At 34.0% G+C, this 144,179-nt stretch overlaps 1 protein-coding gene, 1 long non-coding RNA gene and 1 other non-coding gene across 7 annotated transcripts; 2 read left to right on the top strand and 1 right to left on the bottom strand.

The window, feature by feature from the left end:
* Positions 1-63,027: 63,027 nt before the first annotated feature.
* Positions 63,028-122,096, top strand: LOC126745845 (class E basic helix-loop-helix protein 23). Of its 2 annotated transcripts, none has more exons than XM_050453872.1 (5): positions 63,028-63,267; positions 107,051-107,295; positions 107,589-107,866; positions 121,847-122,003; positions 122,061-122,096. In XM_050453872.1, the coding sequence occupies exons 1-5, from the start codon at positions 63,247-63,249 to the stop codon at positions 122,077-122,079; spliced, it is 720 nt and encodes a 239-aa protein (XP_050309829.1). In that variant the 5' UTR covers positions 63,028-63,246; the 3' UTR covers positions 122,080-122,096. The 2 variants fall into 2 exon arrangements, with proteins under 2 accessions (XP_050309829.1, XP_050309828.1); XM_050453871.1 differs by lacking the exon at positions 63,028-63,267 and adding an exon at positions 95,130-95,724.
* Positions 83,252-83,367, top strand: Trnal-caa (transfer RNA leucine (anticodon CAA)). Its single transcript has 2 exons — positions 83,252-83,289; positions 83,323-83,367. It is a non-coding gene; the product is annotated as a tRNA-Leu (tRNA).
* On the bottom strand, positions 121,881-124,877 carry LOC126745847 (uncharacterized). Of its 4 annotated transcripts, XR_007663734.1 has the most exons (4): positions 124,805-124,877; positions 124,630-124,692; positions 124,436-124,573; positions 121,881-122,018 (listed from the first exon to the last, which is right to left on the bottom strand). It is a non-coding gene; the product is annotated as an uncharacterized LOC126745847 (long non-coding RNA). The 4 variants fall into 4 exon arrangements; XR_007663731.1 differs by having other exon boundaries at positions 124,436-124,692; positions 124,805-124,876; XR_007663732.1 differs by having other exon boundaries at positions 124,630-124,867.
* Positions 124,878-144,179: the final 19,302 nt, after the last annotated feature.

The following is a 144,179-nucleotide window of genomic DNA, read 5'->3' as shown; positions in this document are numbered from 1 at the left end:
AATTCGATTTTCAGTTTTGTTTTGGCGACGCTAACTAATTTAACTCAGTAGATTTAATTCATGTTCTTCTTCATCAATAAGCATCGCCAGCAAAAATTTTTTAGACATAATGATTATTCTTATATTATACTGAAAATGTGACAAAACACGTTTGTCTCCATCTGCACCCACCAGCATACAATTAGGAACTAACAAAACACTTGTATGAAAACTACTGTGCGTCGATCAAGGTAGATTCTGTTGAACGTTTATGCTATGCGTTGCGCAGTGTTTTAACAAACCGTAGCTTAAGATGGTCACTTTAAACAACTTCTTAGACATAATAATTAACGTATTGTGTAGTATTTTCAGAGATAAAGTTATTGGCCTGCATTTTTTTCAAGGTTATTTAAATAAACAGGTGTACACAAATTTTTAAGAAGTGAGTTGCCTTGATTACTAAACCAGAATATAAATCCTGACGTATGGTTTTAGGAGTCTACCCCATTATGCCATATAGGCCCTTTTTGAATTTTTGAAAACAGGTGAATTGGTCGTGACAAGTGGCCTGCTCGCTCGTCAGATTTGACCCCTTTGACTTTTTTTATGGAGGTACACAAAGGATAATAGCTACGGCACCTACGACTCTAGAGGACATGAAAAATTTAATTCGTGTTTCTTATTTATTAGTGAACAACTTCTTAGACATAATAGACGGTAAGCAATTAAAAATTAAGAGGTAAGCGTTTGTTTAATAGCAGTTACATACTTCCGTAACTGGTTAGAGCATTTTTTTTTCAAACAGACTTTTTAACGTACAGTTGATTTAAATAAAAACACATCATACCATTTAAAACAGTCCCCTCAAAATACTACCGTACCTCTTATCAAAAATATCATAAATTATAAACCTTACGTTTATGATGTCACCAAAATGTAAAAAAAATTGTAACAGTTTTTGACATACCGCATTGCAACACTTTAAAAAATTCACCCTGTATATGGTATTATTGTACTAGGAATATCATTTTCATTCTATTTAAAATTATAAAATTGCAATTATTTTTGATTAAACATGTGGAGCATATAGGCGACACTCGAATAAACTTTGGAGAATTAGGACCAATTTTTATATTTCAGTATTTCATTTTCAAAAAAAAAACAGAAGAAATAAAAAAAAATATGCTAGAAAAACACGCTACTGCTTTCCAGCTGAAGTTTTCCTTATGTTGCAGTATAAAGCAAGCCTTTAAGATAATTTCTTCCATTTAATTTATTACCCTCTACGCGTTTTTTTTTAATCCAGGATTTTTTTAATTGAGCAATAGTTACTTAAAAAATAACATAAATATTTTTATGTACATTCTTTTTAAGTTTATCCTGAACAGGTCAATCAAATTAACAAACCACCCCTATAAAATACCCTTCATTCTTTTTATAGCTATACAAACATTACACAAAACATTCGTGTATATATTTATAGAGGAAAAAGTTGCATGTTGGAGAAACCCTAGAAGTGAATCGGCTTCGCCACCACGTAAACGACATTCTAGCACCTTATCGCATAAAACTATCAATCCGTGAGCAGGAAGGGACAAGAATGAAAAAGGTTTTTTACCGAGCAGTCATTAGTAAAGGAGTTTACATGGTGTATAATACTTATGTTGTAAGCATTGGTTTTGATAGAATAGGGTTTAGGCAAGTTTTTTTTAAAATAAATTATCCTTGGAGTTCGTTAACGTTATTAGATATAGGCCTGTACTTATTGTGCTCAATCCTTTATAAAGGTGTTTCATTAACAACGGAAGATTTAAATTGCGTGCCATGTTCGACAGTCACATGACTGTGATATGACAGATTGAAAGTTGACAAATGGGAGTAAGAACATGGAGCATTACATCATAGAACAGCGTGTTTTGATTGTCAAAAATTACTGTCAAAATCGTGTGAAATTTTAATTGCCACGATTCGTAAAGCTTTGGATTATCTGACCAGATCGGCCCGAAATATTTCGGTGAACATTCGTGTACAAAACGTTCCAGATTTCCGAACTCAGTTCGTTAAGACGTTTCGTCTTTTCGTGGTTTTTCTGAAGCTAGCTTCAGAATTAATTCGTTGCGATATATTTCATTTTTTTTTAAATTTTACGTGCAGTACATCTTGCATTTAAAAACTAAAAAAGGATTTTTCATTGGTATGATTTTAGAAGAAGAACAGGATGATAATGATGTATCTGCGTTGTTAGCAGTAGACAATGAAAATAGAAGAATGATTTTAAAAATGTTCGAGAATAGGAGTAAAGAGGGAAAATACAAATTGTTAGTGTTAAAGCATCTTTCGGATAACTACACAAAGTTAAAAGATTTTTTCTGTTTAATGCCGCAACTGTTTTACACTGTACTACATCGAAAAAATATATCTCAGCATGTAGTGTGAACATGTCAAATTGAGGAAGATCTAGGAAATAATATATTTCTCATTTATTTATTTTTTATAAGAAGTTTTAAAAAATGATAAAAATATACATTAATTATAAGACATGTTTATTATTTTACGTATTACTGTGTATTTTTATATTCTATGGGTTTTAAGTAGCTGTTTAATGTACAATCTGGTGGTATCTCCTGATCAGGAAGCTTGTAACTTTTTATTTTTTTTTGTATATAACATCCAAATACACATCCTCTAACGCAGAAAAGACTAATTTATGGTACTTTTTAAGCAGAGACATTTTTCTATTAATGTATCAGTATCAAAAAGTAATTTTTTATAAAAATATTGTGATATTAGCACGCAGTCGTTTATACAATAACAAACGAATCGGCGAACTGAGCCCTTTAAAATCGTTCAAATCAAAAACTGTCTGATTTCGACGAATTGCTGTCCGCACACCTCCCCGAAATTTCGTTTCACCACTACTCCGCATATCCTGGGCACAGATGTAAATAGCTCCGCACGCGCTAGCTATCTACATCTGTGATCCTGGGTTTCACCGAAACCGCTGACGAACTTTTCGTTCCATATCACCGAAATATTTCGGACCGATCTAGTCAGAGAAACCAGGCCTTAATGTGCGTCCAATGTTCGGTCAAAATAATGTTCTTAATTAATCTACTGTGAAAAGAATAATCAAAAAATTGAAAGTACTAGTTCGGTTAGTGATGTGATGACGATACGAGCTCGTAGTCGTCCAGAATAAAATATGACGCCAGTTCACGAGAGTGTGACGGAATGACCAGAGATGTCAATTTGGCACCGGGCATAAGAACTGGACAGTTCAACAGGCACTCTTCAGCAAATTCTCACTAAAGATTTACAGTTGCATGTCTACAAAAATCAACTGATTTAACAACTTCTACCAGCAAAAAGAATTCACCAATTAGATCCTTGAGCAAACTGCTGATTTTGCAAGCAAAATAATTTTCTCGATGGCTTCGTTAATAAGCAAAACTGTCGCATTTGGGGCTTAGAAATCAGCGAATGATTTATCAGAAGACAATGCATCTACAACGTGTCACTTATGGTCCGGAGAAATCATTGGACCATTTTTCTTCGAAAACTAATGCTGGTAATGCAGTAACGGTGAATGGCGTACGTTATAATAACACAATTTCTTCTGTCTTCTTTGAAAGCTATTGATCTTGACATGTGGTTTCAGCAGGATGTTGCCACATATCATACCGCCCGTGAAACATTGACGATCTTGCACGAGTTTGCTCTTGGTCGTGTAATTTCTCGATTTACTGACCAGAATTGGCCTTCATGCTCTTGCGAATAAATGCCTTTAGACTTTTGGTCGTGGAAGTCAAGACATTATAGAGGCCATAAAATGAGAGAATATGCCGGTGACGTAAAATGCGCACAAACTTAAATTTAAACCAAAAAATCAATAAAGGGGAGGCCCCATATTTCCCTGATTAGGTTTGCTTGACCGTGAATACATGCATCTCTCTCTTTCACATCTGCTAGAATTCTACGCTTCTACGCTTAACGATAGCCAGCTTAGATGCGCGAAGTCTGACGTCACCGGCATATTCTCTCATTTTATGGACTCTACCAATAACCATCGAAGCATTGAAAGTCAAAATTAGACATGTGTACAATAACGTTATTGAAATTTTTGTCCAAATAGCACGCATATGCCAGCTAAGACGTGGTGGCCATTTACAAGATATTTTGTTTTACATGTAATTCCGAAATGTGAAGTAGGATTAAATAAGATTAAAGAGATAAATTAGGCAATCTGTAGAGATTTATTACGGCACCTTGTAACTATCTGCAAGCTCTCATTAGACTCCAAAGGCGTAACCCTGACTCCTATATCTATCTACTTGGTTCTGGCTTGTAGTCTCCCTTACTCTCAAACATTATTCTACATAATGATACTATACATTAACACTATACATGTTTAGAGGTTTTTCTCCTTTTCGTCAGAGCTTGCAAGGTCTGTAATTTTTAAGGTTATCAGGTTACTTTACAGTGGTCTATAAGCAAACCGATTAGTTTCCAGTTTTGTTACTAGACATCTATGGTAAAATTGAACAAACCTTTTATGCCCCTCCTTTGCCCTCATATTTGAAATCACTAGCTAAGATGCAGCATTGCCTTAAGTGTTTGACCTTAGCCTTAGAGTCCTATGACAATGCCACAGAATGGCTTGGAGTCTATTAATTTGCGAGTTGTTGATTCTGCTTCTTTATTTTTACGATGATCTTCAATGCTTATTATTTAGGCTAAAGTTAGTGTATCGGACATGGCTATACTATACAGGACACTCAAGCAGTCTTTTACGCTACGAGAGCTGTTACTTTAGCCAAATAAGTAAGTATATACTGATTATTCTGTGGTACTATATTTATTGTTTCTATATTTAATGCTGATAGATTGTTTATGTTTCATTTCACAAATATTTGGTCTGAATGCAACTATCTTATTTGTATTTAGTGATAATCTCTCTTCCGAGAAATTAATGGATCTGCGTGCAAAAGTGATAATTTTCAAAATAATATAAATAGTTCCTGATACTGCTCTATGTGTCGATATTTTATTTATTATGAGTTACGATTGTAATTAGGACAAGCTCAATTATATTGGCTGCCTTGTGGCTTTTCCTTAAGCAATCGAGTATTTCTGCATGGAATACCAATTACCTTATGATTTCTCAAGAAATGTAGAATCTATCTCGTGTTTATTTACTTCTCTAAGAGGTCTTCGGATATCGATACGTCTATTAACGAGATCAAGTTTCCATGAGATTACTGTTGCTGATTTTCCAAGATTTATATCTGGAAATTTATATTGGAAGGGTGTAAAAAAGAAATATAAACCGACATCATTTCTTATATTTGGTTCTCACATTTCTTGAACTGACTGTTAGTCCAGGACGATTAGACTTTCTCTGCTGAAAAAATCCCATCTGGCTGAATTTTTCACCAGAGCTTCTTTTTGACATTACAAATCATCCCTCAAAAGTCCCCATGAATCCAAGTGGAGCTTTTTTTATGGGGGGTCAAAGTTCCAAAAAACACTTTTTTACAAATAACATCGAAACTATCAATCCTACGATAAAATGAGCTATTACCTATTTTGTTCAGTATGACAGTCTCCACAAAAAAGGTCTTACGCATTTTTTTCGTAGAGGTCATTTTTTTATAGAAATTTTAGTTTCAATGTTGGACATTGAAAAAATTGTACTTTTTTCCACGTCACCATAGAGGTAAAGTACCAGACGCGTTTTTTTTTATGTGGTCTCCCCAATAGGACAAAGCCAGATGGAGAAGTGTATGAGCTCTGATAGCTCTCGCATAAGCATGACCATCCAACATTTTTTCAACAGAGTTTGTAGCATAAATGACACTTAAAACATCTTTGAGACCACTCCCAGCCATAATTTAACCAATTGATTCAAGGAACGACATAAGTAAATGAAATCCGCCTAGTCTTACGATTACTTTCGACAATTCTGTGGTGATGCTGCTACAATTTCGCGACCTTTTATATACAATGGTTGATCAAACGTTACGATACATATGTCATGACCATACCAATGTCCATTATTAAATGCACATTTTAAAGTGGTATAGATGATATTGTAATTACTAGCAGGCTGATGAATGAACGGTAGAAATAAAACACGAGATGTTGAAAAATTGAGGTCGTCAGTCAACAGTAACTCCATAAAATTATTCCAACCTGGAACCTTTGATATAGAACGCCACTTCCCATACATCCATAACAAGTCAACTTTGCAAATAAATGAGAGGGGTCTTGAATCATCATAATCGAGGTTACCATAATGTTCATAAACTTCAATTGGAACTTCAGCAATTTTTGCAATTTCAGTAGCTGCTGGGATGGTCATCAATCTTGCAATTGGGTCCTCTGCGATGACTGAACTTAGTGGTGTAATCATTTGTATTACTCCCATTATGTGAATGGTATTATGACCATCGATTGTATAAACATTAATATCAGCATTATCAGCAGCGAATTGTATAAATGTTTCAGTTTCAGGTGGTAATATGAACGGTTGAGGATGGTGAATCGCAGCAACTTCATAGAGAAGTGTATCTTTATATGAAGATAATAATCCCAAGCTTAATAATATGTCCAGAATACGCCTAGACCCGAATCTTCTATGTAGAAAAACTGATAAGCCAATTTGTAAACGCGATATGAAAAATCATGGTCGCACTGCTGACATAACGCAATGACTCAAAGCAGTACACTTTAATTTTAGTGGCTCCAGCTTTCCTTTTTTATTTTTAATGATAATTCATTCCAATAAATATTGCAAACTTTTAGGAATATCTTCATTAATATTGTCGAAAATTTGATTTGTAGGAGGATAGTAATCGCTATTAATAGGTGTGGATTGAATATCTTCGCGAATGATTGCTGCAGCGGCCTTTAAAATTCTGAAACGTTCTTCTTTTTTATCGTATTTTCGATTTACATAGCAGGTTTTGTTCAAGATATCATGACATCGGAGAAGCAAATCATCTGTACATACCATTTTTAATTCAGATAACGTGAATTGACAGTCATCATTATTTTCTATGTAATGAAAAATTTCTTCCATTGCTGAAGACATCCTCATATCTCCCATGGGTCTCCCATGCTTTTGGAATGATAAAGGTCGCGCGAAAGAGACGTAGCACTCACTATGATATTTCGCATTTACTGCTACTAAATCTTCTTCATAAATAATACGATTCTCAACTAGCCTACCAAGAGAATCATTACGCTTTTGAGCTGTAGCAAGCTTTGTCGATGTGGAGACCTTCTTAATTTTTCGCCGACGACTCGTCTTTCATGTTCTTCAGAATACTTCAATCCACAAAATAAACAATTTTTGTCGAATTCAAATTGCTCGCTCTAGGCAGAACGCATTCTTCGACGAGGAGGGCTAGCAGTCGAGGTACTGGGGACAGCATCTCGCTCCCTTTTAGCCGCAGTAATACTACTTGCACGAGTATATTCCTTGCGACACACCACGTGTACTTTTATCGAATCGACACTCCGCAAAAATGCAATTTCTCCATCATTTCGCTCGATACTGGCGTCACGTAAGGTTTTAATACCGCTCTCGACACAAACAGTCACTCCGCCTGACAGCGATTTGTCGCAAATTATGCAATTTTCGGCCATTTCTCGATAACTAGATAAATAATATTACGAAAAAACTGTGAAAAATTATTCTACACGTCTGTTTACAACTGAGAATAACAGAATACTGGCCTGAAGACTGGTCAAATGACGTCAATGTCCCACAGCCAGGTATACAGTGACGCACATACGACCATAGAAAAAAAGGGCCAGCTGTGCTGTAGGTCACAAGGGGGAATACCTATAGAGCATTTACCATAAATATTCAACGAGAAAACGATTTCAAAACACGTTTTGACTCGAATTTTATGATTTTTGACAGTTACGACACTTCAATTTTCTGCAAATCAAAGGTCTCTACGAAAAAAATGCATGAGACCTTTTTGTGGAGAATTTCATACTGAACAAAAAAGGTAATAGCTCATTTTATCGTAGGATTGATAGTTTCGACGATATTTGTAAAAAAGTGTTTTGTGTGACCTTTGACCCCCCATAAAAAAAGCTGCACTTGGATTCATGGGGACTTTTTAGGAATGATTTGTAATGTCGAAAAAAACCTCTGGTAAAAAATTCAGCCAGATGGGATTTTTTGTGCAGATTGATCTTCTTTTCGTCTGATAGTCCTGGACTATGTTACCTTTCTTTCACACGCGTTCCTGAATTACCAACTGTAGTAGTAGGAGATTAAGGAAAGCAAACATGAGCAGTGAGTATTGATTCTATGGACTTATACCTAGTCAAGAGAGTTTTTGTATTTAACCTAGGTTTCTTTAAATACTACACCAAAACTGTATATGTAATGGCTAGCAACACTATTCTAGTTAACTATATTTATGTATATTATATAACAAAGCTATAGTCAGTATGTCTTCAGAAATATGAATCCACGAACACAAAGGGTTAGTTGTAAAGAACGATTTTATTAATTAATGGTGAGTTTTAATTCTTCTTAAGTAAATACAAGTCGGGGAAACCAGAGACAAGGGTGATGGAGTGAAAGATCAAATATAGAAATAATAAGATACCGCAGATGCACGTATTACTTAGGGTTACTAAAGGTAAATAAGCTAGTTTAAAAAGTTATGAACTAAGCATGTACCAATAGTACCAATGCAACTACCAATACAGTGGATCACAGAAGTAAGAACTTTAGCATGCAGAAGCTTTTAGCAGAATTATGTAATTATTAAAACTGTGAGAACTCTAATATATTATTATAAGAACTTTTTTTTTATCAGAATCGACCTCCTCAATCACCTCTTTTATTTGGTACGATGACTTATAAGATGACCATGTATTATTTTAATGAGTTATATTCTATCGCTCTCAAAAATCACCCAATCCACTTACGTAAATGTATTAATTAAATTTGATAAACCCAATAAAATATAAACGATATTTGGCAAATTATAGTGACGAATATATATACACAATGCGGATTATTTTCGATTCTGGATAAGATACCTGTTGAGATGGTTTATTAAATCGATCAGAGAGTGATAGGCACGAGGTGCTACACGTAAATGGGTTGCGGTATTTACGGTATTGTCGAAATTGCTACGAAAATTGGTTCGCCAAATTTAGAGATATAATAAAACATATTTATACTCGTATAATGTAAGTCAAGTGAATAAAGTAAAATGTAGGTTCATATTTTTACTATTTGTATTTTTCTGTAAAATTTTGCGATTGTATCATATTTTCAGTATACAAACATTTAAAGAGTTAGTAGTAGAATTCTATGAGTTAGTGGAAGGGTAAAAGTTTTAGTTAGAAATTTTATACAGTTTTGAGATACATTGCTAAAACTGAGGTACTATAGGACAAATTAATTTCTAAGTCGGTGAGTTTATATGAAAAGATGTAAAAATATAAGTTGTTACCTTAACCCTTAAGAAATTAAATAATAATAAAGGGAAGAGTTAAATAATGAAGTGTTCATAGGAAAGCAAAATAGTAATTACCCACATCAAAATGGCAGGAGCTGTAAATTATACGAAGAGCACTATAGGAACGTTGTGGCAGAAATTTGAAGAAACTGAAGATGTGAGAGAGATACTTACTGCTTTAACAATAGCAACAGAATCCATACATGATAGATTTCTTCACTATATTACTATATTACTGCCAACCGGCTAAGAAGTGAGTTTCAAAATGTTCCTGGCGTCAGGATTGGTCGAAGAACATCAGAATTAATAAAAGCGTAAATGGGCTTGCATTCTTTTTACCGATTAATCAAGGTTTGGTTTACGTCATGATTCCACAAGGCTGAGGGTATAGCGAATATCTGAACAACTTTGATGATTCAAGTCGATGGGTTTCCTAATTTAGTTCCCATTGAAGGGTTTTTAATAGCAAACAAATGTTGGGATTAAATTCTGGAACTCATTGTTTGTTCACGTACTACAGAATTTATGAAAACGTTGTACTCTACAACGTCTGCACTTTATAAGAACCGCTAGAAACTTTTTGGAGACTACAATATTCAGGAGTAAAAAGACGAGATTTAAGTCCAAGAATAGTGTTTTATATACGAGTTTCTAAACTGTATGCGAGACCAATGTCTACAAATTAATCAAACCGACGTTGAGATTTGCTTAAAAAAAAACATGTCAAACATTAGTGTCGTAAGTATTGCTATTGCTAGATTGTAATTTCGTTATTGGCAATTAAAACTTGATATTTTTAAATTCTTTTGTTGATCACTTTATCCTAGAATCTGAATATACAGTATCTTTTCGGAATTTATAATTTCATGACTTTATTAAGTGACTGACATTGTGAGTTTTATAGCATGTACTTTGGTTATCTTCAACTATTTCCAGCCACAATAAAGTCATGGTGATGCAATAGACAATTAAGATAGCCTCCCAGTAAAACAATGAAGAAGAATTCAGATGCTCAAAACATGTGTGTTGAGGTGTAGATTATGTCCTAAAATAGTGATCCAAAAAAACTCAATCCAAAAGTCTTACTAAAGAGAAATTGGGTTTTGAGCAAGATCACCAACGACCAGCAGGATTCTGAAACTTAACAATTAAAATTATTGACAGATTGATTTCATGATATCCATGTACAGATATTAAAACTTTTTATCTTATCAAAATAAAGAAGTTTTGTTCAATAAATTACATGGTTTACTTTTATAATTCATCTGATGTAAATGAGGGAATATCAGTGTTTAAAAAAATAATTTTATATGGCCAATCAAACAGAACTTTTATTACAGTTATACGAGCTAACGTATAACTGTAATAATAATCGTATAACTGCTATAATGGCAATGTATTAAAAGAAAACAGAAGAATTTCTGAATTGATTAACTAATCATTTCAAATCTCACGAAGATCATATTAAAAAGGAAATAAGTTATCCAATTGTAGTGCTTGCATCTGAATAATATTTATGTTTTATTATCCGCCAAAATTTGTTATAATGCTTGTAGATAAATCAGTTTAAAAAGTAACGCCAAAGAGACACCATAAATTATTATAATAAATAGGTCACTAATTGAATGAAAAATGAAGTACCTAATGTTTAAAGGTTGAAGATTCAACATAAGTTATCAGTTTAGACTCTTGACCATCCAAGAAATATCATTTAACATGTGTTTATGGGTGAAAAATTAAGAGCTTTAAATCAGATTGAGTAGTCTGTTTTTGAAGAAACACAAAATTGTGAACGAATAGGATAAGTTAAAGGAATCACTTAATTATTTGCTCTTTTATTTTTAATTATATTTTATTAATTAACGATGTCATAAATATCGTTTCAGTACCACCATATTCACTGTAAAAGGTTAGTTACTTAAAGTGTTGTATTAATATTAAATATATTTTTGTATTAAAAAAACTAATTAGCTGAGACTAAAATGTTCCGCATGTCAACAAATAATAGAAAAAAATCATTAATTTTATTGACTATCATAAATCTTAATTACATTGCACACCTCACTTTTTAAATACGAATGCCCTATCCATTTAGGTTATGCATAAATAACTACAATTTCGACAGGTGTATCGGTTGACAAATTCATAAAATAATGAATATAAAAAAGCTGAAATACAAACAAAGTTTTTTTTTCAAATGGCTGATTAGAAACAAAAGTTAAAAATAAAAGAAAACGAGACAATTTGTTAACTAATTATAAAAAAAAATAAAAAAACAGATTTAGTCAACAATAAATTTATTAAAAGCCTTTCTAATAATTCATTATATTAACAAATTGAAAAGCTAAACCTCTTTACTTAGGTATAATGTATGAGCATAAGTTTGAACCTAGAGCTACAACAAGGAGAATGATACCTACACTAAGAAATGCATGAGTGAGCCTTTTAAACAAACGTATGAAAAGATGTAATTTTTAGTATTTATTGCAGTGAAACCTTGCTGTTTATTTGATATTAATTTTTTCTTAATCAATCATACATTAGTTTTGTTTTCATTTTCATTGTTTGGCAAATATAAACTCACTCCATAAGTACCATTAAACCTTTTTTATTAAAAACCAGAGTGTACATGCATTATATAATAAGATATAGTTCTATTAAATCACAGAAATAATGATTGAAGAAACATAAAACTGAATAAGAATTAATAGGATCAGTTAAAGGAATTACTTAATTATTTGCCATTTTGTTTTTAATTATGTTCTATTAATTAAAATATTTTATTTACCGTAATAGGTTTGTTTTAAAAATATGGTACCAATTTAATTCTTCTTTAATTTATTTTCTTGTACGGATTTTATAATTGAACAGAATATCTATACAGAATAAATTCAATAATTTGTCTTATTTGTACTTTCATATAATAATAAATATATTTTTTAATTTGTATAAAATTAGAAATATACGTATGACTCACTTAAAACCTAGCTGTGACTAAAATGTTCAGCAATTAACAAAAAAAAATTAATTAAATGTTCTTTCTCATCGACCATCATAAACCTTAACTACACTACGCACACAACTTAATAATACTAAATATGAATGCCATATCCATTTTGGTTATGCATAAATAACCACAATATCGGCAAGTGCATCAGTTGACAAATTGATAAAACAATGAATATAAAAGGCTGACAATACAAACAAAGTTTTTTTTTTCATATGGCTGATTAGAATCAAAAGTTAAAAATAAAAAAAGAGGCAATTTGTTTAATAGCTATAAAAAAATAAAAACACAGATTTATTCAAGAATAAATTTATTAAAAGCTGGTTAGTTATTCAAAAAGATATAAAGTCTCCCTTAAGAATTCATTAATTAAAACACCTTTGTTTATTGTTATTGCTTCATTGCACCCTTTTTTCAAACATTTTATGACTTTCTACTAAAAAGAATTGTAAGTAACAAATATTGAAAACTTACCTACAAATCCAAAGGGCACATCGCTGAATCACCATAGCACTAATTAAAAATGTCCGAGATTATGGCAAAGAAAATTGAAAACAAAGTATAAAAAAAAATGAGTAAAAGAAAACCGCTTAGATCCAATTAAGCATAGCTCAAAGTGAAACCGGAAACGAGCAAAGGAGGTACCGGTAAATGAAGCACACGTGAAGGGCACACTTATAGCACCAATATACAATAATAACTTACCAACAACTAGATAGGCCAAGTAGCACACTTACACTGGCAGACTTGCAGACGCCAGTCTGTCTACTCACTATCTGGCACCGCGACGCGACGCCGTCCCTCGCCTGCTCCACCCCAATGCGCGTCGCTCCAACCCCACCCCCGTCACCTCACCATCCCCCTTTGGTGATGCACAACGCCCTCTTGCCATTGGCCGCGCTGATTTTGTTCTCGCGGATTTTTCGGCCGCACTGCTTTTTTTTTTCGGACCTTTTTTGCCAATATTTGAAATTTTGTAATTAATGCACTTATTACGCTACGGCTTATAATAATGCCTTGTTGAATAATTAATGTCGGATTAAAATTGATATATAGCGAAATATTGATTAAAATAGTTTTCCGTTTGTTTAAAAACTGAAATGTTAGAGTATAAACAAGTATAAAGAGTATAAACAAGGAACATACTGCAATGGTGACCAAAATGAATATAATAATATTATTAATCTCTCAACAACTGGATACTTAATGGAAGGAATTGCACGGTAGATTTTGCAGAGATTTCAGGGGTGATTTTGGCAGGTATAGAGGCTTATACTCCGAACACCTTGAAAAACTCTTTAGACAGCAAACCGTGATTCGATAAAAGCTGATAATGCTGCTTATAGTAAATGGCGTCTTGCGAATCGTGTTAACTTTGTTGCCTTGAGAAATGCGTGCAGACGATCGATACCCGCAAAAAAATGCGATGAGAGAATATCCAAAAAACTTCTTAATTGTCCAAATGGATCAAGTAGTCCACCAACATCATTAGCGACAATCAGTATGATTTTTGAAGACACAGCTCTACTGGCGATCTTGGTATATGTCACGCATATTTGGAGCGAGGCTATCGAGAAATATAATAAATCCCGTGCAATAGCTCTGGATATTTGAAAGCTATATGAAAGCTGATAAAACCTCTTAAACAAATTGTATTTATATTCTCATAGTTTGCCACCACCTCTCGTTGCTTGGCTTGGAAGCTTCCTCGAGGACCGATCCATCCAGTTTGTCATTGATAAACGAAAAATTTAATATTAACGCTGGTGTCTCTCGGGGATGCATCTTGTCCCCTACCCTCGTTTTGTTATATAGGGTGTTTGGAAGGTGAGTAGCTAAACGGAAATGGTGAATTTAAAACGCATAGTATTTTTTTGTTTTTCCTCAAATTTAAGGAGTAATATATTTTTTCCTTTTTTTATTAGATTTTCCCCGTTTTTTTACTTTAACCTTTATTGTTTTTTAATTTTCGGTCAAAATGGCGCACAATTAATTTTATTTTAAAGACTAATGTTTTCTCGTTCATATTTAGGTAATAACTGAGCAAAATATTTAAAGAGAAACTAATAGTGGAGTAACAAACTTCCTTAAATCAATAGAAAAAAAATGTTACGTCAACTTTACAATGAAAAAAATATTAACAAAAAAAGTTGTCGGGTTTTAAAATGTGTTAAAAAACTTCTCTACTTAATAGTCTTTCTAACGATATGCCACATGTAACAAAAATAATTAGGTAACTTACAAAAAACAAATAAGTTTGTCTTCAAGGACGCGTGAAACAATTTCTTGAAAGCAACCTAATTAAGCAGGTATAAACTTATGCCTCTTTCTAACACAGCTAAACCTATTACGCTATAATCTCCTTTATCATTCGGCGACACTCCCTTTGTTCCCCGCTCCCTTAAACTGTTACCTGTCACTAACCATAATACGAGTATTATTTATTCGAAACTTATCTTTCTCCGCTACTTCACGTATTTTTAACTCCGCTCTACGCATATTGTTTTTGTTGTTCATTTTCGTTAACTTTGTTTTATTGTTACTGTTACCTACTATGGCTGGTGACTTTACAAACGAGGAGTACGCCGATATCCTAATGGCATATGGTAGAGCTGATGGAAATGGACGAGAAGCAAAAAGAATTTACCAAGAGCGTTTTCCCAACAGACGCCAACCTCATCGTCATACTTTTGAAACAATCTTCAGACGCTTAAGAGAAACTGGTAGTCTAAATCGCCGTGAACCTGGAGTTCGCTGACAACGTAATGTTGCTGATGGCGAACGAATTCTGGAAGCTTTTGACGAAGATCTCACAACTGTCTGGTCTGTTCTTCATGCCAACGGAAAGCATCCTTTTCATTACACTCCCGTGCAAGATCTTGAAGAAAACGACTACCAAAGACGCATTCAGATTTGCCGCCTCCTGCTACATATGGACGTGGATAATCGCGATTTCTTGAAAAACACACTGTGGACAGATGAATCCAAATTTTCAAGGGAGGGAATTACTAACTTTCATAATTTGCATTATTGGGTCCCAAAAGAAGAAAACCCAAAAATGAAGAAAGTCGTGTCCTTTCAAAGGAAATTCTCAGTAAACGTTTGGGCAAGCCTAATTGATAATACCCTTATTGGTCCACATTATTTACCGGATAATTTGCATGGGGATAATTATCTAGATTTTTTATTAAATGATCTGCCCGAACTCTTGAACAGGGTTCCAAATTTTCTCAATGAAGAACAAATGACGTTCCAACACGATGGGTGCCCAGCGCACTGGAGATTGGCGATCCGGGAGCACCTAGACAATGCATTTCCCAATACTTGGATTGGCAGAGATGGCCCTATCGCATGACCTGCAAGATCACCGGACTTGACGCCGCTTGATTTTTACGCCTCGGGCCGTGCAAAAGAACTCGTGTATTTCGAACTTATAAATACAAGGGAACAATTGATAGGAAAAATTAATGATGCTTTTGTAATAATATTACAGCATACCACAAGAGAAATAAGAAAGCGATCTTACGCGTGTATAGCGTGTATAGTGATAGCGCACCAGATTTAGCAGTGTTAGAAAGAGACATAAGTTTATACCTACTCAATTAGGTTGCTTTCAAGAAATTGGTTTACGCCATTCAGTGCATTGCGTCGCCAGGTAACAACTACTAATGCCGACCTTAACATCATTTTGGAGTGAGGTGAGCAGGATGTAATTGAGTTTAACACAGCTTAGAATCACGCTGCTGTATCTACAAAGAAGGCTGCCTCTCCTGCCCTAAGCCTTAGTATGCCTGGGCTTGTAATCCCACTATCTTCGTCAGTTCGCTTGTTGGAGGTAGAGGTTGGAAGCAATATGTCTTGGCTTGATCATGTAGTCCTCTAAAGTGACTTCTAAAAAACTTGGGACTGTCTTGAAATCGAAAAGGCTGTATGCACGGCAATAGCTTTTAACGCTTTATAAGGCTCAAATTCGTTCACCTCTTGAGTATTTTTCTCATATACAGGGTGGTCCAGTTTAAAAATTTAAAAAGAAATAGGCTTTCATTATAAAATTTTTCTCAGAAATGTTTAATAACAAAGATACAGGGTGTTAAAGTTAAGAATAATTAATTGTTTATTTATCATACCTTTTGAACTACCAGCTCAATTTTAATTAAATTTCGCATGCAGGTTATTGTAGTGAAATGCTTATTATTTATTACTTAAATGGTTATTGTAGCTAATGTTTGATAAGTTCTGAAATAATAGTGACGGTATGATGGTAAAACGTCACACAGCCGTCCCTGTCTTAAATCCGATTTTTAGATTAACTTATTTATAACTAAAGGTTTTCAGCTGACAAATTAAACATGTAATATTCGAAATAAAAGACAAAAAATTGACTACGATAGTAGAGTGTTGCTCTAAAACCTACATCACTTATTGGTAAGTGTCCAAAACTGTAGTTTGTCACATTCTTAGTGCTCTGTTATACTCAGATGATTTCCGCAAGTATAACTCAGTTTATGCTACAAGTCAATACTTCGATTTTTGTATGACGGTCAACTAAATTTGGTTTAACTCTTTTCAAATCATATTTTTTTGAATAGTTTACCTGGCTAACTCCAGATACATTAATTTAATGCTTTAAAGGTTGGCTATTAGATGGCACTATAAAAATAAATTTGAGCTAGATATCAGATGATTCCCATAAGTATCAGTCAGTTGATTCTACTAGTCTACGGTTAATCTATGACGATTAATTTAGTTTAGTTATTTTTTTTTTCAATTTATATTTATTTGACTAGCGTACCTGGTTGACTCCAGATACCTTAATTCATGTTTCAAAGGATGACAATTATATGGTCCAGGAAGTCAAGTCACTCACTGATTTTGCAAGTTTATACTATGCTTTTTATATAACCAGGATATTTGAACATTGTAACATTGAAAACATTACTATTTATTTGAATGTTTTACCTTTTCAGATTCATTAACTTTGATTCATGTATTGGAGCAAGACTTTTAGATGGCGCACATTAGTAATAATTTGGAAATAAGGGCGAGAATATTTACTCTCGCAGTAATTATGGAATGAGGCTATTCCTTTATGACAAACCATATCGGAATGCCTATGGTTCTTGATAAAACTCTACACGAGTAAAGAGTTCAGGTAAGGAGGCCATTAGACAAGCAGAACGGCTCTACTGGTATAGAATTTTGAATTCTACACATGTTTCAGGCAATAATTTTTCTACTACTACAAATTTATTCCAATTTTCCTTTTAAGTTATATTTATCTGAATGGTTTTCGAAACCAAATACCTTATTTCATGTTCTGAAGCCTAAGTCTTAGATGGCGCCACAATTACTCGTTCCAAAATGTCGATATTTGAACTAAAAATGGTATATTTCAAATGTATAAAAAAATGCACAGATTTTGATTGATTAATTGAATTTTTTTATTTTTATTTTAAATACAAAATAATATAAATACATACTCTGATTATTAAATACTGAAATAAGAGCTGGTAAAAAAAATCCTAACTTAATTACAATAACCCTTGCTATAAATGCACTACAATATTGTCAATATAGATTATATTGGGATCGAACACACACCCACCAGTTGGAGCATGATAATCCAGATATTGCTTTAATAAATATAATTCGGAAGCAAAACATATCACAGAGAAATGCGAAATATAGACCTAGAGATAAATATAAAAACACTGTAAATAATAGACACTCTTCTAATTATTCTGGCTAGGGTGTGATAGTAATCAAAGATTTACTTGGAAAACTTGAAGTTTAATTAAAAAAGATGTGACAAAAAAAAATTATGACCTACATACATAAACATATAATTTGAAACTAATTACATATTTTTATAAGAGCTCAGAGAGCTCAACAATAATTTATTAAAATAAAGGTCAGTTAGGTAATTGCAAGGACCTTTCCTTCATACAGGCACAACTCTAGAGATTTCGAGCACACTGGGATTAATTGATTTTTTAATATACATAATAAGAGAGATCCAACACACATGTAAAGAATCAAACAACTCGGTATCAGCATTTATCACAAAATAGATCAAGTCGTCCTTGGCTTGATGATATGTTTTTGATAATTTCCTATAGTGACAATAGATACATCATCTGCATAAAAAAATTTTTAGTGAAATGGTTAGAGAAGGAGATATTGAGAATAAATTGTAATCTCTTAAGGTTAGAATCCTAAGAATTAACTAGTTTCTCAGTACCAGTAGGTCTCCGGATGCAAGTTATTTAGAAAATTGCAAAATTTCTGTTTTATGAGAATTGATTATGACGAACACTTAATTTCATAACATTAATATCAGAGCCTCTTTGGCTTAGATCCTATAATAATCATATATGCATTTTAAATGATTTTTTTTAACAGCTTTTTTATTAGTTGGCAACGACTAATATATTTAAGGATATGGATAATCTACCGTCAATGCTCCTTAGTCATTAATTTCCCAATTACATTTTTTACATTCGTCCAATTTTTTTGCAGCCTATTAATTAATACATTACTGACATGGCTTTATCTTAATAAACTTTGCTCTTATTTTAGATATAATTTACTTATCTATTATTCAATATGGGCAAAACAAACTTCTATTTATTTAGTTAACATAATTTTTAAAGTAATTAGAATTAGCTTCACTCATAACTTACACTTTAAACCAGCAGATAAAATATTATTTTGCAATATGAAACCGTAACATTAATTTTAATACCAGTTCCCTTTGTCTCTCTATATGTGATGCATGATCATTATGTGGGCTTGATGCATCCAAAATTAATTGAATTTCGACGGATCGAATCCTTTGATACGCTGTTTGTTAATTGGAGCTCTCCGGACGTTATCTCTCGTTGGCAACCATCAGCCCTTCCGCCCCTCCCCCCTCAAACCTTTTTCTGCCTCATACGTTCAGTTCAATGGGTATTTTCTGCTAATCGCGAAAACTGTTCTGTCTCCATGATGACAGCAAAAATAATTCGCGTTTTAGTTTTATTTGATATTTTAAAGGGATTTTCAGTATTAAAAATAAATTGCATGAATAATAAATGGATGCTTTATATTTTATATCGAAAAAAGAATAAAGGAAATAAACAGAGGAAAGCTCTAATAAAACAAAAGGAGACAGGCAAAATCGAGTTTTGTCTTAAAACCATATATGACAAAATTATAGAGAAATAATGATTACAAACAAACTGATTCTGAAATTTTTATGACAGATCTAATAGCACCCTCTCGTTTGCCAACGCAGGCTGTTATAACTAATTTGACACTTAGGTATGGTAATTTTGACCAATTAGAATACTTGAAAGGCGTGGTCAGATTAAGGTGGTAAAATCAACTTTAATTTTATAAGGATCCCATCATTTTATTATTCAATCCTGACCTAAGTAGGAAAATTGTTGTTTTTCTTTAGATATAGGTTTTTATTTAGAAATTAATCATCAGAAAATTCTGCGCGAACGCATTTTACTCTATCGCGCATGTTTATTTGTCGAAAACTTGTTTCTTACTGCTGTGAGAACAAACCTTATGACTTCGGTAAAGGATAACTCTACTAGTTAAAACTCACTTTAACGAGGTGATAGCCCTGATGATAGCCTGTGTTGCTGTTCTATTTGACTTTCCTGATAGTAAATTACAGCATACAACTGACGAAATTCAAAACATAATAACATTCATTTTGTTATGAAAATAACAAAATTTATTTAATATAAATATTAATAAGCATGCAAGCTAATAATAATAAAATTTGTTTTACAAAAAATGGGTTGGCTCACAAAGCACATTTGTCAAAAAGAAGTTGTGTCCATAATTAGTTTAATGAAAGGGAACTTGAAAGGATGACGTTAACCTCGTTTGACTAGATAATGTACGAAGTCTCTTAAGAGGTCTCTAACAGTACTCTTAAGATGTTTCTGATATAGTTTAGGATCATGCATCTATCTGCAAGTTTACAGGGAATTAAAACGAAGTTTTAGCAAAGACTCATCATATTGAAAGTCATAAAGCCTATTAGAATGCTATCGACCGAAGAAATTTTCCTTTACTTTTTGGCACATGAACATTATTGCACATGTGGCCTAACAAAAGCACAATACAAAGCCTTAAGGTCATTACTATATCTTGTAACAAGTCCAAGCATCTGAAATAATGTAGGTACTATGGAGTTAATGTGGGGTACAAATCAGAATTGAGTATCAAGGCTAACCAGGTGTGACAGGAAACTTAAAGGAATATTATTGATCTGATAGGAAAAATTAATAATAAATTTTCTTCCAGTATCAAGCACACTCAATTTAATTTAATACATTTATCTTCATGCCATCCTGGCCACACCAGTCAACAAGACTGTAATTGTCAATCAATGTCAGTATCACTTACTATCACAAAAAATTGAAGTTCATCAGCGAATAATAAAAAGTTGCGATTTTTGAAGCATTTATGAATATCATTGATAAATAAGTTAAACATCAGGAGCCCCAAATGTGACTCGACCACTGTACTATACTGTACTGAAGGAATTTCCATTAATAGACATGTACAGTGTACACCAACAATTAGACTCTCGAGTGATCGAAGAGGAAATTTTATGGGGAGATTGCGAATGGGGATGGGGAGTATGAGATGGAGAGACAGCATTGTTACTGATCTGAGAGTAATGGGAATAGAATACGATCCTGAATTGATATATAAGATACAGAAGGATAAAGAATGATTGTGCAATTAGCACAACTCACGACCAAAGGCTCCCCAAGGGTTGTAGAGCTACAAATTATGATGATGATTATAAATACCTTATTTGTCATATTTGTGGGATGTTCCAGCCAAGTTGCAATATATTTTGTCAAATGAGCTTTTGGTTTATTCCATAGATATTGAGTGTTGTCTGGCTTATCAGTTATTTACTTACTTCAGCATAAAGCAAATATCGGTTATGTACTTCCAACTAAACATCAACTTTCGATCATTTTGCGAAATTCTACTTTTTTATTATTCAAGTAATCTTTTTATAACGAAATATCATCAATACAAGTTGTTGTAAACAGTTGAGATATACACGTATTGTGTTGATTCTGATGCTCTATCTGTTCTGTTTGTATATGTATTGCAACACCACTAATCTTTAAGATAAAATTAAAACTAGTTTGGTAGTTTTCCTTTCTTTTCCTTATCCTAAACATGCTGATTAACAAAACACGTATAGACATAAAAGTGAAGGGTTTTGGTAAACTCCTTTTTAAAGGTGACCATAAAAAGTTATTTTCTACAAGTTAAGTGTTTCAGTGCTTAGACTAATACTTTTTTATATTAGAAATAGAAAAACAGCTAATATAAACCTAAAAGATTATGTAGAAAATATTACAATACACTAGCAAAATGATGCTCATTGACTAAACCAGAAAAATTTTATGATGTCGATTCGAGCAGTATTGAAAAAAGAAGCTATTACTACACTAAATACAAAGACTGATGAAAAAGATGTGATAAAGGTTAGGAACATTTTATGGAAAATATGGAAAAAATCCTTGATAATGTCGAAGGAATACTTCAGGGTCCTAACTGTTGCAATTATCTTAATAATAATATTGTTCATTGCTTTATTAATAGTGATTTTCCATTTGTTAATGTATGTGTTTTAATTAGTGAACAGCCTCAAAAGTTTTTTATTCGATTCTCAGTTATCATTCCCATATAGGTGTGTATTTACATTTTGTAATCATTTCGTATTAAAAAAAAAGTTAAAAAAAAAGTGGTAGTCGACCTTGTTTCAAATAAAGCCAAACTTGGAACTCTGTCAAATGTGTACAATCCCAATATAATAATAAAATCGGTTGCTTACCAACATTGAGGCTATTTCATTTATACTGTAAATTCTTGCCATCTGGCAGTCGTCGTGACATCTGACAGCAGCGTTTGCTTATTGAATCCGACTCCTATGCTCCGTTATATTATTTCTAAATGCCTCTTGAATGTACATACAATATGATATTTCTAATTGAAAATATACCCAAACAATAATAATGCTTAAGGAAGTGTATAGCAGGCAATGCTACGATGAGTTACATAATTTAAAACGTATACCTCAAAAGTGCATAATTTAAATATATATAAATACCATATTTCTATTATTAAAAGAATGTTAATTTCAACTAAAAGCCTTTTATTCCATAAATTGCGTGTAAGGGCTTTAAATGTCTCTGAGACAATAAATAATCCAAAAGAAAAAAAGCTTCACGAAACTGGGTTAGCTGCGTTTTATCCCATCATTTGAGCACAGCGTCAGTCGGATTATCTCCGGTTTGGGCTCTTCTAATTTCCTGCTTGTCCGTTCTTGCGCACGCTCACCGTACGTATCATCGATCTCGCCATATCAAGTAATCAAATATTGTAAAGTTCATCTTATACCCGTTAGAATTCGTAAATTATACTCAACTAAAGTAAATTTAAATATTGAAATTATGTAAGTTTGAATTATCTAGACAAATATCTAATTAATTAAACATATGTCCATAATTATATATGATTCGAGTTTGAAAAATGCATTTTTTGTCATTTGTTGGTTCAAAACCTTCCAGTCGCATCCCCCCTCTTGCTGTTTTTCCAGAAAAGTCAAAAAATGCTTGAATTCGATTTTCTGGTTAAACTATAAGACTTTACAGCTAAGGGTGACAGAGCTCTAGGGTTCCAAAGTAACCAGAATATAGTTTTTGGCATTTTTCGGTGTGAAATAATTTTTCTTTTGACTATCGCAAGTTTTTTACAGTAGAAAAGATAAAAACACATTCAAATATTTTTACGATATACTGTTTTTCAGATAATATGACGTATCCATTATTGAATTTTGCCTCTGTATCTTATAGTGGAACTCTAGGACAAAAAAGATCAGGAACAACGAGGGCAATGTAATTACGGATGCGGAAGCAAATCTAAGCGAAGAATTCGAACCAACAATACTTAGGAAGGAAGTGGAACAAGCTGTGAAAAAACTGTAAAATCGGAGAGTTTACTGTTAAAATGTTAACAAAAGACTGGTTGGATCACAAAGAAGTCTAAATTAGTAGAGTTTTGTCCATAGTTAGTTCAATAAAAGGGAACTTGAAAGGATGACGTCGATCTGGTTTGCACATGGTAATGTACGAAGACTAATGTTGGATAAAGGATGAACATTTAACAGTACTGTTAGGAGGTGAATAATATATTTTAGGATCAGGCATCTTTCTGCGAGTTGACAGAAGCCAAGCCGAACTTATTGCTGACGGTCTTTATACTTTAATTATAAGGTCTATTGGACTTAAATGCTATCAATCTGAGAAATGTCCTTTAAACTCTTTCAATGGAACTAGACTGGTGATGCATATACAAGGTAGATAGCACAATACAAGGTCTTAATGTTAAATAAATTAAGGTCGCATCATGACAATATGTGGTTTAGGTACTATGAAGTTAATGTGGGGTACAAATAAAAATTGGGTATCAAGATTAAACACCTGGGCCACGACTCTGACATGAAACTTAAGGGTCTTCATTATTGATCTGGTAGGGAAAATTAATAAGGTTTCTGCCAGTACCAAATATAATCCAATGACATCTTAAGATAAAATTACTCCATGGCATTTACGCTACCCTACTTCACAAGACAATTCATTATTTAAGTCAGACTGTAATTGCCAACCTCTTCTGTCACAAAAAAACGTAAATTCGTCAGTGAATAGTACACAGAGAATAGTTGCTATTTGGAAGCATTTATGGATATCATTGGTAAATAACATAATAAACTGGGATGGACCAGTTTATAAGCTGGTCAACAACTGTTACAACGATACTTGGATTCCAAAGTGCTTAAGCTGAAAAATCAGAGTCTCATGACAAAATCAAAGAATCTTAGAAAAGTGGGGTATATATGGAATGAACTTGACACCCATTCTCTAAAGTCTTTAACAGCTGGTGATTGTAAGTCAAGAAGTTTAGCTCTGCAGATAACCCAGCATGAAAACCACTAGTTATCCAATATTTGCCATGCAGTGTGCTAAAAGAATTTATAATAATGGTGTCAATATAAATAACCTTAGATAGGCTGACCACACTCACAACTCATTGGGGGTCTCAGATCTTGTTTGACCATGTGGCAACTAATAATGTAGAGTTTGGATTACATTTAAACCTGAAGATAACCAAATAGATGGTCATTAGTAAAAATTAGGTTGAAGGAAGTATTGTACAGGTATAGAATCAACAAATCGAACGCATTTTTTTTTTCTTCTTTTGGGGTTCGTTCATTGTGCCCGAATATACCTCAGCCTAAAGGCTTATTGTTGCTCACCCCGATATTGAATCTATACTACCCAGTTACCCAGTCTAATATCTCGATGCCCTGTACTAGCTGGCACAGGTCTTTTGCTGCTGTGGTACCTAGGGCTTCTGGGGCCAGTAAGTATGTCACTCCCAAATATTTGTTGCCTTTTGCAACACAAGGTCTCACAGTTGCAAATGAAATGGACTATTTCTGCACCATCTTCCTTTTCGCACAATTGGCAATTAAGGTCTCCATTATATACTCCAAATCTGTTGTGCAGATATCCTTTAACGGCCATGTGTCCCGTTCTGATACCTATTCGTGTTCTGAATTTGTTCTTCCCAAATGTAAGCAGGTCTCTAGTAATTTTTTCGTCTATTTTAAAATTCATAAACTCATTCAGCTGTCTAGTTTCTGTCCAGTGAGCTTAATATTTTCTCTTCACCCCTGATCTCACTACAGATAGTGCTTCTCTGCCCTCCCAGTTCAGGTTCTGGTCCGACATAAGGTGCCGTAGAACCTTTTCTTGCTAGTTCATCAGCTTTTTTATTTCCTAAAATACATGTATATCCCGGAACGCATATACGCCTAATTGAGTTGCGGTCTTCTAAGGTTTTCAGTTCTATGAGGCATTTCCAAACCAGCTTTGATGTAACCCTAGGGTTCGATAGAACCTTTAGGGCGGCCTTCCTATCTATTATTATTAGGATCTTATTAGTGTAGGCTCTCCTTATGTTTTCCCTTGCACATTCTAGCATGCGTTTAATCATACAAATATTTTGGATGGCAACGATAATTGGAATACTATGCAGGAGACCCTACCCAAATTGAGCAAGCCAGAGCATCATTTGCAAACATTAAGTCCGTGTTATGTTGCCGAAGTCTATCGCTCTCCGTTCGAACTCGAGTACTATTAGTACGTCGTCAATATTCTTTATTACGGAATTGAGGCGTAGACTCTAAGAGACGCTATGTGTAAAAAGATGGAAGATTTCGAAATGTGGACTTATCGATCCTGGCTGGACAGGTTGCGAAATATCGATGTGTCTGCGGAAATATCAACAGATCGAAGTCATGGTCAGATTTAAAGAACGAATTGGAATACTTCAGAAACGAAGAATAAAGAGTTCTCAAATTAAAAATAGGCGACGAAGAAAATCGTGGTTAAAGAATTTGCGACAATGGTATGGTGAGACTATGACAAGTGTCTTTGGAAAAGCGGTGGACAAAGTACAGATACCGCTAATGATTGCCAGAGAAAGAGATTAGCGGTATCTCCGCTAATCTCTTGCTAAGATTGTAGTTTCAGGGCCGGGCACCTTGTGAATATTGAAGAAAGAGCATTCTGATCTGATCCATTCTCACAAGTTTATCAAGCGTCCCTTCTATCCTAGAACCAAAAGAAGTGATGATATGATATACCGGCTGTTAGTAAATAAAAGCATCAGGGGGTGATTCTACATAACAGATAATAATAGTCTAATGCTTTATTTTTATATTGAAGTGATACCTAAGTTTTTCTTCGGCTTTCCTCAAGAATGAGTTCAATAGAATCAAGAGTCAAAGTTCAATAATCATGTTTTTTCTTTAAGAAGTATGCTCAATCTTTTAATAATTCTAAATTATATAATAAATTTACCATAATACGTGATTTATGTTAGCTTACCTCTCAACTTCCTGTCAATTATATCCACTTATTACTCACCGCGGACCGCTCGTTAAAATTTACTTAGCAGCCATCGTCGACCCCCATCAGGGCCCTTAGAGGACCGGTGAAACTGGCAGGCTCCTAAAATAGTGACCTATTTTCTCCTTTTAAAATTGCCGAAGATCTGGCAATAACGCTCCAGACTCCTCCGCTGCTTGCCCGCTCTAACCTTGATTGCTGCCGCGCTCCGCTCCTGCCGAATTTGAACGGGATTCAGATACTTTGCGTTGCCTTGGTTACTTCGTGGAGCAGGAGCGGTAATCGGAGAAGGTTTATTGTTTCCTTACAACCTGGACTTTTTTAAGTTTTTTACAACTACGATTATAAAAATCTAAGATTTTTGTTAAGCCTGCCAGATGGCCGACAAAGATCAACTGTAGCTGTAACAACTCTACACAAAATTACATCATTATCATGCAGCCTTTTTAGCGTCCATTGTTGCCTCCAAAAATCTTCAGGTCTCTCTTTCCCTGGCTGTTGCAATCCAATTTGTCGCTATCCTCTTCAGGTCATCTGTCCATCGAGTGGGAGGTCTACTACTAAAATAGTTTTTTGGTCCATCGTCCGTCCTCTAATCTAGAAATGTGTCCAGCCCATTTCAATTTCTGTGTAGTGAGTCATTGTATAATATCGTGTACTTAAATACTTCAATGTATATCTTCATTTCTCACTTGATCCCTCAGGACCAGACTAAGCCTAGATCTCTCCAAACGCCTTTATGTTACTCTTAGTTTTTCTACGATTTTCTTTGTTAAAGTTGCGGTCTCCGCACCATAGGTCAAAACCAGCAATACGCACTGGTTAAATGCGTTTCGTTTCAAGCGAATTAACATATTTCCTTTAAGGATGTTCTTCATTTTTCCATACGCCGTTCATCTCAGGGTAATTCGTCTGTTTAGCCTCGGCGCTGTTAGTCAGCAGTGTACCTCGCCCTGATTGGCTACTTTGCACATTGAAGTATTCTATATAATTGATCTTACTGTTTCGCAAGTAACAACACTATCAACTGTCAAAAGGTGTGTCGAGCCAATCAGAGTAAGATATAGTTGTGATTAATAGCGCCGATGTGGCTATTTTCTAAAACTAGTTATCGTTTAATTTTGGGTACGCACGTTTAGCATACAAATCAGTCTCCTAACATGTAGTCTCCTCGGGTTATCCTAATCTTATGATAATTGTCAACCAATAATACTTTGTTGTTGTTGAAACCATGTTAGTCATGATTTTGGTATTTTGAAAATTTATTGTCAGTCCAATTTCTTGTACGATATCGTTGAGTTCTTGGAGCATGTCTTTCGCCTCCTTAGATTGTCTAATGATTCAGTCTTTCTTCATCGATTATTATTCCTTTTTGTTGCCAATCTTTTAAATATATACTCCAGGACAGTAGTAAAAAGCTTTGGTTGCCTTCCTTAACTTTTCGTTCTTAAACTTCTTAACCCTTTTTCTTTCCATCTTTATCTTGTTGGTTGTTAAGTTTAGATTTAAAGTTGTTGTGGTATTTTGATATATATTTTTAATTATGTCGCAATATTGGTAGTCGACTCTACAATCTTGCAATTTTTTTAAGATGGTCGCTAATTTTACTTAATGGGCGATTACATAAATTTAATGGTCTTTTCTGTCAGGGTTTTCAAGCACTGCAGGTAGTCGTTTGTACCGGACTTCGAGCGGAAACCAGCTTGCTCCTGTAAATAATAGAAATTGAGCTTTGCTCTACTTATTATAACTCTGGTGTACAGCTTATAAAGATGGTTAGGGAGACTAATTGGTCTGTATGTCTCCAGTTCCTCCCTTCTTGTGCAATAGTATAAAAATGCTTTTACATCATTACGGATCCTCCTACCTTAATCGCCTCTATGACGATACCGACATCCACTAGAGGTCTATAAAAATACAGCCAGAAACAATATTTCTATGAACTTAGTAAAGAAAGCACTCTAAAAAAATAGATTAGGCGGACTACTTCAGACTGAAGCAATATGAGCTATATTTTGAAATACCTGGTTATCTGAGGACTTGTTGGTTTTGAAATAAACCTTTGTTCGTCCGCCATCAATATACTTGTCGGCGGGGACTGGTCGCATCATATAGTAAGTCTATCAAATGTTTTCCTCCACTATTCTCTATCTTGGTTCATCTTGCAGTCCTTCTCGTTGAATTTTTTATATCACAACGGTGAAAGTCCTCTTTGGTCTTTGTTCATTTATTTTGCTTCTATAATAAGCTTCTCCATTGCCTCTGATCTCCTGGCAATGTGTCCAACTTATATCACACAATACTGCTGATTGGCAAAAGGAGATAATGTAATTTTGATTTGGAGTTTTTTCCTCAAAATTGATTCGTTGGTGCAGTGTGCTATCCAATTCATTTTCAATTATCCACGTCTCTGCTGTATAAGTCGGTATGGGGAAAAGGGAGTTTGTATAGGCCTGAGTTTGGTGTTAATTGTGATGGAAGTATCCTTCCAGATAAAGTGAGTTTCGCTGTTGTGCTGGTACACTTAAGGGGCTTAGTTTCGCAATCTCCGGTCTTGGTGACAACAGATCCAAGATATTCAAAGTGATTGGACCACTTAATAATCGGCGACATTTGTATGTTGTTATTAGTAGCACGATCAACTAATATTACTTAAGTGTTTGAATTATTAATTTTCACTAATTAGAAGCAGAATAAATACAAACATAGATCCAGCCTTAAAATAACATGTCTGATAGTCATAAAAGTAATTCCGAGTAGTCTTAATAATGCATATCCTAAAGTAACGAAAGCCTCAGATATAATGGCTATACATTTTCTTCTGATGTTTTCATTAATCTCGATTAGATTAAAACAGATTTACGATGGTAAGTATGCCTTATGGATATTGTAATAGGATTTCCTTAGTGAAAGGAGCCTTGCCTCAAACTGAAATAACTGGATTAAAGCTGGTCTTAGATTATAATTTCTCGCATAGTCTTAGAGCTTTGATAAAGGCTAGTAATCACCGAAATATATGGCACAACTATTAGCCACAACCTCGCATGTTTTATGTTATTCTCGCATGTAACATTGCCCTGTTAAAAACCCCTGTAAGAATGCGCAGTTTACCAACTAAAATACTATTCATTTTCCTCCATTTTATTTGCTGCTCCACATAGTAACACTTCTTCCACGCCTATGTAAAATCTATGAAGAATGGCAGAAACCCTCTGTAGTGTTGTGACCAAACCGCAAAGTCCTTTTAGCTCGCTCCTAATAAAAACTCTGGAAAAACTGTTCTAGCTAAAAAATCATCAATTTTTAGAAAACCTACTATAGATGCTCAGATGGTTCGCCTCCATTTGTACGCTGCTATCCAGTGACTGGTACTCTTTGGTATTAAGGTCCAGCAACTTTGGCACCCATTGGGCTTTGCTATCATCTAGTTTGATTGTTCCTTCTAAGTTGCAATCTGCATCGCATATACCAGAACATCAGTTTCCAGTAACTTCTCGATTGAGATCGGGGTTGTGGAAGGGGTTGGCTAGCCAGTGAACTTTGTAGTAGCCCTGATAGAGAAGTTAATATAAAAAATTCTAGGTTGGTAAAGGAAATACTACCTCGAGGACCATCCTTTAAGTATTGTAGGCACAGTGGGTTTGTTCATGTCTTCGTTTGTTTTGGCAGTAGTCAAATGTAAAAAATTCCTGGCACCACCTCCAGGTCTGCTTGGGAGTATGACTTTCACTGCTTTGGACGTTGTTCATGATAGTTCAGTAAAATCCGTAGATCCTAGTACTGAATTATGAGGCAATGAGCATTTGATTTGAAAAAAATTACTGAATTTAATAGATATTAAAGGAACAAATTCCAATAACACAATACCCACTTAGTAAGCACCAACATGCATATTAGGCAGGAAAAAGCTCTGGATGACTAATAAGATTCATGTTAAAAAGACCTGATCACTAAGAAATGGCATAAACAATATTCCTAGATATAGAAGGTGCGTATATTTAATAATGTGCTAACTACGTTACTCGTCAATGTATTTAAGTGAAGAAGAAATCCATTTCTGCTACTCAATTGAGGCTAGCTTGAAGTAAAGGCCAACCTTGGGGAAAGACAGTAATAGAAAGAGGGCCCCCTCCCTCCCTCCCGTCTATTATCAAGGTGGTGTTTTATAGCCATCAGACTGATCAGTTTTTGTAGACTCTCTATCCAAGCAATGCATTTAGTCGTGGCAGTCAACTGCAAACTGAAAGCACACAGGATGCACTGAACTTAATTGACAAGTGCTGTTCAGTAAACCCGGGTATAAAACACAATAGTTCTTTTCAAATGAAAAAAGCCCTGTAGGAGCTAAATTAACCGAAGCCAAATAAAACACAAATTACGTTCTCGAACAAAGATCTAAAATTCAACGGTAAATGGATGTAGATTATGTATTTTAAGGAAAAAGGTATCGACATGGCAACGCCGCTCGATCGCATTGTTTATGCCACCGACACAAGGAATCACTACCAGTGGCGTCGTCAAAAAATATTTACATGATAAATATTTATTAATAATAGAGAATGCTTTCAATAGAAGTAATAGTACCGTTTATGAACTATTTTTGTGGTTTTTTTACTGCATTTGGTGTAAATAGGTATTAGGCCATTTTTCTACCAACAATAAAACATTAAATAAGACCTGTTAGTACAACCATGAACAAAATTCTAGTTTTCTTCTTTTGTATAGTAAAGTATTTCTAGAAAAATATTCTTATTTCACTACTTCTAATAAGAATATATTTTTTTTACACACATTCACATTCAAGGTCTTATTTAGGCATATCTCAAAGATCCCCTGTTCTACGTTTATAAAGACGGTTCCCCATGATGTGATGTTATGAAAGTATCGATATTTTTTTGGAAAAAGATTGAATTTAATTGCCTTTTTTCTTATGATTGAATCTTCTGAAGAAATTTTATATGAACTACAGCAACCAAGAGACTGCAGAGATTCCAAGTGCTGCCATGAATATATCACCAAAGCAATGAGGAATCACTCCTTTACCGGCGATAAAGGTGCTGCTGGGTCTACCGTCAATCCACATCTCCTTAGGTAGATATTAAAGACTCAAACAAGGCAATGCCTCTATAAAGGCTTTGAGCTTAAAAATAGAAAAAGCAAATTAAAGCTATTAGCTAGAAAATAGATCGAGGAGTTAGGTCAATCTATGATATACCATCAGACAAGAACATTCCGCAAGGCTATTTTTAATACTGTCAGGTGCTTGCTTATTTTATCTTAAAACGTATTAAATGTCTCAACATGTAATAATCTTCTAACCTATTTTATTTCTATTCTAATTTCTCAACATGTATAGAGTCACTATTATGTATTTCGCAGGTTTAGGTTTGAGTGCCCACAAGCCATAACCAGTCTTGTAAAGTCTAACTAAGAAGGGGGCGATGAAGAGCTCTAAAATAGTTAAAAGATGCTATAATGAATCTTTACAGTTTGCACATAACTCCAATCTTCTTTCCACCATAAGTCTCATTTAAAGCTGAAAATAGAAACAGTTCATTTAGGTGCTGACTTATTCAGCTGTGCAGAGAAATTTTTAAGTCTCTAAAGAATGTATAAACAGGTTTTTAAGCATTAAACTAAGCTGTAGCATTTTTTACGAGGCCCATAAACGTGTCTGATAAATATCGAACACATGCACAATGAACAGAATCGTTCTAAATTAAACCACACTGGTTTTGAGCTAATAACGTTTAATATTATTCGACTAACCCTATTTAAAACTATAGGTGCATTTCGAATAACGGCTCTGGAAAAACTCAATAAAATTCCTCGAAATAAACGACTGATGCCTGTCTTGTCTGGCTACATTTCAAAATATAATTGTGGGGCGGCTGGGGTAGCAGCATAATGGGGGAACGGGGGAGACACCCTAATTGGTCTGACGCTGGCCCGTCCAGCCAACCGATATTTTCAACCGAACAAACAAAATCTCTCATTGAACATGCAGCAAAAATTTCCCGAACTGATTTATGATGCCTGAATATGCGATGGGTATTATTATGATAAAATTCGAGTTAAAAGTTCTTTTTTTTTCTCGTTTTATTAACAGGGTGAAAATTATGACGTTTTATTCAGTATTATTTCAGGAAAAATGTACGTTTAATATAAAAGCGAATAAAATATTTTTTAATAAATAGGTAACGTTCTGCACGTATTATTCTTTTTTCATTCTTAAAACTCGAAAGCTTCATATTTTCAATATGAAAAATAACGATTGCGATTCTCGATTTCTGCACAACATAATATTGCATCGTTATTTTCAGCCGATTTTTGCGGAAAAATTCGTTTTATAGCTGAGTAGGTAGCTGCATCAAAGCATCATTCCTCGCTTGCTAAAGTAATAAATGAAAAGAGCACTACTATGTAAGTCTTTTTGGTTTATCAGCAATTTTACAAGAAAATCAGATTCTAGAAGATATAAAAAACTAAATAAGGGAGCCAAAATGAGCATCATAAAAAGTCATACATTTTGTTTTATGTATATTCGCAGAATCTAGACCAAGATCTACTATAGATAAGATGTAATGTAGTTTAACTCTCTAAACGATAAATCGTAACTTACTCAAATAAACTCTTGCGATAAACAATAACTTATAATCTATTGTAACGCTGTAGCTGACCAGTATTTATATTTTGTAAATTGTTGATTTTTGCAGAAGGTACTAAGCAAATTAACTGTTATGCAAAGCTCCTTTCAGGAAATTTCGTGATTATACAATGAAAGCAATGCATACTTGCTGCATTGTAAAGAGCACTAGTAAAAATCCCGATAGATATTTTATTTCAATAAAATGATCGAATACCTTCTCAAATTATCAATAATCAAACTCAATTACACATACTCACGATCCATACGACACTAAGAGAGCCGTAAGAAGAGAGAAAAGCATCTCGGATAGAGACGGAAAGAGCTACATTACGCATTACGCTCTGCGTAGTGAAGTGACACGAAATGGAGGTCAATACTAATGTCTATATTTCGTCCCATGCCTACCCCGGAAGTGAACCATTCTACTTTAGTTATAGTATTCATGCAAATGGCACAACGCACGACGTATCGAAGGTTAGCGAATCTTCCGGAATAATGGTCAGCCGAGTATATAAGAAGCCGCGTCATCGCTGGGAGTCAGTTTAGTCCAGTACAGTTCGAAATAAAGGATAATACTAACTAAGATTAATAGGAACTAATTGGTTGCATTTATCATCCTGGCATCGTAAAATGTGTGGATTTTGCGTATGTATAGATAGAAAGGTTCAGGCTTTTACAGATATTAAATAGAAAAAAGTGAGGTACACACCCAGAGAAATGAAATTGGGACTATATCTCGAGTTATTTATTACCTATATGTTTATGTGGTTTGTGGATTTCACAAGGGCCTTCGATAAAGTAAAATGGCAGCATTTATAGCTAAAATAGTGAACAATAGACAATAATAAAACTCAAAAGCAATACAGCAAATTTTTTTTAAATTCAATTACAAGTATATGAACTCATTTTTATTAAATTCGGCAAAATTGCAATATCTGGTGTCGTGAAAGTAACCAACCATTTTCGTGGCCTTGGTTTAAGTTTAGGGAATGTAGTTGATCAATAAAATGTCAACGACAACGGGAATGGTAATTTTCTCATTTAAAAACAAAAATAAATTCAAATTTACTAAAAACAAAAAGAAGAAACAACACGTTTGAACACTTTATTTAACTTTTAAATTATTTGAAAAGTACAGAGTAGCTTATCAAAAACTGCTCAGTAAGAAAACATTCACAAAACACAAATTTAATTTTTTAAATATTTTTAAATTTTACACTTTATTTTAATCAGGGATTTAAATCAGACATTAATACGTGTAAATAAGTACAATGAAAATAAATAATTCTGGTAGTCGTAAGTGATTGTTTTTTGTAGTGTAAGTAAATCAGTTGACTATTCTTGTCCAATCAATAATTTATTTCATACCTAACGAACGATAACGCTAGAATATGAAAAAAAACGAACGATAAAAGCGCTTAATATATGACAAAAAGAGGAAAAAACAGAAGTCATAAATATAAGCTAATTGTAAATAAATAAAGCTACTGACTTAGGAAATCATCATCTATACATAAGGATTAGTAATTATCCCAATCCTTTTCCTAATCATTCTCATTCATTCGGCTAAATTATAACAAAATTTCATCAAGCGAACTTGAGGCCTTATTCAATTACAATTTAATTCAATTACCTTCTGACCGCATATTTATTCATAGGCTATTTGTAACAGCGCTATAAAAGTTTTTTAGTAAGTTTTACTATTATGGATACGTAACTTATAACTAAGCAAGACAAGGGACGCATCTGTGACCTTTTATCAGATCACAGAAGATTCGAACTGGAATCTGTGGACACAACTCCAAGGATTAACAGGAATCTAAGGAAAACGAACTGGAGTCTCTTTAAATAGACACTAGGACGCAACCTGGATAACTGCCCAACAGAGGCTAAACACAACCTCTAAGTGAAGACACCCAATTAGCAATTTTTCGACGCGACAACGTTGCAAATTGCAAAGCAGCGTTGCATTGTTACGTCGTCTTAACCGTAGAGTCAACCCGGTTTTACACCAATTTGAAAGAGATTTTTTTGGTTGTCTCAACGTTACGCAGTGACTACCCGTTAACTTTCTAAACGCTTTTGCAACGTTTTTAGAGTTACTGACTGAAGTAATAGGTAACTCCAGTAGGCAGCTACTCCAAAAATACAATGTTTTTAATCCATTTTTTGAACAGTCTTTATTAATATTTGTTTTGTATGTAGTTTAATATAGTGAATTATACAGGTAAAATACTCGTTTTGAAAGATTTATAGACGGAACATAGTTTACTGTAAAAAGATGTTGTTTTAGCCCTAAATAACACGCGCGCCCTAAATTTATAGCGGATTTCGAAAAAAAAATAAGTAATTTTTTTTAATTGGTTACATAAGAAACCCGCTGTCATTGTCCCTGGTTGGCCTTAAGCAAGAGGAAGAACGGATGGACTTAACCTAAAATTTTAATATTGCAATTATTGTTTGCAGTTGCGTATGCAGCACGTTTTTTTACAAACTTTAATAAACAAAAACTTTAACTTTTACAAAAAAATTCTCTCATTGCTGCTGCTGCTATATAAATCCAAAAAAATAAAACTTTATAAAATTTACCATTGTTTTCAATCTGGTTAGTCTCTTGTGTAAAAAAAGGCTTTAAAGTAGGATATAGGAACCATGAAGGAAACCATTTACAAAAAGTAAACCCAGTATTTTAAACTTTAAATATGTAAAATTTAATATAAATCTTTTTACTGCTAACTTCCGCCACTTCCATTGATTCTACATAATCCATATCAACTTTAGGTAAGCTAGTTGTAGGCATTTTTGCTTATATTGCAAGTTTTTGTGTCTTTAGTAAGTTGCAGAATATTTATTAAAGTATTTATATCTCTTCATTTTTTAAACCAAAACGAAAATAATAAATCCCAATAATTCCAAGCAAAAAATGAATTATAAAAATAAAAATATAGATTAAGTAGGTTATGTTGAATTGAATATTTTTTCATCCTCTTATTCTCTCTACCTTTGTTCTTCATCTTCTTCCTAAAACTCTTAACATGTCAAAACCTCCCTCTACAGCGAAAAATGCTTAACACCGTCTGCACGTCGTTGTTTTAAGTGTAAATTACTGCTGCTAGCGTCTATAGTAAAAAAATACGTTGTAAAAATAGCAGAGTTTTACAACAGTTGGGATACAGGTGCAGTACGTCGAAATTTAGTCGAAAATAAACGTTGTTGCAAAACCAACTAAATTTTACAGTAAAAATAACGTTGCAACTAGTGAAAATAAGATTAAACTCAACTTAGGTAACTGCAAATTGTTATTTGGGCCTCCTGATGGAACTAAGAACTGAGTGAGCTTACAGGAAAAAATTCTTTACCAGAGCAAAGAGAACTAAAGAGTGGAATTAATATAGACAAAGCTTAACCAGATACCATAATGCCATAAAAAAGGCAGAAGCAGAAGGATGGAGGACACTATGCAAGGACCTAAGTGAGATACCAGCATATGCAAGACTCCACAAGGATATACCAATAGCCAAGTGGCCGCAACAGGCCCTTGGTTCGTGCATAAATTCCATGGAGAATGTACGACAACCGAGGGGGAAACGCTCGGCTTAATGCTGAACACCCACTTTCAGGGATCGGAAATTCTGTAACCAACACAGGCCCAATACCCGACTCCTGTTTCCAAACAGGAGCCAAAAGGAGAACTGGGATCTGGCAAAAAAGGTTGTAACCTACGACAAAGTTAAATGCGCGATAGACACCTTTAAACCATTTGAGTCTCCTGGAATAGATGGTGTTATATATATCATGCTACAGCAGGGCAAAGAACTGATGCTACCCGCGTTATTCAAAATAAGGCAGGTTAATCTAGCCACGGCGCATATACCAGAGAGTTGGAAGGAAGGGAAGGTAGTATTCCTATCAAAAGTGTGACGCGACTCATACGCGAAACCCAAATCCCCCTGACCAATCTACCTTACAGCATTCCTCCTAAAAACAGAGGAAAAGCTTATAGAAAGGTATATTAAGGACGATGTACTACGGGCTAGTCCTCTTAATCGACACCAATATGCCTATCAAATAGGTATTTTGTGAATCAGCGATCCACTAGATAAGCCAAACGGTCAAAAAGTCTTTAAAGAACAAAGAAATCGCCCAAGGAGCCTTCTTAGACTTTGAGAGAGCACTTGATAATACGTCGTATTCCTCATTCAACCATGCCAGAGTTGCACGAGGTATATATCCTATGATAGGCGATTGGGTCAACCAAATGCTAAATCATAAGAAGGTGACAGCGTTTCAACAGTACCACGGTAAAAGCCAAGGTGTATAGGGAATCACTGTAGGGTAGAGTACTCTCACTGCTGCTGTAAAACCTTGTATTGAATAGCTTACTGAGATGACTAGAGAGGCAGCATATCTTCGCTGTGGGATACGCAGACGTTATTGTTCTACTAGCACGGTGAAATAACCAGATATGCATTTAGAAATGTGCAAGGAGCTCTAAACGTTGTCGAGCACTGGTGCATGAATGAACAACTAAGGGTAGAAACAGGTAGTTGGACTGACATTGTCTTTGTTTTCGTACAACACGACGTTTCGGTCGGTAAGTATCTCCGTATCTCCTCAGTTTACACTTGATACCGAACATACTTACCGACCGAAACGTCGTGTTGTATGAAAACAAAGACAATGTCAGTCCAACTACCTGTTTCTACCCTTATTTGTTCTTTCATGCCCCAGTGCTCGATAACGTTTAGAGCTCCTTGCATAATTCTAGATACATACCTGGTTGTTCCACCGTGCTAGTAGAACAATATCGTGTTGTACGAAAACAAAGACAATGTCAGTCCGACTACCTGTTTCTACATTACCATTGTCTACCACTTTCAAAAAAACCAACTAAGGGTAGGGAAAGGGAACAACCTCTCAAAAACCATCCTAGTTGCCTTCACAAAAGGGAGGAAAATAGAGCTTATAAGACCTAGTGCTCTATGGTAAATACCTGCAACTCGAAGGTGAAGTCAAATATCTAAGGGTGACCCTAGATAAAAAATCTCAGCTACAAGAAACATGTAATAAATAATACAAACAAGACCACAAAAACTCCTATGTACTGTAAGAGAATGCACGGCAGATCATCAACAAAACACAAAGAACAGCGTGTCTGGGTATAGCAGGACCGCTATTAATGACATCGAGTGCTGCCCTAGACAACCTGATAGGACAAAGCCCATTACATCTAGTATTATGAGCTGAAGCAATATCAAAAGCAAAAAATCTAATGTTCAATGGTGCAACGATAATAACGAAAGTTGGATACAATGCCCCATTCAACAAAATACAAGACCTTGGACGTATGTTAATAAGAATGGACAAAACCAAGGTCACATAGCTAGACAAAACCTTTGCAATTAAAGAAGGAAAGGGAGTAATGGGGACAGAAGTTACAAGAGAATCAGAAAGAAACAGTTCTCACTCCTGGGTAAGCCTTCATTAGGGAAAGCGTGTAAAGAATCCCCCTAATAATGTCTCAATCGTAAAAAAGATCGTTACCTGGAACGTTCGAAGCATGTAACAACCAGCCAAAGCAGCAAATATTTTTTAAGAAATGAAGTTTCTTTCAGCAGTATTATGATCTGCTATAAAAAGTCACTTGGTATTTCCATTGTATGGAATTAAGCTTTATTCTTCTTTTTTATTGAAATTACCTCTACGTTTTCGGAGTTCTATTGCTTCTTGTACTAGTCGACTTAGTATCCCTAGACTCAATTTATTGATTGTTTTTCTTGTATATTTTATATATCGATTTATCCGTTCGTCCCAATCTAGTTTCCATGGACCTCTTCAAGATTGATCTTTATTACCTTTGACTGATCGCAGAGAATATTCTCTTACTTGACTTTAATCTATCCGCAGTTTTTTATATTCAATTCGTCTACGGATAAAAGGGAAAAATTCTTTCCGAAAAGTCATCCATCCATCCACCTATGCTTGCTTACCGACTATTAAAGGATGATAATAATATACTTAACTATATACTATAATATACTACTCAAATAAAATGTTACGTTATGTGCAATGAACTTAATCTGATAGTCATTGAAATTCATGAAATAAATATATAATAATTTAAATCCACATAGTCCTCATAATATACATGATATATCAGTTATCCTCCTTTTATGTGTAAAATATTACCCAAAATCAACATAAATTCCTATTTACCGACAGACAATACTCGGAATCAGCAAAGCATCACGGTTACATCGTTGCTGTGACAGCCACTGCTAAAGCTCCATGGCGACTAGAAGCTTGTATAGCTCGTTGCGCTGACTGTTAATTGAGTTGCTGCATTTGAACTGACCAGAGCGTAGCGTAAATAATCATCTACCTGGGAAATTTCAGAAACTTTATATTATTAACGGAGTATAATAGGGCTTTAATTAAAACCGTTGGCGCTTTACAGAATTTCTAGCGAATACTCGCAAGTGTAATAAAGTTTGGTTGGTTGGCTGGATAAGAGAGATGCTTTATGATGGTTCAGCTTGTAGAGGCGTAATTATTACTTGTCAAGTTTAGATATTCTATTTTTAAATAATTAACATTTAGAATATATTGCACACATGTTGTAGAATAATATACCTTTTCGATGCCAGATACCTTAATTCATGTTTTAAAACATGCTTATTATATAACGTCACAGATACTGATTTTGAAATAAGTGATAGTACTGTGAATAAAAAAGGGTGGTAATCTTAAAGTAATTTGTCTAACATATTAGTCTCTAGAAAGTGTAGGTATATTGGCAATGTCGGATTATTTTTATCTAAATTTGTGTTTTATATGGTTCTCTTTCTGTGCCTTATTTATGATTTAAGTAACTAATACTGTGTAAATCATTTAAATAAACAAAATTTTAAAACAACGATCAAATTTTATTAGAATATTATAGTACAAGTCACACTGGCAATATAATCTCTTCCATTATATATAGCTTCCCTGAACCCCCTTAAGGTAAATAAAAATTGAAAAGCAAATGTTAGAGAAGAAGTAAAAGAAGGAATGACCGATGACGATCAATTCAAAAAATAGCATTATCGTACATATTCAGCCTAATATTCAGTTTTTTTTTCAAATAATCCCAGTGGTAATTTATAGGGTTTATGTGGTAATTTATAGGGTCTGATGAGAACACAGCAAATATTTACAAAAAATTTATAATATTTTAAGAGCGTAGAGTATCATACAGATTATTATAATTAACATAAAGACTGTCGCTCAACCATGAAGAACGAGCAACTATCAACATACAGCATCGACAACGTCATTACTTAAGTGAACGATGTGGTGTTGCAGGACTTTCGTTGACTAGTTAAGAAGTTACAAAAGAAGTGGGCATCAGCACTTTTTCAGCACATTCTATTCTGACACAAGATTTGACCACGAAGAGAGTCGCAGCGAAATTCGTACCAAAGCTGCTGGTGGCAGGGTAAGACCTTATTCGTGTGGATGACTCACTGGACTCAATAAACAGTGATTTCCACTTTACAAACACCATTAACACAAGTCTTGAGTATACAAATATTATCGAATATAAATCAAATCCCATTCATCTAAGGGAAGCAATCCACGCCACTAAGGCGAAAGAAGGGCAAGGTACGAAGCAATGTCAGAGTGACGTTAACTGAGTTTTCGCTCCGGAAAATAGTATTCCACGAAGTTTTGTGAAGCAGTATTTCTTGACTGTCGTAAAGTAGTATATCAGATCGGGCATGACAGGGCAAAATGGTCGCCAAAGAGTTCTACAGGATATGTGTGGAGCCAAAGGAGATCGAAGTTTAGTAATTAGGAAATTGATAACTCCAACTGCAATGCTTCAGCACAGCTCCTCGTATAATTTAGACTATAAGCAGGAAACCGGGTTTTCCTGCTTCAACACGCTCGTTACTCTCCTGATATGGCCTCCTGCGAGTTTCGGCTGTTTCCTATAGAACGATACCTATTTCAGGGTATTGACTATTAAAACATCCCAGTTATTTTTCCTATTGAAGCGTTTTTTTCGTTCGTTAGGTGTGAATTAAAACAATCGAAAATAGTCATCTTATTTTTCTACTCACTTCAATACGAAAACGCAATCACTTATAACTACTAGATATTTATTTTCACTGTTTTTACTTATAACTATTTAAATTTTGCGCCAATATTCCGAACTTTACTTCACTGAACTGACAAATGACAACTATCGGCGATGTGGCTTCTTATATACTCGGCAGAACGCTGTTTCGGAAGATTTCCGCTAACCTTCAAGACGTCGTGTAGTGTACTACTTGTGTCATTCCGAAATGAGGGCGAATCGGCTGACTTCTCGGTGTTTACACGAGTATCAAAAATGCCTAATCTGCAATTACTAAACTGCCCACATTAAGAAACATTCTCATAAAACTATTAATTTACATTGATTTTTAACTAAGGCGTTTTTTTTAACAGGACAGTATCTATCAAATTTACTGTGTAAAGAAGGCGAAAACGCCTTGCCATTATTTAACCTAATATACACGTTATATAATTCCATCAACTTTTATGATTTAATAACGAAAAACTCATAAATTCAAATATTTCCATACTAAAGAAGCTTTGAAGTACCATTAAATAACAGATGTCTCTAGGTTTCCCATTTATTAAATTCCGGGCAATCTTTTTTCCCATTATACATTTTTCCGCTCATACTCCGTCGTCTCTCTAATAAAATTTCAAGCATTTCCAGAGCCTATTCAAGCTATACAGTCGCACCCTTTTATGCGCATTAAAAGGCCCTAAATGCAACCTTTTATTTTCCAACCAAAACTGAAATCTGATTTGCATCGAATTCCTCAATTTTCAGCACTCGCCCTATCGTGCACCCGTCGTAGCCCTCCTCCCCCTTCCACGCTCCCGCAGGACACATGTATATATACCCACGTCACCAGTTCCCGGACGGTTGCTATAGCGACCATCTGGGGATGCAGTAATCCATCTTGTTCCTTCCCATTTGCGATCTCTTTCCTGTAATTTATTTTCCTGCATCGCTCTCTTTCTGGCTTAAGAGATGTCCGATGGTGTTCGCTTTTTTCTTCGCACCGTGGTGGCTGTGGCGGTCCCGCTCCTATTATTTATTTTCAACGTTGGTTGTGTACCTTATTATAATTTGATGTTAATGGTTAATTTTTAATTATTTTAACAGGGGGTTTATTGCTCATCTGAGTGGTTCTCCGAAGTTTTTTGTTGCTTTACGTTGGAAGAAAAGTTCAGAAATTTCATGCTTGTACGTTGATTACATTAAGGAAACCATAGCCCTCCTTCGCTAAGGAGTAATGGATATGCTTACAACTTTGTTTTTATTAGAGTGTATAGCTATGAGTAATCAGCTAATTCCGAGGTTCAAGTTGGAGTTAGAAGGAGAAACAAAAATGAAGATTTATAACCAACGTAATAAAGTTTATAGCTTGTGCTGTAATATTTTTTCTTAGTACTTTTTGTTTTATTTCTTTGATTCGTACCTCCATTATTGAGGAGATAATGTGGAACTTGAGTAAAGTGGATTTGCAGATGATACCAGAACTTCTTGACATGCTCATAAAGTTCAACGTAAATTCATAAGATACATTGCTTACAAGCTTAATATTCCTTGTATTGATATTAATTATAATGAAATGTTTAGATTGCTGAACATTGAAAAATTGGAGACTCGATAAAAACTGCGATATTGTCACAACATACAAGATTCTTAACAATGTAATACAGTCTCCTCAGTTGTTGTGTCAGCATAATTTAAGTGTTCCTCCTACTACAGTACTCAGACAGACTAGATTATTCTACCTTGAACAACATCGTACACTGTATGGTGAAAACTGTGCAATAGGTAGAATGATGATTAACTCAAATAGTTTCAGAATAGATTTGCTTCATTGTTCTCTGAGTTCACTTCAACGAATTTTAAAATCTGCTTAAGGGCAATATAATTTTATATCTTGACTTTGCTTAATGTGTGTCTTCTTTTCTATTGTAGTTACTCTGTTTTAAACCATTGTTGTCCTTATATTTTATTTTATTTTATTGATGTTACCTATTATCTATTATTTATAGTAGATATTTAATGATAGTACTAATACTTCAAGTGCTTTATTGAGATATAAAATCTTATTTTGTTGAATACTTTATATACCATATTTATTTTGTTAATTGGTTAATTACCGTAATATACTGAATTGAATAAAGATCGTTCGAAACACGATATTACTACTGTTGACAAAAGTGTATCAAAAACCATCGATTTATCATCAATCGCATAATTGAACTTTTTTTATTCCACTTCACATACAGTCAAAATATTACAGAAATTGAATTTTAAATAGATGGTTCCTGTATTTACGAAATAGATATATGACGTATGGACATGTCTCCTTTTTGCAGTAAAATAAAACAAAATTCTATAATTTTGACATTTGCTTTATTCAAATAGTACATACTTATTCTACATCGCATTCTTTCTCACTTGTGGGCCAAGCCGAAATGATCCTCCAAAATTCCATATAATCCTCAGGCATAAATTTTATTGTTTTTAATATATCAGTAATTTTTTTTTTGTTAATTGGTATCTTTTCAAGGTGTGGTTTTTTAGAACATTGAGTTAATTCTTTTTCAGCATTAATAAACCGGTAAGTATTACTTACAGGGCAGTTTATAAACTCACGGCCAACTATCTGAGTGGTTGTTGAAATACTCAAATGTTGGAAGGATGCGATAGAAAATGATTTCTTTTGAGATCGTGGTACACTCTTTCCATAAGATTCATTACTCAGGCAGGTTCTTTTATAAAATTGTGGCCACCAACGTTTGAAATCGTACACAAAATCGGTATACACCTGAACAGTTGAAAATTTTGCTGGATTTTTGCAAGCCTTGGAAATTATTTCAACATAATCCTGGATAGTGTAAAATCGTTCTATTTTATTAAGCTGTCGTTTAATTAGACCGAAGTCATGGTCGCAAGGCATAAATGAATGGTCTCTCATTGGGAAGTACATTTCAATCTCATTAAATCTCTTGAATTCAACTAAACTCATTAGAAAGCGAATCACGGTATTATTTTTATTCTGCCCACTACAGTTGTCACAGAAAATGTGAAGAGTTTTATACTTTTGCAAGCTTTGCTGATCTAAGTAATGCTTGAGAAAAGAGCATACGTCATTTGCACCTTTGCCCGCCTCCCCTTCATGGTAGACATAACAAGCAATATTACTAGATCCTAAATTATGTATCCCAAAAGTACAAACAGTGAGCTGTCGAAAGTAGTACAGATCTTGAACCGGAAGTTGTGGTAGCGATACATTCGCCATGAAATCAATGCAAATACCTAAAATCTGCTCATCTTCAGTACAGCGCTTTTTTACCGAATCTAGAGCAGTATAAAACTTCTTGCTTCGTCTCTTGTGGACCATAAGCTCAGCAACTGCTACTCTTTTTGCATTATCGTTAAGACAGTCACTCTTTATTTTAGCATTAAGTTCCTCGCAGATACTGCAAGTGTCTTTTGCTGGTCTACCAAATTTTAAGTTATAATTTTCTTTAAAATAGGACCAAAAAAATTTGTAAAAAATTTTATCAGTCTTGTGTTTTTCTCTAAACATCTCAAACATTGTCTTTACTGATAATTTGCAATCTAGATAACGAATTTCTTGGCTCGTATAATGCGATATTTTTACCGGATAGGATTCAATGTGGTCTCGGACATTTGCAATAACAGATCCTTTTATTGCATTTCCACTTACATTTTTACCGCGCATATCCTGAGGGGTTTCGTGATTTTTTAGGAGAAAAACAATACATTCGCATCGCTTCTTAGAGATTCCATAAATTGAAAGAAATGCTCTTCTACTTGAACCATTAAGAATAAAATATTTGACACTTTAAGACTTTGGTTTACTATTAGAAGCATCTATGCTACCCCCTTTTCGTGAAATGTAATGTATTTCTAAGAGTTCTGGTAAATGCATATCTTGTAAGTCTTTTGTTTGCAAATTACAAAACAAATTAAGCATACTTTGTTTTTCTTCTTCAGTCAGTCCACTTAAACATTTCTTGTAACAACTAAAAGGATAAACTAGTTTGCCTAACGATGATTTAAAAAAACCCCAGACTTACTATAAATCACCCGCACCCTCTTTGGCAGGAATGCATTTTCCAGAATAATTTACATGTTGGATGCCTTGCAGTTTTGCCCTTTTAATATAATTTCTTTTATATTTCTCAGTGTTCACAACACCTTTTTTTCGTTTTTTTGGGATATCTTCAGATTTTGAACTCGAACTCATTTTTTCTATTCAACTTAAATAAAATGAAATTGTAAATGAAATAAGCACGTGTTGTTTCCTTGTTTCTATGAAATTCTAAACAGAACTAAACGGCTGCATTTTTTATTACTCAGCCAGCAAAAACCAAAATAAATCAGAGCGGAACATTAAAATAGGTCCCCGAATCTCTATTGCATTTTAGTGATTATATTATCTGGTCTTTTGTATTGGTGTACGAAACTGCACGAAAGGAACCGAAGTCAATAGTTTACCGCAGAAAGGTTACTTCTCCAGGACATATCCCCTTTCTGCGGTTAGCGAGAATTATAATGCTATCGGGTAAATGGTGTGATAATGTCGTATGTCCCGTTTATGCAGTAAACGATGTATTTAAGGTAATGAAATCTAAATATATGAAAATATGAATTTCCTAAGAAATTGGAGATGTCCCCTTTCTGCAGTTAGCGATTCATTTTAGGTAACGGTGTCTTATAACCAGTTCATGTAAGTAAAGGGGTTATTTCCAAAATGAATTAAGCAATTCCTTAACATGATCACTAATATATTGCTCTATGGTAACTTCGATTATATACCTAGCATGGCAATTTAATTAAATAATACAAACTTCTCTATCCGATACTGATTCTGCATTATAAGAAATGGTTCATAGACTACATCAAGGTAATTAGATATTGAAAGAGGCAAGGTTGCAACAGGGAATTTTTCTGACAGAACTTGGTAAGATATTCTGCAATTCACAAATTGATTTTAATTTGTAAGGGCATGTTATCTGGCCGATGCTGTTAACATAACTATTAAAATTTAGTTTAGAATCCAGTATCAAATCAAGATTCTTAGCTTCATATGTTCATCCATTCGATTATTACTTAATTATTTTGCATATACAGGTTAGCGAATAGAAGACTACACATAGGCATTATAAATGGGCAACACCGCTTCTCGCCTACTTTTTGGCGGATTCCGATCATCTGATTTGCTATTTTCAACACGGCACAATTAGTATTTTGTGTGTGTGTCTATTTTAATTTTTTTAAATATTTATCACTATGTCTTTTTATACACCTTCCAAAGAGCTCAATTGATTAAATGGTTTTATAGAGGCAATTCGGCAGTACAATGCAGGGATTTATTATCAGTAAATTTCAAAATAGACCGATTATTTGTGCTAAAACTATTTTAAATATCGTGTAAAATGTTGAGACATTTTTGCCTCCAGTAATGTAAAAATTGTCACATCAGAGCTAAAGGGTCCACGAGATAGAACGGCGGGAAGAAATGGTTTGTAGTACTTTAGCTCTGGATTCAACATGATCGAGCAGAAGTGTTGGAGGAGAACTGAATATGCACTATCACGAGTATTTGGAAAAAACGTGGAGACAAATCGTTTAAATATACCAAAAGTCAGGAGGTGATTCCTGAGGACCAGTGGCGAAGAAGGGCATTTTGTGAAATCATGATGGAAAAGTTAAATGTTTGGGCTGGTATTTTAAATTACCATATTACTGGGCCTTTTTTCATTGGTGGTACTTTGAACGCAGAAAATTATCTTGAGTTGCTACAAAACTAAGTTCTTCCTGCATTCAACCCCATCCTGATATAAACCTGGGATCAGTCTATTTTCAATAAGATGGCTGTCCTGCTCATAATGTGGTTAGAGTAAAAAAAATGTTAACAAATACTTCTCCTAACCGCCTAATTAGTGGGACTGGCATTAGTAAATGGCCTCCAAGATCTCCCGATTTGTCACCAAATGACTTTTATTTGTTGGGTTACCTTAAGGCATTTACAGGAGTCGAGAAATAAAGTTGTTGAATCTGCCAATTCCATTTTACTTTAAACTCTTTTGGAAGTAAGAAAGAGCTTTTACGATAGGCTAAAGAAGGAGGTCTTTTTGAGCCTTTTATTTAAAGAATTATTTGTTAGGTTTATTATTTGGAGTTTTATTTTCTGTTTTTTTAGAATAGCCACCTGGAATGATTCAATTTCCCTAGTCCTCTCTGCGATAAACTTAGAGAAATGTTTCCTGTGAAAATGTCATAAAGATATTGCTGTCGACACCAAGTTCGCTTAAAGTATTTCCAGGCAAAGTAGTTTTGATTTTTTGAAAAAGGCATTTTTTTACAGTTTTACAAACGTTTTCCTATTTTGCTGCTATATCTTTTAGACCCAGTAGTAAATTCGTTTGCCTATATAACAAACCAACCATTGTAAAGGTCGGCCGAGAGAACCTTCAATTTGTCTAGATATTCTGAAAATATTCTAATAAAGACTATTGCATTCAATAGCCTAAAGTTTAGAAAGATCCATGTTTTTATTTAGAAATTTTAAAATGCTTGTCGAATGACCAGAACCAGGAGTTACATGACCTAAATACATGGATTCTGGTTCCGATAATATAGTCGGATTACCGAACAAATGGAGTAAATGTTGTGCGCGAAATATAGGCCCGCCCATCGATGCAACCTTGGCAGATTTAGACGAGGAGAATTATGCCTACTTATTTCAAATTATTTTACCGTACAGCTTTTCTTTGTAAGCAGCTTTTTTTAAAATATAATACGGTCGCCTGTAAAATGGGTCCAAACCGATTTTGAGGTTGTGCCAGATAATGATATGCCAAACGGTCAAATTTTAACCACAAAATTTTTTGTAATTTTCACGTATAAATTCGCTCATCCTGGGACACACTGTATATTAAAAATATTTATTACCTGCTGCTTCTGCTGTAAACTGGACTTTTTGCACTTTGCACACGAATAGCAGATAATTCAACCAAAACGATCTAAAGCCGCTCGACTAATAAAATTAAATAAAACCCCAAGTCATGAACCCTATCGAGGCTCTAGGCCACACCTCCGGCGCAGAACGAACACGTGACCACTCCATCTGTTCGGTAACCCAAGTATAGTACAATATGCTCTTTTGTTACGATTCAATTTTTAGCAACCAAAGATGACGTCGTAGAAATCTGAAATTTAGCACACTGATTAACAATACCAAAAGACAATTTTTCCACATATAGGTATTTTAAATTTTAAAAAAATTATTAAATAATTACTTTTTCACGTCACCTTAGTCCCCAATTTTTGGATTTTTATTTACTTTCAAAATTTATAAAAGACAAATGTTAGTGTTGGTCGCACGTAAAAAAATAATAATAACATGCTTTGTGGCAAAGACTTTAGTTCATAGATGACTCCATATGAAAAATCCAAACGTGTAAGATCGGGAGATCTGGCAGGCCATTCTACGGTACCTCTTTGGCCAATCGTCTAGGAAATACGTCGTTCAAAAAATGACGAACATCAGCAGCATAATGTGGTGGTGCCCCATCTTATTGAAACATGAGTACATTTTCTAGTTTATCATCTTGTGCAAGTAACTCAGTTATCCTGGAATTGATCGCGTTCTGCAGAAGTTCCAAGTAATTTTCAGCATTAAGATTTGTATGAACAAAAAAGGTCCAACAATATGATCTCCCAAGATATCAGCCTATACATTAGGTTTTTGAGATCGCTGCGTATGTGTGTCAAAATAAACGAGGATTAGTGTCGCTCCAGTATCAACAGTTGTGTTTATTGACTTCACCATGTAAATAAAAGGACCGTTCGTCCGAGAAATAGACATTGTCCATCAAATTTCTTGTAACCTATCACTAAAGTACTCACAAAATTGTATACGATGATCGAAATCATCTTCATTTAGCTCGTTTACTAGTTTGATTTAGTAGGCATGATATTTAGGTATTTTTAAAATTTTGTGAACGGTACTTTTAGACACGCCAGATGCGGTAGCAATTTTTCGAGCAGATGTATTAGGTTCCCTCCCAACATGACCTAATACTGCAATTTCTACCACTTCATTTCTCACTAGATGCTGAACTTCATTTTTTCTATTTTGTACTGACTCTTTTTTTTGGAAGTTCCTTATCAAATCCATTACATGAGGATGATTTACCCTTTTAACCGAATAATTACCATTAAAAGCATGTGCAGCTGCTCTAGCAGACTTATTTTGTTGATAATAAAGACCTACCAAGTCAATTCTTTCTTGCAGCGTATAAACAATTGTTATCAATACTATTAATATTAGCAGGACTAGATTAAATGAATACTTCATGCTACTGTTGTAACAGCAAAACACCAAAATAAAAATAAACAAACCAACAAAAGCGTCGAAAAATGCAGGTATACTGCATATTTTGACGTTTTTGTCAAAATAACTTGAATTTTCGAAATGTATTTTTTTTCTTAAATAGAGATAACACCTGAATAATTAAAAAAAAGAAAATTTATGCAGAAAATAAAAATGTAAGATATATACTTTTGAAGAATGTCAGCCACGTTTATTTATATTTCTGAAAACGAATTGATAAAGTAAAAAAATAAAAATAGGGCTATGTAAAGAATAAAATTATGTCAATAGAGCAGAAAAATTAAAGGCCATAAGTGTAACTGTTAACGCAATGTTCATAGAAAGTGTAGACAAATTTGAGTACCTTGGCAGTTGGTTATTTGAAGACTAGATAGACATCGGGTAACGAAAAGTAAAATGTCGCATTGAATAAGCTTGATAAGCATTTCTCAGTTTGGGAACTAAGTTGCGTCTAAGATTTGTGAAGTGTTATGTTTAGTCGGTGCTTCTTTACGGTATGGAAAGTTAGTTAGGCATTAAAAAACAGGCCTTTAAAATGTGGGTGTACCGCAGAATCCTTAAGATACCCTGGTCGGTGAAACAAACAAAGGAAGAAGTTCTTAGACAATAAGGAACACGAACTCTTTGAAATCATTAAGAAGAGGAAAACGGCGTATCTGAGGCGCATCATGCGAAGTAGAAGATACGGATTCTTGCAGGCAAGATTGAGAAAGGAAAAGAAATGTCACGGCTATCTAAGATCAGACAGTGGGCAGGGATACAGGATGTGCAGTGGCTGATACACACTGGAATTAGCATAGAGGATACGATATGATAGGCCCGGTCTAGTAAGTTAAGAGTACCAATTATTGTTAAACTGTTTGTTTGCCAATAAAGTCCAAATTTGGTATTATCTCCAATCTAAAATATTTCATAGACCGAATATACTAAAAGGGATGAAAATTAATTATATTTTCCAACTTTGTGCATATAAGGTAAAACGTTTATTCTTAAGAACGAAGCGCCTCAAGGATTTATAAAATAAGGTAAAAAAACTTAAAAGCAGCAACTGTAGCCCGCAAGCCATTTATGAAATCTTTATAACCCGGCTAGAAATTCTGCTTTTCGTCAGATGGGATGCAGCCAAGTGGGAAACCCTTGGAGAGCGTCCTTATTTGATATTTTCAGCGAGATGCCAGGTTATGTCAATAAAGATATCGCGTTTCATTCTTTTGGCGAGTTTTCCGGGACGCTTCGGAGTTGCTTGGCTGGTTTGTCGGTGACGTGGAATTATTATTAAAAAAAAATTGTTAGCTGTGGCAAATTTATAGAAGAGTTTCTTTTAAGAACAGAAACTGCATTTTTCATAAAATCTGAAAAAAAAAACGAGATCCTTGCATAAACAATGAGGATTTTTTTAGTAGCCTACCCAATAACAAAACCCAAACCAAAAACCATTTTTCAAGATCTTTTTTCATAAATAAGTTATGTAAGTTCTTCGATTAAAAACGTTTCTCGCCAATTGATACGAGGCGTGACGTCACTTGTTAGTACGCTGATATTTTTGTTGCAGGCATCAAGCGTGAACGGTCGGCAATAATAGTGTTTTCGCGACAATTCACGTATTTTGCTTATTGTAACAAGTATATACAAACAAAATTTGGTATTTAGCTTTTGCGATCGATATGCAATCAAAAAAACATTCATCTAAGCATTATTGGTGCGTAAGGGGCTAGTATATCTGTAAGGACGCTAGCTAAAGACCAGACATTAAGCTCACATTTAATAAATCAGTCATGGTAATATCTAATATAAATCAACATAGTTTAATTAAATCAATCACCAAGAAAAACGTGAAAAACACACTAACCAATCATCAAAAACTGACTAACAAAAACGCCAGCTATGCTGTTTCTGTGCATTATTTTTGAAGCCGACATCTGGAACTAACTTTTGACGTCACACCAATCAGGGAACGTTCTCTGCTGCGCGTGTACAACTTAAAACAAGGGATGGTAAGTTTAGGATTATTTATTGTTTATTTAATACATTAAGCAAATGAGAAAAAAGTGATATAATTAGAGATATAGTTGTTGTTTTTGCCTACAGGATGAAATCGTTGGGTGGAAGGAACTTTCGGCTCCATCACCTGTGTGTATGTAAGACTGGATTAATGGTTGTAGTGAAACCAAATGGCCAGCTTTAGTCTCCATCAGCAGATATTATTCTTTATTGCCTGTAAGATAAATAATGATATAATTAGCTTCTGTTACAGCTCATACTTTTGGCAAAAGGCCAACCAAACTAAAGAAATATTGAGTTTAGGGATTTATGGTTCAGCAAGGTGTAAACACGAGAGGGCATAATTTTCTGCGAGTGATTCTGTGCAAAGTAACAGCCCGACTGCTTACAACATGCTGACAATGAGTCGTTATGGGATTTGAGAAAAGCTCTCCAAAGAAACTCTACGAACGGTCTACCTTAAGAAGCAATGCTCGCGCAGCTCTTGTTAAATTTATACAGTTCTAGATTTAAAAAAAGACATAGATATGAGGACCTTTGGGATCTTACTATAAAATGTGGCTCATTCGAGATTCCAGAGAAAATTTTATCGGCTTTTCTCGAGAAGCTAGGGAAATATTTCTGTAATTGGAGACTCGGACCAGACGCTAGCAAAACAGCACTAACCTGCATTCATCTAAATAACAAACTTGAAAATAGGGAACTCCTCAAATCAGGACATCCAAAATTATTTAGTAAGTTAAAAATAATTATATTTATTGTCAGTTTTGGACATTCAATAATTTACTGGATTAAGATATCCATTTGTATATTGTATTTGTATTTCCTATTATTGTACGAAGTTCCAAAATTGGTCCAAATAAGTTGTATAAATATAATAAGTTTATTAGATAAATAATAGATTCCAAATTGACGTCCAAAAGTGTGTCGTTTAGTCGTTGGATATCAATTGGCTATCATTTGGACAATTTTTGGATGTCCAAAGGATAGGCGGTGTGTCCAAAAGGACACAACCATTCAGTGGCTTTAAGGGTGCTTTCTGGGTCAGTGTCTCATTTTCAAATATGAGTCCTCTTTTCCATTGTATGTTTAACATAATCCTTTTATTGTTCATTATTGGTCTCAGGAAAACGAGTAAAGAAGTGTTAAAAGTGAGTAAAGAAGTAAGAATTTTACCTTTAATAAATTAGCATAAATATGAAAAATTATATACAAAAATTGTAAAAAAAAAGTTCGTTATTAATACATACCTTTTTTTTTACCACATTTTTTTTTATAGTAATTAGAGTCTTTCGGATCCCATAACACTGGATAATTTTGGTAAATTTCAATTAAATTCAAACACTTTTCTTCCGTCCACAGCTCTTCCATCGTGTCAATACGTCGACGTACATACTTGAAATACGATCAAACTGACGTCCACGAGCGCGCTGCGAACCTCTTTGTGTTTGTCAAAAAACCACCATGAGACGGATAGCTACAAGCGCAGTGCAATCCTCCTAGGACCTAGAAGAAGTTCGCAACAGGCTCGCGCTGACGTAGTCACTCGATACCGTATCAGATACGTGATACACCTAAAGGCAGTGTCGTTTAATTCACTAACTTCAGTCTATGGCCTGAAGGCATCTAGCCCTGAGTCGTGTTCTCTCCACATACACGCAAGTCGAGAAATCTGCCGTCGTTGGAAACCCTACTGTGAATGGTGGTTTCTTGTCAGTTTATGTCCGAAGGCCAGAACTTTCATCAATTTTAAAAATTGGACTGAAGGTCAGCAATTTTTTTGGAAATTTTGTCGTTTTAAACAGGATAAATATGAGCGACAGGTGCAACCAACCTGAATTTATAACTGGATTTATAGATATTTATAGAAATCACCCGTGTTTATGGAAAATAAAATCAAAACATTATTCCAACCGACAAATGTGGGAACAAGCATATTCTGCATTGTTGCAGTATTATAAAACTGTCGATGAAAAAGCTACAGTGGATACAGTAAAAAATAAAGTTAATTTAGAAAAGTAAATAAAAGTAAAAAATCAGGTAGCAGTTCAGAACAAGTATATGTACCCAAACTTTGGTATTTCAAGTTACGTATGTTTACATCTGATCAGGAAACTCCGCTGCAACCAATTTCAAACGACAGTGATTACGAACATGACACAGAAGAGATTTCTGATAACGAGGTAAGTGAAAAAACATTTTTTTCTTAGTTGATGTTGCAATGTTTGGCGTGTAGTGCATAACACTGTGTTGTGTGTTTTTTTTGCACAAGGTGTTTTGTAGTTTCATAGATAATAATATATGTTATGGCTAATATAGATACTTGGGTAGTTTGCAATCTAGCCAGCTATTTTGCAAACTAGCCAGATGCGCTGTTATTTTGGAGTAATCTGCATATTCTTGCAAAATAGCGGATAACGAGTTGCTAGTTTACGAACAAGCTGGCTAGTATGCACACTATCTGAAACATCTGTTTTAAATGGGTATTGTATGTAGGTTAATTTAGTAAAATAGCTGCTAGTTTGTATGCCAACAGATAATTTACACAACTATTTCATTTTTTAGTTAATATTAAAACAAAAGAATATAATCTCCAAAGTAACCAAAAAAATTATATAGTTACTACTATAGTCTGCATATACTGCTACTATAATATGCAGATTCCTGCAAAATAACAGCGCATCTGGCTAGTTTACAAAATAACACAAACTACCCAAGTATCCATATTAGCCGTAACATTAATAATATAAAAACAAGATACTGTCTGGTATTTTATAAATATCTACAAATATATTTTATTGAACCTATAGGAAAAAAATGAAAAATAGTTACATTACAAAAAATTATCTTGCCAGGACACTTTTCCTCTCCGTATAAAATACTGTTTGTAAGCATCGCGATTTTCTTTTGCCATGTGTGATGGATTCCTACCATAACCTAGTTGTGATTTATTTAAGGTGTTTTCGCTTCTCCAATCTCCTGGTATTATGTCCCCAGTATCAAGGAGTTCAGTATCAACGATGTTTTTAGGTAAGTAGGCGTTTGTTGCATGGCGCCGTAAAGTTATGTAGGACACAAGATGCGAGGACAATGTAATTTATTTTTTCAGGCTTTATATTAATTGCAGTACGAAAAACGCGAAATCTGTTAACTAAAATGCCAAACGCGTTTTCTACAGTACGCCTGGCTCGACTACATCTATAGTTAAAAATTCGTTTATCCGCTGTTAATGTTTTGTGAGAAAAAGGTTTAAGTATGTGTTCGTGTAATGGAAAGGCATCATCCGCCACAAAAACAAAATTCGTATTTTCTTTGGTAGTTTCATTGCTTGGTGTGTTTAGTTTTCCATTTATTAATCTATCGTGAAATGTTGTGGTCTCAAAAACGCCTCCGTCGGATACTCGTCCATTACATCCAACACTGACGTAAGTAAATTCGTAATCGGCGTTAACCATTGCCATTAAAAAGGCACTGTCATAACCTTTATAGTTATAAAAGTATGATCCACTATTATATGGCTTGACAATTCTAATATGCTTCCCATCAATGACACCTCCACAGTTGGGAAAATTCCATCTACTCTCAAAGTTTATTGCTATATCTTGCCATTCCTCGCGGGTTTTGGGAAACTAAAAAAAAATCTGCCATGAAAATACCTAAATTTCATCTATTTTTATTTTAGAAGTTTAACATTATTCTAGATAAAAATATACGCGTATTTTAAAAATCTTGCTTTATTTTTTTAGGCCGAATATATTAACGAAGAAATTTCGAGTCCCAGAAGTACTGGTATTGACGAATCTGAAGATACGAATACCGTACCAACGCTACTAACGACCCCTCAACCGGCTGTTTTGGCAAATAATAGCAGATGTTCCTCAAAAACCTCTACAACTTCAGCTAAACGTTCTGCACCAAAGAGAAAGTTAACAGAGCAACACGACATGATTGCAGCACAATTTTAAGAAATGACATAGCAGATGTCTCATGTAATAGGAGAAAATGTAGCTTACAAACTGCGAAGAATTAATGAAGAACAAAGATTTTATGCCGAACAAATAATAAACAAAGTTCTGTTTTATGCAATCCAGAATAAATTGACTCCCGACTCAGACGTTGTAGTGAACAAACCTGTTTTCAACAATCCAGATGCCAGTCTCAAATGAGTCTCATTATCAGCAGAATTCAAATGTTATCCAAAACCAACAGTCATATCAATTTTCAAAGCCACTCCACACAGTCACAAATAACACACCTTTTTCGCACTCAAATGTTGCTTTTTCTGACCAACAACCTACAGTTTTGTCATCTGCTGGCCAAATTGAAGAAAAGTTGTCGGATTTAATTATTGTAACATAATAAAAATGTTTTTATTAAATAAATAAATTTTAATAATAAATTTAATCACTTCGTAATCGTAGATTAGTTTCATAAGTTTCAATTACGAATAAATAAATGTTTATTTTCTTACCTTTAAATACTCTTTCTTTAAAACTTTGTAGATGCACTTGCACGTTTCAGGGATGATGACTCCTAGTGCCTGAGGGGAAAGAAGTGTTGAAAATTTCAAATCCTCAAAGCTTCTTCCTATTGCTAGGAACCGTAATGTTGCAATTAACCTTTCTTCTGCACTAATCGCTATGCTCATTTTGGTATTTTTCTTTATATTGTCAGATTTAACGAGTCTTAATTGTGTTTTAAAAGTCTTATCATCCATACGGAGATTTTTTCGAAGTTTTTTAATAAGACTTATATGAGACAATTTTTCTCTCTCTAGAAGCCAATTTTTAACCCAGAATCGTTTTCGTTGTCTAGCTGGCTTTTCGATTAACAGAAGTAATAACAAAAATTGTTAATTTCTTCAGTTTTTTTGAATTAGCCATTTTGTTAAACGCAACGCTCATTCAAGAAACTACGATCGACTGAGAGTGTGTGGACATGTTTGGAGTCGCCTGCAGGCAACGATCTGAAGGGCCAATTCTTTGGGTTTCGACCCGAAAGGCCGACTGAATACTGTGTGGCCTCCCTCGGCCATTGCCTGTCGTTATGGCCCTCAGTCTATGGCCTGCAGGCGATCTGTTAGTGAATGGGTGCCTTTAAGTGAGTACCCGCCTTAAGGTTGAAAAACTGCGACAAGCGTTTGATATTGTAACGAAATTCGGGAACACACTTTTATTGTCAACGTCAAAAACACTAACCTAACTCGCCTTGACTGTCGTTTAGTTTTCCAAGGTAAAAACTAACTAAACAATTAAAACTGAATGAAATGTCACGAAGTGCGTCCTTTTTAAAACCCGATGGAATAGTTTCGAAATATTTAGAAGTATCTTCATTGTTTTTGCCGAAAGAGACCAATAATTTTAGGAGAATACTGACAGTCAGCAAGCAAGTATACAAATTCTAGAAAATTAAAACTACAGTGACTTACAATAATATAACCTAAATTGGGGCCAAAATGAGGCTCTCAAATAAAATGAACTACTTAAAAACTAAACACATAGATAAAAATAATAAACCAAACGTAAGTAGAACCCTAAATAAACCCTACGAATCAACTTTAACTACAGAATACTAATAAAATAGTACAAAAACTAGGAGAATAATTAACGTATTTACAATTTCATAATAATATGCCCATTTTTTGGTCGGGTAATCCTTATACTATTTTTTTCTAACTTCCATTTCCTACTTATTTCAAAGATATGAAATTTATGTATTATTGTGGTCTTTAAAAAATTTAATCGGTAATTATAATAAATTATCTACGGATCTCTGAGAGACAGTATATCCTTCTTTAAAATTTAAATCCCAATTACTTTTTTAGCTAGACGATATTTTAAACGAGAGCAAATAAGACAGTTATTTACAGTGCTACGAATATACGGATAGAATCCCAAGCCTTATGAATTTTTCATCTGCCGGCCTAAAGTCCGAAACACTACTAACTTACATAAAAAATTCACTGGAAGCCCTAAAGCCTTGATTTCGTGACATTAGGATATAACACGATTTAAAATTTAAATAGCCAGACAGTGGAAAGCTTTGAGTGCTTAGTGTGTTACATTGCTGTTAAACAATGAAATAAAAAGAAGCGCCAACCGGTGAACTTTTGACCTATAACCCGCTCGTATAACATGATGCTTCAAGGTATATTATGACAATGCCGGTTGTATGTTTACATGGAGTTTAAGCAGCGCTAAAGTAATGTTTTAATCAATTCAAATGCTTAAAGTGTAACACGACCCGAATAAATCGATGTGCGGGAAAACAAAGAAAATTCTCGGCTCCGTCCCACAACTATCTCGTAAAAGATCATTTTCCACTTAGGTATTTACCCGTTAAACTGGGTAATTTTACCCCCGTGAGTGGCCATCACCCCATGCATCAACCGACGACCGTCGGCATGCTTGAATAAACACTCTTTAAGATCGTGAGTTATATTGGACTATACTGCTCAAACTAAATTAGTTTGAAATAATGTTTTAGAACAGGATATGATTGAATATAAAAGAAAAATAAATTAATATTTTTTGATGATTTATTTATTAGGTAAAAATATACATATACATATACATATACAGGGTGCCTCCGATTAAGTCGGCACTATTGGTATCTTTGTTAATATTTGAGATACAGGGTCGGTTAAATTAGCAAACTAGTAGGATTTTTTCTGTTGATTAAAATGGTGAAAACAGAAAAAAAATTGAACATCGCGTTTTCGAGAAAATGTGAAAAATGTACTTTTGTTAAATGGAATCCCCTGTATATTTTTACATAAATCAAAAGATAATAATTTTCTTAATAAAGAAGTTTATTTACACTAATAGCCTAAACCTAAAAATAACAAAGTTATAGCGATATTAATAATTTTGTCAAATTTAGGCAAGTTGGCTTTGAAATAAATAACATCAAGTAAAACTACTAATTTACAATAAATGAGCAAAAACATCGCCATCTTGTTCAATACATTTCTGAGCACACTTAAGCACACGTCTTGTAGCTTTTAAGATTGATCTTCTATCTATTGATCCAATTATTTGCCTAATATGTGTTTGAAGTTCATCAACGGTTCTGTATTTTTTTTTATACGCTTCATCTTTTATGTAACCCCAAAAATAAAAATCTAGAGGGGTCAGGTCTGGTGACCTAGGTGGCCAATGAATCGGGCCATGTGTCGTAATCCATTTATCGTCAAACAGTCTATTAAGTAATATTCTTACCTCATTTAGTTGATGGGGAGGTGCTCCATCCTGTTAAAAATAGATTTGTTGCCGTCTCTCCAAGTTAACATTATCCAAATAATCTTCCAGCGCTCCAGATAATATGAGATCAACATATCTCCTTCCAGTCAAAGTGCCGTCATAAAACACAGGTCCTATTACTTGGCTTCCTATTAAGCCGCACCAAACGTTTATACAAAAATTGATTTTGAGGATTTCTGGGATTAGTAAGGAAAAGATTTTCTTGGGACCAATAGTATACATTTTTACGGTTAAACATACCTTTGTTTGAAAAATTAGCTTCGTCGCTCCAAATTATATGGTTTAAAATATTATCATTAGCTTCATATGCATTACGTAACCAGTTGCAAAAAGCAAGTCTTCTTTCGTTATCGCCAGGCAACAATGTTTGTGCTGGTCGATACTTATATGGCACAAATTTGTGTTTCTTTAAGACCCGCCAAATTGTTACTAAGCTCACACCGTAAGCTCTTGCTAAATCTCTAGTTGAGTTTTCCATATGAGCTTCAAAATATGCCAAAATAGAAATTTCAACATCCTCGCTTACTATAAATTGGTTCCTTCTTCTAGTTCTTTTAAACACGTTTTCGTTACTTCTAAATTTTCTGTAGAGAATTAAAAAGTATCTACGGTTTGGCAAGTTACGAGTCTGGAATCTCTGGCGGTACTCTTCTAGCGCTCTGTCACTATTTTTTCGACATACAAGGTAACATTCTAACATATCACATTTTTCAATATGCGTAAAAGGCATTTCACTAATTTAGATTTTACAAAAATCACAAACTTTCCTAACATGTAAGTGTCAGTATTTCTTTATTTAATAAAATCTCTACGGCTACTGTCATTTTGTTATTCAAACAATGATTTATTTGTTTTGCTCTCAAAAAGTTCAAGGCCAACTTGCCTAAATTTGACAAAATTATTAATATCGCTATAACTTTGTTATTTTTAGGTTTAGGCTATTAGTGTAAATAAACTTTTTTATTAAGAAAATTATTATCTTTTGATTTATGTAAAAATAAACAGGGGATTCCATTTAACAAAAGTACATTTTTCACATTTTCTCGAAAACGCGATGTTTAATTTTTTTTCTGTTTTCACCATTTTAATCGACAGAAAAAATCCTATTAGTTTGCTAATTTAACCGACCCTGTATCTTAAATGTTAACAAAGATACTAATAGTGCCGACTTAATCGGAGGCACCCTGTATAGTTTTAGAATTCGTTTTAAAACATACAAAAAACTAAAATTAAAAATTGCACAAAAAATTATAAAATTGTATTTATTATAATTTCAAAAATAAAAGTGGATTCTGACCGTCTTAATTCGCTCGAATATATTCAAGTACTTGCGTGGTAAGTACTAAATTAAAATATAAGTAAAAAATTGAATGAGATGGATGTGCCTGTTTTTTATTGCATAACAAATTAAATCTTGGTGGAATGTTTGAAACTGCTGGACGTAAGACCTCTTAAACATTTTTTAGCGCCGAACGATATTGGGATTTAATATGTGTTAAAGCTGAGAAAGTAACTTCACATAAATATGTGGTGTTGAATGGCAGAAGTACATTTAACGCCATATCAGCGATTATGGGAAATTCAGTTCTCCGATCCAGAATTCAGTCAAGGGCTTTTTTTGACATTGTAGATTTAAGTTTGAGTCATTTGAAAGCTCAGCAAATTCCTCTTAAGCTTTAAGTGGCAGTTGATCAATTGAATCCAAACTATTTTTTGGAAATCAATATTTAATATAAAATATGTATGGAACTGTATTTCTAGCGCTTGTAAGTGATCTACAATAATTTTTGCAATAAAAGTTTTACAATGAATTTTAAAATCGATTCGATTACAAAATTGTCGACACTGGAAAACATTTCGAATGAATTAGTTTCGACCCTACTTTTCCAAATGTTGATCTGTTTAATAAAACTTTGAATTTATTTATCATCAATTTATTAATCATTACACAACTAAATATATCACAATTTTTTCCTTGAAGAGACAAGTTGAGATCGTTTAACTTCGCAAACATATCTGACAAATACACAGCTCGAATAGCCATAAGTCATTTTGAAAAAAAAAGCAAGTTCACATTTTCGTTCCGTTAAAAATATTTCGATATCGTCCTTTAATAACAATAATCTTCTTAAATTTTTACCTCTTGACAACCATCTTACTTCTGCATGTAATAACAAAGGTGTGTAGTGGAAATCCGTATCCTTACAGAGATTTGAAAGATCATAAATGCAAGTACATCGTTCAATTCTGGTGCTAATTTTGCTGCAAGAGCCTCTCGGTAAATAAGGCAGTGAGTAAAAGTTATATGATCATAATGAGAAGCTTGAGAAATAAATGAAAAACCTTCTGCTTTTAAAAATTCGTCAATTTTACAATATATGTCTTTCCCTGTAGTATGGACTTCCATAGGTCGACAAAAAAACAATTCTTCCTTCACGCTTTCTTTATAAACATACAATGCGATATCCCTCCATTTTCTAATCACCAAAACGTCTAATGCTGTCGACTCATGTTGCTGCTCAATGTATTTTAATGCAAGTTCCATTACATTTTTGGCTTCTTCATGAGAAATCGTTTTTTCCTCTTCAATGTCACTACTCTCATCATATTCCTCTGGTTCTTTGGTTGCTAAATCTATAACTTCTTCATCATTCAAAAATTCATTTTCAAGTTGATCGTCACAACAATTTTCCACATCTTCTGGTTGCAATGGTTCGTTACCCGTTAACTTTTGAAGGTCTTGTAGACTGGATTTGTTTTCTTCTTCTTCAGTCCCTGCAATATTCGAGATCGCAACTAAATTCTCAACATCTGGCCAAAGTTTTCTCCAAGATTTAATAAACGTTGAAGAGAACATTTCTTGAAATGCTGTAGCTAACATATAGATAACGTCCTTGATATGGATCTTTTTGATGACTTCTAAAAGACCTTTGTGTTCACTCTCCGAGCGTTGCAGATTTTCAGAAACAAGTTTACGCCTGTATCGTCTTTTTAAGCTTTAGATCACTCCTTGGTCCATTGGTTGCACTAAGCTTGTTACATTTAAAGGAAGATAAACTAATTTTATGTCATCTACATTGCAGTCATGAGGATGGGTTGGAGCATTATCTAACACTAGAACTGCTTTGATAGGCAGTTAACACTTTTTAAATGTTTTTTAACTCTTGGAACAAACTCTAAATTAAACCACTCTTTAAGCAGGTCTGAATTCATTCACGCTGATTTTTGTGACTTATAATAGAGCGGAAGGGACGATGGATTCAAGTTTTTGAATGCCCGTGGTTTAGCAGACTTGCCAATAACGAAAAGAGGAATTTTATGAGTTCCCGCTGCATTCGAACAAACAGCCACTGTATTACGTTCTTTGTTCTTTTTAAAGCCAGAGGCAGACTGTTCATGACTGCCAGGGAGGTAGAAGAGGCTTACTGGTCGGCGTACAGTTCATAAAATCGGTGAAGAATAAAAAATTACCTTGTCTTGTTAAAGTCATTGGGTCTAAATAAATTAATGTCCTTAGAACATTAAACAACTTAGAACATATTTGAGTTCAACGTGTGGACAGGGGCAAAGGGGATGTTTTGTTTAAAAACATATTCATCGATTCTCGGTTGTTAGGTTTACACACATTTACAAAAGAGGAAATTTTCAGCTATATATCAATGCATATAATAATGTTATTTTAACTCATTGGTGTTAGATTTTGGATTAAAAATAAAAAGTAAAAATAGATATATCTTATCCTAAGCGCAAAAATAACATCTTTAGAGCAAAAAAAAAATTATAAACACTCTTATCCCTGAAACGGTTTCTGAAAAATTTTGAATGGCAACACCACAAGCAAAAATTAATGTCATCTTGTCAACGGTTTTGTGTTTACATTTGGTATTTGTGAAGTTCTGCGTTTTTTCTTTAGTTTTTGGTTGAAAAATGAAAAAGGTCTCATTTGAGTGTTATATAATTTAAAGCATAATCTATTATTAATAAATATTTATCATGTAAATATTTTTTGACGACGTCACTGGTAAAGATTGCTTGTGTCGGTGAAATCAACAATGCGATCAAGCAGCGTTGCGATGTTGTTGCCTTTGTTTCTAATATACGTTATCTGCATTCACTTAACTTTGAATATTGACTTCTTTATAGAGTATCTTATCATATTTTATTAAAGAGGAACAGTAGTATTGTTTTGTACCTGTCAAAATAAGTGACAACCTTAGAGGGTAAACTACAAAAATTTGGCAAGTCTATTTATAGAAAAGAATCGAAACATGATGAGACAGCTTCGTTGTTGAAAGAAATTAAGCCTAAATATCCTATAAAATACTATGGCATAGCATTAAAAAATGTGGATTGGAAAGCAACAGGTATGGATAAAAATTATTAATTTTTCGGCTAAAAACACACATGCTTCTATTGCTAAATACTTTACTCTTATAATCGCTGATCCATGCTCAAGCACCCTATTTCACAAAAGCTGTAACATAACTTTTACCAACAGATGTAAACAACCTGAAAAATTCATCCAAATACTGACCCATTACCTATTTGCCCACCATATATAAGATTTTGCTTTCTTGCATGAATTGTTTAATCTACGAATGCCTGGCAGCAAATAAGTTTATTGCGGAAAAGCAAAAAAAAAAGTATCAAAGATGTGATTCTTAACCAAGTTATAAAATCCAACAGCAATATTCATATGGCATATTGATTACACAAAAGCCTCTGACTCCGTACCATATAGTTGGCTTTCTAAGATCACGGATTTCCATGAAGTAAGCCTACAAATAAAAAATGTCCTTTGTCACAAAATATGGACACTATCATCCCAAAGTTTATACCGAAAGATCGACACTACCAAGACGAGAGGGTGGCAAAGGACTGCTGCACATTCAAAACCCACATTATATCTAGGTCATGAAATTGAGGCAGTAGTTTTACGGTAAAAATGCACATCTATACCTTGCGATTATCGATGTGCACAAAAATTATACACTTAATGTTAGCAATGAATTTGACATCTAGAAATGCCATTAAAAAATCCGAGAGATACCTGTTAACAACTCAAGATAAAGTATTGCCAATAAAAAACTATCAAAATTATGTTATTAATCTCCTAGGATTGAGACTTGAACTAGCCTTCTAGCGATGAGGGCTCCTCATATGTATTTATGTAGACCATTGTACCGGAACGTTCGCCAACTTTCTACGTGTGCCTCGAGATGTCGCGAGGTGTTTCCGCCACTCGCTTTAGCCTCATTGCACCTTCGGATCTAGGCGACGGATAAGACGATTCCCGAATGCCGGCTTACAGCTGGTATATTCGCGGCCTGTTAACATTATTTATACTATAAATTACTGGAGCAGTAGAGTAAAGCCTGATGGTCTTTAATCCGATGAAAGGAAATTCCCTAATCTGCAGCTCTACGTGGTAGAGTATGGTAACATCAAAAAGGGGGACGAAGTCGTTGCTTGATGAGCAACTAACTTTTCTCTTCGGAGTAAGGACACTCTTGTCCTGGGGGTAAAAAAATTAACGAAATAGAATCAGGCAACGGAAAACCACCTAATCATTTTTCCATAAGAATTTTATGGTGAGTGACATTAGTGAGGCTTCGGAAAAGCTTAATTTTCCGGTTTGCAGCCGGCACTAGTCTTCTTTCGATGAAACAGTAAAAAATTTTACGTTTTCTGAAGGAAATGTTATTCAGGTAACTTTGGTTTCTGGGTAGCTACAGAATTTTCGAACGCTATAAAATACTGTTCGTTAGGTCTGAATTAACTCAATTAAAAATAGTCAACTCACGACCACTTACAACAACTCGAAATATTTAGTTTTACTATATTTATTTCCAACTATATATATCTGATTTACAACAACACTCACACCACAACAGTCAACTCACTTCCAGCGGCAACGCGGCGTGCAGTGTGCCACTTGTGTCATTCTAGAATGACGGAGAATCAACTGCTTTGCCGGTGTTTATAATATCGTTACAATACGATTAATGATCTAATAATAACATTTCAATTAATTATGCAAGGCTTACAATATTTTACAGACAGTACAAGTACAGACCAATGCCCCTACATGTACCGCATCAGACGGTGTTGTAGAAACATTCTATGGGAATCTGAATGATTTTTTATTCTGGAAGATTTTTTGATAGGCGATTTTAACTCCACGGTTGGAAACACAGAACTGAATGATCATATAAGGCAAACAGTGGGCAAATTTAGAATCGGTGAACGTAATCCTAGAGGAGAGCGTTTAGTTCACTTTTGTTTAAACAATGGATTTTCGATTACTAACATCTCGTCGCTATAAACTTGGATATCACCAGATGGTAAATATGGGACCAGATTAATTATAGTATGACTGTTAAAGATCATCCATACGGTTGTGTAAGACGTTACCAGGCTCAGATTGTGGCTCCGATCACCAATTCCTTATGTGCACTTTCAAAAATATTTTAAAAATTTCAGAAAACCAAACGTTACTACCTAACTACCCAACTACTACAACTACCCAGGATCACTGATATCCTATCAGACCCAGGTTAGACAAAATATAGCAGATAATGCGGTACTACTGAATCCGATTCCCATAAATTCAGATACGTGGTAATCATTCAGAGGATGTATTACAGATGCTATTACTCAAACTTAAAGTGGACGAGACACTGTTCCAAGACAATCATGGATGGACCCACTAACACTTCATGTAAAGCATCAAATCTACATGCAAAAGACAGAAACACTTAATATAATGAACATACAAGACAAATGCAAAGATTGTGCCGAAGAAACAAAAACATTTATATCCAAGTAATATATAGAGAAAAACAATCTCATTTTAATTATAATACTACCAGAGACTTATTTCAGAAAATGAAACTTCTTATCCTCGAATTTAAATAAAAAAATTGAATAGTTAGAGACAGTGAGGGAAACTTGGCTGCTGATATGAATGGATCAGGTGATTGTGGTTTGTCGCCATCGATATGGATCTGTATGCTAATAATAAGTATCTTAAGAATCGTGAAAGCAGCATATTCTCGCTTTAACCGGATATTCGGCTTTCGGATGTTTAGGCTGCCAAAAACAAGCATACATTTAATGAATCTCCTGGAATTGATGCTTTAACAGTCCAGGCACTAAAGTCTATGGGACAGACATGCTTGAGAATAATAGGTCAGTTATATCAGGTAATATGAAGGATCGGTTTATGGCCAGATGACTGAAGATGTATCGCTAAACAAAATATAGCAGCTCAGGTGTAGGCTGTATCAGAGAGATGCAGAAACTATTTGGCACGTATAATTTGCTTGTCAAGATAATATCTAGGATGTCACCACAAGGTTGCCGGCCATCGTCCATCAAGAGTTATGTAAAAAAAAATCTATTACACGAAATACAACCATATTATAAATACTTCTGCGATTGGGAATTGAAAAACCAGAGCAATTAAACAGTAGTTCTGCTACATATACACTCATGGTTGGCCTTGATTAAGTTGTTGATTCAACGAACCCTGTATTTAGCAGGCTTAATTAAAGGTTTCCATTAAGTAGAAACCCAAAAAAATACATTAATAACTACATCCGAGATCAGTGTTATAGACAGCCTCTACGATTCAAGACTAGAACTTAACCAACAAGACAAATTACAGGATAGTTTATAGACAAAGCAAAAAGAAACGAGGACATACAACCGTTACCAGTAATCCACCTGGCCCATCAAGAACGAACGAAATAAAAAAAAAGAAATAAATTCAGGAAACAATCAAGATATGGAAAGGACAAAGGATGCAAAATACTTTAATAAACGAAGGAAGAAACTAACAATAAAACAAACACGTGGATATTGCTTGAATTTGAAACTTGCTTTTGATAACCAGCTCAAACCAAGTTAGTCTAAAGATAAACCTCATAAAAACTAAATTCATCATTTTGCTATGAGGTTTGGAAGATTGGATACTGAAAAAGAAGGAAATTGATAGACATCAAGCTTTGAAAAAAAAGATTTATTGGAGCATATTCAGAATATCATAGATTGAAGCTACGAGCATAGAACTGCTATATTGGAAGGGAGAAATAAATAATTAGCAGGTTGGAGGGAATAAGATAAGAAAATTTCTAGGCTTAGGAACCTATACTAAATAAGTTATTTATAAGATCAGAATTGACATCATGATCAACATCCTCCATTCAGAGATGCAACTTAAAGAAAAAGATTAAATGGGTATTTCAGTTTTCTGGTGTAATCTAAGTTTTATCTCGAATGTACTGGTTCTTATTATATTAAAGTGCCTTCATTCTAGATTTTGAGCTTCTTATTTGATAATAAAGTCAATGGTTGTTAAGAATCATTTTTATGGCATCAGTTGGTGTGGTGTCCATAGCTCTAATATCGAAGACAGACAAGTCTCTGGAAATTCTAAAGCTTCACTTTTAGTCTGCATTAACCAGTTTTTTATTACCAGATTGTTAATCCGTAGATTGACTTGAGATGTGCAGCCAATACGTGGTGGATAGTAAAAAATACCACACTATTTTCACCAGTCTGTTATATAAAATTTTAGGTGCAGTTTGCATCTTTGACAAAATATATGATATGTCCTAAAAACTAGGACTAAGCAATCAGCGTAACACTGAATAAGTATTTGTACTGTTTAGGTCCTCCAAGAGTCTGTCTATAACCATGTATCACAATAACTCCTTCCCATAGATAGCCTTTAGACACCTCCATACTAAGGATTGCTGGAACTTCCGCGACACTTATTATTGATCCACTTATTATGACGGTCATTTATGATATGAATGTGATGAAAAATATTTAAAGAAGGATCTGAAGAGCTTAAGTTGTAGAACACAAACAATCAAAATATGAAACACTTGATACAATTAAAAAAGAATAATGAGCAAAACATCTCTGCCTCAGTCATGCGGAGAATGAAATCATGAAACTGAAAATAATTTTCATTTTATACCTCTTCTCTGATTTTAATTTTTTAATTAGGAAGTCCCTAGTGCTAAAAAAGTAGAAATGCAATATTAAGGAAAACCTGTTGTTTCCTCTTGTGCATTTAATTAGTTTTTACCGTCGTTAAAAAACACTTCGTAGCATAAAACGAGACAGAAGAATTCCCAAAGACACTGAGCAAAAACCGTTTCGAGAGCGTTGTAATTTGAATATCTTTCTCGGGAAAATGGAGCAAAATATCTGTTTTGAAGCATAGATGAGAGGACAAAGGCAGAACCCCGGCTAAAGGGTTAGGTCGGGCAGTGGGCGAATTTCATTTTATAGGCAAATTTAATTTCATAATAAACAATACAGCTCTTAGTTTAATGTTATCTAAGTATAGTGGGTGTATCACGGTCCATGGTAGGTTACGGAAAACGGAACATTTTCTTGACAGTTTTGCGACATAGGTAATTTTTTTTTTCAAAACATATCTCTAATTAAAAAAAATTTGCATTTTTAAACACTTAAAATTCTGGGTGTAGCATTCCAAGGTCCAAAAAATGCGTCTTGATGCTAAGAATACATTTACCAAATTTTATAAAAATCTCTACAATATTGTTTAAGTTATTAATAAAAAACTGTGTTTTTTTGAAAACTTTAACAGAAGTTAAATGTAACCTTTGGGAAATGTGCAAAATTAGTGGTATCTTCTTCGTTGTCGTTTTTCTAAAATTTGGTAAATGGGAAGATGTTTTTTTTTCAGCAAAAACTACTGAATTTAATATGTTTTCGAATGATATACTTACTTTTGTGATAGCTATTTATTTTCACAGCAATATCATGGGCAAAAGAAAGAGAACCACAAAAATTGAACATTTTCAAATTTTATATTTGTTGATCTTTTGAGCATCAATGCGGTGAGTACTTGTAGATCTATCTTCCCTAACACAACAACTCCACAAATTTTCCATTAGAGAAGACGTAAACAAATAACATATCGCGATATTCATTCTTTAAGAAAAAAGGCAGGTTTTCCTTCTTTTGTAAATGGCAATGAATCCGCAAAAGAAGGAAATTCACAAACTAGGTATTACTTGATTTTAAAACAAAAGCATAGATATTTACAATTTGACAAGAACTGTCATTAAGTTTTCACTTCGACTTAAAGTAGTTAAATAATAAGTAATTTGATTTAAACGTGCTTAAAAAAATAATGCCTAGTTTCGCAAACATTGAATATCGGGACATCGTTCTCCTAATAGACGGTAACCCCATAGAAGTACATTACTATTAGTGTTCAGACGCTGTGGGGAAACTGGTTCCTTTCGAGGTTTGCGGATTAGAGAAGGTGGTCAAAATGGTCAACGCTGAGACAAGAACCTGCGATTATGAGAGCTGTTACAGAAGATAGATCTAGAAGTACTCGCCGCATTGGTGCTGCATTAAGGATTCAATATTCCACTGTACTACATAGAGTTCTTAAAAAAAATAATTTGCATCCGTTTCATTTGAAAAAAGTCCAGGATTTATTGCCAGTGGATGGTGAGGTGAGGCTTCATTTCTGTAGGTGTTACTTGAATAAGTTGCAAGAGTGGGGAACAGATCAAATATTTTGGACAGATGAAGCAACATTTAGAAGAGCCGGAATAATGAATTTAAGAAATAACAGAAAACTCTCATGCGACTGTTGTTTCACATTTTCAGCATGAGATAAGGGTGAACGTATGGATAGGATTAATGAGAGGTCGCTTTTTCGGGCCTGTAATACTTCCTGATCGGCTCAATTCCAATGAGTTTTCAAATTTATTAAGTAATGACCTTGTTAACTTTCTGAAAGAAATCCCCTTAGCCGCTAGACAGGAACTTTGGTTTCAAATGGATGGATGCCCAGCCCATAATGGCAGAATTGTGCAAAATTCCTTGAATCATTGCTTTGGGGAGAAATGGATCGGAAGATATGGTCCGGTAAGATGGCCGCCCAGAAGCCCTGACCTTACGCCCCTTGACTTTTATGTCTGGGGCACTTTAAAATCTAATGTTTATAGTATTAACATTAATACTCGAGATGAACTAATTAGTCGAATTAGTGTGTGTTGCAATGAAATGCGACAAAAACGCGTTGAACTTGAACGGGTTGTTGATAGTGTCAGAAGAAGATGCATCAAATATATTGAACAAGAGGGAAGATATTTTGAACAAATGTTATAATTTTAGGTTTGTTTAATCCTTTCAGACCTGACTTTTTTTTAATGTCAAAAAAATTTTTTTTTCGAAGATTTAGCTAATATGACACTATCTGAATTCATTTATATAATTTTTTTGATTTTTGTTTATTTTTTTGTATATCTGTTTGATTGTACATACCCATGTACATAAGATACGAAATTAAAAAAAAAGTTAAGCAAATACACATTTTTTATTTAGGCATAAAAGAAAGAAAATGATATAATCCTATTTGGAAGAACGGTGGAAAGTTAAAAAGCAGTTTCGATTTTTAATAAGACACAAATGCACACGACACTTGTTACAAAATACATGTGACCTTCCTTTACATCCAGCCACCTTGCATCTAGTAGCTTTTTTTTATCATCAAATTGGGGCATATGATCTACCCTATCCAACTGAACTTCAACGAGTGGGCGAGTTTCCACTTTTCTTCTTACTGGATGAGGAGACGCGGGTGGGGTAGCACTAAAAATGGTGGTCAACCCCCTTTATTTGAGGGAACCTTCTGACCCATTTTTATTAGACTTTCAGCAATCGTCATCCTGAAATCAAGTAAGTCTATAATTTTTTTTTTGAACATTACAAGGTTGGCAGTCTTTTTTATATTCCAGCCAGCTGTTAACCAAAGCAAAGTCAATCATATGCATCGTAACTCGCAGTGTCCACTTTTTTGATCTGATATTCTGTATAAACTTATTAGTTGATCTAAAAGATCGACTCCTCCCATCCTGTGATTATATTTTTTTACCACTTCTTGCCTGTTAATTTGTACATATTGTGAGTTTGTTTTATCCCACCGCTTTGCTTGACCTTCTAAACCTTTACCTACGCAATTCGATGCCAGATAAATAGTTCAATTATCTAACCATTTTACGACAACTACGCCATCCTCGCTAACAACTTCTTTGGAAAATCCTCTTGCTTCTTTTTTCATATCTCTATCGCTCATAACGGGAGACTGAAAAAATCTGTTTGTTCTTATAGTCCCAGCAGCAAGTATCTCTTTCTTTTTTAACTCAACAAGAAGCAAATAGGAATTGAAGAGTTATCAAAAAACAATTGATGGCCTGGTTGAGAAATCCTGTTTGCAAAGTGAAGAATTACACTAGCTCCCTGTCCAAATTTTTGAAGATTGTCTTCATTTAAACCAGCTATCTTTCCTTGATAAAACACAAAGTCATAAGCTTGTCCACTTTTTCCACATAACACGAAGACCTTTATTCCCCATGGACATGGTTTGCCTTTTATATACTGTTTTATGTTTATAGATCCAGTGAAAGGAATCATTTGCTCATCAACACAAAGTTGACGTTCGAGGTTTAATTGCAAACATCTTTTTCTGACAGATTCTATAATTGGCCTAACTTTAAAGAGTCTATATTTTGATTCAGTTGGCTTTTCCAAATTATTTACGAAATGAAGACAGCTGCGTAACTGAAAAAACCTATCCCTTGACATGTTTTCCAAAAAAGCATAAATTCTTAGGGTACGATCCCAATACATTCTAATTCGAGGAAATTTATTCAGGCATCCAATCTTGATATGAAGAACTATTAAAACTTTTATTTCAGATTCGGTTGTTGGTCTATAGTTTTTGACGTTATTTTGCAATGCATAAATATTTATATATATTGACATTTCCTCAAATAGTTTTTCCGGAATATACCTCAAGAAATATTCAATAGGGTATGCAGGCTCAATTGGGTCTATATTACTAATGTCTTGGTCTTGATTCCATTCTTGTCTTATTGTTTCAAATTTTATTTTTTTCGAAGTAACCCCACTTTTCTTTTTCTTTATCTTAGCTGCTACTACTGATAAAGATTAGTCATCACTGCTGGAGTCATCGGCACCGTGTTGGTTTCCGTTTCTTTCCTGATGTTGCTCATCCATCTTTGTCAGAGTGTCAGGTCCTACTCTTGGATCACCGGGGACGGTCACGCTTTCTAAAATATCGTCTTCGTTTTCATTTTCTTCAATTTCTTCAATATCCGACAAATCGCCATTTTCAACTAAGTCGATAAGTTCTTGTATATCTTCTGGGTTTTCAAGACAATACTTCTTTTTATATGCACTGATTTTTAAAATCAGCTTACTAATATCTAAAAGAAAATACAATTTACAACTTACAACACTTCATACCATGTGTACATCTACATGGACAAGTCTTTATACCAGTAAAGACCGTTTGTACATACAGGTGTACATGAACTTTTAGACAATAATAATCATAGAAAAATAGTCAAGTATGTTATATAAAATAGTAATATAAACTTTATAAAGCTCTATAAACTTTTCACCAGTGGCGGATTTGCCGGTGAGGCAAGGGAGGCGACGCCTCACCTTGCATAAATATTTAAAAAAATTCGATATTATATATGTAGTAGCTTTCGTTTAAAAAATGAAAATCAATTAATATTTAAAACCTTTTAAAATTAATTTCGGTAAAATAGTAGTATATAAATCCGGTAAAACCTATTGGTCAGCGGTACCTTCCCGTCGCCTCAACATTTTACTTTATGAACGTGCTCTTTGAGCTATACCCGCCCGCGCAATCACAAAATATCGCCACCGAATGGTCCGATTGAGGCGATCTTCGCTGTCGCCGCATGAAAAACCGAAAGATACCCGGTACGAAACGATTTTAAAGTTGGAAAAGCCCGCTGGCAATCAAGTGGCGGGCGGAGAACACCACGTTATTAGCAGCCTAGAAAATAGAAAATTTCTATGTTGTTTTGTTATTGAGAAGAATTGTTTTTTTTTTAATAAATATGAATTATTTGTTTTTGTACTGTTTGTAGTATTAAGTGTTTGTGATTTAGACTTTACAAAACATTTTTAATTAATTATAAAAAGTCATGGCTGTGTTTGGCCCTGAATATGACCCATTACTTTGTTTGCTGGAAATTCCGTTTTCCAGAAGAACGGAAAATGAAAAAAGAGAGATTCTTACTATTGGTAGACCTCAGCCATCTTTATACAATTTAAAAGAAGATAAAAGATCAGGTAAAGAAAGGGCGATGATAGTAATTTGGAAAGGAGTAGTTTAAATTTCATGTATGGCAATATATTTTTTTTATATTTTATCTTTGAAATATTAGTATGTAGTAAACTTCTACTAATGTAATATAAAAAAATAATCATAATATATAATATTTATGTTATTATTATTTTTTATTTCATAATACTAATTATTTTTAAGAATAAAATAATATATTGTTATAAAATCTAATCTATTTAATTATTTATACATATACAATTTTATTCTTGTTTTCTGCCATACATGAAGTTCCAAACTACATATACTCAACCGATTTAAAGTAAACCTACTTATGCCAAATAATGTTTTTTTATAATTTTTTTAAATGACTAAATATATAAAATTGGGCTGACTGTACCTTTCTTCATTATTCATCCTCTTTTAAATGTTGATCGACCTAAATATTAGAAAATAATGATTATATTATATTTATTTATTTCAAATTTTCCTTAAACCATTTTTTTTAAAATCTTAAACATTGTAAAAATATAGGTCGATCAACCACAATAGTACTAATTACGTTTTAGGCTCAAAGTATTTTCGTTCCTTTCAATCATCTTGGCACAATACCCATCTTTGGTTGTGTGGGAGTATATATGCTCAAAAATTTTTTTGTTGGCCATGTGTTCTCCTTTCACATGTAAAGTCTGTCTGGGTCAAAGAAGGATACTATGACCTTAAAAATTTGCAAGGGTCAGCAAAAAAGCATGCGGAATCAGGCAATCATTTAACATCATTTATGAATTTAAAAGGACTAGAAAAAAACATGTCAACAATAAAAGATTTACTACAGGAAAATGTCTCACATTGTAAAATCATATACAATGAGAAAGTTAGAAAAAGCAGAATGAGTAACTTAATTGATACCACTATACTCCTAGCAAAACAAGAACTGTCATTTCGTGGTCATCGAGAGGGTGAAGGTTCGGAAAATAGGGGAAACTTTATTGAAGTTTTTAATTCCAAAATAAAATGTAATGAAGAACTACGAAATCATATTAAAAAGCTTGGAAAATCATTTTGTTCCAAAACCATTCAAAATGATTTAATTTTTTTGAAGTAATTAAAGAAGATATTAATCAGCAACTTAAACACACGGAGTTTTTTGCCGTAATTGTAGATGATACCACCGACATTACTGAAAAATCTCAGTGTGCAATGTCACTAAGATATGTAGAGAAAAAATCTCTGAATATTTATGAACGATTTTTGGGTTTTTACGATGTGAGTGATGACCGAACTTCAGAAGCCTTATACACATTAGTTGCCAGCGTTTTATCTCCATTTAATTACAGAGAAAAGCTCGTGGCACAGTGCTTTGATGGAGCAAGTGTCATGGCTGGTCACATTAACGGTTTGCAAATGAAAATTAAAAATGATGCTCCTGAAGCAACTTTTATTCACTGTTCAGCCCATAAACTAAAATTGGTACTTCAAGACGGATGCAAATCTATTAAGGAATGTCGAATATTTTTTGCTACTTTATCTGGAATCCCTAATTTCTTTCATCAGTCGGCCAAACGAACAGAAAAACAGATTTCCCTTATGACATTTTACAAAAAAACATTTGATGTTGTCCTATGCAAAAAATATGTTGATACATGTATTATGCAACTAGGCGAATTAAGGACGGATGATATTTTTTATAATTTAAAAACAAAATCAGATAATTTAGTTAATAATGCCAAACAAACTATCAGTTTTTCATATAATCTTAAAGAAAAGTCTAACGAAAATATGAAAGGTCTTTATTTTAAAATTCTTGATACAATAGTTGTACAATTAACAAAAAAATTTAAGAACTTTACAGACATACAATTTTTAGCGCTAATTGAATGCAATAACTTTATAAAATTTAGAAAGATATTTCCTGAAGATTTGTTGGCAAACCTAGTTAAAAATTACAAAATTTTTGAAAAGGAAAGACGCGTTAAAAAATAAACTGAAAATAATATTTGGCGATGAACAGTTTTCAGGCTGTAGTCCGCAACAAATATTTAATATTCTCACAAACAACCTAAAAGATGTTTTTCCGTATACAACTAAACTTATTATGCTCATATTAACTTTACCTATTGCAAGTGCAAGTGTGGAAAGACATTTTTCTTGCCTTAAGAGAATAAAGACTTACCTTCGTAATACTATGAATCAAGACCGGTTATCTGACATTGCACTCTTGTTAATCGAAAAGTCGCTTATTAATGATATGACTAATTCCAAAAGACGAAGAAGACTTTTATGAAAAAATTATAAAAACTTTTTTAGTAACTAAAAATCGAGCCCTTGAGTTAGTTTATAAAGTTTAATTTGTTAGCTTATTTTTAAAATTTGTTATTTAGGTCTGGTATAGAGGTTAATTTTTTGTTTGTTTTCGCATGTATTAAATACATTACAATAATAAATAACTGTTATAATTGTACTGTATTGTTCGAAACTTTAAGTCTTTAAAATGTTTTATTTCAACTTAAATCAAGGTAAGTAGTACAACTTTTTTTTTCCAAAAACTAACAAATTTATAATGAAAGTTTTGTTGGAAATAAATTATCTAAAAAATCGCGGTTTCTTATAACTTGAAAATATATTATAATTAATTTTTGGGGTTCGCCTCACCTACCAAAACCCACCAGATCCGCCACTGCTTTTCACAGTCATTTTTTTTCAAAAAAAATACAAAATCCATACAAAAAGCACAGAGCTTACCTTGAGTCGATAATGCGCAATACAACTAGGTCATGTTTTTGTTTACTACTTCACATTTTGTCTCATAGATGGAACTAGAAAATGGTTTTTGCGTGGTAAATATGTACATAAAGAAGTACAATTGGTATAAACTATGAATGCTTGCGGGTTGATTAAAAAAATAATCAATAAAGTCAGTGTACATACCCATGTACACCGGGTCTGAAGGGGTTAATGAAATTTTGATTTTTTAATTTCAAAAAATATAAAATTTGAAAATTTTCAATTTTTATAGTTTTCTTTTTTTTGCCGATGATTTTGCTGTGAAAACAAATAGCTATCACAAAAGTAGGTATATCATTAGAAAGCATATTAAATGCAGTAGCTTTTGCTGAATAAAAAACATGTCTCCAAATTTTAGAAAAACGACAACGAAGAAGATACCACTAATTTTGCACATTTCCCAAATGTTACATTTAACTTCTGATAACACCTGGTATAAAAAATTACTTAAAAACTTAAATATACCCGCCTTATAGCAAATTTAATTCTCTTTCAGATGGTATATCTAAATTTTATGTGGTGGTAAGAATAACGGAGATATTCTTGTTTATATGAAAAAATAAACAAAGAAATTTGATAAAATCAAAAAATGTTAAATACAAGAAGAACTAACAACCTTTAGAAAAAATTTTATATCACTTTTTTGTTGCAAATGACTTGTTTAATCACCTCTTAAAGTATGGCGTTTTTATAGTACCTTGTATACCGTTAATTATAGAATCTTTTCAATTCACAGCTTCAACAGCCCTTTCTTTGTATAAAGAATGGAAGCTGAAATTGCCTTTTATTCCATGGAATTTTGTTTTTGTTTTTTTTTTTGTATACAGTGTATTATTATTATTACTAAGAAAGTACTGTAAGAACTGAATAACTCAATATACTACAAAAGTTATCAAAATGCGAATAAATAATATATTAAAAACTCAAATTCATTAAATTTTATTGTCATAAGTCAGATTAGTGTTAAAATTCTTTTGACGTAAAAATATTCGAATTTGAAACACTGTCGGGTCGCGTGCTTACTCTTGATGCACCTGGCGCAGCTCCCATCGATGAGGATGCTGCTGCTGCTGCTCCTGCTGCTCCTGCTATTCAACCCAGGCAGGCAGGATTCGTTGCCTGGCAACGAGAGATCAATAAAACAATCAAACGACTACGCCCTCGGATCTAACACCCCTTCCCCTCTAAGGGAATGGGTTTGTATTTGTACACTGCTCAGCGAAAAGTTTTTGCAAATTGGACATTTGTTCTCTTGTTTGGTTAATTTTACAACTTTGGTAGTAAATGCACAGGTAAGGAATTTTGAAAAGAAAGTTAGATATAAAGAATCCTAAATTGTCAACTATTCGAGATCCATCCATTCATTGTTGTGATAACTTGTGATTTCTATACTTTATAATCTATTGATGCCATGTTAAAAGATTCTTTAAGAGTAATAAACAGGCATGTTAATGAATTTATTCTGTAGATTTTACAAAAAAATATTGGCATCTGGTTTTCCAGGCAACCACAGAATAACGTATGACGTAGTCAGCAAAATGCCTTTTTTGTAACGATAAAATAATGTCATTTAAATGACAATAAAAACAAGGACTTACATTAATGTATGAGGGAATCATTTGATAACATTAAAATAAGTAAAACCCATGTTTTTAAGATAAATCCTCTTTATCGTCACGTGCTCTCCCGTTGGTGCACTTGTGCGTTTTGATGCAAATTTGTGTTTTGTGATATTTATTGCAGTACACTTATATGGGTAAGTAGGTATAAATAATGTAATACTATTGACTTATATCATTCAAAAAATAAATTTCCTATTACCACCATATTCTTGCAGCACTTCCGTTTGGAATTGATAGTTGTCAGTTTGATCTTTCTAGTTTCTTTATAATGCAGAGCCCAATCGTACTTAATTACTTTGATATTGGTTTATACACTTTATTATTTTTAATATTTTTGCTTTGTATTGATTTCAGTAACTTTTGTATAAATAATAGTTGGAACGAGTAGTGTATTTAATTTTGTTATAGAATAATGTTTTTATGATTTATTACTTTGTCAAAATGTCACCGCACTAGTCTTTAACAGTAAAAACCTCTAGTGAAAGTGTTAGTTATTTAACTGCTATTGAAATAATCATTTTATTATCAACTTAAAAAAAAGAATAAAAAAGTGTTTACAGAGGTTTTTTGCATTTTGCTTTTCAGTACCATAATTTGAAATAAAAATCTGCCTTACCTTGCATTTTTTTATAATTAATTAAATTAAGTTCTCCTGTTCGTCCTGTAGAGAATGTTCACCTACGAGTAAAAATTAAATCATACCACAATGAAAAAGAAAATAGATATAAATATGTCCGTTAAATCAAAATATCGCGTTAAATAACATTGCATTTTTCCCACTACAGTTTTATATTTACAGAAAAAATACTATTAGATTTTTATTATAAATGTAAATGACTGTAAGCTCCTTACTAGCCAGCGGATAGACCTGTTTTATCAAATTTGAGAGCTCTGTATAAAAACTTTATAAATTATTTATCAATCATTATATCATTCACGTCACCTAACTGACGTTATTTTGATAAGACTTATTCACATAATTTTTATCGTCATTATGACGTCATGTAAAAACGTCAATATAGTCATTCGCTGACGTTTTTGTTATGGTTTTGAGACGTCATTTGGTTTCCTGGGTTGTATTGACTTGAATGAAGAATATTATTTAAAATTCACATTATTCATAACAAACATTCACATTAAACATATTGAAAAACGAGTAATTTATTTTCCAGATTTGTTGGATTCTATTGAATTTCAATATTTTGCTGACCAAATATGCGTTTTTTAGTTTTCTACAGCTGAATGATTTTCTGTCAATCTAATACTAATTATATATGAAAAATTAAAGTTAATTTTCTTTGTCCAAAAACACTTCATATATTAAAGCAATAATATAGCAACATTTCTAATATACTTAATAAACGAAAAAACTTCTAATCAATGTTTTACGTAACATTGGTACTAACATTTTTAAACATAATTTACATTCTGCGTAGCACTCCAGTACAACTCTGTTCAGTTTTCAAGCTTAATCGTCACTTTTTTTTATGAATTTATTACACTGGATTTATTCATTTATTTTATTTGGTAAATTATTGTGATGCCTGGTCGATAGGATTTCTCAAAGCAATGTTGTTCTAGCACTAAGTAGACGAATATTATTATTTCTTATATAATAATCATGAATATCTCTAGAATAAATAATCGTATAATTTGACTTTTGAATCCTTTATTTTTAGGTATATAAATCAATTTTGCTTGCCTTTACTTAAGAATTCAGTCAATGAAGTTTATTTTTACTATTTTGTACAGATTATTGGTAAGCATCAAAGGGTCAATACCGTGAAATGGGGTGAATAGAAACTGCTGGGTGAACAGCAACAAAAACGGGAAACTTCTTTAAAAAAAAATCAACATCGGAATCAAACCTCCCAATGCTTCAAATTTGTTCTCAAACGGTCAACAGATGTCGCCATAACTACTTTAACAGGCCAAAGATGTTTTATGTTGGCAGCCCTGATTGCAGTACCAACCACCCGTCGGAGTGAACACGTGCTTTTTTCATCACTAGCAAAATTTTATTCACAATGCTTAGCTAAAAACAGGTAAGACATTGCGTTTTTGATTAACGCAGCTGCAAGGTGGTTTACATTGCCTATTTCAGAAATTGCTTGTCTTGCTTATTTTTTTTGCTATGATGTAAATATAATACATAACGTCACTTTTAAGTAATTTTGTTTTTTCTTTTACAGGAAAATGCTTCGCGTTTATAAACCAGACCCTCGAGGTAAAACATATAATAACATTCATTATTCTGTGCTTTATCGGCACCACAAAAATCGAAGTCTAAAGCGTCATGGAGGACAAAGAGCCCTAACCAAACAAGAAGAAGATATTTTAGTATATCAACTATAATAGTTTGTTCCGATTGGGGGTATCCACTTGACCATTTGGACGTCAGGATGATGATAAAAAATTACCTAGAAAGTAGAGGTAAAACAATAACGAGTTTTAAAGATAATATCCCTGGCAGACACTTGTCTATTCTTTTTTAAAACGTCACAAATATGAATTAAGATCTAGAATCTGCCAAAACATCAAGCGCTCAAGAGCTGCAGTTTCTCCCAATACTATCAATGCTTATTTTGACAATTTAGCCACGGAGTTGAAAAATGTACCGCCATCAATGATAATAAATTACGACGACACAAATTTAACTGACGATCGGGGTAGAAAGAAAGTAATCTCGAAAAGGGGCTGTCACTATCCAGAACGTATTTGCAATACGTCGAAGTCAGCCGTTTCTATTATGTACGCTGCTTCAGCTGATGGAAAATTGTTCCCACCATACGTGGTTTACAAAGCTAAAAATTTGTATACATCTTGGACAGTTGGAGGACCAAAGGACGTCAGATTTAATAGAAGTCCATCAGGTTGGTTTGATGCGATTTCCTTCTCAGATTGGGTAGCGAGAACTGTCATACCTGCAGTAAAAGATCTACCGGGAAAGAAGTACTTAATTGGCGACAATCTGAGATCACATTTTTTCTGCAAGTACGGTATCTCTTTACGAAGAAAATAATATTTCATTTATTTTCCTCCCGGCTTACTCTGCTCATCTGACCCAGCCTCTGGACGTGGCACTTTTCCGGACTCTTAAAAGAGCTTGGCAACAGATCCTTGAAAAATGGAAAATGGGGGCTGGTTCAAAGCATTGCACGATTCCAAAGGACAGATTCCCTTTCTTGCTATATGACTTGTCAAAGGCTATTGAGCCTAATGCTGTAAAAAACATACAATCTGGGTTTAGAAAGTGTGGATTTTTTCCAATAGATACGGATCAAGTCTTGGGATGCCTTCCGCAGCAAAATCTTGACAAGACAAATGATGAGAATCAGAACATTGAAGAAGGACTTAATAACTCTTTGGTAAATCTTCTAAGAGTCAACGTCGTAAAATTCAAGTTCCTGCTGGCAAAAGCGTTACAAGTGCAGATTTTGAAAGCACGTTGGATAAAGACGGTCAAGAGGATAAATTTGGAAAGATGTATGGAAACCTAAGAATATTCAGACCCGGAAATAAATTTGCCCCTTAGTAATTTCATGCCAATAATGGCTCTTCAAGAATCATTCTTCAAGTGAAGACTCTGAAATGAAAAAAGACCAAGATCATTCTTCAGATGCAGACTCAGAAATGGACACTTCACTACCAAGTTTCACCGATAAGTCCGAGAATAAGTTGGATACAAATAATTCATCAGCATCAGTCTGCTTTGAGGGTAAATTGTTCCGATGTGTTTCTCCTATTTCACTTGATTTAATAGATAAAGGAACTTGGCTTCTGGTGTGTTTTCCAACAAAATATCGAAATGGACAAAGAAATACATATTTTATCGGACAAGTAATTAATATTACAGAAAATGACATTGAAGCCACTTTCTTAAGAAGTCTCCCCACCAAACACTCGTCAGGATATATTTATGGATATCCAGAAGTTCCGGATGTTTCCACCATTCATTTAGCCAGGTTGTTGGAGAGGTTTTCCCAGTTCATGACGAGATAGAAGCATCTACGTTAAGAAGAGACATTTTAAGACATTATTTTCAATTTAATTTGCATCAAAGTTGTTTAATTTGAATAATATGTTTAAACTTGTTACATTTCTATAGAAATAAATGTTTTTTTTTGTAAAATTGGTGTTTTTGTCATTTGTTTTGTATTTTTTTATCAATTTAAATTTTTTTTCAGGTTTTCCTATTCGTCCTCGTGTGGGTAGAATAGAAAAATTTGACCAATTTAAATGGGTGTTTCTATTCACCCCACATTAAGGGTGAATAGAAAAAAAGGGTTTTAATTTTTTTTTTGTGGAAAAACCTCTATTTAAAAAAAAATCTATTATGCGCTTTTTGATCTACAAGTCGAGACCTGTAGATTCCTTATTTTTTGTTGTCAAAAAGATGACTACCATGTTAGCAACAGAGTAGGAAAGGTTCGAAACTGGTTCTATTCACCCCAATTTACGATATTAAAAAGAATTTTCAGAATCCATTATTTTTTTCTTATAAGACAGTTTTTACATGATAAGTTTCCGGATCCGTGGATTGGGAGAAGAAGTTCAATAGAATGGCCGGCGAGATCACCAGATCTAACACCCCTCTACTTTTTTCGCTGGGGTCACTTAAAAACCATTGTGTTTAAAATGCAACCAGCTTCACTCGCTGATTTTCGGCAACGGAATATTACAGAATATGCATCTATTCCAACAGAAGTGTTTCAAATTATAAGAAATGAGTTGAAAATAGATTATACTATTGTTTAGCCCAAAATGGAATGGATTTTAAGCATCTAATTAAATAAAATAACACTTCACAAAAACAGAATTTATTTTATTTACCTTAGACCTTTCTTTGACCCTGTATGAGATTTAGGAAAAACTCTTGTGCAACTGAATACTACTTCAAAAGATATTTAATTTAAGTTATCACAAAAGAGGTAGGGCTCAAGGGGTGACTCACCCTATAACCAAGATATGGTAGTTGTAGGTCCCCTTACCTGTATATAACATTTGTACAAAATTGCGCTTTTCTAACTTTTTTAGTTTTAGAGATATTTGCATTAAGGTTTTTTAATCGATACCCTGGATATGTTATACATAGATTCAACCTGTCACTTTAACGAGCATTTTAATAGTAAACAAGGACCTAAATTACAAATTCATAGAAATATGAGTCTAAAAATCAAAATACTAATCTTAAGATCTTAATCACACTGTGCTTACTAAAACACTTAAGAATTTGATCAATAGAGTTTATTTTTAGTATTTTGTACAGATTATTACTGTAGGCATAAGAGGGTTAAGGCTAAAAAGGATTTTTATATTTATATTTTGTAAGACTATAGAAATTAGACTTAGAGCATGTATCCTATACTGGAATGTGATATCTTAAAATCTAAAGGATATAAGCATTATATATCAACATTTTCCTGACACATGGTGAAGGTACGTGTAAAATAGCATGAATTCCATTGGAAGTTACGTCCGGCGCCATCTATTCATAACTCTTTGTAGCTTATAGATTTGACAATTGGAATAAGAGATGGCACCCTATAGGGGTCATTCAATAATACTCCAATTTGTTAGTTTTGCAGGTTAATTTAAATACAATTACTACGTAACGTAATAAAAATATTCATAAAAGGTTTATAATTATAATTAATTTTACATTAAAACTCAAAATATGATATTTTTTTATTAACAGAAACTATTTTTAGACTGCTGTATCGAATCATCATGAATGTGAAATCTAGCCTGCATGTCAGGATGGCCGAGCGGTCTAAGGCGCCAGACTCAAGGTTTCCTTGCCTACTTTGTAGGTGTTTCGAGCGTTCTGGTCCTCTCTGAGGGCGTGGGTTCGAATCCCACTTCTGACATAACTTTTTTATTGTTTTTAATGAATTTATTTTCTATTATTTTTAAGAAGTATAGTTTAAAAAAGTTTTACATAATCAAATTGTTATTTTTTTTTCTATTCATAGCGAGATAAGATATTTTAACATTTACTTTTATCTTATCTAGTTAGGTTTTTTTTTGTAATTTAAGTTCCTTCTTACGTAGTGTGTTTTTCTATTAACTATTATTGGCAAGTAAGTTTATTTGTTATTCTTCATATTTGGCCAGTCTACCACCTTTTTACTTGCTGTCACAGAACGGCTCTGAAGAGTCTTATATAAAATGACTAAACTAACATACAATGCCCTATATTATTTCGTCGCTACAGTGTATCAACACAAAGTATAGATTCACTTCAAGTGATGACTGATAGTCCACCTTTTTACACATTTTTTTACGAAAGAAAGCAGGCATGGCTAATATTAATAGTATCAGAAAGAGACAGGAAATAAAAATGTATATACTTAAATGATATAGCTGTCTACTCATCTTATTGTCACTTTGTAGATGTTTCGATAGAAGATCGTCTCTGAAGGCGTGGGTTCGAATCCCACTTCTGACATAACTCTTTTATTATTTTATAGAAGTAAAGTTTTATTATTTTTACGATAGGGGGCTTAAAGGAACTTTTACATGATCAAACTTTTGGCTGATATGCAGACTTATGGCTAAAATAGTATATGAGAAAGAGACAGAAATATAAATTAATATAATTTAATCATAGTTTCTGAAGTTTTTAATTGTGTGAAACCTTAGAACATTGAATACACATGGCCTTTAATGTTCCAAGTACCAAATATAAAAAAACAATGCCTACTGACTATTAGCTTATTGTACTACATTTAAGCTATAGTATACAGGTTCAGTAATGGGAGAAGGATCCCTAGTAGCTCTAGAGTCGCTTTGGGTAAAAAAGCTTCTGTGATGACATGGAGAGCTTTATTATGAACTACCTGTATAAACTACTGCTGAGTCTGGATGTCGGCCCAAGTTATGAAGGGTGTAGACGCAGTAGATCCTCAATTTCGTCCTTTTGAAAAGCTTGATCCGATAGTTGAGTAGAGAATAGATTTGAGAGATTGCGCTTTTTTAGCCTGAGTAATGTAACAGAAACATTGATTCCTCTCAAAAATGATGTATGTATCAATAACAGCTATAAAGATTATAAACTGTACAGCTTGCATTTTGCAAATGACCAAGTAATACTTGCAGAAGATTAGGATGATATCCACTACATGTTACGGAAAATAGACGAAAAATACACCAAGTGGGTCAAATAACCCATAAAAAACAGTGTATGTGGTGGTGGGAGGAAAAGGAAGGCATTTAAAACCAAGGGGTACACAAATAAAAAAAAACTGACAGCTCTAAATTTGTCAGTGTAAGCATTACAAATAATGATCAGAACACAAAGGAAATAGCAATTAGAATCAAACAAAGTAATTTAGCAATACGTCAACTAAACAGTAAACTCTGGATAAGCCACATCATTCCAAACACAAAAATTAAAATGTACAAAAGTATCATAGAGAATATTATTACAGATAGTTCAGAGCTTTGGATATTAAATAAAAAAAGACCTCCAAAATAAAAGCAATGGAAATGAACTGCTGGTGTAGGTGTTGCGAACTGGTTAGTCGCAAAAGACAGAATAAGAAATACTAAAATCAGAGAGCGTATGGGCATAGAAATCCACATCCTGGAAACTACAGAATGCAAAAATGATATGGCCATGTCGAAAGGGAATAGTCAACGATGACCAAAGCGAATACTACATCCGGAAAAGTGGTAGACCAAGAAGATCGTAGAGAGAAGAAGTAAACTGTATTGTGGGAGATAGAGGTTTACAACCACATGACTGGAAAGATGTTTAGCGTTGGAAACTAGGACGCGAGAAACAGCGACAACCGTAACAAACTTGTTGTAATATTTATCTAGAATGTCAAAAACGCACGTCCACCGAGAGAATGTGGAGGTAAAAAAAATTACACAACAGCTTTTCTGGACTAGATCTTTTAATATTTATTTTAATCTAATTTAATCAAAATGCCACTATTTCGCCGCGGGTTGACGTCATTATCATTTTTTTGGAAGAATACTAGATTTTAGACTCTCCCCACTGTTCCCGAGCCTCTTCTAAAAATTCCAGTCACTTGGAGAAGAGGATGAGTATCGCACTCACAAACAGCATTAACCTTGCGATAGTCGTCATAGACGCGGACTTTTTGACTTGGGTTCCACGGCACCAAGTTCCAATATCACATCTAGCTCCTTGTCAATATGCTGTTGCCTGATAGGGTTGCATGTGGATCCCGATAAGGTTAGGGCTTAGACGTTCCAACATCCAAAAGTGTCACAGAAGTCAGAAGGATTGTGGGAACTTTTTCGTAATACTGTAGGTTTCCTAAAGACTTTTCCAATTACCTGTTTGTTGCCTAAAAAATCGTAAATTTGAGTGGACGTCTGACTGTGAGGAAGCATTCATAAAGGTGAGGGAATGCTTGATTAACACACCCGTTTTAGCTTCTCCTGATTACTCGTTAGACTTCGTTGTTCAGTTCGATACCTCTGGCTATTATAGTCTTGGGGTTGTTTTAGTTCAACCTTATACTGATGGTACTGAGCGGACTATCAGTTTTATTAGTAGAAGTCAACAAGAGCAAGACTTCTCCACGACATTCCACAAAAGGGAATGCCTTGCAGTTGTCTGGTACCTTCAAAAAATCCGCCCTTATTTAGACCTTGTTAAGTTTTCGTTGAATACTGATCGTTATTCTCTAGTTTGGTTATAAAATATGCAACAACCTACATCGATCTGTAGCCAGATGGCCAGTTCAACACCAGCAGTATGATTTTATCTTAATTCGTCGTAAAGGCAAAGGACACGTTGTCCCTAATATGCTTTTCAGAGCCGTACCTAAATTGGGTGTTCTGGATTCTGTTACTCCAAAACCTGTTATTGATAAATGCTATCGTGGTATTTGTAGAAAAGGTTAAATCTTGTCCTCCTAAATTTTTTAGTTGATGAGAAAGTAATTGTAAGCTGTGAAAATATGTAAAGTATTCGGATCCAGACTTGAATCAAGAGATTGATAACTAGAAAGAGGTGATTCCGAAGAAGAACAGGTCGAAAATTATTGCTGGAGTTCACGAACTTCCAACTTGTGGTCATACAGGGGTGTTTCACTTTCAAGCGTGCTGCAGAGAAACTCTCCTGGTTAAAAATGTGATGTTCAGTTATTTAAAACTCAAAGACCTTGGAAAATAGTTTGTACATATCTTGTTGGTCCTTGGCCAAAATTTAAACATAGTAACACCTTTCTCCTAGTTGTGACCAAAGCCGTCAGCCGTTTCATGGAGATTCACGTGTTTTTACTATGTGGCTTTCCTTCCACTATTCTTTATGATAATGGTCCTCAATATCGCAATGGTATACCATTTAGAAAATTGGCTGAGAGTTATAAGGTCCACTTAAAATATTTATAATACCAACTGATCATGCTTGCCAAATGATCTATTAAAACTATGCTCAGTATGTATCTTTCTGACAATCATACGGATCAGGAAATTAATTTGGATACAGTTGATTATGTTATTTGAATATCTACACATGATACCACAACAAGACTTAACCTCTATTTCGTTAACTTTGGTAGATATGAGTAGTAAGTAAGAGAGGTGGAGGGTTGTTACATTACTAAGCCTAAATATGGATGTAACAATGTCAGAGCTCCCAAGCCAGGTATTAAGTAAAAGAGTTAGTAAAAGCCTTTTAATTTAGTTATTCAAATATCCGGTTCCAAAAAGCAGTTTTTAATTTTCCTTACCGTGACATGATGTATGTAGTTGATATAAGGAGATCCACGTTTTTGTTCTTAGAAGATCGCTGATAAAGATGTTAAACAGGCAATGAAAGAGAAGAGATGCCGAGAAGTCGATTTGATAAGAAAGATGACACAAAGATAAGAATGTCAAAATCGAACAGATGTTACAAAATCTTTATAAAAAAGTTGAAGAGCAATTGGGCGACAAATCTTCAATTGAGCTACCTGAAAAAAACTTAGACCATTTGGTGTTGAAAGAACTGAAGATGAAGATAGACTTATTGAAAAAGTTGTTTTGCACATTTTAATAAGAATTAAGTTTACACAAAGCTACTCAAAGAGAGATTAAAGTAATTTATAAATATAATACAATAAAAGAATATACAAGTAAATGCTGGAAACTGACATTAAGATATATAGTCACACATATAGGCATCAAAGTGATAAGATAGGGGATCTTCAATGTAATTCAATGTAATCATTTGAAATACTCGAGATTTGGACATCCTTCAAAAACCCACATGAACAGTAAATATGTGTATTTTACATGAGCCAAAGATGGAATTATATGCTAAATTTATCAATTATTTTAGGTATTTATTATCGGAAAATGTTAAGATAGAATTATGGACCATAATTACAGCACAGACTTTAATGTATATGTCTCTAAAAATTCATTTTATGGTACAAAACTGTAGAATATAATATTCTATCAAAGTTTATACCAACAAATTAAAGTGTTAATAAAAGTGATCGAAGATTCGGCATCTATTTTGGACTTACTCGCCATTATTGCTTTAAAAGATGAAGTCAAAGATGCGAAAAACGGAATAATGCCCGTTGCCGAACTTGCAAATGATATCCAATGCAACTGTAATCCAACATATCCAGGAAGAAGACCACTCTTAGGTCTAGAACGAATTTGGTAGGATGGCCGTGTAGATTGAGTGTGGTAAAGAAGTGCATATGTCCCACCTGGTCAGTAGGAAGGATGTTATTCTATTGATAAAAGGAAAAGAAGTGTTCAAATAAACTCTCTTCATGACCTTTTCAGTGTGAAGTGCAAAGAGGAGCTGAGATTAAGGTTGAGCTAAGGCAAATGCGGGGCCGTATTTGATGAGTTGTTTTAATATCATTAATATTTAATAATTGAAGAAATTGTTGAAAAAATGTTGAAATGTTAAATTTAACTTAAACTCTTCGTTTAAATATTTAAAAAATATTTCATCATTATAATTCCTATAATTGCAAAAAAAAAGTTTAAATTTAATTTCGAAACTTCCATTAGCAGCGGAGCAAATATAATAATAACAAAACCGAATTAATGCCGCGTTAACGCCCGTTAGCGATTTTAGTTAAATTAAATTCCGTTTCGGGGCTAAAGCACTTTGAAGTTAGTTCTAAAATAATTGATACGAAACCCACCCCTTCTTCATCCATCCCCGTGTATTACCATGGCAACGGCATCCACTTCGCTCCGCGGCTCTTTTGTTCTCTCACACTGCGTGCCGCCGGGAGATGGCTTGGGTTGCTTGCGTTCGACCGAATGTATGGGGGGTTGTTCCGATCACAATAAAACTTAAATGGTTATAATTGTCAGGGACGTAGGTAAAACCAGATTTTTAAAAATAAATGGTTTTTATGAATCAGTTCATGGCATTGCATTGATTTCTCAGTTTCAGATAAGTTATCATGTTAAAAAGGGGGTCGAAAGTCCATTATTTAGCATTCTATTGCATCTCACCTCCCTAATATGCTATCAACCATCTTAAAATATAACTTTTCGTATGTAAGTGAAAGGATCACAAACGTGAACCATCAATTCATTGCGATCATCAATGATTCCTGGGTCTCAGATAGGTTTCCATGCCAAAAAGGGGATCAAAAGTCCATTATTTGGCATTCTACCTCATCTCACCTCTCTAATATGCTATGAACCATCTTAAAATTTAACTTTTCGTATGTAGTTGAACCGATCACAAACGTGAACCATCAATTCATAGCGATCGTCAATGATTTCTGGGTCTCAGATAGGTTGCCATTCCAAAAAAGGGGGTCAAAACTCTATTACTTGGCATTCTACCTCATCTCATCTCTCTAATATGCATTAAATCTTCTTAAAATTTTACTTTTCGTATGTAGTTGAACCGATCACAAACGCGAACCATCAATTCATAGTGATCGTCAATGATTTCTTGGTCTCAGATAGGTTTCCATGCCAAAAAAGGGGGTCAAAGGTCTATTATTTGGCATTCTACCTCATCTCACCTCCCTAATATGCTATGAACTATCTTAAAATTAAACTTTTCGTATGTAGTTGAACCGATCACAATGAAATATTTTGTTCTTTTTTACTGGGTATATTAACACTTCAACTAAAGAGATCGTTATAGATTTCCATACCATAGGAAAACATTATTTGTGCACCTATTAAATTCCGGATATTCTTATGAACGTCAAGTATGGAAGTACGGGCTTTGTCTATTTAATGAACTTGTTTAGCCTTTGTAGATTCAGCACAGTACTTGAATACATAGAAAGTATAGTTCTTCATCTGAAAATAAAGGAAGAGATTTATATATATACTATTCTTACCTTGGATTAGCCAGAAAAGTTTTGAATCATCAATTCAATGTGATCGTCTATGATTCCTGGGTCTCAGATAGGTTTCCATGCCAAAAACGGGACCAAAAGTCCATTATTTGGCATTCTTCCTCATCTCACCTCTCTAATATGCTATGAACCATCTTCAAATGTTACTATTCATATGTAATTGAACCGATCACAAACGTCAACCATCAATCTATTGCGATCGTCAATGATTCCTGTGTCTCAGATAGGTTTTCATGCCAAAAAGAGGATCAAAAGTCTATTATTTGGCATTCTACCACATCTCACCTCCCTAATATGTTATGAATCATCTTAAAATGTTACTTTTCGTATGTAAATGAATCGATTACAAACATGAACCATCAATTCATTGCGATCGTCAATAATTCCTGTTTCTCAGATAAGTTTCCATGCCAAACAGGGGATTAAAAGTTCATTATTTGGCATTCTACCGCATCTCATCTCTCTAATATGCCTTGAATCATCTTAAAATGTTACTTTTTGTATGTAATTGAACCGATCACAAATGTCAACCATCAATCTATTGCGATCGTCAATGATTCCTGTGTCTCAGATAGGATTCCATGCCAAAAAGGGGATCAAAAGTCTATTATTTGGCATTCTACCACATCTCACTTCCCTAATATGCTAGGAAACCATCTTAAACTGTTACTTTTCGTATGTAATTGAATCAATCACAAACGTGAACCATCAATCTATTGCGATTGTCAATGATTCCTGTATCTCAGAAAGGTTTCCATGTCAAAAAGGAGCCAAATTCCGTTATTTGGAATTCCTCCGCATCTCACCTCTCTAATATGCTTTGAACCGATCACAGACTTGAACTGTTAATTGATCGCGATCCTCAATAATTTTTGTGTCTCAGATAAATGTTCATACCGAAAAGGGGGTCAATTATTTAGCAACCTATGGTCAAGGACCACATCAATAATTAATAACTATTATTATCATACTAAACTGACAACTCTCGAATATTGCCAGAATTACAACTAAACGTTTCTAATAAATGTTCACTTTTGAATAATTCGCGATCAAGGTTGCCGTTTGGACTTCTACTGCTAATTTCTACCAATTCTATTATCAATGCCAAATTCAAAGTAACTGTCGATATCCTTATTCCAACTTTTTCTGACAAATTAGCCATACTCAGACCATCAGCTACTCTTGACCTCCAAACTTGCCAAGAGATCTTTTGCTCTTTTTGAACTGCTTCTTCTGTCAATGGAATAAACCAAACAGCACACTTGAATGGGTGCATTTTAAAATATCTTTGTTTGATGCTTTTTATGTAAATCAGACATCCATTACTGGTCGAAAGAAGTTTCTTCATTTTAATGAATATGCGTAATGTACCATGGATTTAGATAAATTTCAAGCCCATGCATAAAAGATAAGTGAAAAACTATTGGACAAAAAGAAATGACAGTTTCATTAGACGTCCATCCCTCTTCAAAAACTGTATATTATTATTAATGGAACATAGTCATTTATGGACGTCTAATGGATTTACTAAATTAAAATAATAAGTCATTGGTCAAGCAATATTAAAAAGCCATTGGACATTAGACAATTCCAATGCATGTGTTTAAAATAAGAACAAAGTTAGTACCATTTAATGGACCTGTCCCCGAACTGTGTGGACAATGGACATAATGGTCCAATGGACTTTTTGCACCGAAACTTCTGTTATCATTAGACCTCTATCAATTTTTTTGTTTTGAAGGTATTTGAATATATTATGTATGAGGAGAAGTTATCCATCTCTCTTGGTCATTCTGTCCTGTGTAAAATTTTATTTATTGGTCGTATGGCCGGAAAAATTTGTGATGCTGTATAATTCTATTTTTTTTTTCAAAAATTAAACTCATTTTCACTGATCATTCATATTTCAAAAAAGTGAAAACCTTTGGACGTCCATTGGATAGTTTTGTGTTGTCTGGGAACATTCTTCTTATTATGTAGCTTAGATTTCAGATATCAAACCCCACGGCTAGTTTTCTTCGTCTTCTTTGTAGCTAAGGACGATCTGTATATCGGAGCTGATTTCCTGAATATTAGGAAGGATTGTGGTATGAATTGAGTACCACAGTATTTGAATTGAAATTATTTTGAATTGAAATTAGCCTACCTGGTATCCTCTTTTTATTCAATCGTTGTTCCGGAATCTCAACAGATGGTATCCGATTCACAGACTGCCCTATTTGAGCAGGCATACCCGAAAGTTTTACTCTTTGTCTCTTTGTCTGTTCAACATCTTAAAGAACGATCTCCAAGGCAGTAAGATCTGGATCCTCTCCCTACTCCAAACCCACTAATGTCGATTTGAGACCTAAATGGACAAATGATGGTTGGCCATCAAACCTAAGAAAACGAAACTGATCTACTTCTCTGAAATGAAGCTTGCACTTTTTTGGTGAAAGTGACCAACCTGCGCTGGTGTACCAGAGTTTAAAGACCTTGGAATTATATTTGACAGAAATCTCCACTACTAAAAGCAATATCAGAAAAGCCAAAGCCCAGTTTTCTCAGCTCTTTTCCCTACTTCACTCTTGGACACTTCAGGCACATCCAAGCAATACCAAATTTAAGTCACACGTCGATTTCTTTATTACTCAATAATCACTCAGAAGAAGCTGGAGAAAGGCTGATTATCTCATGGTCTTCTTGCAGTTCAGATTTCCAGTCTGTTTCCTTTATTGCTAAATATTACTGTTGGAAACACACTTTCACCTCTAATTTCACTTTCTCGTAAAGATTCTCGTCATGACCAGTACCCCTTTATCTCATGATTGCTTCAATTCTGTCATCCCTTTTTGTGGTCATCCTCTTAGCAGCTGAGTTTCATGTAAACAGTTTGTTTACCTTCATGTAAGAGTGATATTTCCATATCACTTCCATATGATGCAAATACTATTGTCACAAACACATTTATACTTTTTTATATATCTATCAATCTTTCAATACATAAACAGATTAGACTTTCTATACAAATTGTGACGTGAGACTTAATTTTTAAGAAAGGTTTCCGTCCAGACCTCTTCCCATCCACTACTTTTGTCTCTCTTATTTGATTAATTTTATCGTTTCTTCTTCTCTAAATAACCACTGTTTCATAAGGTTGAGGTTCATAAAAAAATTGTTTAATGATTGGTTTTCCTATATTCTTAGATGACACAAATTCTATTAGTAGATACATACTTAGACACTTATCATATCTGTTAGCATTTCCGACGATTTAAGATTCTGATCTAGACATCTACTTCTGCTTTCAATCTTAACTCCTTAATTGTTGTTTCTTTAAATTAGTCTTTTTCATCCTCATTGCTTTCTTCCAATTTGGATCCTTAAAAAACTCTCTTGGTTTTTATTTTCATTCTTTATTGAAGATAATGGCTTATTTATCTAGTTTTTCCAATCCATAGCATACGTTGTACATAGAATTCATCAGCTTATTTGATTTTTGCTCAAGTTATTAACAGGGCAGATCAAGTATCTCTGTATTTATAAAAGAGTTTTCTGAACCAGCAGTGGGCAGCCAACGAGGCAATTATTCACATAGGTCCCCTAATGGACCCATCATGCCCCACCGAGGGTTACTAAGAAAAGAATTGTCACTAGCCAAATTTCACAGTTGACCCTTACATCTTTGCAAGGTCAACTTCAGTCCAGCAGACTCTTCATTGATGCAACTCATGCACACAATATTGACTCTTGTTATATATTGAGAGAAAAAATAGAATTCTAACACTGCAGACAATCAAAGGAAGTCAGTATACAAGATTAAGAAAATAAAAATATAATATGTGAAAACATAAAAATTGGAGTCATTTGGTACTTTAAGGAGTATGCTGCTTGGCTGCCAAGTAACCTTATAAAAACTATATACAGCTGTATAATCACAAAACGTGTAAATGAAGCTCAAAACCCTTTAGAGCTTACATTAGGGTTCTCATGGTTTATTAGAAACAACTAAACTCACCACGGGAGAAAAAACTACTACTGAGCATTCCTCAGAAAAGAAATATACTATTGTAGATTAGTTAGATTATTGTGGATATAGTGGCTTAGAAAAGCTAATGAGGCTCTCTGGTTTGCCAAATTTAAGTTCCCTTTGTACACTTCAAGTGATCCAACAATTTGAATCTAGCGTTATCCGCGATACTGAGATGGTATTTGAAATGCCAGTTTCTGGTTAAAAGATCTGTAATTTTTTTTTGTATGTATTTTATGTATGTATTATTTATTTATGTATTTTAAGTCTTTTTAAGCGGAATAGATTTCTGGTGATATAGGCAGAGTACCCATCTATGTGTACCTTATCCTGTGTTATGCCAGGCACTTCCTTCCATATTCAGAGGGTCAACTTGTCCAGCAGACTCTGCATTGATGCAACTGCTACAATGCTAAACATTTAGCTACACCGATTTCGCAGATCCCAGTTTAGCAAGGGAGTTCGTTTCCTCGTTTCTAGTATATTCTTAGTTCATTATCATTACAGTTGCAATACAAAGAAATAGGTTTTCTGAGTAATGTAAGAAATAAATTTGCAAGAAAATATATTTTATCTTCTTTTAACAAGACAGTTGATACCGGATGATGAGAACGATAGACGAGTCTAGATGTAATGGAATTGTTGACTCTTGTGTCTGAAAGAAAAAACTGAATTGTAATATTGCATACAATCAAAGAAAGTAACTGGAAAAGATTGTTAAAAAACCGAAAAACGTTCAAAGCGTAGGTACATTAAGGAGCCTAGTTCTCATGGTTTATCAAAACTGACTTAGTGATTATGATTTGCTCTGATAAGGTGCATTCCAAGAAAAGCCCCATACATTAATTCAACACTATTTGCATTTTTTGATAGTTATTGCTAACCTTTTTATTTATTCTTAAGTAACTTGTTCAAATTATATTTCAATTATTCTCCTAGTAAGTAGTAACTAACTTTTCTTCGAGTCGTTTCTACTGAATTTATGGCATTCTTTAATAACGTACGTGAAAAAGAATAACTTATCAAACATGAACAACATGAAACATCTATTAGTGCATGTTCTTAGTATTATTCCTGAACTGGCTCCGAGCTATAGCGAAGAAGCAGAAATCAAGAAAGAAGACTTTGCTTTAAGGTACTAACAGAATAAATCTGACAGTTTGTGAAGAAATTTAATTCAAACCTGTTTCTACATCATATCCTCTATTAACAGAGTTTAACTCATAACAAAAATCCCACCCTTCCCTTTCGAAAATCCCTACGCCCCTGCCGCTCTAACCCTCAATGCTGTCTGCCCGGTCCACATCTGTCAATTTTTCAGCCTCTATAGTTTGGTGTGTTGTTGTGGTGGTTTAGTTTGTTTTAAATATTCAACTATTTGATACGGCAGACAACATGATACGGTTTCGGTTATAGCGTTTTGTTAACAATATAAACTTTAGTGAATTATGGTGAAGGTGCTTAAGATTTCTGTAAATGTTTTAACGGACTAACGATGATTCAATGGTAGGAAAAGACTTTTTGTGTGAGTGTCTTAGGCGGAGGTCTAGAAAAATGCAGGTTTCCTAGCAAAAAAATAGAAATGTGGTATTAATCATCATTAGTTGCCACCCCTTCACCCGCTATCATTACCCTGTCCTGTTCATTCCAATATATCCTTTAACACTGTAACTACCTAATCACCTGAAAAGTAAATTCATCAAAGCTCATCTTTGCCGGTAAGCCCTTTAAACAACTGAAATAAGAATAAATAAACAATGAAGTCATATGACTGTGATTCCTCCTCCGAAAGTGAGGACACCTCGCACGCCATCTCTCGAGGAATGGTTCAACCCCCGCAGTGGTTGAGGGGAAACCCCATCGGATCGAATTGGGGATGGCAGGGAATGCCTGTAAGTATCGATTCACTTTTTTGATTTATAGATACAAAGTAGATGTCAGTTTGCCCTAATGCTGTCTATTGATTTATTGGTGTTTTTTTTCTTTAATTTCTTGGGGAAACGCCCTTGTGCTTGAATTATCGACCAGAGGTTCTATCGATTTTATTTTTTTTTTACAGGAAAACAGAATGAACCTTGTTTTTGAATGTTTTGTGACGAGTAATGGGATTAAAAAGTACTTTACAGGCATGGATCCTGAAATGGTACAAATGGAATAGAAAAATAATTAACGATTGCTTATAACTTATTTATCCCCAATGAATAAAAATCGCTTTCTGAATTTACGCCTTGTCACAAAATTGACGTAATTGAATTTTTTGTTCTTTTGTGAATCCCAACTGTATTTGCACATATTCATATGCAGAGGTCACATTATCTATTTTACACAATATCTATTTTGTCTAAACACATTTTTCACATTATCTATTTTTATTAATCTTCTGTTTTCCTATTAACCCAATAACGATTTTTTTTTAATTTGAATATGTTTTCGGTTGTTTTTAAGGAAATAGGTGTAAACAATCCTAAAGTTCCGGTTTTTTTTGAATTTCGAAAGTTGAAAAAAACGCTGACACTATATGGGATCCATCGGCATTGAACACTTTTTCATTGCAAAAAAATTTAACCTGATACTGGCTAACGCAAATAAAATATGTCAAAATAAACTTATTTAGTGGCAAAATAATTGACGCAAAAACCAACAGTACACTTTTGGCACATCGTTCTACTAAATGACATGCATCCCACCCCAGCACATCTTAGGCGTTTACATGAAACCACAAAATGATCAATACCGTATACTTTGAAAAAGAGCCTCGTCCAGGAACTTTGGTAATTGTTTTGTACCTGGTCAAATATAATTGCACAATATGTCTTCTAAAATTAAGTGCTGATATGTTCACACTGTGTGTACACAGTGCTATGTCTATCTTGATTAAAGAGCAGGCTATCTTTGGAGTAGAATAAGACTATACATCACTGGAATACGAAAATATAGTCACAGCATGTTTGAGGTATATTTTAAAGATTTTTAAACCAATCAAATACCTAAAATACGTCCTTGAATAACTCCAATTTTTTTAACTTTAGAGCCTTCAAATGCCTGGAATAAGACTGTACATTACTGGAATAAAAACATATAAGTGAGGTTTGAGGTATATTTCAAATATTTCTAGACCACCCAAATGCCTGGAATAAGTCCTATGCTGAAGCTTTACTGAAAAGTACCTCAAAAGTGTTTTCCTCGGATGTTTGTTTCTGGTAGACAGCGGGCATTGGATATGGAGAAAATGATTGATTTCCTTTTTTTTTGTTTTGACCTTAATTTCAATAATTAAATATTTTCTTATGTTAAGACCAACAAATTACGAACCTTAATCGTTTTAAGCATAACGACCCCCTAGTTTTTAAAATAAAGCCCAGGAATACCTAGATATTTTATTACGAACCCCTATATATTTAATCCTTAAGTACGGACACTTGTTTTTCGAACAGTAATACTGACAGGGAGTCTCGTAGACTCGTGTCAATATATATATAAATAAAAACTATAACAAAAGCCTGAATGTCATATTTATACATCATTACATCAAATACGTTTACCACACGTTTATTGAAAATACATATTTGTATATTATTTACGAAAAACTAACAAAAAAAAGTTAAGATATTAAATTTTCAATTTCCAAAACATAATACAACTTAAGGGTCCTTATTCATAGAATATGTGGATTAAACCTAACTGTATCGAAAACATTGATAACATGAAACTAAAGTAAAGCTAAAAATAATTAAAGAAAATCTAAAGTTGAAGGACAAAAAAATCTGGAAATGAAACAGTAACGCTAATGTTTTAGACTTAGACTAGGACCATGACAACAGTTTATGCAACATTTACGTGAACACTGAAGGCATATGGGCTTTTTGCATGTTATACAGGTGTATGCAGTCTTTCTTCTCAATCGGGAAGGACAAATATAGGAGTATTTCCTGGTTTGTAGACGTTCTTCCTGAACTGGAGGCTTCGGTATACTCAAAATTCGACGAATTAGACCTTTTATATCTCTGTTAACATATGAATTTTCTAATCGATCTCTCATATGATTCTGAATCAACTGAGATGCTAAGGTTTTAATGAAAGTGAAACGGGACATATCATTATTAGGAAAGGAAGCATACATTATAAAAGAGTTTACACTGCCAATATCGACAATTCTATAAAAAATTGCCAATGGCCATCGTCGAGTTCGGCGACTACACGTATATTTAGCACATTTCTCATCCATGGCATCAGCTTCTCCTTTCGTACAGTTATAAAAGGCATTTATTTCAGTCTTTCCTGTTGCTTCATCAGTTGCTTCACAATAATGCATAGTTGATAAAATTATAACTGCTTTATTTTTTTTAGGAGTATGTGAAACGATAGTCATATTTTTTGTAAATCCGTAAAGCGTATCACCTTGCTTGCGATCTTTTCTAGGAAGAAGTTCTTTTTATTTTTTCTAAGGGTCCCCACAAATGTCAATTTATTTGCAAATAGGTGTTCGGCAAGTTCTACAGACGAAAACCAGTTGTCAGCAGTTATATTCCTATTGGAATTGTACAAACATTTGGCGAGCCTTATGACTGACTGAGTTGGTTAACAAAGTTTTTTCTCTTCATTCATCAATCCACGACCGTCACTATCTTTGCCTGCATAAATATAGGCGTTGTATAAATATTGGGTTCTTGCATCTGTTAGTGCCATTATTTTTATGCCATTCTTTTCTGGTTTAGAGGGAATGTACATCTTGAATCTACATCTGCCTCGAAATCCCACCAACATTTCATCTATGCAAGCATTCGCACCTATCGTATAGGAGTTTCTGGCATTTTCAATGAATAAGTCAAATAATTCACTTATAGCAGCTACTGGATTTTCCTTCTTTCGTTCTTCCCTGTCATCTGAATCGTCGAATCGTAATGCTGTTAATAGTATGAGAAAACGCTCTTTAGACCTTACTGCTCGAAGACATCCCTGCCTGTACCATCAGTCGCAAAAATACTTCTAACGTCTTCATCGTTGGATTTGAAAATCGCAGTGTAATAATAAACTCAAAAGCGCCTCTAATTCCCTTATGCCAATGTCTACAAGCTCTGGTTTATTTTGCCGTTTATATTTTGTTCGCATGGAAGCTAATTTTTTGTTTGTCCACTTTAAAATCAGTTCAAACATCTGGGCAGGAAACAATTAACTGAAAAATGCCTTTGGATTAGTGTCATCACCTAAAACAACACGTACCGCTGGTAAACATACAATATTTTCTTGTTGGTTCATTTGTACTCCATTTGAATCTATTTTTCCCATAGAAGTATTTTTTTCTTTTTTCCCCATTTCTTTTACATAAATGGTCACTGTTTAGTTTTTTATCACTAATACATTTACTATCACTATCACTACTAGAAACATCCATCTTTTGAGTTTCATTATGGTGTTCATAATTAGAGTCATCATCACTAAGCTCTTGTTCGCTTGCTGATTCATGCTCGCTCTCAATGTACTCATTTTCTTCGGGTTCAATGTCACTATTATCACTGTCTAGATTTTCATACCACTTTCTAGCGATTTCTTCAAAGTTTGAGTCAGAAACACTGACTTGTTTGGATGTGCCAGGCTTTGAACTAGCCATGATAATAGAATAATATTAAAAATATTACTAACGTAAACACTGACACGGAGTCTACCAGACTCCCAGGTGCGTGTAACTTGAGCAAAAAATATTCCAAGATACAGCCACTTTAACACGCTGCAGGCAACTAAAAATGCGGAAGGTACTTGGCGCGGCAGACGCTAGAAAAATTTGTGGTGGAAGTAACAGTAAGAAATCTATGTCGCGGAGTCTGCTAGACTCCATGTCAGTAGTTAAGGGTTAAAAAAAAATGTTTAATATTGAAGAATTAGTCCATACTTGCAGTTGCCTCGTACATAAAGTAAAGTGAAAATTCACTATAATTCCCCACATGTTTCGGACACAACGGTGTTCATCATCAAGGGGTAAAATAAACTAAGGGTTTTTCGACATAGACTCAAATTCTGGTGTGTAGAACTTATACCAATTTGAAGCTTTTTCTCCCCTGATGATGGACACCATTGTGTCCAAAACATGTCGGCAATTATAAAACAGAATGATGTTTGTTTAATAAACAACTGAAAAAAGACTGTAGGATTTTCATTTTACAATAAATGTTTAAAGTTTGTATATACCTCTCATTGATTATGGATGCTTTATCAAAAATGGATGTATGTTTTTTCTTGGATCTGGCCCTCAAATGTGTCAGATCTCGGAAACTAGAAGAGGCACAATTTTCTGGATGGCCTTAGTAGATTCAATCATTACAACTATGCCGAACCAACCTCTAGTTTTTTACATAAGCTGGAGAAAGTTTAAAAAAATTCAAATTTTTTGCCAAAAATGCCATATCTCAGAAGCTAGAAAAGATATGGCATTTTAAGTGCTTCCGCTGGAATCAGAAGGACTAGAATATACAAAAACCGTTGGAATTATGTAGAACAAAAGTTTACTTTTCTCACGATCGCCTTCCAAACTTTGACATTTTAGGACACATACATTTCTTGGTCTTTAGCTCAAATATGCACTAATTTTTTATGACACTTGATCAGCCGATAGCAGAAATGAATCAATACTATTTTTTACGTAGTATCAATTCCCTGATCCATAAGATCTTCCTATCTATATTATGATTGTAGGCAGCCACACAGTAAGGACGAGAAATCATGATGTGCCTTTTTTCTTTTAGGCAATATCTGGGTAAACACCGGTCTCGTTGATGCTATAGTAACGACAGCATTATCCATCCACCGTACAAATAGCACAACGTCATTTTTCTCAATAATCTGTTCATAAAAACCTGTGTTATTTTTTTAAAAATCTTGTTTAGTCATGATTTTAAAATTCGATTTTCTCGAATCCTTCCAATTGCCTCATAGTCTAAACTTTGAAGAAAGGCTAATAAATGTACACCAAATTTAGTAAACAAATCAATATCAATGTGAATTATATATGGCAAGTTAGGCTGTAGTAATTCTTTTAACATTAAGATCATAAATGCAGCAAATTTTCCAACTTATTTGCTGATTTCCGCTTCTTCTCGAGGATCATTGCCTTGATAAAGATCAAAATTAACAAGATATCCTTCTTTAGTATTTAGAACCAATACTTTGTAACCAAAACGGATACATACAGACATTTTTCCTACGATATCCATTAGAGGGCGTAATTTCCAAGTCTTGTCTGATTCATTTTAATGTTGTGGACACATTTTTGAATTTTTAAAAATCTATCTCTCCTCATCGAGTCTGCTCTCAGTTTGTTGTTCAACTTTAACCGTTTCGACGGTAGGGGATTGTATCCAGTGAGAATTAAAATTCCAATAAATAAACAAACATAAATAATTTCTTCTGAAGTTCTTATTGGATCAGGTTTACTTTTGAAATGGGTAAAAAGTTGGGTTTTTTTAGTAAGGTATTGATAAATCTTTTCATCAAAAAATATGTCTTTGTACCTAGAATAGTTCGGTTCTGGAAATTGTCTATCAATTGTCTATTGAATCTCACCAGTTATCCATTTTAAAGATCCTGTTATGGAAGATAGTCGATTTGCAATTCACTCAGATCCGGAATTTCATTCGATTATTTCTGAAGGCATTGGCTACAGAGCGTCCTAGAAAAATATCCAACGTTATAAAAAATTTGATAAAATTTTAAAAAATTCTTAAGTTTTCAGATTCATTATAGCTATTCGATTCTCCAACCCTGTTATTGTTAACTAATTTTATTTCGGCGTGAGCACACAACTGACGGCTAGAAAATTAAAATAATGAGAAACATAGAGCAGGAGTGATAACTTAGTTTAAGCAATGAAGTTGCATATCAATCCCCTTTCCTCCTCATCGACGAAATCCTTATCTGAGTCTACGTTAGGGTCAGAAGGTTCCACGAATACTTCATCTACATTTTGTACTAGGACGTGATCTTTTTTAAGCATATCCAATGCTTGAAAAGCGAAAAACCTCTTCTAAAACATAAAACTAAATAAGAAGCCTAAAACACAACACTACCAGGGCCACAATAAATAATAACGATAAATTCATTGAAAATTACACAGAATGTACTAAACAGGTATTTACGCACATTGGGGTACTATGGTTTATGTGCAGCACCACACAGTGACTTTAAACTTGTATACCCCCATAAAAACTTCACGAAACGAATCGCCTCTGATCATAAGAAGTCAACTACAAAACACAAATATAGAGAAATGCAGGTTGCCTTATTAACGGGAAGAAGTTTTGGCCCTCTATTGAAGGTGCAATCATTCGAACTACTTTTGACATTTATAAGGTATAACTCTATTGGCAACCCGTTTAACCAAACGAATTCGTAAGAAAGCGTGGTCAAATCGGGCGTCAAATTCGAATTCAATTAAAATTATAAGTTGAGAAAACTATTATGTAAATGTCACAACCTCCGAGTCCTACTGATTAAAACAGATTTTCAGCAATACTTGTTCGTTCCAAGACATTACAAGCTACAAAAAAAAAAGTAAAATTTGATGGAGTTTTCTAAATTGGGCAAATATGTATAGAATATAACCTGGAAATTTAACTTTTGGAACCAAAAGAATTAGAAAACCTTTGATTAAAAAAACCTTGGGTAACATTGACACACACTTGTCATATGCAGAAAAAGAGTATTTCTTCAGTAATATTGATAATACTGATGTTTTAGTGGAGACCATGGCATTGCATCAAGCCTAAGCCTTGACTTAGAGGGATCATCACTGTTATTATAATTTGAGGCAGAAAAATGGTCGGAAAACATGCAATATTTTAATAAACTGAATTGTCATACCTCTATCCATGCTTTCTTTAAAATTTGTTTAATTTTTATCCATCTGTAGACAATTATTATTAACGTAGATATTCTCACACAAGGGATATTTACATAATAGTTTTGTCCTATTTTTAGATTGTGACAAAGACAATCCTGATATTTTTATTAGTTTCAGAAAAATCGCAAAATTTCGAACAAATATATGTATATAAATTAATTTTCTCGTATTAAGAGGCAAGAAAGTAATAATATGAAACAAAATTAAATTAACACATTCGCGGACAGCCCTGTCAGAGCCGTCATGTGTATTGTGGCAGACCGGTCATAGCAGCCATTTTTAAATTTGTTTGGACGGCGCTAGCCGGCCTAAAATACGTGTTATTCTTATGGTAGTGAATCACCTGAGGAATCGGAACCACTCAGCTCTGGAAGTAGTGACAACTATGATCCTAAAAATGACGTGGCCGACTCCTCAGATTCTGAACAGCAAGTGAATATTTCTCCTGAGACCAGTAGATCATCATACCCTCCTTTTTCTGAGCCTGTTTCTCCCACGAACAGAATATCGACACCACAAATTTCGCAATCTGATTCAGATGACCAAATGGATCCATTACCAGTCGAAAATGATTCGGCCGATTCTGAATGGTGTAATGACACGGTTGGAATTGATGACTTCTCCATGAATGGAAATGGAATAGCAGAACAAATTTGTCTTGATTCGGATTCATCAGATACACCATTAAGTGTATTTCTCCAACTATGGGATGAACGGATTATGTGCTTGTTAGTCGATTCGAGTAATATGTTTGCAGACCACTTGTCCCGTTCCGCTCGTTCTCAAAACTCGCCACTCCCGAAGTATGGATATCAAGCCTGTAACGAAAGATGAAATAAGCAAGTTTCTGGGACTGTGTTTACTGCAGGCCCAAATATAATGTCCGATTATAAGAAAACTTTTTAGCTGTCATCCTCTATATTACCATCCGATTTTCTCGTCGACTATGAGCGGCCACCGATTTAAACAAATCTTGCGATGTTTCTGCACACACAATAAAAACGCATCTCCAAGCAAGGATACGTTATACCGAATTAAGGAACTTCTGGATATGTGCCTTCACAACTTTCAAAGGGCTTATAGGCCTACGAAAGAGTTGTCTCCTGATGAATCAATGTTGCTGTTTAGAGGACGGCTTTCCTTCAGAATGTATATGAAAAACAAGAAGACCAAATATGGGATTAAATTCTATGAACTTTGCAATCCCGGAGGCTACGTTTTGAACATAGAAATTTACAAAGGGCAAGGAGCTGAATCGCCGGATGGAAATTGAGGCCTTAGTCACAAGCCTCTTGCAGCCATATCTCAATCGCTGACATCATATCTTCATGGATAATTACTATAACAGTATTTCTTTGGCAAAAAAACTTGTCGGGTTAAAAACTCATGTCACAGGTACCCTTCGAAGTAACAGGAAAGGAAATCCTGTTCTGGTCACAAAAAAAAAATTGTCACTTGGAGATCATGTTTGGCTGCGAAAAGGAAAAGTATATGTGTCGAAGTGGAAGGACAAGCGCGAAGTGCTTGCTCTTACTACTGCGCATCATCCTGCCCTAGTGAACACCGCTAACAGAAAAGGTAATCCTAAGATCAAGCCTATTGAAAGAGTTGACTATAATAAGTTCATGTCCGGTATTGACCGGTGTGATCAAATGGTTTCTTATTATTCTTCGCCAAGAAAAACCATTTTTTAGTATAAAAAGGTCATTTATTGGATGTCACTAAATGGAACTGATACTATTTATTCAAGAAACTGAACGGGTCTAATATTAGCTTCGTGATATTCAGAGAGATAATCATAAAATCTCTGCTACAAGATACAAAAATTAAAGATGGGAGATCATTGCTGCAACTGCCACCTAGGTTTAGGCCAACTCAGAATAAATATGTTCCTGTTCCAAGTAAAAGCGTTTTTGGGGATCAGAATTATCAGAACCATTTTCCCCAGACAATCCCAGTTCCTGATAACTATTTAAGGAAGCGATATTTCTTACGATGCAGGCAATGTTCAAAATTTTCAAAGAGGAAGGAAACCAGTTACAGATGCCCTGGCTGCCCTGAAAGGCCTGCATTGTGTGTGGAGTGCTTTGCACCTTGGCATAGCGCTTAGGGTTTTTTCCAAATGTTTTCTGGTATCTTTTACCAATGAATTTTGTGTTTTCGTTTAGCTTTTTTGAGAATGTTAAATAAGGTTTTTGTATTTTGATTTAGATCTGTTTGATTAGGCGAATAAACGTATTTGTATACATTATTTGTGCTCATATTCATTTTTTCCTTTTTTTTATCGTGACGGTGGTAGCAGGTCTGTCCCACTAGACCAGAAAAAGTAGTGTGATGGGACAGACCTGCCATAACCGTCTTCTATTTATAGAGAAAAATACGCAAAAATATCATGTTTCTTTCAATATTTCGTATATTTCCGCAAAAATCAACTAAATTAAGTTAAAAAAACAGGTGATTATTTTTTTACGACTTTTAAGTTGGCACTGTCCGCGAACGTGTTAATACATTTTAAAAACAAAGACAGGTTAACTTTCACGTAAATAATAATTTTTAAGTAGGTACCTAAATATTCTTACTAGCTCATATTTTTCCATTGATTTAGCCCATGTTGACTCCACCTTCCAGGATCCACCAATCCTATGATCCACCAATCCTATGTCTAGGAAACTTACGTCATTCCAAATTCTATAATCTCTGAAAAAACTTGAAACTAGAAATTACGGCAATTATTTTTAAATTTCAGCAAACTTTTCTTGACTCACGGGGCGGCGCCTTCCCAAAACTAAAAATAGAAAAATTCAACGTCAAAACTGTCATGAGTGTCACTAACATCATTACTGTCAAATTTCCCTAACGTCAAGTCACCCTAAGATGGCCGCCATCCGAAATTTTGCTTTGGCGAATTAATTTTCACGAGGCTGCTACCTAAAACGAAAACTCCCACAGGAGCCAATAAAACACTCACCGTCGATGAATGGTGGTGCGCTTTCTGAATGTCGAGGAGTTGTACTAACAGGAAACAAAAATGAGTTTGTGAGGTCCTAGTAGCGGGAAATTTAAAATTTGATTATGGCGCCAAATTTGAAATTCGTTGTGCTGTTTAAAATTAGTAGGAAATGTATAGTTTTTTCGGAAACTATAGAACGCAAATAGAAAAAGTAATAAATTGCGATTTTTTTTATCTTCATATTAAACAAACTCCTCCAGTTTCAAGGCCTAATAATCCAAACCCAATTGTTAAACATATTGGCCTATTAAATCAGGAAATCTGTGTCTTTTGCTATCCACAGACTTAACACAGCAGCTTTTCCTCTCAGAATCCATTTCTCACTTTTGTTGTTTATATTTGCGCCTGCCATTTTCACAAAAAAAGTTTATTGCAATAACTACTTATGCAAATACAATATCGCTAATGGCCTTATTCAATAATAAGAATACAATTCAGTGCTTTTTTAGAAATTTTCCTTTATCCCGCGTATCAGCACACCTAAATAAAAGCTAATCACAACATACGCCATTCAAATAAACACCTAGGGAAATTTTGAGCGAAATATGAGAACAAATAAATGTTAAGATTTTTCACAAAATTTAAATAATAAAAGTTAGTTTTTTGGCAGAATTAAAAAGAAACTGTCTGCAAGCTACAGAACTATAAAAAATGGTCACATTTTATATGACATGTCAGATGCTTGACAGACCGTGTAGTTTCGAGGTAATTTCGCTTTCTTACCGCCATCTATAGTTAGAGGAGTAGAAACTTTTACAGTGTTCTCTCAATAGCTTACACTTCCGCATCACGTTTTACCCAGTCAATACGTAGTTGTTCTTTATCCTTTTCTATCCTTCAAACCTTCGGATTCGGGGAAAAGGGTACATACCTGATGGTTTTTCTGAATCACCACTAGTTCAGAGGTTGCATGACCATCTTCTATTTTTCTATACAATACAATTCCTTTCACCTCTAATATAATACGCTAAGATTTTCGCAAATAAATTGATAGCTTCTTTAAGGATGTTTTTAAGAACCTCTAAATTTATAGAGTATATATTAATAAAATGAAAGATATATTGTATATGATATTTTGCAAGTAGAGTGCTTTTTCTAGTTCTTGCATTCTTACTTTTTTTGCTACTTGCACAATACCATATACAATACCCCAATAGAGCATTCATCTATTTTTGAAAGAGCATAATAACTTAATCAATTAGGCACTATAAGAATGAATGACACTTTCTTACAAATAATCTTTTTGCAACTCTCAAAAATACAAACGTTACGATTATTTACTATTACAAATAATAAAACCCTGGTATTTTTCTTCCAGGGTAGTTCGTCAGGTCCAAGCTCATCCACCGTTCCCCTGGACCATCAGCAAACCTACTCAAACTTTTCCACCGTTAACTCACAGGAAGAACCACAGGTACCAGGCAGGCGCACACCTCTGGGTGCCGTAGGTTTGGGTGGTTTTTACTTTCAAGCATGCCAGCAAAACATGACGGCTCCCCATGGTCCACCTTCTGATGAAAACAATCCTGATCCAGGATGTTCTGCCGGCCAACATAGCAGTCGGTAAGTTCAGATAAAGTTTGTTTTTTTTTGGACCTTTTAAACAATCAACTGCACTAACTCCTGGTGATGTTTACAATTTTTAACTGTTCAGTTTGCTATAGCTCGTTAATTTTCATGATTCATTGATGGATTAAATTGCCTGCATTTATACATATACTAGTAAAAGCAATTTAATAAAATCAATTCTTCGTCGATTTCCTTATTCATTTACTAACAAATGACCTGAGGAAATTCAATAATATAATCGTAAATATTCAAGGATCCAATTAGGTTTTTATTTTCTCATTTTGCAGTGCTTTAGAATCGAGAACCTCCTCCTCCGCAAATCCGAACGCAAAAGGGAAAGGTCGTCAGGGTAAATCGGTCCGGTTGAATATAAACGCCAGAGAACGTAGAAGAATGCATGACTTGAACGACGCCCTAGATGAATTACGGGCTGTGATTCCTTACGCTCATTCGCCCTCCGTTAGAAAGTTATCGAAAATCGCGACTCTTTTGCTCGCCAAAAACTACATTCTTATGCAATCGAACGCTTTGGAGGAGATGAAACGGCTTATTGCTTATTTACAAGGTAAGTATAATATTAGAGTGTTTTTTTATGTTGTCTATCGACATTAGTTTATATAAATAAGCGAATAGATAAAATACGGTTTACTAGAGAAAGACTTACAGAGTTTGTTTGCAACTGTTGCATGTTTTGAGAATGCAATAGTGGAGGTGCCCTTATGACAAAACTGTATGGTTAGAATTCTGAACTCTTCAGTTCATGAATGAAAAACTCCTCAGACCTGTCAAAAATCATCGAAAAAAATGAATTTTTTCGTGCTTCCTGAATTTTTTTGAGTATTGTATTATTTGCGTACCATAGTTCAGGTCAAGCCAACATTTTTGTTCTTCTACTATCGAAACCAGAAAATTTTTCGTGGAGCTTTTCAACTCAAGAACCTCCTTTTTTTTCCATTGACTGTAAGGTTGACTGCACCTGGACAACTCTAGGAATTACTGTGAAAGTTAAATGTTTTTGTGAGGAAGTAAAGGCTTTAACATGTTTTTGTTCAAAGGCTACGCCAGAAGCTTTAGTCTTATATTCTACGAATAAATTAGCTCTACCAAATCGTCATACATCATTCCAATATTGCGAATTTTACATAATAAATAAAAAGTTTTCTCATTATTTCTAATATAAGAGAAAAGTGGCTTTTTCAATTTTTTTTTTTCACCGTCAACTCCCACGACTTTGCTGCTGCAGCTAAAAATAAACGCCACCTTTTTCTAAATAATTTATCGCGAGGGGTCGAAGTCAAAGCAATTGTAGTTAGGCACCAATCCTTTTATCCTGTAAAAAAATCAAAAGGGAATATTTATTCGCAAACTGCGGCTTAGTAGCCGGGTATGGATTTCGCCAAATTTTTATAACATGTTAATAATAAAGGATTATATAATCTCTCCTCTAAAATCTCTTTAGTATCATAAAAATAAAACTTTATATCATAAAAAGTATGGGAAATTAAATTAAAAATAAATAAATTAAAAATAATACCGTGTATGTAATTGTAACGTGCAGAGGGTGGTGCAAACACGTGCACTTAGGCCTCAGTAAGGAATATGTGCGCCTCTATTGAACGGGAAGAACTCGTGATGAAAATCTTCCCATGTAGTATATATACCAAGAATTCTACCGCGTATTGACAAGAGCAGTGCCTGTGCTCTGCAGGGCACTTGGATTTCCTTTTGGTCAGCGACAACTTGCGAATTAACTTCGATTTATCAGGGACCTGAGAGACTCCTTGAAGAAATTGCAGCCATGTATCATCACCACTTTCTAAAAAGCGTATGAGAGTGCATTTTGATGTTTGCTACAGTCAGATATACAAAAAGGCTCCGACCCTAGTGGTACCCTAACTGTGATGGTTGTGTTCCTTGAATCAGCTAACTCTTACTCTGTTTTTTATGTGGTAGCATCGCTGCTGCAGTTCTGACTTCTGTCTGCAGTCTCTATAAATAATATACAAGTTTTTTCAGTTACGTTAGTGCTTATTAGTTGATCTACCTTCACGGTAATGACATATTTTTTTGTTTGAAGAATACTTATAGTCCCTTATGCTTCATCATCATCATCATCTACTGCCGATTATAAGCCTTCTGTAATCTTTAATTATTTCCATCTCTCTCTATCGCGTGCTGCATTTATCCAATAATTCATGTGAATGCGCCTCAAATCGTTCGACTATTTAGTGAGTATGCACTTCGCAGCAGAGGCGGTCTGGTCTGCCTCTGCTGCGAAGTGCATGATTCGATTCAATTCAATTCAGTATATTACGGTAATCAACAAATTTAAAAAATAATTATAGCATATAAAATATTCAATAAAGTAATATTTTATATCGTAATAAAGCACTTAAAGTATTAGTACTATCATTAAATATCTAGCATAAAAAACAGATAACAGGTAACATCAATAAAATAAAATAAAATATAAGGACAAGAATGGTTTAAAACAGAGTAACTAAAATAGAAAAGAAGACACATTTTAAGCAAAGTCAAGATATTCTCATTAATCAATATCCACCAATATCCTTGACTTCGCGGTCACATTTTGAAATTAAAAAAAACAAATGTATAAAATAAAAGCACGTTTAATGTTTTTTCCTAATAGAGTGTTCGATGTTTGGAATTCGTTACCCAGAGATGTCATAACTGCTCCTTCTGTAAACTGTTTTAAGAATCGTCTGGATAAATTGGACATGTTTATTGTTTAAATTTGAAAGCTGACATTTGAAGATTTATTGAAATACATTGTAATGCCTACTTAATTCATAGAGGTATACAGAATGTAAAGTCTTGGCTTTTATCTAATAAAATAATAATAATAATAATAATAATAATAGTAATAATAATAATAATAATAATAATAATAATAATAATAATAATAATAATTATAATAATAATAATAATAGTAATAATAATAATAATAATAATAATTTTAATTCGGATCCTTCAGTACAGAGTGACAAATGTCGATATGGATGCCAAGTGACAGAATCCATCCAACACATAACGGGAGGATGTCAAACGTTTGCCCAAACTGAGTATAAGGCACGTCATGACTGCGTAGGAAAAATACTGCACCAAGAACTTGCAGTTAAACTGAACCTCTTGAGGACGAACAAAGTTCTTGAAAATGGCGAGTATAAATTGTACTGGGACCGAACTGTTCTCACCGACCAAAGAACTGTCAACAATAGACCAGATCTTATCCTGGTGGATAAGCGACTAAGGAGAACCACGCTGATTGACGTTGCTATACCTAATAACAATAAGCTCCAAGGAAAATACAACGAAAAGATCATCAAATATCGAGATCTTGAAGGGCAAATCAGACGACAATGGGAGATGGAGCATGTTCAAACAATTCCGATAATAATCTCGTCAACTGGACTTATACCAAAAACCCTTGTAGAGAACCTCAAACAACTGGGACTAAGTGAGCACCACTACAAAAACATGCAAAAAGCGGTGCTACTGGGGACAGCACGGGTCGTCAGAAAGTTCATGGGTACAGAAGACCGAACACCATCCAGGGCCCGACAACCTGGAAAGGGTCCCCTCAGAGCTTAATCCTTTTGATATCTTAGATATCTGGGATAAGTGAATGTTCCCCGTAAAACGGGAGTGTGATTGCCGCAAGGCAAAAATATAATAATAATAATATAAAACTATATTGCACTCAAGCAGATTTTAAAATTCGTTGAAGTGAACTCAGAGAACAATGAAACAAATCTATACTGACACTATTTGAGTTAATCATCATTCTATTTATTGCACAGTTTTCACCATACAGTGTACGATGTTGTTCAAGGTACAATAATCTAGTCTGTCTGAGCACTGTAGTAGGAGGAACATTTAAATTAAGCTGACACAACAACTCAGGAGACTGTATTACATTGTTAAGAGTCTTGTATGTTGTGACAATATCGCAGTTTTTACGTCGTGTCTCCAACTTTTCAATGTTCAGCAATCTATACATTTCATAGTAATTAATATCAATACAAGGAATATTAAGCTGGTAAGCAATGTATCTTATGAATTTACGTTGAACTTTTTCTAGGCTCATTTTATATTTAGCATAATAAGGTGACCATATACATGAATTCCACTTAAGTTGACTGCGAACCAATTAAAAATACAGAAGTTTGATGGAATCAATATTGCTGAAATCATGAGTGCGCGTCTTAATAAAACCCAACATTTTGTAAGCCTTATTACATGGATTTTTAATATTTTTTAAAAAAGTTAGTCTGCAATCAACACCCCAAGATCACGTATCTCTGATACCTTCTCAATAAGTGAACCCATTAGATGGTACTGATGGAATGGTGGACTAAAACTCCTGTTAAATTGAATATATTTGCCTTTTTTAGCATTTAGGACCATTATATTGTGCTTTCACCATAATTAAAATTTGTGAAGATCAGAACAACATGTGCCCAGTTACTATCTAACACGTTACAATAATCAAAACAATGAACAACATCATTAATAAAAAAAGGGCAAGTTGGGCACCCTAAGGAACCCCAAAAGTCACTGGAAAAGGACTAGAAGAAAAGTTATTTATCTTTACAATCTGTGTTCTTCCAGACAGAATGACTTCAACCAGGCCAAAAGACAACAACCGATACCATTGAGTGACAATTTCGTAACCAGGAGAGAATGAACCCTGTCAAATGCCTTGGAAAAGTCAGTATATATGGAATCAACCGACATAATATTCTACAAGGCCTCCGACAAAGCTGTTTGGTAAAGCAACAAATTAGTGGTAATGGATATTCCCCTGACAAACCGATGCTGCTTATTTAAATTTCTCTGATAAAAAATCTGTGACAAAACTTTCAAGAACCTATGCAAAGTGATAAGCCAGAGAAACAAGACGTTAGTTTTTCACATCATCCCTCTGACCAGTATTCTTAAATATAGGAGTCAAATAATTTAACTTCCATGAGGTTGGAAAACTACCTATCTTAAAAGACAAATTATAAATCAGCCATAGCAAAAGCACAGTGTCTTATGAAGACAGCTGAAATACAGTCAGGCCCAGAGCCCTTATTAACATATTGGTTAACTTTTCAAAGAGTTCAGATATTTCTACATGCATTTTATTAATATCAAAAGAACATGCAATATCAGGCTGCGCAAATTCTTGAACATCAAAATCATCAGGAGAGTAGACTGAAGAAAAATATTGTGCAAATAATGCTATTTCATGGAAATTTTCACATACTGCATCTATATATTTCACGGTAGATGGAATACTGTTATTTTGTCTTATCTCTTATATATTTCCAGAAATATTTAGGGTCACTGGAAATAGAAGACTTGGGGGGTTTGCTCAATATAGTTTGAGTAGCACTGATCGGCCTGATTGTCACAGATTGCTCAGAAGATTACTGAACATTTCATAGTCTTCAACGGCTTTAGACTGTTTATACTTTGCATGTGCCAATCTTTTTTGCAAGACATTCGATTTCAATTCCGCGCCGAACCATATTGGAAACTTGAATTTATTGTTAATTCTTATGATAGGTACAAAATAGTGAGAGCGTTGCCCAATGCATTATACAAACAGTCCACATTAGCGTTAACATCAGATGAGAATAAACTATCCCAATTCGCATTAAGAAGGTAGCTGTTAAGACCTGCATAATCTGCTTTCTTGAAGTCGTGTATTTATCACATAATCAAGAGATTTAAAATCGTTTAATTTTATAAAAATCACCAATGCAGGATGATGTCGATCACATTTAACTAAAAGGTCATTTGAGCATTATAGGGTCTCATTACTATTGTTACTAAAAACTAGATCTAGATATACCCCATTTGCATTTTGAATGTTATTGATCTCATACATGTTAAGGTATGGCATTATTTCTAATAAAGATTCTGCAGGCACCACAACACCACTACTAAACATTCCAAGAGAGTCATTACACCAAGTCAATTTTGTAGATTAAAATCACCGGCAATCAAAAATGAGCTGTCACCATAGTCTTCGTCCACCACATAAATAAGTCTTTATTCAGTAATGGTCTTTGGAGTGTACCACATCTCCCGAGCCTGTCAGTTTTGGAAACATCTGACCAAATTAAAATTTAAAAATATTTATTTTTCGATTTTAATAGTTTTAATGGAAAGTCAGCCTTATTATCAACTCCTAATGATCGAAAATATTAAACCCGAGAACTTTGTTCATAAACTAGCTTTAATCTTACATGCTTAGTAAAACTTTTCCTTCTATATGTCTTAAAACTATGTGGCAATCCATGTGCCATGGCATTTTATCTGTTTACAGCCACCTTCTACTCTTGACTGTCAAAATAACTTTATAGCATTAACTGACAAGCCAAAATATTACAGCTTTGCTAATAACAGAATATGGTTTACAGTATCTAATGTCTTGCTATAATCAAGCAACGCCATACAAGTGCAACATTTACGTTCTTCATTAGATCGAACATATTTTATTATTTTAACTAGAGTTGCGCTTGAACTAAATCCTCGACGAAACCCTAATTAGTATGAGGTAAAATGATGTTGATCTCTGCAAATTAACCCAGATCATCCCCCTTAAGTGCGGCAATAACTGTTCGAGGTCCTACTGAAGAGGTGCTGGATAAATACCATTAGATCCCGAGGTTTTTAGTGGAGTGGTCCAAAATCTTCTAACCTTAATTTATCCTCGTTTTATCTAATTGATTAGTAATCAATTCGTATTTGATGGTAACGAGGTACCTGCATTTGGTGCTCGGTAATATTGGAGGTGGAATCAAGGAAATGTATGGCAAATAAAAGTTCTGTGCTTTCTTGCAGGTTGTGTGCCATCCTCCTTGCGTAGATTGTATATTGACCTATAAAGATCATTCTGAAAAGCTTTTAGGAGTCTGGAAGAATAGCGTCAATTTCACTGCTGAACGATTTGAATTTCATTTGCGTACAAAAATACGAGAAGGAAATAGACTTGCCCCAAAGTACTAATTAGGCTTGCTCTCAATTTTATCCTTGCAGACAGACTAAAATTTATTTGCCATTTCCTCTTAATTGACATAAAAAGATTCAAAACAGCAACATTAGTTTATATAAGTAAAATATAAATACCTACATCTACGCTTCCTAAACGTCTGCCAGTGAATCTAAAAAAAAAATCGTAAGAAAGAAAATTGTAAAAGTAATTTACGGGAGCCTCCAACCGCTTCCTGATTTCATTTTGTAATACGTAGTTATGTAAAATTATAAATGTATGGTGTCATAGATACTATTTTTATTCACAGTGCTGATATAATTGGAAAGGAGCTTCGTAAAGCAGTAGGGGCCCGAGTTCGTTCACTAGAATGATATCTATTTTCCTTTTTTACGTTTCAGTTTGTACGTGTAGTTTGGGCCCACTAAAGAGAAGAATATATTGTATACTAGAAGTTCATTATCTATATTGCCTTTATTTATATAGGTCAAAGTGACCATCTTCACGTCCATTGGACCCACCTGTACATGTACTTATGCTGATTGGCAGAGATAATAATCTAATTCCTGCTAATGAATTAACTAGATTAGGTTATTATATTTATATGGGTTAATATTGGTTTCAGATTATTTTCTTACATTATTATAAATTAATTAATGGTGACAATATTATTACATAGAACATGCCCCATATGTCTCATTACTCTACAATCAAAAAAAGAGCTACAAGAAATAAATAAAACTTATCCGGACTGTAGTAGGGTCTGTCACTCAAGCAATCTATTTTAGTTAGTCCTAAATATGTCCAGTGATGGAGACATGTGTCCAGAGATGGTCATTGATCTTCAAGCTCTTTAAAGATTATTGTGTGTTTTACATCTTGAAAATTGAACAGTAAAGTTGGTACGATTTTTATGAATAAGACAAGATGTTTTCAAAAGATATAAGCAAGTCATCGTGAGGATCTTTTGTTGTTTAAACAAAGGCCTACAAGGATCACGCAGCTTAGCCTTACATATACAGGTTGGCGAATAGAAGACTACACATTGGCATTATAAATGGCAACACCGCTGCTCGCTGACTGTCGATAAGCGGCGCGGCGGATTGTCTGATTTGGTATTTTCAGTACGGCACAATCAGCAGACCTCATGTTGCTGTGTGATTGCATACTGCATTGTTGAGTCTTAAAGCTTTCGAATAAGTTTAATTGATTAAATGGTTTTATGGAGGCAACCCGGCAGTACAATGCAGGGGTTTATTCTCAGTAAATTTTGAAAATAGACCGATTTATTGTGCTTAAAGTATTTTAAATGTCGTGTTAAATTTTGAGACAAAGCTTAAGAGCCACCTATTAAAAGGGTCCAGGATATAGAACAGCGTAAAAAAATGGTTTGTAATGCTTTAGTTTTGGATTCAATATGATCAAACAGAAGTATTGGAGAGGAACTGGATATGCACCATTAATTTGTGACGAGTATTTGAAAAAAACATGAATACAAATGTTTTAAATATTTTAAGACTCTGGAAATGTGACCAGTGGCGAAAAATGGTATTTTGTAAAAAAGGAAAAGGCAAATGAAAATAAAAATTTCTTAGAAAATATTTTGTTTTCAGATGAGTCCTCTTTTCCATTGCATGGTAAACACAATCCTTCTATTGTTCCTTTTTTGTTTTAGGAAAACGAGCACAGAAGTTTTCAGTTCCGTACTCAGTACCCTTAAAAGTTGAATGTTTGGGCTGGTTTTTTGGGCGACCTTATTATTGGGCTATTTTTCAATAATGGTACTTTAAACGTCGTAAAATACCTTGAGTTGCCGCAAAATCAAGTTCTTTTTGCCGTTCAACTCCTCCCTGATAAAGACTTGGGATCAGTCTGTTTTTAACGATCGCTGTCCTGCTCATAATGCGGTTAGAGTAAAAGATTTTTTAACGATAACATCATAATATCAGGCCAACGAATTTAGAGGAATCGGAATACAAAATTGTTGAATCTGCCAATTCCATTTTACCTCAAACTCTTTAGGTAAGAAACAGCTTTTATAATAGGCTTTATTGAAAGCTAATAATAATAGCTCCTTAATAAAAGAATTGCTTGGTAGATTTATTATTTAAAGTTTTTTTTTTAATTTTATAATTTTTACATTCTATTTTTATTAGAGTTTTTATTTTATTTTAATAGGAACAACGCTTTTATTTTCAACATGCAATGCACAGCATATCAAAATTGTAAGATTCGTAATATATGCGGGTTTTACACATGTAATTCCTGCATTAGAAACATATTATACCAATGTCGCGTAATATTTTTTTTAAATTTTGCCACACGAGATACAACGACGTTGCACTGTTACTAAAATAAAATCTAAAATAATTGATCTCGAACCCCGAACACCAGCGTACTGTCGCGGCGGCTTAGGAACTTTATATGTATCCATTCGCTAATCTGTATATATCTTAAGGCGCCTTTCGGTATCACAAAAAGTAATTGCAGCAAGTAAACACATACATTTCCTCAAAATGGGAGTACAGTACACTGACCTCCCTGCCACAGGTCTATGTTCTCCACATATCAGTCTAACTGGATCACATCTATATGAGAGCCTCCCTGCGGCTCTGTAATGTGATAATCAAACTTTCCTGTGGTAGGATGTGCAACTTGTAACATCTTCCAGTGTTTCCCCATCAGAGCACAAACTTTAGTCTTTTGGGCATTGAGAGAAAGAAGGTTGAGTCGAACCATTGTTTAATCTGCAAAAGGTGTATATTTAAAGTTGTAAGAAATAACTCAGTGTTAGGATAATGCCAGATAATCGTGGTGTTATCAGCAAATAAGGTAAATTTTTCCCGTATGCCCAGGTGTGCTACGTTATTGATATAAGGGAGGAATAATATTGGGCCAAGGACGGATCCCTGAACATATCTCCATAATCCAAGCAGTTAGAAACCACAAACATTCGCTTTCGATGATTTTAAGGATAAAAACATAACCCTGACAACACTACTTCTCATATGCCATAATGCTGAAGCTTCCGAAGCAAGCTCAACCATTTATCCGGAAATAAAGCTGACTGAAAAAATTGTAAATGGCGTTACTGACTGAGCCCCTTTCAACATACCATTTGAAGTTAGAAAAGATCTTATGCAAATCTTCACCAGCTTCTCAATTAGTTTTGAGAGGGTTGAAAGCAAAATAAGATGTTTGACATCGATGATGACAAATAAGTAGGACAATACGCTTGCGACATATTCTTTGCATTCTTTCTGTTCTTCATACATGTTTTCAAAGTTAAGCTGACGGTTTATACAACTTTTATTTAACTTTTTTGTTTCTTTCGGGATAACTATTTAAAGTTTGGTGTTCCAGATATTTTTAAGGAATTTGCTCTATTTAGATTTATGATCAAATTTATTTTCACGATGAAATATAACAATAAAAAAACAATAGCATTAGTTTTAGTTTTCTCTTGAAGATGCTAACCTGGTTGGCGACACTTATAGAGGTTTAAATAAATTGTTTTGATGAAGAGATAAAATGTAAAAAATACTTTAGCAAGAAAAGGTAACCTAAATGAAATATTAGTACAAGCTTAAAAATAATAATATAGGTCGCAATAAAGAAAATACAAAATAGCTAAAATATAACTTTTTCATTTTGATTATTAATATTTTCACTTAACACCTTTTTTTTTTCAAAATAGTCTTGATCTTATATATGATTAATGGAACGAGCGTTCCATTCACGTTTCAAGTATATTCAATCTAATTGATTTTTTAGTAAATAGTTCTAGAAAATCTCAATAATATAAGATTTCTACTTTCAAAACATTACATTATATAATTTTGACTTTAATAAGGTTGGATTAGGGTTAAACTGATTTTATTTTTGTAAAATACTATATATACACTATAAATAGAGCTACTACAAAATATTATAGTAACTGAATTCTATAAATAAACTAATATTTAAATCATGTATTATTTCTAAGTACGATGGTAGAAAAAAGCTTACAATCCAAAAACATAACGGAAATGACAGTCGAGTTTCTGAAATGTATTAAAGAATACAACTTTTAGAAACTCAATATTATCCTCGAATTATTTCTAGCTCTTAGGACTGGCTTGATATATAGGGTGTCACAAATTGACAAATGTCCTTTTTATTCCTGATTGTAATTGGAAGCCATAGAGCAAATAAATGTTAAAATGTTTAAAATAAATATTACTTTTGTATGGCTTTTGATGCCCACTCGTCCTACATGACTTTGTTTTAATACTGATAATATAACGTTTTGTCTCTTAGTGTCCATCATCAATTTTTTGATGGACTCTATATTAAATTAGATTATATACAGAGTTATGACTTAATAATGCTGGAACTGGCTGTTAACAGCTCTACAGTACCCCAGCAGAGGTTACGATTTTCGTGTAATGAAACCAGAGTATTTAGTTTTATATCAATACGAAAGTCAGTCCTGGTCTGCCCAGATCCTTATTTTCTTAAATTATTTCAATTAACAATACAGTTAAAATGTTTAAATTATTGACACTTTGTTTATTTGAAGACTATGTCAAATATTTACAAGCAGAAGTATAGGTAATTGAGATAACTGGTTATAAATGGCTATAACTAGTTTGAAATGCTGTTAACCCATTTGACCCTGAAACTATATTTTTCAGAATTTGTATATTTTTTTCTTAAAAATGGTCAATAGAAGGTCCCATAAGTCGATACGTTTCGAGCAGCTGTGTCCCTAGGTCCCTTCTAAACTGAAGTTGGTCAAGAGTACCTCATTATTCCTATGGAGTTGCCAAGAGTTTTGTGAGGCCATGTCTACACAGTGGGAAAATAACGGAAAATACCACTTTTTACCTCGTACTAAAACTCTATATTGGCTTATGTTTTGGTCATTACGGTCTACACCTCCCATATTTTCGTTGTATGCCTTGATCAATTGAGGCTGATCTATATAAACATGCTTTTTTTTAGCCTGTGAAAATCGTTTGACCTTATTTACTGGCAAAATTGAACATACATTGGTGGCTAATGTAACAACGCTGTTGTCATTCCATTTGCATAATGCGATTTCATTATCGGCAACACCCCATTCAAATGTACCTCGTGTCTTTTTCTTCAGAACTGCCGCATTGCTAAATGGAGATTGTGGGATCCGGTTTTCACGTATAGTACCAGTTGCCTTAATGTTCCTCAATTTTGTCTCCTTTACAAGTGACAAAGATGTGAAAAAATTGTCAAAAAATATATGAAAGGGCTGGTAAGGCATTTTCTGTAAAACATCTGCATATTGGAGAACAACTGACGCTCTCAAACCCAGGTGTTTATACTTGTCCGGAATTATTGTCGACGCACCTTGGTAGGTGCTCAAAATAAGCAATGTATCCAAGGCGTAGGGTACCTACCCAAAATTTATATACCCCCACCTTACAGGTTTGCCTCGAATAAATTGCTTACCGTCTCCCAAAATACGGTATCATGGCCTCATCAAGGCTGTGATTCTCTTCAACTGGGGCATATTTAGACATTTTTTATTTAGGCTCTTGAAAAGAGGACGCAGCTTAGAGTACTTGTCTTTTTTATCAAGGGAAGTATTATCACTGCAATGAAGATTACTCATTATGAATTGAAATCTATCTCTGGAAATAGCGGCTAATATAAGTTTATTCTGGGTATCGTTGCAATTTTGCCAATACATATTTCGCCTTGGAATAGTTGTATATCCACTGACAAGTAACACCCCTATGAAGCAGTACATCTCGTCTGCAGTAACGTTACCGGGGCGGTTTTTTTGCTGTGCATAAATATTGGTAAAATTAATAATTTCTCCTAATAAGTTCTCATCAAAGAACAGCTTGAAAATATTTCCAGGGGAACGATTGCTTTGTGCAGTTTGAACTGATTGCCATTGCATAAACGTAGACTCTAAATCTTTATTGAGAGTATAGTCAAACGTCTTTATGTGTTTAGGTCGCCTTTCAACAAAAATGGATAGTGGTAGATCGTCATCACTGTCCCAGTTGTCATGAAAGGGATACTGTCTATCTTTCTTCATGGTCGTCCACACCTTCCATCTAGAAAGGCCAAAGTTACTTTTCTGACGCTTGCAGTAGGGTCTGCGGTAAAAGCTTCCAGTATTTGCTCCTCAATCTCTACATTATTATGGCCAGGGTTGAGTCCACGTGCCGGATTATTCTGAATGCCAATTTCAGGAAGACGGCGAAAGGTGTTTTGAAACACCCTGAAATTTGGTAACCTTCGATCTGGATAACGTTCCTGGTACAAGCGTCGTGCCAAAGCTCCATTACCGTTAGCGCGTCCATATGTGAAGATAATGTCAGCGTACTCTTGGTTGGTAAATTCCATTTTACAATACTGTTTAATAAAACGGACAGAAACTCGATTTAAAAAACCGTGGATGCAGTCAGTACGAAGTTGATAATCTTACAAAATTAGAGGCGAGAATGAAACTAAACAACAAGAGGCTAAAATCACAAGTTTTTATTTATTAAGCGAGTACCTAACTTGTAACCCCTACCCCAAAGTACCTACTAGGTACCCCTTACTCTACAGTATCTACTATTGGGTACCTCTGCTTAATTTTGTTTTTATTACTTTTTATTTACCTGAACTGTCCCATAATAGAAAACCAATCCAGTAAGTTTTGTTTACATGACATGCCGCACAAAAAAGGCCAAAATTCTGAGAATGATATCTTAAAATAAAGGGCAGAAGCTAGGCATATTTTTAGAGAGGTTTGAATGACGAAAGCATTTTCATAACAATTATTTAAACATCAAGCAAAGATACTAATTGTAACTTGCGTTCTATTACCGTTTAAGTGTGAAATTTTGGTATTTCTTAAGTAAAATGCAAAAATTGCCATAAAAAATTTATAAACAAATTTCGACCTACACATATTTAGCTTAAAATGTTTAAAATGAAGTCAGCTATCACCCCCTTAAGGGATTGCATCTAGCTTCCGGACACCCTGTATATCTCATATTGCCATGATTTACCATGACTGCAATTTTATTGAGAAGTATCTGGGTGTGATGCCATTTGCCAGTCGTAGGGAATTCTGTGGTGCAATCTTCATCTTTAAACTTGGACTTGGTGATACTGATTATCCCTTTCTTTTAAGTTGTATAACATTTAGTGTTCCTTATTAGAGGCACCGACATCATGCCACTTCCAATATTCCTTCTTATAGAACATTCTATGGAATTCATAGCCAAATCAGCCAGGTAAAGAGATCTCTTGCTTTGTAATAAGTTGCTACCTTTGTAGTTGTGTTGTTATATTATGATTTCTTACTGTTGATGTCCTCTTATTATGAATTTAGTATTTTGTATTAAATGATTACCCCTATTAGCCATATGCTATATTTCTAATCTTGTAAGTTTATAACATTTAACGTGGTTTTCCTGTATATTTATTAAAACATCCTGCAACATTTCAATATTAAACGTAGCGCTAGTGCTAACTATTTATATTCGTAAATTAAATATATTATTTCTTTGGTAGGTACGGCAGGTGCTACAGGTGCAGCGATAGTTGCTCCCCCAGGTTTCGATTTGCAAGGTTTCCCGGCAGCAGCTAAATTTCTTCAGCAACAACAGGCGTTCCAGGCGGAAAATGCCAGGCAAAACGAAGGGAATGATGGTGGGTCTGGATCGGCGATGTAAATAATTTTTACCTTTAAACAAAAATCACTGCTCGATTTCAAATTTATTTTTAGGAAAATATTAAACAATTAACTTAAGTTTTTATTGTACTATTGAATTTAAATGTATAGCGAAGTACATACGTGTAAGAATAAGGCAAAATAGATTTTGCTTAAAGTTTCACACCAAAAGTTCCAGTCCAATAGGATTAATTTTTACCTATTTAAAACCTCGTCTAGTCATTATAATTGTACTTGTGACAAATTAATATTAGTATCAAAGTGTAAGCAATACTGTGTGATTTACTTAGTCATAATAATCTAGTCAATTAATTTAAAATGATATGAATAGTTATGAAACTGTGCCAAATTTTAGTTAATGAACTGTGTTACATCCAATAAAATACTCAGAAGTCAGCTCTATATTATGTATAATACACAAACAATAATTTTAACTTGACTTAAGGGTCGGCAACTTAGCTTTAGAAAACTACATTAAAAGTTTTGTCACGACAGACAAAACTCATTACTTACTTACATATTTTGCCTGCATAAAGTAAACATTTCCACTATTTCTGAATAAATGTGTGATATATATACCTGTGTTTTCATTTTACCATGATTTTGAGAGGAAATTTACCTGCAACGTTACTCAATTTAAACAAAAAAACACTTCAATTCATTTACCTAAATATAGATCCGCACTAATCAATACTCAGCCGACGCGAGACCGAGTAGGTGTTCCACATACACCCTGCTCTATATGCCGGAATTTCGTTTGTGGCTCTATATGAAATTTTGTTTAGAAACCTTTTTCGTTTTAGTATTTACCCTTGATATATTTAAAAGGACTAAGAATATAAAGTTTGAGAACAAGCCGGCCATTAAGGACTAAATTAATTATTACTACTTGTAACAAAACTTTGTTTTACACCAGTCAAATATTTTTAAATGCATAACCCTAAAGAGTATGACAAGCACTATATTTTATATAATTAATATTGCAAAAAAATAATTAAATAGCAGTGAAGCTTTTGTGACGTTACCTGATCACGTCAAATCCTTAAATACAAATTATTGATTTTATATAGGTTATTGTAGATGACCTTAAAAATGATAAGAAGGAGGATCTATTTTTGTTGGAAATATTAGCTAATAAAGAGGATATATTGTAGTAAAAACATGAAGGTCACAATATTTCCTTTTCCAATTTAAAATGAACTTAACCTTTAGAGCTACTTGACTTATTCAGAATTAATAGCTAGAAGTGTTGTATTTCACTTGCTTCAAGTATTACCTATGTACAGGGTGGTGCGATTTTGACTGTTTTAACAGAAAACTCGTATTTTTCGAACAGATAGAAAAAAATTGGCTTGAGATGTCATGAGCTCAAATTTTGTAAAAAAAAAAATTTAAGTTATCAACATTTTACTATGTCAAACTGTTTGGCTGCTAGGGGGCGTTTCTTGAATTTGGTCGATTTCGGTAATTAGCCATAACTTTTTTGCTATTAAAGATAATAATAGGACTTCTGAAAATACTTTTTCTGAAAGTACTTCTTAATAATAAATATTTTTGTACAGGGTGTTTCATAAAGTTGATATTCAAAAAAAAAAAATTTTCTTATGGAATACATATTATTTTTTTATAAATTCTTAAAGCCCTTGAAATCCTCTTTTCAAAAATATATAACACCATATATCTTATTTTAGCTGTTTCCGATATTTCCGATATTACATTCTCATTTTTCCATTTTCCAAGTGTTTTAATTTTTATAGAAGTAGGCTATGAAAAAATTTACTTCACTTAGGTTATAAACTTGATATTTTTCGACATATTATAAAAAAATAAAGCAATTAACAATAATTTCTAGGCATATTTACAGAGTTTAATAATAATTATAAACTAATATTACAAACTAAAACCATTTTTTTCAAAGTAGGTGTTCAAACTGAACACCTCCTCGAATACATAATAAACACTTTTTTCTAACTGATTTACAAGCGTTTATAAGCTCAAGAAGTCTAATAGCACGAAAAGCTTGCCTAGTCGCTACTTGCAACTCTTACCGTGTTTCGATAGTTCTTCCTCATCCTTCAATCTCCCCTATAAAAAAATCTAACGGCGTTAGGTCACAGAATAAACGATCTCATGGGATCTTCATCTCATGGGATCTCATGAGATCGTTTATTCTGTGGTTAGGTCGCAAGACGTAGCAGGCCACAATATAGGTCCCCTAGTACCAATCCAATGATCCTGAAATTCCTGATTCAAAACATCAGTCGTAATTCGTGCGTTGTGCGAAGGACCACCGTCTTGCTGATAATACGTGTTTCGAACTCTCGCTAATGGTAAATTTTTCAAAAATGGTGCAACATATGTTCGTAAAATATTTACATAATCTTGGGCAGTCAAAATTTCATTAAAAAAATGAAGACCCAAAAATCTACCTCGAAAAATTCCATCCCAAATATTGAAGCCCAGCCGTCCCTGTCTGTTCGCGCTTACTACAACATGGGGGTTTTCTGTAGGCCAGTAATAGGAATTATACCTATTATATATTCCTGAAGTGTCTATTCGGCTTTCATCTGTCCAAATAATGTTATTATAGAAGTTCTCGTCCAATCTGCACTTATTGACATACCAATCACAAAATGCAATTCTTCTCTGAAAGTCGCCATCCTGAAGGTGATGAACTTTCCTAACCCTGTAGGATTTAAATTTGTGCTTTTAAAGCGTTTTTAAAACTCTGGTTTTCTCAACACCTATTTTCTCTGCTACTGCTGGATGAGACTTGTTAGGATTATCTAAAACCTCACCTATTATATTAAGTTCCTGAATTTCAGCTTCAACATCAAATTAATATATAGCTCTAAATACAACAAATTCAAATATGTTACTGACAGGAGAAATAAACAATTTTCTATCTGGCTGTCACATATGACATGTGCTATTTTTTACCAAAGCCTACTTCTATATATATATATATTGCTGGTAAGTCCTTAAACGGTGAAGCCGTTAACATCAAGATTGTGGAGAAAGTAATATTGTAACGAAAAATTGTAACGATAGTGGGGGGTCCATCTCGACCCAATGATCCCACCAATAGTACGGCTCTCTCGTAAATCTGACATGGAAAATGATCGTTACTTGTTGGCTGGACTGAGAGATCCTTTACTCCTTAAATCTCTCAGACTTTACCTGGCACATCATCTACATGATCAACCGACGAGTACATGTTTTGATGGACAAACCAACAAACTAATGCTTGCTGCTGAGAGATTGCCGACCGATCTGGTCTCGCTACGTAAGCTATACATCCGGTTCCACGAGGCCTATGGTATTGGATCCACGGAGGACCTTTCTGCCTTTAGGACCTATTTTTTGTCGGAGAAGCTTTTGCGGCTCCAAAAAATTAGGCAAAGCCAAAATAATTATTTTTCTAGTGGTTCGCCATCTAGAAAAAAATGTTAGAATACCTGACGCGACCAGAGGATCAAGCACCCTCTTTAAAATTGGTTGATAGTAAGCTTAGTATTTTTCTTCTAAATATTTAGTCCTTAAAACTAACGATCTGTTTTTATTGCTAGAAGAACTAAATTTCATTGAACATTGGTTAAATAACATAACATTGGTTAAATATAAACATTGATGAACCCATATATGTTGAAAATTACAACATCATAGCTAGATTCAATAGAACACACATAACGCATGGAGGCACATTGATAATGTCCACTAATAGCGACTTTTCAGTAGTGACAAAGTTTGATAACTTATTATCTGAAAAATTGTTTGAATTTTCCATTGTTTATAATAATTCACATGATCTCTACATTGTTTGTCTATATAGAACACCCGACTCTGATATACAAAGTTTTAGCCAGAAACTACTAAGCTTACTAGAATCCATGCCCTTAAAAGGCAAACTAATTTTATGTGGCGACCTTAATATTGACTATTTCAGTGTGTGTGCTGCCCAAGAATCACTCCAGTCTATATTCGAGTCAATGGGCTTGATAATGCCCATAGATTCACCCACTAGAATAACTAAAAATAGCTCCACCACTATCCATTACGTAGAATCATCCTTTACTCCACAACTCTTAAATTGTACTGTTTTCAGTTCGGGCTTTTCAGGTCATGAAGCTATATTAACCAGCTTCTCTTTGGATTCAATTAACAATAGCACTTTGCTTAAATTAGGCCGTATTTATAACAAAAATAATTTTCTAAATTTTAAGAACCATTGTCTAACGGAAAACTGGAACTTTCTTTCAAGTGATGTCGATAATGAGTTCTCCAGATTCTTAAATTCGCTATCAGATATTGCAAATATATCTTTTCCTCTAAGGCCAATTAAAACTAAAAAACAAAAGCCCTGGTCCTCCAAAGGTCTTCGTGTATCGGCAAAAAACATGCGCTCACTTTCCTACTTAAAAAAGTTCTCAGAATCTATTGCTTTTCATAATTACGTCAAGCAGTATAGGAAAACTTATCTTAAAACAATTAAAGCTGCAAAAGAAATCTATTACAGTGGGAGGTTGGCAAAATCTGGCAATGTAGCTAAAGAAACATGGCCTATTGTTAACGAACTAAGAAATAAGTCTACCTCAACTAGCACTATCTCTACATCACCCGAGGATTTAAACAATTACTTTGTAAACGTGGCAAAAAATCTAATGGCCACCATAACACCTTCTGATGATCCTCTGTCATATCTCTCTAATGAAAATTTGCACATTTTTTTTTACGCCAGTAGCATTTGCAGAACTTCAAAGTACAATTAACGAAATAAAAAACAAATCATCAGCTGGTACATATGGGCTTACTCTTAAAATGTTTTCAAATATGCCTGATTGTACTCTAATCCATTTAGTAGACCTAATCAACATGCCATTTTAAAATGGGGTCTTTCCAAACTGCCTTAAAACTGCAATAATCATTCCATTACATAAAGGAAGAGATAAAGATCAAGCCTCAAACTATCGTCCAATTGCACTTTTTCCGACCCTCTCAAAGATCATAGAACAAAGGTTTTTGTCATTTTTGTTTAAATATAATATCTTAACCCCTTATCAGTATGGATTTCTGAGCAAAAAATGCACCAACGATGCTATGTTCTCCCTATTTAACAGCGTTTATTCAAATATCAACAAATATTACTTAACAGCAACAATTTTCTGTGACTTTTCAAAGGCTTTCGATTGCGTAAACCACATTATTTTAATTAACAAATTGCAGCACTATGAATTCAGAGGTATATCCCTTCAATGGTTTAAGTCATATTTGTGCAACAGGAGTGAATTTGTAAAGGTCGATACGTCAAGATCTTTTTGTAAACCAATTGAATGTGGGGTACCTCAAGGTTCCGTTTTGGGTCCTATGCTCTTTCTGCTGTTTATAAATGACCTGGCCAGCCTGGACATAAGCGGAAAAATCTGTCTATTTGCTGATGATACTAGCTTCACTTGGAGCAATCCAAATGCAATGGCACTACATACAACAATTTCCAACGACTTGGTCTTCATTAAATCGTGGTGCGATTCCAATCTTTTATGCCTAAATCTCTCAAAAACTAAAGTCTTATCATTTAAAATGATCATTTCTCCATTTATTCTAAACAATACCAGTTTGGAAGTTGTTGAGTCTGTCAAATTCTTGGGTCTTGTTGTGGACGGCTCTTTGAAATGGGATTTGCACATAGATACGTTATCTAAAAAACTAAGCTCGGCATGTTTTGCCGTAAGATCAATCTTAAGAGAATTAGGCTTTTTCACGGCCAAAACAGCTTATTATGCTCTTTTTGAGTCACATCTTCGTTACGCCCTTCCATTCTGGGGTAAATGCTGCAAGACCCAAATTGAGCGTATATTTAAACTTCAAAAGAGAGCGCTTCGCTACTTATTAGGATAGTAGAGCTCACTGCCAAGCAAATTTTATAAAATATAAGATCCTTACTCTTCCCTCGTTATTTATATTTAAATCTATCTGCCTTATCCGCAAACATGTGTCGCAGATTCCAGAAAGACCATCCCACAGCTATTCACTAAGAAACGTTGATCATAATCTTCATCTGCCAATTCCACGGTCGGAATTAGTATAGAACTCTATACTTTATGCAACAATAAAAATGCACAACCATCTGCCTTCCGTAATGAAATCGATGACTACTTTTAGTTGTTTTCGCAATGCCCTAAAATCTTTACTACTGCAAAAAGCCCTATATATAGTAGAAGACTTTTTTAATATTTCCTTTTAAAGCACACACACTGGCGTGATTAGCTACCTATTATTTGCAAAATGTTTGCCTGCTTTTTATTGTATGTTTTATTTTATTGTATGTTTTTTTTGAGACTAAGATTTTTGACAATTTTATACATAATTGTGTGTATATTTGTATATAAAAATTATTTTATTTTAGTACAGTATTTTTGTTTTGTTATGTACCTATTTACTTGGTGTGTATTTTGTCTAAGTATATTTTTTTTAATGGTTATTTGTTTATATTTGTATTTTTTTTTCCTTTAGCTTTGTCGATAAAATGTAAATTTTCTGACAATAAAGCATTTTGATTGATTGATTGATTGATATAAAAATTAAAAGACTTGGAAAATGGAAAAATGACAATGTAATATCGGAAACAGCTAAAATGAGATATATGGTGTTATATATTTCTGAAAAGATGATTTCAAGGGCTTTAAGAATTTATAAAAAATAATATGTGTTCCAAAAGAAAAAAAAAATTTTTGGAATATCAACTTTATGAAATACCCTGTATAAAAATAGATAACATAAAAATATTTATCATTAACAAGTACTTCGAGAAAGATTTTTCAGAAGTCAATTATCTTTAATAGCAAAAAAGTTATGGCTACTTACCGAAATCGACCAAATTCAAGAAACGCCCCCTAGCGGCCAAACAGTTTGACATAGTAAAATTTTGATAACTTAAAATTTTTTTTTACAAAATTTGAGGTCATGACATATAAGTAAATTTTTTTCTATCTGTTCGGAAAATACGAGTTTTCTGTTAAAACAGTCGAAATCGCACCACCCTATACGTTCTGTTTTTGAAGGTGGTAGACAATGGTACAGTGAAAACATCTTGTCGGACTTGCATTGTCTTATTTATTTAATGTAACACGACGTTTCGGTTGGTAAGTATCTCCAACCGTTATCAAGTGTAAACTGACAGCAAACTACTATTTTATATACTAGATGTGTGCAGCGATGTGGAAAGGAAAGTCATCCGTGAGAAGAGTTGGGGGGGGAGGACACGCCTCTCTCTAGATCCTACACTGTCCTGAGAGTAGAGGCTTCCAGATGTTGGGTATATCGACGCTTGGCTGGCTGAAGATCCCCTAATTCTGTGAAATGAAAGCTGCCTCTATGAACTTCCTCTTCCGCCAGTGCTGTTCCTTATGCAGAATCTTGGCTTCTGACCAGTGGATATTGTGTCCATTATGCCACGCGTGCTCTGCTATTCCGGATTTGGAAACCTCTCCTCTTTGGGTCCAGCTGCGATGTTCCTTCGCTCTGATTTCTAGGGGGCGCTTCGTTTCACCTATGTATGAGTCACCGCACTCACATGGGATCCGGTAGACGCAATTTTTGGTATCCAACATGCTATCTGGTTTGGTCTTTGATACCACGCTTCTGATAGTGGTGCTAGATCTAAAGGCAGTTCTAATATTGTACTTGCTGGCAATGCGTCGGATTTGTTCCGATGTACCCCTAATGTAAGGTATGGGTAGAAGTCTGGTTGTCGTGGTGGCCTCGTCTCTGATTTGATTTGGACGCGTCCTTTGGATGGTCCTACTTATTAGCTTCTTTGGATATCCATTCTGTTGTAGGTCTTTGTAGATGGTATCCACTTTAGTCTTGAGATCCTCGTCGTTGCAGGATGGTTGGACTCATAGTGAAGATACTGGCCCGTGTGTGTTGGTTTTCTATAAACTGAAGTTCGTAGATTTCCGCCGACCTTTTTAACGAGGACATCTAGGAAAGGTAGAGCTGAGTCCTTCTCTGTCTCCATCGTGAACTTGATTGTTGGTCTGAAGCTGTTGAGGTGAAGCAGAAACTCCTGAAGTGCTTTTTTCTCTTTGTCCCAGATGATGAAGGTGTCGTCCACATATCGAATCCAGAGCTTGGGTTTGCAATGGGAGGCATCTATTGCATGTTCCTCGAACCATTCCATAAAAATGTTTGCTACTACTGGGGAAAGAGATGAACCCATCGGAAGTCCTTCGTCTTGGGCGTAGAATCTATCCTTGACCTGAAAGTAAGAATTACGAAGACAGATCTCCAAAAGTTCCATCACCCTGTCCAGAGGCAGTGTGGTCCGAGTTGAGAAAGCTGCATCCTTGCTTAGTTTGTCTCGGATGATGTTAAGAGACTCTCCTATGGGTACATTGGTGTAGAGACTTTCGACATCAAAACTCACCAATCTGTCATTGGTCTCGACTTCGATCCCTCCAAGAAGGTCTACAAAGTGGGCAGAGTTTCGCACGAAAGACGCTGCATTTCCCTTCTCACGGATGACTTTCCTTTCCACATCGCTGCACACCTCTAGTATATAAGCCTATAGAATAGTAGTTTGCTGTCAGTTTACACTTGATAACGGTTGGAGATACATACCAACCGAAACGTCGTGTTACATTAAATAAATAAGACAATGCAAGTCCGACAAGATGTTTTCCCTATACGTTCTGTTAATAAATTAATCAGTGCTAAGAGTTTTAGAATGGAATAAACTACGGATAGGTTTTTCAGGATACTCTGCAAGTCAGAACGCACAAAAACTAATGGTATTTTTGCTGCTTAAGACCATCAGAAAACTAAAATAAAAATGAGTATATAGAGTATGTCCATGGATTGAGTCACAAAGAGATCCTATTTTACCAGAATAATATACCAGCTATTTAGAATTTAAAAGAGTATAAAAACCGAACAAAAAAGTACCTTTATGTATATTTTTCTATGAGAAGTAACTGATACAATTTTTGGATTTGAAAAGTTAACAAATGCCTGGATTTGAAAAAAAAACTTGAAAAAAAAACTTTTTAAAGAAAAAAACTTGCGATTTTTGCAAACTTGTGCCTGTATTTTTTCTAAAACTAATAATATTGCCAACAGAATTAAGTTATTTCATTTTGCATCCATGGGTCATAATAGGCCTCAGAATATCCGCTGAAAACTCCCGTTTTATGACTAGTTGTGTACTAAAAAATACATTACTTTTTATTATGACAAATACGGTAATCTATACAGAAAGACAATCGAATCCTATAGAAGCAAAACCCGACAAATCCACTTTTGGGCAAAAACGAGGTTATTGTTTTGAACTGTTTACATAATAAAAATCTGCAGATTTAAATAGGTTTGTGGTATCAAAAACCGTCAAAATACATTGAAATTTAAAGTAGAATATTGGCTATAGTTTCAAAATCCGCCAAATCCTAATGTCAAATTCAACGCGTCGTAACAAAAACTGACAAATCCATTTTGACCAATCACGGCGCTCCCGGCGTCCACGTAATAATAATAATTTTACGCGCGAATTTTTTACGATGTTTGTTAGTATAACGTTATTCGCGGACTCGAACAGTAGTATTTTGTACTTTTATTAATTTATTGCAAATTTTTTTATTAAATAATAAGTTTTAAGTGCTTAAAACTCTATGGAATGGAATTGACAGACTCAATAAAACCTACGACGCCTCCCTTAGCAAGGAAAAGAGTGGCTAAACCAGAAACTTGGAAGAGAAAACGAGAGCAAAATAAGAGGTAAGTTTTTTTTAAAACTTATTGACAGTGTTTTGCATAATATTCAATATTCTAGATACAAGAATAAAACTTTGCCGGAGTATCCAAAATGTAAACAGGCGACAAAATCGTATCGTTGCAGTTCAATGCAGTACGATGTTTCAAATTTTCATAAAACTTTTTATCTTCACAAAACTAAAATTAAGCAAGACAACCTAATTTTAAAGCCTGATTAGAGATATTAAACGCAAAAGGACTCAAAATAAAAAGGGCGCGTCTAAAAGAAGTTTTTCAGTTCCAAGGCCTTCCATATTCCCAAGGCCAATACTTTAAAACTGGTTCCAGTTTGCAGGAATGCATTTACTAAAATTTTGGTAGTTGGTAAAGATTAGATTAATGGGGTTTTAAAGAATCCGGGAAAATGGCGTTTGAAACAAGGGGTGGAGACAGAATTTCTGGAAAATATAGTGCGAAAAAAGAGTCAGTAATGAAATTCATTGAAAGTTTTAAGGTAAGCGAGTCTCATTATTGCCGAAACAGAACTAACCGCAAATATTTACCCTCAACACTTAGTATTTCAAAGATGTGGAGACTATACTGTCAAAAAATTAACAAAATACCAACCCTCCTTGTTAAAAAAAGTTATTTTGCAATGATATTCAATACCAATTACAACATTGGCTTTAGTTCATCCGCCCTGATGTGTGTTCCGTGTGTCTCCAATTAACAGAAAAAATAAAAAATGAGAAAGACGAAAATAAAAAAAATAAACTAATGACCGAAAGACATGTACATAAATTACGCGCCAAGGCTTTCTTTGACCATTTAAAAAAATAAAAATCTGAACTAATTACCATATCATTTGATTGCCAGAGGAATCAGGTCCTATACCAAAGATTCCTGACCAATCAGTTTATTATAGCCGCCAGCTTTATATTTACAATTTTACCATTGTTACTGGCAGTTCACACTCACCCCTCACTAAAAATAATGTGTCAATTTATGCTTGGACTGAAGACGAATACCATAAGGGATCAAATGAAATAGCAAGTGCTGTATTTTAGAAACTTTGTCAACTAGACCTTAGGAATAAAAATAAAGTAAGACTTGTTACTGACGGATGTGCAGGTCAGAATAAAAACTCTACTTTAATTACAATGTGTACCAAAATTTGAAATTATCTTTCCAGTTGTTGGGCATTGTTTTCTCCCTGCAGATCGTGTGTTTGCTCGAATTGAAAAAACTATAAAAAAAGAAGAAGTCTTAGTCTCCGTAGAACAGTACCTAAATATTTTTACTGATCACGGTAAAGTTTATCGATTTGGATCTGACTTAGAAGTGCACAATTGGAAGAAAGCTTGTAAGGAAACAGTAAAACCTACTGGACAATGGCACTTCTCATTTAATGCATGCAAAAGGTTCATATTGAATCGCACTAGTTCTGGACAGGTTACGATTTGAGGAGAGCAGTCCTATAAATCAGATCTGGGTGTTTTCAAATCAGTCTTAAAAAAAGGCAAGCCACCAATCGACATAAAACCAGTATTAGTTCAAAAGGGTATACAGCCAAATCCTAAAAAGCTAAAGGATGTCTAAACACTCCTCACCAAACATTATGGAGATAAATGGAAAGAACTGAATGAATTGGAATACTATAAGAATATTCTTGAAAAATACGAATTGGAAAATCTGGAGAACATAGAAATTCCAGAAAATGAAGAGAATTTGTGTGAAAACATGCCTTATTTAAGTGATTTGTTAGTTTAAACTATTTTTTAATGTCGGTATAAGTATCTAAGTTTGTTAAATTTTTCCGTAATAAAATACGTATTTCAAAAACAAAAGTTTTGTTTTTACAAAATACGACAAATCCACTATGGTCGGTTTCAAAATCCGACAAATGGGTTTGTTAGTTTCAAAACTCGACAAAAAAAAATTAATTTCAAATAACTTTACACTAAGATGCTTTTCCAGGTTGAATTGTTCAAAATTAGATGCTTAATGACTTGCTCTATGTATATAAAGAAACTTAAAACGATATTGAGCTTTTAACTTCCCCTTATCGTTTTTTCTCATTTCCCAAAATTCTCTAAAAGTGGATTTGTCGGATTTTGCTTTTATAGGGTTCAGTTAAAGTCGCAAAGGCAAAATATTATAGTGACCGCTTAAATGTGTTATCAAATAGGCAGAGAGAGTGTTGGTCAATTATTAATAATTTTAGGCAGTCTCAATGATTATTATAGTAATATTTCTTGCTCAAGGATGTGATTAGTAATATTGATCCATTGCATTATATTCAGCAAGTGTAAGTCCACCATTCTTTTTTCTTTCATCCTGTTGATCTCATCGAAATTGAGGATGCAATTAAAAGCTTAAAAAACCATAAATCATCTGGATTTGATGAAATAACTTAAAAGTTACTACACTGTTTGCCTGACTCAGCATTAAATACCTTAAGTTCTGCTATAAACAATTTCTGCCATAATGGAATTTTTTCTTCAAGTTTAAAAGAGGCAGTGGTTTTCTCTCTTTATAAGGGTAAGGATTTGAATGAGCCTTGTAATTTATATCAAGATACTTGAAAAACTTGCAAAAAGCAGATTTTTCATCTCTTTTCCTCCAAATCAGTTTGGATAAATTAAAATGAAAGGGACTCATATTGCTGATTTTAGCTTCTTAGAGAATGTCTATGTGCCTTGAATTCTGGAAAGTGTGCGGCGGCAATGATTTGTGATCTATCCAAGGCATTTCGTTGTGTATATTATGGAATACTATTGTCTAAGCTCAATAAATATGCTTTAAGGGGTGTAGCGTTGCAATGGCGGAAATTCTATCTATCAAATCGTAGGTACTCAGAAAGTTACAGTATCTAGTCTGATTTTAAATGTTTTAACTCTGAAGTACCTCAAGGTACAGTATTAGGACAACTAGTATTTTTGATGTATTTGAATGATTTAGGCACATATACCATATATGTATATAGGCAACCGTTAACGCGAATTAGCAAAATACGAATTAAGATAAAACGCATGTGTAAACACCCATAAACCGTTTTACGGTTCCTAATTCACATTATTTTAAAGCGTTTTTAAAATATAGATGATCTCGCTGTACTGGTATTAAGGTTCCGTATATACGGGAGAAGATCCAAACTCGCATTAATTTTCAGTGCTGTCAACTAAGTAACATTTGAAAACCGACACAACGAGAAAAAATATCCACTTTGATTTTATTGTGGTGTGCTTTATAGTGTTTTCGCAAAGTTTGAATAATTATGTTCTTATATTAGAGAGGTTCTTACTCAATCTTTCAACCTAAGTAGGTTATCAATAAATTATTTAGGTTGGCAATAAAAAACAGCTGATTAACGTCAATGGTAAACCTCTGCTTAAGACCCTTGTGTAAAGACATGCCAAAGCGTCTTTGCTCTAATTCGCATTAATGTCTCGTGTAAATCCAGTTATTGAGACTGCAGAGAAAAGTGCTTAACTTTGCTAGTGATACCACCATATTTTGGAGTCATATTTTGGATGCTGATTACATTAGAGCTCAGGTTTTCAAGGATTTTCAAAATTTTTATCAGGGTGGTGTGCGGCAAACAGATAAAATGTGGGTAAGACCCTTATTATAGGGTTTAAGTATGACATGCCGTTAGTACCCTGTATAGCCCTTTTACAAAATATAGAAACCTGTAAGTTCCTTAATATTATCATTAACGGTCGCCTTAGATTCGATCAGATCATATTCGATAGATTCATATTGATCAGATCATATTCGATAGATTCGATCAGATATATATCAATTCGATAAGATCATATCCTAAATTTTGCATCAAAATTATCCTCTGGATGTTTTGTAATAAGAATGGCAAGAGATGAGCTGAGACGAGTGGTTGCACGTTCATCGTACTTTTTATTGAGTCTTACCTTTGGCATGCATTTATGAGGTTTAAGCAACATTAGATAACTATGTTCTACTGTGTTAAAAGATTCTTGTAAACTCCTCTTCATATCTGAAAAAAATCCTAACCCTATTTTCTCTTTTTATCTTGGAAACAGCTACTCTTATTCATAAATGTCCTAAACCTCTAACACTGCTCATATGACTCGCCAAACGTAGATTATTTTCCTCAATCCTCCAACCCAAATTTCCGATTGTAAAAAAATTTACAATCGTTTTCCTCGTATGAGAAAATCATTAGAAATTAAAAAGTTCAGAAGCAAGTTAACATCACTTTTATTAACTAAGGCATATTATAGCCTTGATGAATTTTTTAATGATAGCTTTCGACCTATGCTCTAACATTAATTTTATATTTTGTAATATCCAAGGGCACATGTGAAAAATAACCCTGTCCACCAATATTCTATTTTACAGGTTATCTATCAAATGTGATGATAATAAAAAAAAAATTTTTGTTCTATTATTGTTTAATTTACTTCCTCTAACTTCTGTTCTTGACAGCAGTTTTAGTTATTTTTGAGGCTGCTTTTTTATATTATTTTTTTGATAATATGTTTTTAAAAAATTTTATAGGTTAGAAATATGTATTGGTTCTTTTGTGAATTTGTAATGCCTTTTTTAAAAGGAATACCCAAACAGTTGGTTTGGTTTTAGATACCCAACAAGTTTAGGAATCCAATGCTGCAGTTCAAGGCAAGCTCTAAGAGAAGTTATTAACAGCAAAAATTTCTCCAGAAGAGCAAAAATTAAAACATATAAAAATAGTAACAAAACCAGTAGTCATGTACCGGAGTGAGGCTTGGATAATTACCATGGAAATAGTGCGTAAACGTAAGTCTTTCCAACGAAAAGTTTTGTGCAAGATCTTTGGACCATGCAAAGACACGAGAACAGAGCAAGATACAACGAACTCACTGAGCTGTATGTATACCGTCAACCAGACTCTCGAGTAATCAAAATGGGATCAACATCGTTGCAGATCTAAGAGCGATGGGAATAGAATACGATTCTGAATTTGTTGCAAGACAGAAAATGATGGAGAATGATCGTACAATCAGCCAAGACCCATACATGATGATAATGATAAATAGTGTTTTAACTTCATATAGTATTTTGTTGCTGGTAACCTGTCTTTTTTATTTACAATAAATTTTTTAATAAGCATAATTTTTATTTCTTTTTTTGTTTCTTAATAAATTCTTTTAAGCATCCTTAGTGTACGGATTTTATTCTAGAGTGGTAACGATACTCCTAAATCACCTTTTTAAAATAGCAGATTTTCAACAATTTTCGATGTGCATTATTTGAAACCTTCGTATCGAGTATGTCAACTCAAGTGACTCATCAATGTTCATTATCTACAGCATAAAAAATCAGCCCTTTGCTGTTAATTGATAATATTATCTGGCGTAATTATGCAATAAAAAATTAGTTTATGTATTTTAGCGTGAACTAAAATATTTTACAGCTCTTTAAAATATAATATTAATTTTGAGTGAAACTTTTAGGTAAGAGTTTAGTAAGTACTTAAGGCGTTAAAAGTAATTATACCCACTAACTTTTGCGTAACTTAGGTAGATAGGTTTAACCCGTAAAGCTTTGGAATAAATATATTAGAAGGTCCGCCAAGTTATAATAGTTAGAAACGCTTTGGGGTTCATTCTAACTGAGATATGAAAACTAGAAAATTATAATATAAGAAATAGAAACATATTATCATCAGATAATTTTTTCAAAGTTGTCCTGATTGAATGAAGAAAGTACAGAATAGTTAGTTATAATTAGTTAACATATAAATATAAATATACGCATAATATTAGGTAAAATTAAAAAAAAAATTATCTGGAAGACCTTTTTATTTGGTCATATTTAGGACGTACCATGACTGGGTGACCTGTATGAGATGTCAAGGTAACGTTACAGTCTCAAGACACCTTAAGCCCGACCTTAGAAGATAATTTTACCACAGTAACAACAGAAATTATCCCAGTAATAAAATTATCACTAAAAACAAAATAAAAAATTGACAAAAAAAAACAAACTAAGATCAAAAGTTTGCACATAATGTTTTATTCCCAGTCATGATTAAAATATTCATAACACTATGAAATGCTTTACTTTTAGGAATACTGCAACAGATCTTCTGAAGCAAATCAGAGCTTATGCAGACTTTATATTAATTGGGAGGTGTATAAAACTCTTAGTACTTAAATAAATAATAAAGTTTCTAGTCAATTCTTTCGTTGGGAATGGCATTGGATTATTGGGGTTTTGCCTAGTATTATAAATACCAGGTATATTATCCTGGTAAGATGGAATTTATAATTTTTTAGAAATTAAGCATGTTGTTGCCAATGTAAACAAGCAGCACAAGTACTTTTCAATCCTTAAATAAAGGCTTAGAGGTCTCTCTAGGTGATTTACGATAAACATACCTAATTGCTTGTTTCTGTTAAATAAAAACAGAATTAAAAATATATTGGATGCAAGAGACCTTACAAAACAACTCCATAGAGTAAGTACCGTTTAAGAAGAGACTAATACATTGATTTAGCAGCATTAGGAATATGAAACAGCTTAAGAAATATGAAAAATGGCCGAATTTTATATGACATAATTTGATACTTGACAGTCCGTGCTGCCTCGGTAAAACCGATAGTTTAAGTAGTTTTGTATTCTTAGCGCCATCTAAATGTCGAGGAATAGAAGCTTTTTAGTATTCCGTAAATCGCCCAAGCTTTCAAGGTCCTGATTGCTAACCCAGCGAATACCAGCTGTAGTCATACTTAAATGACATAAGTGGACATACCGCACGACATCTCTGGAGACGCTTCGAAGGTTTGCGAATCTTTTGGAACCATGGTCTGCCGAGTATATAAAGAGCCGTGTCGCCGGGTTAAGTCTTTTAATTCATACCTAACGAACGGATAAAACGCTAGAGTATAAGTCTATAACTAGAACGCTAAAATACATTGTACTTTAAATAACGGATGTCTAGTGCCTAGTTAATGCTTAAATTTAAGTCTATAGGCAATAATTCTAAGAGAGAAAACTTTTCTTTCCCTCAATTTCGTTTAAACTATATAAATATTCGTTCCGACTAAATTTTTGAAATACCCGGGTATCCTTTTTTCATAAAATAAAAAAAAACGTTCAGCACAACCCGTTGTTTTTCCATAAATGACAATTAACGCTAAGCAAAATCGCAGTGGGCTTAATACATGTGGGAACGGATAATGTACATCAGGTGTAATAAAGTGTAAGTAATAAGTTATTTATTCTTAACTATATGAAGAACACTTTTAACCTCATGTACATCTATCTGACTGAAGCAAAAGGAGTCATTGACAGAAGTAGTAAAAGCTAGGCAATCTAGTTGGGAGTTTAGACTATGTGTCAGCGTCTCTGCTACTAAACAGTAAAAGTGATTAGACTAATTTGCGTTAATTAAATATTGTTTAGTTTCCTCTAAGTTACCTCTGAGTTGATTAATAATACTGCAAGTTTCCTTGGGTGCCATCTCCAATCTAAGCCCGTAGTAATCTCCCTTGGCCCTTCCTATAACTTGCCTATAATTTTTTATATACATTTTTATATTAGAGTTATCTATGTTTTTTTTTTACCTTTAATTTTCTGAAGTGGAAAACTCTTATAAAAAATGTTAAAAAAAGAAGACTAGATTAATGAAACGTTTGAGAGGAACAAGAGAACTGTATATCATTATCCAGCCTATAATATTGGCAAAATTACGGAAACAATTAAACTTCAACTTACTATAAAATCTACAAAACTTTCGTTTTGTGGCTTTATTTTGCAAAGATTGAAACTGGCTAAAACTGCCTCGTGATTAGGTAACCCTAAAGGAATCACAAGTATATTAGATAGTTTTCGAAATCATAAAAAAATATGACCGGTAATCACTAATTGACATGTATGACATTTGAAGTGTCATTTATCGTATATCTCAACCGACACCGTTCGTTATCTTACGGACGATAGACATAGCCATAAACATAGCGAAACACATGCGTATTAATGTTGTCTACATTATTGTCAAATAATAATAATTAGTAATTTAAGTTTATTTAATCAGTAAAAATAAATTTGTTTTGTTTTTATTTTTCATAGAAATGTCCACGACCGACCCAAATCTAAATTCCAGTGTCTTGACAAAATTCAATAGAAGTGGGGTCAGATTTAATGATGAAGATGACCAAATACTTCTAATGAACATCCTAGCAAATATTCCCTATGTTGAGCAAAATAGAACATCATACACAATAATTTCTGTCTGATTCTAGAGCTGTAAAACTTTTTGCTATCGTTAGGTTAGCGGTAAACGTGTCACCTATTTCAAAAAGACTTTTTGGGGAGCAGTCAAACAGCGGCTAAGACAACGTTTACGTCTATGTTAAGCGTCAAAACATATGCATCTTCGAAAACTATCTAACTGTTCTGAGTTAAAATGCATACAAAAATAATCAATTAGGCTTTGTAAGTAAGAGGTAATTCTTGTAGGATGTATAAAAAGTATACCTAAATTAAGAGAAACCAGGAGGCTTTTTTAAACAGCTCACTTCATGGGAATCTACTAAATATTTAATATTAAAATCCCCACCAACAATTCGTATGCTACTAACTGGAAATTAAAGGCAAAATCAGTTTAAGCAACCCTATTTAGAACATTTCCAAAAAACAACAAACTGTTATCTGCTCTTAATAATATGCGCATCAAAGCTTTTAATGCCAATTATTTTAATACTGTAACAATATTACCAGCGCAGCGAATACCAGCTGTTCTTCGTCATTCCGAAATGATACAAGTGGGCGCACCGCACGACAGCACGTCGAAGATTTGCGAATCTTCTGGAACCGTGGTTTGCCGAGTATATAAGGAGCCGCTGTAAGGCTAGTTAATAGTTCAGTTTAAGTTTAGTTTGGTATATTGGCTCGATATGTACATTGACATAAATAGTGGTAAAAAAATACAGTGGACATAAATATTTCTAGTAGTATTGGGTGATGGTGTTTAGTTGTGTAAGTGTCTAAATATATCAGGTGACTATTTTTGTGCATCAAGTGTATTACTTCACACCATACATTGCTACGCTACCATACATTGTACAATTAAATACTCGATATCCACTTATAAGCCTAGATCTTACTGCATGCTTAATTTTAAGGCCATAGACAATACTTCTAACAGAAAAACATTTTCTTTTACGAAATTTTGTGTAAATTATATAAGTGCTCGTTCCTACTGAACTTTTCAAATAAGCGGATATCCTTTTTCACGAGTTTAAAAATAAAATATCGTTGCCCGTTGTTTTTCAATAAATGACAACTAAGGCTAAGCAAAATCGCAGAAGGGTTGGGTTGGGTTAGGTTAGGGTTGGTTAGGGTTAATACAGGTGTGAAAGAGGTTATGTTATCCACATCAGATATAATAAAGTATAAGTAATAGGTTATTTATTACTTATACTATACTTAAGAATACTTTTAACCTCATGTACATCTCTCTGAATAAAGCAAAAGGAGTCCTTGACAGAAGTAGTAAAAGCTAACAGTAAAACCGATTAAATACGTTTGCATTAATTGGATATTGTTTCCGCAGCGAGTTCCTCTGAGTTCATTGATAATACTTCAATTTTCTTAGGTGCCATTTCCAATATAAGTCTATAGTAATTTTCATGGCCCTTTCTATAATTTGCCTATAATTTTTTTATAGACATTATAGTAATAGTGAAAACATGGATTATTTGTAAATTTTCTCATGGTACATAGACATCTTCGATTTATTGACGATGTTTTTACCTTTAATTTTCTAAAGTGGAAAACTCTTCAGAAAATTAAAGAAAACTCACAAGTATATTACTAACCTGTTCTGAGTTAAAATGTATACAAAAATTATCTATTACAGTTTGTGAGTAAAATGTAATTCTTGTGGGTTGTATAACAAGTATACGTAAATTAAGAGAAGCCAGGAGGTTTTTTAAACAGCTTACTTCATACTAATAATTAGTATTAAAATCCCCACAAGCATTTAGTATACTACCAACTGGAAATAAAGACAAAAGCAGTTTCAAAAATTCAAGCAACTTCCTAATATTATTGTTGGGTTGGATGATAAATACATAGAGGGGGTCAGAAGCCAAGGGGTCCAAGTGACATTTTTTCAGAAATCGATCTAAGGTTAAAAACTGAATGGTGAAACATTATTTTATATCATGGCAAAGAAAACTAAGTGCGTTTCAATACTAGTGCTACTCTCTACGAACTGTTGAGAAAATCAGCAGATTCAGTCACCCGTATTGTTAATTGGCATAAGGAACTAAGTGCGCTTGAACCCCTTTGCCACTCAAATATCAGTCATTTAGTAGATTACGCGCGAAGTGAAAGAGGTAAATTTTTTACAGTTTTTAAGTTGTTTTGAAGTTTTTTTTAAATCAAAATAGTTATTTCTGATGAAGACCAAAATGGAAAGTTCTCAAAATGCTATATAATTTGTTGAAATATGTTTTCCTTGACGTTATTTTTTTTTAAATCTTAGATCCGTTTAGTGATAATTCCGATGTTGATATGGACTACGTCCCAAATCAAAATAGTTCACAGTCTTCTTCAGATTAATAGCTTAGCATAGTAGAAAGAGAACCTCAAGCAAGTACATCTATAAGAAAGGAACACGAAAAATGGCACAGTGGAAGCGATCCGAAGCAAAACTAAAGCGTAACTCTGGCCAAAGGTACGTTGGACGGCGGGGTAAAGTTCATGAAGCAAAATCAGTTAAACCGTACAATCACATTTGTAGATACAAATGTAATGAACATTTCACCGAAGAAGTGCTCATGTCTATATTTTCAGATTTCTGGGATCTCGGAAAGAAACAGAATGGTTGGGACTTGCAAACTTCATTCATTGTTTCATGTGTTTCTAAGCTTATTCCTAAACGACCCAATCGACTTGCAGTTTCTCAAAAAAACGTCAGCACAATAATGACGTTGAAAAATTATCGTTTTTGTAAGCAGTTTTTTTTGTGTACGTTGGATATTTCTCAGAAGAGGTTCTATAACGCTGCCAGTAAACATAAAGAACAGGAATCGCCCATACAGGTCAAAGAGGTCATCATACTCCTGGAAATAAACTAAGCGAGGACACTATCAATTTAGTGAAAGAGCATATAAATTGATTTCCTAAGTTTATTAGCCATTATACAAGAAAAGATAACCCAAGCCGTAAATATCTATCTCCAGAATTAAATATTTCAAAAATGTACAGTCTGTATAAAGACTTTTGTTCACAACGACGAACAGATCCTGTAAATCAGCAAATACCGTGATATTTTTAACACTCAGTTCAACCTTAGTTTTCACCGGCCTTACACCGACACTTGCTCAACCTGCGATATTTAAAAAATCTAAATGGATGCCCTAGATCCAGTTTCTGAAGAAAATAGAGCCTTACTCCGCGACCACGAGATTCATTTAAGGAAAGTGTCTTCTGTTAAATCCTTGAAGAATCAGGCCACTACCTTAGCTAAAGAATCTCCCCAAACTCGTCGTGCCATATGTTTTGACCTGCAAAAAACTCTACCTACACCATCTGTTACATGCAGCAAAATGTACTATTTACGTCAACTTTGGACATACAACCTTGGAATACATGATCGAGCTACTGGTACTGGCAACATATATATGTGGCATGAGGGAATGGCAGCTAAAGAGTCTCAGGAGGTTTTATCATGTCTAATCAAATATATTGAATATCTGCCACCAACTATTACCCATATAGACTTTCAGTGACAACTGCGGCGGACAAAATAAAAATATAGTGAGATCCTGGACTTATATTGTGCAACATACCCACATCAAAAGCGTAGATTATCAATTTCTTGTCTCGGGCCATTCGTTCATGGAGTGCGACCAGGATTTTGCTCTTATAGAGAAATCAAAAAGGAAGCTTACAAACATATTTACTTCTAATGATTGGATCCATTTTGTGGGAGGCGTTAGTCGCAAATTTCTCCAATGGATAGCTACATGAAACCAAACACTGTAGGCCTTAGTAAGATGCAATGGTTACATTTTGAAAAAGCCAAATCTTACAAGATGTTTTATAAAGAAGTCTACAAGCAAGAAATCGCATTTAATATAATGGACCTAAAACAAAAAAATACTACTGGACGCCCAAGGAATCAGCCAACCACTGTAGCATTGCCAAATTTGCATGTTACCCCACCAAAAATCAAACTAGCCAAGTATCAAAATCTCTTGAAGCTACTACCTTTTGTTCCGCCTGTCCATCATAAATCCTACAAGGATCTGTTATATGAAAGAAAAACCTCAAGTTGAAGCCTTGAGGTTTTTCTTTCATACAACAACAAATTTCAACAACAAATTAATGTCACCCAAGAAGAGAATACAGACACTTACAGAAATTTTGAATCCGATGATGATTAATATGTGT

This window comes from Anthonomus grandis, chromosome 16, assembly GCF_022605725.1.
Source record: "Anthonomus grandis grandis chromosome 16, icAntGran1.3, whole genome shotgun sequence".
Taxonomy (NCBI): Eukaryota; Metazoa; Arthropoda; class Insecta; order Coleoptera; family Curculionidae; genus Anthonomus; species Anthonomus grandis.
Note: the sequence above shows the minus strand (reverse complement) of the source record. Positions and strands in the feature narration are given on the sequence as shown.

Excerpts from the sequence above, each read along its gene's own strand:
- LOC126745845 (XM_050453871.1), top strand. The coding sequence starts at position 95,590 with ATGAAGTCATATGACTGTGATTCCTCCTCCGAAAGTGAGGACACCTCG. Across the intron at positions 95,725-107,050 it reads GGGGATGGCAGGGAATGCCT|GGTAGTTCGTCAGGTCCAAG; the intron begins GTAAGTATCGAT and ends TTTTTCTTCCAG. Across the intron at positions 107,296-107,588 it reads GCCGGCCAACATAGCAGTCG|TGCTTTAGAATCGAGAACCT; the intron begins GTAAGTTCAGAT and ends CTCATTTTGCAG.